Consider the following 144,179-nt stretch of genomic DNA (forward strand, 5'->3'; position numbering starts at 1 on the left):
AGGCACGTATTGTATTATTGCCATCGAGGATAAAAAGATGGGGTTTATATCATATTGCTTGAGTTTATCCCTCTACATCATATCATCTTGCCTAATGTGTTACTCTGTTCTTATGAACTTAATACTCTAGATGCATGCTGGATAGCGATCGATGTGTGGAGTAATAGTAGTAGATGCAGAATCGTTTCGGTCTACTTGTCGCGGACGTGATGCCTATATACATGATCATGCCTAGATATTCAACTATGTGCTTTTCTATCAATTGCTCGACAGTAATTTGTTCACCCACCGTAGATTATGCTATCTTAAGAGAAGCCACTAGTGAAACCTATGGCCCCCGGGTCTAGTTTCCATCATATAAGTTTCCGATCTATTTTATTTTGCAATCTTTAATTTCCAATCTATATCATAAAAATAAGAAAAATATTTATCTTATTATCTCTATCAGATCTCATTTTTGCAAGTGGCCGTGAAGGGATTGACAACTCCTTTATCGCGTTGGTTGCAAGATTCTTATTTGTTTGCGTAGGTATAAGGCGACTTGCGTGTAACCTCCTACTGGATTGATACCTTGGCTCTCAAAAACTGAGGAAAATACTTACGCTACTTTGCTGCATTATTCTTTCCTTTTTAAGGGAAAACCAACGCATGCTTAAGAGGTAGCAGGGCACAGGCGAGCACTAGAACGAGACGGGGCGGCGCGCTTGACATTATCGCGTCGAGGCTCGGGGGCGTCAAGATGTCGCGTGCATAGTCCTACAGCGAGTCGGCGATAGCGTTGCGGATGGTAGTGCACGGGAAACCTGGCCTCCTGTCGCCCCTGAGAATTTCTTAGCCCATCCTTTGGTAGACCTCTTTGATCACACGATGAAGAAACGGTTCCCAAGAGTCCACGCCGCGGCAATCACAGGCTCCATGGTCTGATATCACAATTGCAACAACATTAGAAGATCTGGAAACTACTATGTACTAGCAATAATTAGGCAGCACATGGATCCCCTGGCCATCAATTACATGTTTGTTCCCTTGACCAAACTGCATTTCGGCTCCAAAAGGCAAATAGCTAGGCGGGATCTCCGTAGCAACTGCACTTTCAGCGTAGCTAACAACTAGCTAGCACAGATCTACTCCCTCCGGTTCTTGTTAATCTGCATATAAGTTTTGTCTAAAGTTAAAGCATCTCTACTTTAATCAAATTTATAGAAAAAAATATCAGCATTCACAATGCCAAATTAATATTGTTAGATTGACAAATATTTCCTGCCACCAATGGTAGTTATCACCACTTACGTTTTATATGTTGTATGTAGTATCGGTCAAAACTGACAGTATATACGAGTAGTATGTACTACATAACAATGTTTAGATAGTATAATATTACCTTTTAGATAGTATGTACCATATTTTGAGCATACTTTTTTTACCGTACAAATATGTACGTATTTAACAAATATAACAAAAATTATGGGCATAATATGCAAAAAAAATATGTAACTTGCTTTCAATTATCTTAGATATAGTATATGAACATATTTATAATGATAAAATAGTGTGTATATATATATACCACTACATGATAGTATTTGAGATATGTGGGATAACTACCCTAGGTGGTAGGATATATATATACGTAAATTATATGGGGCACCTAGGTGCCTGGGAACCTCGATCGGGCCCATACAAAATAGCTTATTCTACACCCCAGTAACGGTACATACAAAATATAGTAACACATTATGTAAAATATAATATATTTTTTTGTAAAATGTAGTAAACTATAAACTTGGGTTGTAAAAAAATATTTTCTAAATTACTACATTTTATACATGATTTTACTAAATTTTGTATATAGCATTACTATGGGGTGTAGAATAAACATCACTACTTTGATTATAAAATAAACTATTCTAAGCTTGAGTGTAGAATAGCTTATTCTACACCCCATAGTAATGCTATATACAAAATCTAATAAAATGGTGTATTAAATATAGTAATCCGGAAAATATATTTTTTACTACCCAAGTTTGTAATTTAGTACATTTTTACAAAAATTACTATGTTTTGCATAATGTGTTACTATATTTTGTATGTACCGTTACTGGGGTGTAAAATAGTTTATTCTACACTCACGCTTAGTTTATATATCAAAAGTCTATTCATCATCCAGGGTGCAGAATAAGTTATTCTTCACCCAAGATAATCTTATCATTATTTCATAAATAAATTTAACTATCAAAATGATAATGCATATCACAAAAAATTATATCGTTGGATTCGTATTTGAACATAGTTTCAGATGATATTCTTTTTGCTATGTATAACTTATATTTTATTAGTTAAAATTATGGTCAAAATATGACCATAAATACAAAGAGGGCCAAAAATCAAGGACGGAGTTAGTATTTGAGTAGTAAAGGACGAAAAAAAACCAGGGCTGGCCCTGACTGTTGGGAAACGTAGCATGGAAAACAAAAAATTTCTATGCTCACGCAATGATCTATCCATGGAGATGTATAGCAACGAGGGGGAGAGTGTGTCTACGTACCCTCGTAGACCGTAAGCGGGAGTGTTTCACAACACGGTTGATGTAGTCGAACTTTCTTCGTGCTCCACCAATCGAGTACCGAACGTACGGCACCTCCGAGTTCTGCACACGTTCAGCTTGGTGACGTCCCTCGCCTTCTTGATCCAGCAAGGTTTCGAGGTAGTAGATGAGTTCCCTCAGCACGACGGCGTGGTGACGGTGATGGTGAAGTGACCCTCGCAGGGCTTCGCCTAAGCACTGCGAGAATATGATAGGAGGTGTAAAATGTGGAGGGGGACGCCGCACACAGCTAACAATTGATGTTGTGTGTTCTAGGCGCCCCCCTCCCCACATATATATAGGTGGGAGGGGAGGAGAGGTAGCCAGGGGGCGACCCAAGTAGGATCTGAATCCTACTTGGGGTTTCCCCAAGTGGCACCCCCCATTCCTTTTTTTCACCAGAGAAGAAAGGGAAGGGGGAAGAAGAGAAGGAAGGGGGAGCCGAACCCCCTCTTCTCCTTCTCCTATTCGGCCACCTGCCAAGGGGGCCCGCCACCCCATGTGGGCTGGTGTGCTCCCCTCTCATGGCCCATATGGCCCAATATTGCCCACGGGGGTTCCGGTAACCCCCTCCCCTCCGGTACTTCGATAAATACCGATACACTCCGGAACACTTCCGGTGTCCGAATACTATCATCCTATATATCAATCTTTACCTCTCGACCATTTTGAGACTCCTTGTCATGTCAGTGATCTCATCCGGGTCTCAAAACAACATTCGGTCACCAAATCACATAACTGATATAATACAATATCGTCATCAAACGTTAAGCGTGCGGACCCTACGGTTTCGAGAACTATGTAGACATGACCGAGACACCTCTCCAATCAATAACCAATAGCGGAACCTGGATGCTCATATTGGCTCCTACATATTCTACGAAGATCTTTATCGGTCGAACCATTATGACAACATACGTTATTCCCTTTGTCTGTTGGTATGTTACTTGCCCGAGATTCGATCATCGGTATCTTCATACCTAGTTCAATCTCGTTAGCGGCAGGTCTCTTTATTCGTTCCGTAATACATCATCTTGTAACTAACTCATTAGTAACTTCGCTTGCAAGGGTTCTTATGATGTGCATTACCGAGAGGGCCCAGAGAAACCTCTCTGATACACAGAGTGACAAATCCTAATCTTGAACTATGCCAACTCAACAAACACCTTCGGAGATACCTATAGAGCATCTTTATAATCACCTACTTACGTTGTGATGTTTAATAGCACACAAGGCATTCCTCTGGTATCCAGGGGTTGCATAATCTCATAGTCGAAGGAATATGTATTTGTCATGAAGAAAGAAATAGCAATAAAACTGAACGATCAATATGCTAAGCTAACGGACGGGTCTTGTCCATCACATCATTCTCCTAATGATGTGATCCCATTATCAAATGACAACTCATGTCCATGGTTAGGAAACCTTAACCATCTTTGATCAACGAGCTAGTCAAGTGGAGGCTCACTAGGGACACGGTGTTTGCTTATATATTCAATGTATTTAGGTTTCCGATCAATACAATTCTAGCATGAATAATAAACCTTTACCATGATTTAGGAAATATAATAATAACCATTTTATTATTGCCTCTAGGGCATATTTCCATCAGTCTCCCACTTTCACTAGGGTCAATAATCTAGTTCACATCGCCATGTGATTTAACACCCATAGTTCACATCGCCATGTGATTATTACCCAAGGAGTACTGAGGTGTGATCATGTTTTTCTTGTGAGAGAGGTTTAGTCAGCTGGTCTGCCAAATTCAGATCCGTATGTATTTTGCAAATTTCTATGTCTACAATGCTCTGCATGGAGCTACTCTACCTAATTGCTCCCACTTTCAATACGTATCCAGATTGAGACTCAGAGTCATCTGAATCGGTGTCAAAGCTTGCATCGACATAACCCTTTACGATGAACTCTTTATCACCTCCATAACCGAGAAATATCTCCTTAGTCCTCTTAGGTAACTCAGGATAATTTTGACCGCTGTCCAGTGACCTACTCCTGGATCACTATTGTACCTCCTTGCCAAACTCATGGCAAGGTACACAACATGTTTGGTATACACCATGGCATACTTTATAGAACCTATGGTTGAGGCATAGGGAATGACTTTCATTCTCTCTCTATCTTCTGTCGTGGTCGGGTTTTGAGTCTTACTCAACTTCACACCTTGTAATACAGGCAAGAACCCCTTCTTGGACTGAACCATTTTGAACTTCTTCAAATCTTATCAAGGTATGTGTTTTGTGAAAGTTCTATTAAGCGTCTTGATCTATCCCTATAGATCTTGATGCTCAATTTGCAAGTAGCTTCATCGAGGTCTTTCATTCAAAAATACTACCACTCATATATATCGTCTAGCCCAAAAAAATACATCGTCTACCACAAGAAGTCACTAAGGCCAGAGCTTCTTGGTCATTGATGACAGGGGTCGATTGTTTGGCGTTGGCCAACATGATCCATGTGTCTCGTTCGGAGGAGGAGTCTGAATGGGTCATCCATAGCGAAGTCGGAGTCTCTTGGTCGGAGAGAGGTGATGATGATGACAATTTAGGCAACCTCTAAGGTGTCCTCTCCTAGGCAGTGTGTGTGTTGGTCTTGTAGGTGCCAGGTCGTCCAAGGTGCCCTTCTTTGTGGGCTTTTTGTAACGGTTTTTGCTCGGTTTTTTACAAATTAACCAGGAAACTCTATGCTAGGAAATCGAGATTCACATGGGACGAGTTTCAAATGAAAATCATGAATCTTGTGGAAGCCCTGAATATAACAGCTCCTCTTCAAAGATTCTATGAAGCATCTATTTCTCTTTCTAATATCAATGCCAACTCCATTCAATTAGGTCATCCTTTTGTCCTTCCAACAAAAGGTATATCATGAACTTGCGGTTTTATAATTTATCTCAAGCTAAGCTAAGGGGCTACAAACACAATAATAAGCTTTCTCATGCTTGAAGGGTAAAAATTTACTTTTGTTCTTCACATGTCTACTGTACGTCAAACATTGCTTTCTCAAAGGAAAAAAGGAATACTGCCATCATCGATGTACAATGTCGGCTTCTACCCTGATCACAGCGGAGCAGTAATTATTAGCTTTGCCATATTCACAGATGGATGTGTTCGTTGTTTTCGTTGCATGCATATCGATCCTTTAATTTAAGAGGGATATTTGCATCATGTTCCGCTCTCGCAAACGAGAGAGAAAGAGAGAGACGAGCCACAACCACAGTGCATGCTCCCCTTCTACTTAAAACCCCCCCATGCATCTCATAGCAGGCACACAAACTCATTGGATCACTGTTGGTCTGTTTGGTTACCTGCACCTCTTTTAGGCACTATGCATTTGTGGCCCGACACAGCTAGGCTGAGTGAATATAGGTCAAAAACAATGTTTTGCACATAGTTTGGTTGCTTGCACCCCCTCCAGCCTGGTTGAGCAGCAATATAGGCACCAATGTTTGGTTGCCTGCATGTTCTACCCGGATGCAAAGTGTTCTTGTTTGGTTACATACAACACAAGTGTTCTTGTAACCAATTCTAGGAGTGGTGAGATTACCAACGAACACATAGACACGGTAGCATATATAATGGTCAGACAACATGAACCGTAACCATAGGATATAACAAGAATAAAAGCACTAACATGATGGTCTATCTTGAGCGTAGAACAAGTTTCAAGGTCACACGCGGAAGCAACCAACAATTTCCCTTCAAACCCGACCCGTTCCCTCTCAAAACCACGATTCTTCCTTGGAGATGTTCCTATTTCCGAGTAGTGTACATCACAACTTTTGTGAAAGCTTCTCAAATTTTTGCTGCACTCTCTAGGGATCATATATGATGACACCGTGCAAGGTTTCATGTTTTTCAGACTTTGTTTGAATTTACTAAAATTAAAAAACCAATGAGCTACATGTCCAGGGTCGAGTCTTGGCACCCTGATGTTTGGAATTCCTCTTCTTTTCTTCGAGAAGGCCTAAACATGGACTCATTAAAAAAAATTCAACCCATTTTTGCCAACCTTTTCATGCACTGGTATTTTAAATTTGAAATATATCTATTAAATGCCTAGAAATGCACTTAATGGCATAAATATAGAAAACTAACCCCAGAAAATACCAAATTTTGGCATGGAAAAATTGATGGTCTACGTTGAGTGCAGAAAAAATTTCAACGTCAAACACTGATGTAACGAATACTTCACCTTCAAACCTAACATGCTTCCTCTCGAAACCACGACTTCCGAGGAGATGTTCCGGTTTCCAAGCTAGTTCCCATTTTTACATGAAACATGTGATGGTTTATGTTAATTGTAGATTTTTTTGACTAATGATATTTATCAGTCTTTGTTTGTTTTTTAAACCTAAAATAGCAACAAGGTAGGTTCGTAATGGTTGGTTCGCCAAGGTTTAATAGGGTAAGTGCCAAGGTTTAAAAAAAAGAAAAGAAAGAAACTAAGAATTTTTTAAAATATATATAAAGAATAAAATAAATAAAATAAAATGTAAATAAAAGGGAAGAGAAAGCAAGGTCAGAACAAGCAAGCTACATGTACATCCTAAAATGATCAAGCCCATGCTCTATCACTAATGTTTTTGGACTTGTCAAACGACAATTACAGGTAAAAGTGTGGTTCGTACAACATGGCAAAATTTATAAAAGTTTCTTTCATATGTCATGAAATTTTCTTTTTAGAAAATTGTAGTAGTCAGATCACAATTTTATGAAAATGTGTTGTATACAACTTGGCAAGTTTTGGCCTGGCCCACTTATGGTTACTTACCCAACGGTTTCGGGAAGCTTCTAAAACCTTCACTCAACCATTTTTTTCTTTGTTTATTCTTCAGGTTTTGAATTTTTCTTTTAGTTTCTTTTTATTGTTTCTTTCATTTTTGATTATTTTACTTATTATATTTTGCGAACATATTTCAAATATGTCAACATTTTTAGAATTCATGAACATTTTCTACAAATCCATAACATTTTTTAAATCGTAAAAAGTTTCTGAATCTGCGATCATTTTTCCAAATTCAAGAACATTTTTTGAAACTCGTGATTTTTTTGTATAGGTGATATGTTAAAAAAAATAACGAACATTCTTTTGAATTGGTCACTTTTTTCTAAATAAGCGAATAGTTTTTAGCCGATATTGTTTTTCCAAATTTGGGAACAATTTTGAAACTCCTGAACATTTTTCACTTTTCGTGAACATTTAAAAAAAATCACGAACACTATTTGAATTCACCATTTTTTTAATTCTTGATTTTTGAAAAAAACAAATAAGGTTCAAACCATGAACATTTCTTGAGTGTGCAAAATTTCGTTCAAAATCACGAACATTTTTTTAATGCACGAACCTTTTATGATATGTTGAAATTTTTTCAAAATCGTAAACATTTGTTTTCTGAATTCATGATCATTTCATAATTTCTTTAATATTTTTTCAAAATTCGGAAATATTTAGGTATTTGGAATATTTTTGAAATCCTAAATGGAAAAAAAGTAGTGGCATCTGACCCGCAAGGTGGTTATACAGATTAAATGCATACGCCGAAAAAGTAAAAAATACAGTTCCAGGGTTCGAACCCCAGTCGCTTCGCTAGGAGATGCTGCTAGCCATCCAATAAGCGCTTGGGAGGGCTTGTAGTAGCAGATCAATGAAACATGAAATAACATTGAGTCAAGCTTTACGTATAAATATTTTGAAAAAAGTTAACCATGCATTTGAAAAAATATTAAATGCGTAAAGAGAAACTTTTTCTCATGTATACACAAAATTTACACAGAAGAAATACAAATGTGTACGCAAAAGTTGATCATGTGTTTAAAAAATGTTAATCTAGTATTTGAAAAATATTGATGAAACAATAAAAAAAGTTAAATCGGTACAAAACATGTTAATCATGTATTCAAAAAAGTTAATATTTTATTTTAAAAATGTCAATCAAGCATTTAAAAGTGTTAAATGTGTATAGATGTTGAACCTGTATTAAAATAATATTAATCTTGTTTCATAAAAATGTTAATCAAGCATTTGGAAAATGTAAAATGTGTACAGAAAAAATGTTGACAACGTACAATTTTTTTAGTCTTGTATTAGAAAATGTGAAATCACGCATTTGAAAATGTTACAGGTGTACAAAAAAGGTTGACATGTATTACAAAATGTTATTCTTGTATTTGAAAAATGTAAAATGTTTAGAAAATGTTGTCATGTATAGCAGAAATGTTAATGTTGTACTTAAAACATGTTAAATCGTGCTTTTGGAAATGTTAAATGTGTATACAAAAAATGTTGACCATGTATTAAAAAATGCTAATATTTTATTTTGAAAGTGTTGAACACGCATTTAAAATTTCCTACTGTGTATAGAAAAATGTTGGCCATGTATTAAAAAAATGATCAAGCATTTGAAAATTATAAATGTGTATGAAAAAAATGTTAACCATGTATTCCAAAATGTTAATCTTGAATTCAAAAAATGTTAAACGTGTATTACACAAATGTATTAGTTATATACCAAAAATGTACAATGCGTATGGAAAAATGTAGACATAAATTTTCAAAAAATATGTTATTCATGTATTTAAAAAATGTTTGACAGGTATAGAAAGACTGTTTCAAATGCATACGAAAAATGTTGATTGTGTACTGAAAAAAATTAACATGTGTTGAAGAAAAAACGAAAACAATGAAATTAAAAAAAAGGAGAAACCAAACGAAAAAGAAAGACAAGCACAAAGAAAAAAACCAATGCAAAAGAATGTAAACTGTAGAAATCAAGAAAAAACCAAGAAAGCCTATGAAAGACAAGAAATAACCAAAGAAAACAAAGATAAAGAAAGGAAAAAACCGAGAAGGAAACAAATTAGAGCAAAGAGATCACAGAATAAAATAAAGAAAAAACAGTGAAAATGAAAAAACAAAACAAAATAGAACAGTGGAAAACCCAATCATTGCTCTATACATGATGGGGCGGGCCCACTTGTAAGATGATGAGCTTATTCTCTAGCCTAGATCTAGCTTAAAGTGACATATAGCTCTCACTTCTTTCATCGCCCAGGTCGCCAAGGAGAGTCCCCTATATGCCGCTCGTTTGTGTCAAAAGAAGCTTCGCTGAAGCCCGGGTGGTTGGGCTGGCCTACTATGCCCCCAATCGTTCTTTTTTATTTCAAAGGATAGAACCCGCACTGTAGCATCCGGTTCACTGTAACCGCTCGTACTTATTTCAAAAATACGGATATATATGACCAAAATTTTGAAAATACATAATAACCATTCTGTAAATGTATGTTGAAGAATTTGTGCAATATATGCCAAAAAAATATAATTCATAAGGGATTTGTAGTATTTTGTTCGAAAACTATTAATATATGATGGAATTTTTTGTAATATCATGAACATTTTCTTAATATTCAATGAACATTTGTGTTATACACATTGAACAATTTGTACATACTCAAATTTTGTATAATAGAAAAAAAGATAAAAATTAAACTTTGGAAAAAATAAAAAGAAAAAATAAATATAAATATAAGTAGAAAACAGAAAAGAAAAAAGAAAAATAAGAAAAAGAAGCAGGAAAAAGAAAGAAACAACCAGACCGTGGGCGGGCCCAAATAAGGCTTTGTGGGTGTGCGACTTTAGCAATGCCTGATCAATAGGCTGCCCGTGGGCAGCAAATAGGATTGACCATCGCCAAGGCATTTCCTATATGGTTCCCGTGGCAATGTTATAGTGGGGACCTCCTATTTCGCACAATGCGCGCTGGCAAAGGGGCCAACACGCGGGAGCTACTATACGGCGCTTTATCCGCCGTCCCACGACATGCAGCGCAACGAAAATGTATATATAGCAAAAAAAACTACCTAAAATTTTGCTCCACGAGGAATTGATCTCGCCCATCATAGCTACAGTGTAGGTCGCCTAACCACTAGAGCAACTAGGCACTTGTGAATAATTCCAGCTCGAACTGTTTAAAATTAACTGTAGCCGCGCTATTTATTGCTCATAGATTTTGGAAAACACGATTTTTTCAAAACAAAATGTGCACAAAATTTGAAAGTTAACAGATGTCAAAAGAAAATCACGAAATAATAAAGTTCATGTAAGAAAAAGAGTCCACGACTTTTAAAAAAAGGTTCATCGATTTTAAAAAAAGTTCATCAATTTTAAAAAATAGTTCATCGAAATTGAAAAAAAATCATCAATATTGAAAAATACGCTCATCAACTTGAAGAAAATTTCATGTATTGGAAAACAATTCGTCAAACCAGGAAGAACAAAAAAGAAAAAGAAAAAACAAAAAACAAAAAACAAAAACAAAAAAAAGATAAAGGGAGAATAATAAAAAAGAAAAAGGATGTAACGTACTAGATCCCACCAACCACCGCTCTCAGCGCTGGTTTAGGATTTAGGCGCTCGAAGGGTGGCGTCACTAGGCTAGCCCCGCCGCCGGCCAGCCCCCCCAATAGGAGCCAGGCCGCGGCGGCCGCCCCGTCGCCGGCGAGGCCTGCGCCGGCCCGCCCCGGTGCCAGACCCCTCTGAAAGGATCGATATGGTTGACTAGAGAGGGGGGGGGGTGAATAGGCAACTAACAATTTTTAGCTTTTCTTTAACAATTTAAACTATGCAACAAATTAGGTTGTCTAGATATGCAACTAGGTGAACAACCTATATGATGCACTAACAACAAGCACACGAGCAAGCAATGAATATAACACAAATAAGCTTGCACAAGTAAAGGCACGAGATAACCAAAAGTGGAGCCGGTGGAGACGAGGATGTGTTACCGAAGTTCCTTCCTTTTGAGGGGAAGTACGTCTCCGTTGGAGCGGTGTGGAGGCACAATGCTCCCCAAGAAGCCACTAGGGCCACCGTATTCTCCTCACGCCCTCACACAATGCGAGATGCCGTGATTCCACTATTGGTGCCCTTGGAGGCGGCGACCGAACCTTTACAAACAAGGTTGGGGCAATCTCCACAACTTAATTGGAGGCTCCCAACGACACCCACGAAGCTTCACCACAATGGACTATGGCTCCGCGGTGACCTCAACCGTCTAGGGTGCTCAAACACCCAAGAGTAACAAGATCCGCTAGGGATTAGTGGGGGGAATCAAATTTCTCTTGGTGGAAGTGTAGATCTGGGCCTTCTCAACCAATCCCGAGCAAATCAACAAGTTTGATTGGCTAGGGAGAGAGATCGGGCGAAAATGGAGCTTGGAGCAACAATGGAGCTTTTGGGGGGAAGAGGTGGGTCAACTTTGGAGAAGAAGACCCCCTTTTATAGGGGGGGAAACAAACCAACCGTTACCCCCCAACAGCCCCGCAGAGGGCGATCCTACCGTAGGTGAGAGCGGTACTACCGCTGCTACCAGCGGTACTACCGCTTCCACTCACGGTACTGCCACGCAGGGACCCCAAGCGGTACTGCCGCGGAGTAGGGCGGTAGTACCGCTCATAAGCGGCACTACCGCACTACTGCCGCAGACTAGTGCCGCACAATCCGACACGAGAAGTGGCCTCCTCGAGTCGACGCGGTAGGAGCCTGATACCGCAGCGGTACTACGGCTGAGGGTCCACAGGCGGTACTACCAAACCAGAGCGGTACTACCGCTGGGTACCGCGGTACTACCGCTGGGACCACAAGATGCACAAAATGAAGGGAAGAAACTCTCCATCGAAGCGGAAGGGCAAAGGAGGTGTGACAAAGATGCGTACGTGTTGATTCCACCCAAGCTATGCCACAGCGGACCCCCTCTTGATAGTACGGTGACTCCTACAAACCTAGATCACCAAAATAGGAACAAAAGAGCTACACCGTCTTGAATAACACTCCGAGGGGAAATAAATCGTCCCGTGCCAAAGGGTAAACCTAAACCTCTGAAATACTCAAAGCACACGATTAGTCCACAAGCATGTTGTCATCAATCACCAAAACTACATCTAGAGAGATATGACTTAACAATCTCCCCCTTTTTGGTGGATTGATGACAACCAGGGATTTGCATAAGGAAATGATATGAAAGTAAAGAAACTCGGAACTACAAAATATAGACGGGCTCCCCCTGAATGTGTGCGCCTAGTAAGTAGAGAGATTGGAATGCAAGACACACACATTAGGATCAACACTCCCCCTATATTTTATAGTCCAACAGCCTAAGTAAAGGAGATATATGAGAGCAAATAAATAAGTGCATGATAAACAAGCAATTCATAAGGTACCAATAAGCTAGATAGACATAAAGATAAAAGATAAGGTGGCATATGTCTGGAACTTAGGTCTCACAGGTACAAAACCAAACAAAGGCAAGCGACGAGAAAGACACAAACGATGAGAAAGACACAACGACAACGACACACGAAACCAAATCCCTAACCTCTCTCTCCCCCTTTGGCATCGAGACACCAAAAGGGGCAGAGAGCACTGCTACGGTTCCAGATGATAGCATAACAAGGAGATCTCGCACCACATCCCGGCGGGATCATCCGTGTGACCATCATCAGTCTGAAACTGCCCGGTGTCTGAATCAGTCCAAGGGTAGTGCTCCTGAATCCACTCCCCCTCCTCTGTGATCTGGCCCTCAGAACCGCTGGCAACGGTCGCACCCAACTGATGCATAAGCTCCTTGTGGCGCCCCCTGGCCTGCTTCTCAGCCACATGAGTCATATACTGACCATGAGACTCCATGCAGAAGAGCCTCTTCATCTTATGCTTGAGCTTTTTTGCCCAAGAGGGCTCCGCTCCAGAAGGCTCATGGGTCACATCCTCATCCTCAGCCTCCCCCCCGCCCTCGGTCTCCATGTCAGCAGCAGGAGATGGGACCCCAGATTTAGGAGCGGGGGTGCCCCAAGAGTCCTTCTTCCTCAGACGCTTGATCTCGTGAGAGACCAAGTCTCCAGTCTCCAGCATAACCTTGGGATAGGTATGTGCCCAGGCCTTGTCAATAAGCAACATGATGAACGGACCATAGATCGGGCACTTGCGCTCAGAAACAGTAGTCAGAAGTTCAGACCACATAACATGAGAGATATCTAGGGACTCGCCAGTGTTTGCTTCCTTCTCATGCTGACAGAAGAGAAGCATGTCCACGAGATAGGAGTATACCATATCCAGATTCCCGATGAGAGGGAAGAGAGTCTCTCGGAAGACACGATGAAGGATGTCAAGAAAGGTAGACAGCTCATAGGTTTCCTTCTTTGTCACAGGATGAATCTTCACAGAACAGTAGGGCCAGAGAGCTTGCTTGTGAGTGGAGGAGGGATTGCGGTGAGGGCAATCCCAGCGCATCCTTTTTGGCTTGCCATGTGCAGGGGCAGCAGGCCACCTTTTTTTTTCTTCTTAATTCCATTTTTCCTTATTCGAGATTTAAAAAAAGTTCCAGATTTCCAACAATTGGTGAATTAATGTAAAAAAATATTTTTGACTTTGAAAAAAATTCCGCATATTAAAAAAGTGTTCGTCAATTCAAAAATAGTTTGTGAACTCAAAGAAAAAGTTCATGACTTTTTAATAAAATGTGCACCAATTTAGTAAATGTTCGTGAATTTTTAGAAAGTATTCAAATTCAAAAAATGTTCGTGTATTCAAAATTCAGAATCCTCGTGAATTAGAGAAAAAGTTCATTGACTGTTTTCGTGTATTCCAAAACGTTGTTGAATTCAAAAAATGTTAATCAAGCATTTGGAAAATGTAAAATGTGTACAGAAAAAATGTTGACAACGTACAATTTTTTTGTCTTGTATTAGAAAATGTGAAATCACACATTTGAAAATGTTACAGGTGTACAAAAACGGTTGACATGTATTAAAAAAATGTTATTCTTGTATTTGAAAAATGTTAAATGTTTAGAAAATGTTGCCATGTATAGCAGAAATGTTAATGTTGTACTTCCAAAATGTTAAATCGTGCTTTTGGAAATGTTAAATGCGTATACAAAAAATGTTGACCATGTATTAAAAAATGCTAATATTTTATTTTAAAAGTATTGAACAAGCATTTAAAATTTCCTACTGTGTATAGAAAAATGTTGGCCATGTATTAAAAAATGATCAAGCATTTGAAAATTATAAATGTGTATGAAAAAAATTTTGACCATGTATTCCAAAAATGTTAATCTTGAATTCAAAAAATGTTAAACGTGTATTACACAAATGTATTAGGTATATACCAGAAATGTACAATGCGTATGGAAAAATGTAGACATAAATTTTCAAAAAATATGTTATTCATGTATTTAAAAAATGTTTGACATGTATAGAAAAACTGTTTCAAATGCATACGAAAAATGTTGATTGTGTACTGAAAAAAATTAACATGTGTTGAAGAAAAAACGGAAACAATGAAATTAAAAAAAGGAGAAACCAAACGAAAAAGAAAGACAAGCACAAAGAAAAAAACCAATGCAAAAGAATGTAAACTGTAGAAATCGAGAAAAAACCAAGAAAGCCTATTAAAGACAAGAAATAACCAAAGAAAACAAAGATAAAGAAAGGAAAAAACCGGGAAGGAAACAAATTAGAGCAAAGAAATCACAAAATAAAATAAAGAAAAAACAGTGAAAACAGAAAAAGAAATGAACGAAAGCCGGTGAAAATGAAAAAACAAAACAAAATAGAACAGTGGAAAACCCAATCATTGCTCTATACATGATGGGGCGGGCCCACTTGTAGGATGATGAGCTTATTCTCTAGCCTAGATCTAGCTTAAAGTGACATATAGCTCTCGCTTCTTTCATCGCCCAGGTCGCCAAGGAGAGTACCCTATATGCCGCTCGTTTGTGTCAAAAGAAGCTTCGCTGAAGCCCGGGTGGTTGGGCTGGCCTACTATGCCCCCAATCGTTCTTTTTTATTTCAAAGGATAGAACCCGCACTGTAGCATCCGGTTCACTGTAAGCGCTCGTACTTATTTCAAAAATACGGATACATATGACCAATATTTTGAAAAATACATAATAACCATTTTGTAAATGTTTGTTGAAGAATTTGTGCAATATATGCAAAAAAATATAATTCGTAAGGGATTTGTAGTATTTTGTTCGAAAACTATTAATATATGATGGAATTTTTTGTAATATCATGAACATTTTCTTAATATTCAATGAACATTTGTGTTATACACATTGAACAATTTGTACATACTCAAATTTTGTATAATAGAAAAAAAAGATAAAAATTAAACTTTGTAAAAAAGAAAAATAAAAAATAAAAAATAAATATAAATATAAGTAGAAAACAGAAAAGAAAAAAGAAAATAAGAAAAAGAAGCAGGAAAAAGAAAGAAACAACCAGACCATGGGCGGGCCCAAATGAGGCTTTGTGGGTGTGCGACTTTAGCAATGCCTGATCAATAGGCTGCCCGCGGGCGGCAAATAGGATTGGCCATCGCCAAGGCATTTCCTATATGGTTCCCGTGGCAATGTTATAATCAGGACCTCCTATTTCGCACAATGCGCGCTGGCAAAGGGGCCAACACGCGGGAGCTACTATACGGCGCTTTATCCGCCGTCCCACGACATGCAGCGCAACGAAAATGCATATATAGCAAAAAAAACACTACCTAAAATTTTGCTCCACGAGGAATTGATCTCGCCCATCTTAGCTACAGTGTAGGTCGCCTAACCACTAGAGCAACTAGGCACTTGTGAATGATTCCAGCTCGAACTGTTTAAAATTAACTGTAGCCACGCTATTTATTGCTCATAGATTTTGGAAAACACGATTTTTTCAAAACAAAATGTGCACAAAATTTGAAAGTTAACAGATGTCAAAAGAAAATCACGAAATAATAAAGTTCATGTAAGAAAAAGAGTCCACGACTTTTTAAAAAAGGTTAATCGATTTTAAAAAAAGTTCATCAATTTTAAAAAATAGTTCATCGAAATTGAAAAAAAAATCATCAATATTGAAAAATACGCTCATCAACTTGAAGAAAATTTCATGTATTGGAAAACAATTCGTCAAACCAGGAAGAACAAAAAAGAAAAACAAAAAAGAAAAAAGAAAAAAGAAAAACGAAAAACAAAAAAAAAGATAAAGAGAGAATAATAAAAAGAAATAGGATGTAACGTACTAGATCCCACCAACCAGCGCTCTCAGTGCTGGTTTAGGATTTAGGCGCTCGAAGGGTGGCGTCACTAGGCTGGCCCAAGTAAACTTAGATCGATCAGATCACAGCGAACTCGAACGGATCGCCCGTTCCAGCTGGTTCACAACAATTCAAATTAATTAATAAAAACACCACAATAATTTCGAAAATAACTATACAATATTTAGAACCTAATGAACATTAACTTAAGCACATAACATTTTGAAAATAATGCAATTAATGCACTTTTTGCAAATAAAATAAATACCAATAAACTCCAAAACTTCAAATTATATTCAACATAAAATTTCCCACTCTTTTATATTTTGAGGAAGTCATCTTATCCCCTCTCATTTGTTTTTGTCGAGTGAAAAAAATATTATTTAAATATTTCAAAAACTCCAAAATGCAAAGAAATATGATATGCATTGAATGATTCTATTAACATCCAAATTTAATAAAAATTGGGATGTTACAAACCTACCCCCCTTAAGATGAATCTCGTCCTCGAGATTTGTGTTGGCCAGCAAAAAGGTGTGGATGGTCTTGTCTAAGATCTTCCTCTCGTTCCCAAGTGGCTTCCTCGTCAGTGTGGTGACTCCACTGAACCTTGCAGAACTTCATCATCTTGGTACGAGTGATTCTCTCTGCAGTCTCAAGAATCTTAACTGGCTTCTCCTCATAAGTCAGATCGCTCTCCAACTGAATTGCCTCCAGCGGCACTGTATCTCTCAAAGGGATCTCTGCCATCTCTGCATGACACTTCTTCAACTGGGAAACATGAAACACATCATGAACTCCTGACAAAGCCTCTGGTAATTCCAACTGGTATGCAACCTCTCCTCTGCATTCCAGAACTCTGTATGGCCCCACAAATCGTGGTGCTAACTTTCCCTTGACTCCAAATCTCTTAATACCTCGAAGTGAAGACACTCGAAGATATGCTCTATCTCCCACTTCATAGGTCACTTCCTTGCGTTTAGCATCAGCATAACTCTTCTGCCTTGACTGAGCTATCTTAAATCTGTCACGAATCAACTTGACCTTCTCCTCAGAATCCTTGATCAAATCAGGTCCAAACAATTTGCGATCTCCAACTCCATTCCACATCAAAGGTGTCCTGCATTTCCTGCCATACAATGCCTCGAAAGGGGCCATCTGCAAACTGGCTTGATAGCTGTTGTTGTACGAAAACTCTGCATAGGGTAAGTTATCATCCCAACTAGACCCATAGTCTAGCGCACAAGCTCTCAACATGTCCTCCAGAATCTTATTGACTCTCTCTGTCTGCCCATCAGTCTGCGGATGGAAGGCTGTACTGAACTCTAGCCTGGTACCCAAAGTTTCGTATAACTGTTTCCAAAACTTTGAGGTAAACTGTGTTCCTCTATCTGATACGATGCTCCTCAGAACTTCATGCAGACATACGATCCTGGTCATATATATCTTTGCCAGCTTAGCACTTGTATAGGTGGTCTTCACTGGAATGAAGTGAGCAACCCTGGTCAAACGATCAACTATCACCCAAATGGAATCATAACCTGAACGAGTCCTGGGTAACCCCGTGATAAAGTCCATACCAAGTTTATCCCATTTCCAATCAGGTATCGGCAACGGCTGAAGTAAACCTGCTGGTTTCTGATGCTCCGCCTTTACTCTCTGACATACATCAAATATTGCCACATACTCGGCAATTTCTCGCTTCATACCGGCCCACCAAAAACTTTCCTTCAAGTCCAAGTACATCTTGGTGTTGCCTGGGTGTATCGAGTATGGTGAGTCATGAGCCTCCTGAGGAATCAACTTCCTGATCTCTGGATCATTGGGTACACAAATCCGTTGTTCAAACCATATGGTTCCATGTTCATCCTCACGGAATCCTTCTGCTTTCCCTTTGCTCATCATCTCCTTTTTCTCAGCAATACCTTGGTCCAACTTCTGGGCATCTCTGATTCTTCCCAACAAGGTGGACTGCACCTCGAGTGCGGCAACATAACCTCTTGGAACTATTTCCAACTGAACGTCTCTAAGCTCATCACATAACTCCTGAGGTAAACCTCCTGCTGTAAGTGTATTAACATAACTCTTACGGCTCAAAGCATCCGCCACAACATTGACTTTTCCTGGATGATAATGCTAACTCATGTCATAATCCTTTATAAGTTCCAACCATCTCCTTTGCCTGAGATTCAACTCCTTCTGCGTGAAGATATACTTCAAACTCTTGTGATCCGTGTAAACATCACAACGATTCCCAATAACATAGTGTCTCCATGTCTTGAGTGCATGCACTACGGCTGCCAACTCCAAATCATGTGTGGCATAGTTCAACTCATGAGGTCGAAGCTGTCGTGAAGCATAAGCTACAACCTTTCCCTCTTGCATAAGAACACCTCCAAGTCCCTGACGTGAAGCATCACAATACACCTGAAAGTCCTTGTGTACATCAGGCAGGATTAGCACTGGGGCTGTAACCAAACGCTTCTTCAACTCTTGAAAGCTGGCTTCACACTCTTGAGTCCAAACGAACTTGGTGTCCTTCTTCAACAACGCTGTCATGGGCCTTGCAATCTTGGAGAAATTTTCAATAAATCTCCGATAATATCCTGCAAGTCCAAGGAAACTGCGAATCTCGCCAACTGTGGTGGGTGCATTCCATTCTGTGTCTGACTCTACCTTGGTAGGGTCCACTGCAATCCCTTCACTTGACACAACATGTCCAAGGAATCCGACTTCCTTGATCTAAAACTCACACTTGCTGAACATGGCATAAAGTTGATGTTCTCTGAGCTTCTCCAAAACCAAGTGCAGATGTTCAGCGTGTTCCCCCTCATTCTTGGAGAAAACCAATATGTCATCAATGAATACCACAACGAACTTATCCAAGAACTCCATGAACACCTTGTTCATCATGCTCATAAAATAGGCAGGGGCATTAGTCAAACCAAAAGACATGACTGTATACTCATAAAGCCCATACATTGTGGTAAAAGCTGTCTTGGGTATATCCTTCTCACGGATCTTCAATTGGTGATAACCCGATCGAAGATCGATCTTGGAGAAAACACTAGCTCCATCTAGCTGGTCAAACAAGTCATCGATCATCGGCAGGGGATACTTGTTCTTAATGGTCACCTCGTTCAAAGAGCGGTAATCCACACACATCCTCAAGGTTCCATCCTTCTTCTCCACTAAGAGTACAGGGGCTCCCCAAGGTGATGAACTCGGGCGAATTTACCCTTTCTCTAGCAACTCCTTAATCTGTTTCTTGACTTCCTCCAAATCATTAGCGGGCATCCGATACGACCTCTTGGAGATAGGTCCTGTACCCACTACTAGGAAAAGGGCTATAGATGGAATGGTCACTAATGGCGCACCAGACATGTGGTGCGCCACTACTATATAGCAGTGGCGCACCATGGGTTGGTGCGCCATTAGTGTGAAAGACACTAATGACGCACCAGACACACGGTGCGCCATTAGTAACAATTTTTTTTATTTTTCCAAACATACTAATGGCTCACCAGGGCACAGTGCGCCATTACTAGATCTAACTAGTAATGGCGCACCAGCCTCATAGTGCGCCACTACTGTATTTTTTTATTTTTTATTTTTTTGCAAAACTACTAATGGCGCGCCATTAGTGTATATTTCATGGACACTTGATCTCGATCCCCCTCCATCTCGATCGCTATCCCACCTCGCCAGATCCGGTCCCCCTCGCCGCCGAGCACCCCCCGCACCCTCTACCCCGCTCCATCGGCCGCCGCAGCCGACCCCCCGCACCCTCCCCCGCTCCACCGCCGCCGAGCACCCCCCGCACCCTCTACCCCGCTCCACCGGCCGCCGCCGCTGACCCCCCGCACCCTCCCCCGCTCCACCGGCCGCCGCCGCCGCCCCCGCGCCCCCGCGCCCCCACCACTGCAGCTCCCCCGCGCCGCCGCCCCCGCGCCGACCCGCGAAGCACGTGGCCGCCGGCCTCCCCACGACCAACCGAGGTGCCCAGGAGGACCGCCGTCGTCTTCCTCTTCGACTACGAGGACCCGGACGAGCTCGGACGCCCTCGAGCCATCCCTTCGCCGCCGCCGCCGCCGCGGACCCCGACCCCGACCCTTCCGGCGACCGGCCGCGCCCGCCCAGGTACCTCTCATCCTTCCTCCTTCCTCCCTCCCGAGGTTAAGTCAGTTTCCCCTCTCTACAACTTTGTCTGCCTCCAGAAAATTGAACACCGAACACAAAATTCAGTGATAGTTTCAGAACATCCGGAGTCACAAATCATAAAATAGACTTTGTTGGAATTCGTTGATTGCATGAGAACTGAATTTATGTTAATTAGTCAGAAGTCATAGCATTATGCAAAGAAACTTTGCCGAAATTGGAGCAGCTCTCTTATGAAGTTCTGATGAAGAGCAGCCCTCTCCTCCTTCCTCCTTCCTCCTTCTTGTCCAGCGCCCGCCGCCCCGACAGCATCTCCAGCAGCACCACCCCGCAGTTGTACATTTTTTGCGGTATTCAGGCATTTTAGAGTTAGTTTTATTCATGAGGCAGTACTTTATTTTAATATTTGAAAGGGCCTCTGACAAGACATGTATTGTCAAGCACATCGATGAACTAATCTTTTTATTTATTATAATCTTACAACCAAACATAAGCAGGACAGTGTTGGGTTCAATTTTCACTGGTATTTATTTTGGGGCATCAATGCATTTTAGAGATAGTCTTGATGGATGCAGTGCTTCAATTTAATAATAAGTAAGGAACTCATAGTAGTACATGCATTGTCAAGCACATTGAAGGAACAATCTTTTTTGTGCAGTACAATATCCCAACTAAACACAAGCAGGACAGTGCTGTGGGAATACCAGTTCCATTGAGGATTTCTGACATCAGATTAGTTTAGCAGCCTCATTTTGATACCATTACTTTTCTTGGGGGGCAAATCTCCAGTGTGCTTTTTATTTTCCAAAGGAAAAGAAAATGTGGTGTATAACAAATGTATTATTTGGTGGAAATTGAGATATCATATTAATCATTGACAAATTGGCTTTGAACAAATAATCTTAAATCCATGCATACCTACACAATTCATCTATTTGCTCAAATTTCTCCAAATTTGAATTTTATTGTGTGTTTATGATTTGGAAATATTCTAATTCAAGTTTTGTTGCGTATAACAAAACACAGTCACCTCCAAAGAAAAGCATCAAGGACGGTATCTACAAAAGGATTATCTGTAACGAGGTCGATAAGCTGGTAACTAAGTTCTGTTCTGTAAAATCTCTCGACTTTTTTTTAGCGTTATAAGGGTCCATAAGCAGTGTTGTCATCAGGTCCAGACATAAGCTCCTGTAGTAAGTAGCTTTTGGTTTTGTCTTTGTAAGATAACTGGTTCTTGTAGTTTGCTGTTGGTTTCTCTTAATGGAAATCGGAGGGGTAAACCCTTCCTTGATAAAAATTAAAGTGTTTGGTTTGTCGATTGCAGAACTAAACTTCTCTTTGAGAATGTGTACTCTGTGCTCTTGACATTTGCGCTTAAAGTTCTGAGAAAATCCACATGGTCTTTCATTTCTGTTGCATTGTTTTATCTATATGGTCTTTCATTCCAGAGTTACACTTATATCATATTAATCATTGACAAATCCACATGCTTAATCAATCGAGTAGTAAGTTGTTTAGGCTTGGCCATTTCCACTCATTGTAGATAGATAGAGCTACACTTTTGTTACATTGCGTTATCTTTCTGTAGAGTAGTAATGCTCCACTTCCATTGGTACTACTTGTGATGCTGACAGCAAGTCTGTAATACTGAAATTTTGTCAACTTGTGATGCTGCTGCTGTACCCCGAGAGGCCCTTGAGTTTGCTGGAATGTCGATTAACTTACGTTCCGGCAAATTCGGGTACTCCATATGTCCTATTTTCAGCAAAGGTCATGCTGAAATTTTCCATGAATTTTAGCATGACTTTGCTAAAAATAGGACATATGGGGTACTTGTGACTAATGCATGGGCCGGGGTCTTAGTACTTAATTAAGTAGGAACCACTCATCCTAACCATTTGCTCTCAAAATTACCACTTCACTTCTTACTACTGAAAATCTTAGACCATCTCCATTCACCAATTGCTCAAACAAGTTCGAAGGGCGTGTTTTCACTACACTGTGGATTATCTTATTGGACCCAACAGAGATGATGTAGTTTTGAATTATGAACATAGGAAATGTCGTCATCGGACGACGAAAGTCTCCCGGGGGAGTGCGACTGGTGCCACGACGGTCGAGGTCTGTGCGACAGGCCTCACCTGGACGATGATCGGCGCTTCAGCATTAAGCTCGAGGAGACCTTCGAAGTTGAAACGGTACGCAACGACGACAAGTGTTTTTTTCATAATTAAGCATGACTTCAACTATTTCAACGTGTAATTTCATCTTTTACAATTCGAGTATAGTTTATCCCATGCCATGCAAGACGCTATGTCTTGGAGAGGATGGATTTTGAAGATCATGAAAATTTTGAAACGAAGAAAATTCACCTAAGGACACATCATGATGTGGATTTTGAAGTAAATCTGTATAATGCTGAGAGCGTAACCCATTTTGGTTGCAAAAATTGGGAAGCATTTTGCAAGATGTATGGTTTTGATGAGGGTATGCTTGTCACCATGGATCTTGGTGATCCTGACATCGACCAAGACAATATGGACATTTGGGTCCTTGTTGATACGCCTCCAGTTCTACCGCTATGTGAGTTTCTCAAACATAGTTAATTATTAACTAATTTATATTGTTTATTTCAAAATAGTTGACAACTTATTTCCATTGACAGCTTATTTTGATTGTTCAAAAAATGTGCGGAACATGGTAGACAAAACCCACTACACCGATGGCTCCGAGTTAACTTATCACGAGAAAAATCATCTGGTCGGATTTTGTACTGATCTTGAGAATTACAATATCTACAATCAAACTCCTCAACATTATGGTCAATACATGCCACTAGTGCACGTGTTGAACTACGGTAACTACCATGGAGATACCCTGGTAAGATTTTTTACTATTATGACATCCGTGCATCTTTTGCATACTTCTAAAACTAGTACATCATTGCTAACTATGAAGTTATTACTATGTTTTTCAACAGAGAATCCCTGAGGATTGTGTGCCTCATTTGATGTATCAGAATGACAACCTTCGTGTTTTCAAGTTATATCCAGGTCATCCTACGAATCTCAACTGTCCATACCGGATTTCTAGAAGAAGTGGAGACATGCTAATCAGAGAATGGAAAAAATGTATGGACAGTCGTAAGGAGGTTCTTGGAAGCAAAAGGAAGCGCCGCGCAAGAATTGGAGACAGGATGATCTCCATTCTCCATAATGGAGAGTCAGGGTCTATATTGTTTTATGCTATTTTACCTTAAATAGGGTATTTAGGTCCTGCCTAATACTGATGATCATGTGCTAAGAACAATTAAGTAGGGTTGGTTCGATGACTATCAGGATTATGATTGTATGACTTGTTATTAATAACGAGTAGAAGTTGTATGATGATGATTAGTAGGACTTGTTAGGATTAGTATTACTTTCGACAAACTCGCTACTCGCGGTCTCGAGACTTGTAATGTTCTATCTTTGTTCGGTCTTTTGAATTCGGAGACTAATATGATGAATTGTATTCGGAGACTAATCTTCTATTGTATTCGATGAATCTGCTGTTGCTGTGTGGTGCTGTTTATATTCTGTCTAATAATATATTTTGTAATCTGTGCAAATATCAGAAAAGAAAAAAAAATCCTTAATATACATACTAATGGCGCATCACCCCAACGTGCGCCATTAGTATGCCAAAGGATACTAATGGCGCATCACCCCGCAGTCCGCCATTAGTATGGCAAAGCACATGGGTAAATATGCCCCCCTGGGAGGCATACTAATGGCGCACCGTGGCCTATACTAATGGCGCACTGCCTGGTGCGCCATTAGTATACTAGATACTAATGGCACACCAGTGGTGCGCCATTAGTAAAAAATACTAGTGGCGTGGTACTAGTGGCGCACCAGTAGTGCGCCATTAGTAGGCAAAACTGGTGCGCCACTAGTAGGCCTTTTCCTAGTAGTGACCTGGCAGCAACTCAATCAAAAACTCAATCTCCCTATCTGGCGGCATACCCGGTAACTCCTCCGGAAATACATCGGGATAATCCTTCACCACTGGTACTTCTTCCTGGACAACTCCTGTAAGGGAGTTCACCTGAGTCCTCTTAGGCTTAAGCCTAGATACATACTTGATCCTCTTCTTCTCTAGGGTGGTGAGAAAAATCGATCAACTAGCACAATCAATGTTTCCCTCATACTTGGACATCCAATCCATCCCTAGGATTACATCCAACCCTTGTGACTCTAGTATGATCATATTCGTGGGAAAAACATGTCCCCCTGTGTTCAAAGGCAACCGGAAACATCCCTGACTAGCCATAGACTCGGCTCCTGGGGAACTCACTAGAATGGGTGACTTAAGAGCTATGGTAGGCAACTTATGTTTATCCACAAATCCCCTTGATATGAATGAATGCGATGCACCAGTGTCAAAAAGAATGAGTGCTAGAAATGAATTAACCAAGAACTTACCAATCACTGCGTCAGGCTGCTCATAGACCTCTTCCACATTGACATGATTCACATGCCCCTTAGTGAAAGGATTAGGCTTCTTGCCTCCAGAATTCCCATTTCCATTATGTGCCTCAGGACACTCGTTGGAGTAGTGATCTGTCTTCTTGCACTTGAAGCAGGTGATGTGACTCAGATCTTTCTTCATTGGTGTAGAAGAGTTGACATGCTGCTGATTGCCATTCCCTCCATTGCCATTGACATTTCCATTGCAATGCTTGTGACCATGGTGGTTGTGTCCATTTCCTCCATGCTGAATGTGGTCTCCATGGTTATGATGATTCCCTCCAAACTTGCTAGTGCCTGATCCAGAACTTCCTGAGTACGGGCTATAGCGGGGTTTCTGTTGAACTCCAGAGTTATACTTCCCGTAACCGTACTTCCTCTTACGATTCTCCATCTGCTGGTGCTTGCCTTCGAGAATGGTAGCCTTATCAACCAGCTCCTGATAGTTTGCAAAGGTCGCCACAGTCAACTGAACTCCCAACTCATTGTTCAGTCTCTCCAGAAACTTCTCCTGCTTGGCTGCATCAGTGGCCACGTCCTCTCGGGCATAACGGGCCAACTTACTGAACTCATCAACATACTGAGATACCGTGCATCCTCCCTGGCGCAAGCTGCGGAACTCCTTCTTCTTTAGACTCATGGCTCCAGCTAAGACATGAGCAGTGCGGAACGCCTGCTGGAACTGAGTCCAAGTCACACTCTCTAAGGGGTATGTGGTGGTGTAGTTCTCCCACCAAGCAGCTGCCAGTCCATCCAGTTGGTGGGCGGCAAACTTCACCTTCTCAGCATCATTGCATCCTGTCATGGCCAGCTCCCTTCCTATCTTGCGAAGCCAGTCATCTGCAACGATCGGCTCCATGCTGCTGGAGAACACGGGTGGGTTCAGCCTCAGAAAACGGGTAAGACTGTCAACTGGGGGCGGCGGCGGTGGGTTGTTGTTGTTGTTGTAAATGAGCATCTGCATAAGAGCATTCTGTTGCTGGATCAATTGCGTGAGCTCCGGCGGAAAGTTGAATCCGGGGTCACGTCTTGGAGGCATCTGATGGGTTTAGAGTGGATGAGAAGTTAGAATAGAATAAGGCCTAGTGAGTAAAATCACACTACCCATATGCACATGATAGCAATAAAACTTCAAATCACTCCAATTCAATTCCAGTCAAAGAGGTTCACAAGAACAATCAAACCTAAGGTAAGCCATGTCACAATATTTTACAAGGTCTCACAAATGAATAAAACTAATCGGATAACGAAATCGAATTCCTAAACTCTCATGGTGGTATAAAATCTAACTCTCATCGGATGAGGACTAGTCAACCATGTTGACATCGGGGGTCCTTGCATCACTTTCCGTGTCGTCATCTCCAAGCTCATCATCCTGGTCCTTGTCCTGGCTGACGTAATCTCCATAAGAGTGATCCTCCTGGATGTTTTCTCCCTCATCCAGCTTCTCCTCGGCCTCCTCAAGCTCAAGCTTCAGGTCGTCGAACTTCTCCTGCAGTGCGTCCAGCTCTCCCTCATGCTCGATGCGAGCGTCCTGGAGTTCCTCCTCGAGCTCGGCCTTGCGGGTCATGAGGTTCTTGATGACGATCATGTTGTCAGACAACTCCAGCTCCATCATACGAATGTGATCCTCCATGTCCTGGATATGGGATGCTATCGTCTCGTCCTCAGGGGTACGCACCACATCTCCATTTGCGTCGCGGCGTCCGTACATCATGAAGGAGGTCTTCTTGAGGTCCTCGTCATACTCCTCCCGAATGCGTTCGAGAGCAATGTGAGTAGTGATGCCCCTGCCCAAGCCCCATGTTGCAATATCCAGATGGAACTCAATGGGCTTGGTGCGGTTTCCGAGGATGCGTCCGGGGATATGGGCATCGATCCTCCAACATGTCTCCTCGGACAGGGTGGCTTTGAAGGTTCCAGTGAATGTGGGAAGCCCGATCTTCAGGTGCTTCACGATCTAACAAGTAATGTATTACCATTTAAGATAAACAAAAGCATCACATAACTTTGCACTTCAATTGCACTGCAATGAATAATTATATATAATAGTGCAACTTTCACATATATTTTATAGTATTTATGTGTATCCATTTACACTCAGCCAACATCCCAAAAATATCCACAACAATAAAAATAGTAAAATCAACTAATAAAAAAAGGAAAATCAAAAGAAAAACGCATAGAAACAGAAAACAGAATACATAAAGGGAGAGAAAGAAAGGCTGAGGAGTCAGATGGGCTAGATAGAGGCAGCCCATGAACGAATTGCAAGGGTCCATAAAAAAAATTCAGCCCAAAACATGACAAACCACACAACAGAAAAAAAGAGAGCATGAATCTTACGACAATGAACGGTCAGAAAATCGACTGACCCAAATTCAATTTTCAGGCGACTTAAATCTATATCTGTACCTACTAATAAAGGGGTAAACATTTATTACCTTCGTAATTGCGTCCGTTATTGGTCCGTCGTCGTCCGGTGTCTATGTTTCGTACGTAGTCGTCCGATTTCCTATCTGGTGTCCGACTTTGGACATCACATGGGCCAGGATTTAAATTTCTATTATGGGCCGCTAAAAATAGCTTGATGTGCTAAAATTTTGGACTCCTTTTGAAATTAATAGCCCCACCCTGCTCTTTTAGATAAAATCCTAGCAACTTATATATGTTCCCGAATTGCAAGAATCAAACAAGCCAAGGCCAGAAAGCGAGACCTACCGTATATATCAATCACCAACAAAGAAAAACATCTCTGAGGAAGGCTCACAGAACAGATCCATATAAGACCGATCAAAGAGGAGAAAGGCACATGAAATTAAGTGGGAGGAGAGACGGAGCCGATCTGAGCCAATTTGAAGGAAATAGAGATGGCAACCTGCAACCTACTAGAAAGTGGTTCCAACTAGGAGGAGAGACAGAGTGGTCGTCGGCCATTGGTGTTGGAGCTGGTGCGGCGGTGGACTCGAGCGGGAGGAGAGACAGAGTGGTCGTCGGCCATTGGTGCTGGAGCTGGTGCGGCGGTGGACTCGAGCGGGAGGAGAGACAGAGCCGATCTAAAGAAGCGGAAAAAGGGTACGAGGGTGGCCGTCAGTTGCTGGAGCGACAACGACCTCGAGCGGGCCGGGCCAGCTCCACTACAGAAGAGCCGACCATGGCCGGGTGGAGGGGGGTACCTTCCCTATGGCGCACAGGTGTGTAACCCGCGCCATGGCCGATAGAGGGGGGATCCGGCGACATGCAGGGGTGGGGAGTGCGCGAGACGCGCGGAGGGAAGGATCTCGACGCTGGTCGAGCTGGGGGCGGGATCCCGGAGAAACTGAGGAGATAAAGCTGCAACAATGCAATCCATATTAATTAATCTGCTGATGTGGCATGCTTTTTCACTAGCCATCAATGGACTGATCTACAATGTTGTAACATTTCTATGCTTCCTAAATTTTATCCTGGAAAAATGTGACACTAGCTACACATGCACCGTCATTAATTAACTCACTCATGCTTATTTGAAACTATGTTTAGGGATACCACATCACAATAATACTATTTAAATAAAAGAATATAGTGAACAAAAATAACCTTCTTTATTAACCTAGCTTACTTTCTTAAACAAAGATAATTACAGAAGTTGTTATATCCTACCACGATGATTTGAAGACATTAATAATTTTATGTACGATAGCATTAACTTTACTTAGTGATAATCATCTAAAAGGAGCTAGACAGAATACTTCAAATTTTGAGTCCATAGATTATGTATGTGAGTTCTTTATGACTAATAGATTATCAATAATGTTGAGTTGATGGATTATACACACTCTCACCCTTCCACCATTTCTAGCCTCTCTAGTACCATGCAATTTTCGCCGGTACCATACACGCACCATACACCTTCCTCAAAACAGCAATCATACCTACCTATTATTGCATTTCCATAGCCATTCCGAGATATATTGCCACGCAACTTTCCACCGTTCCGTTTATTATGACACGCTTCTGAAGGAAATATGCCCTAGAGGCAATAATAAAGTTGTTATTTATATTTCCTTATATCATGATTAATGTTTATTATTCATGCTAAAATTGTATTAACTGGCAACTTAGAACATGTGTGAATACATAGACAAACAGAGTGTCCCTAGTATGCCTCTACTTGACTAGCTCGTTAATCAAAGTGAAGGAAATATACCCTAGAGGCAATAATAAAGTTATTATTTATTTCCTTATATCATGATAAATGTTTATTATTCATGCTAGAATTGTATTAACCGGAAACTTAGTACTTGTAGCGACCCGACCCGGTAAGAGTCGAAGTCTCTGTGCTTACCGTGCTAGTCCTTGGATCGACTTGCTAGCACACACAGTACTCGATGAGATAACAGAAATAACACACATCTCTTTATTACATCGATAGTCCAGGAGCAATACATTTATTACAAAATAGGGCATAGAGCCAATAAACAAATATTGCGGAAGCAAAGTAGTAAATGAGTCCAACTCCACGAGCAAGGTTGAGTGTAGAACATCGACCTATCGCACCTTAATCCTCGACGGATATATCTGCAACATGATAAGTTGCAGCCATATTGGTCAGTACATGGAATGTACTGGCAAGTCACATCATAAGTGTAATGAACCTACTTGTACATGCAATTTGGCTGGTAGAAAGCTCTAAGTCTAGTTTTTGCATAAAGCTAGTTTTTCCCTATTAGAAAAGATGTTATTCTACTACTACACATTTGCATAGGATGAGTTGGCAAACCCAACTCCATCCATTCCCAAGTTTCGTTTAAAACCCAACTGTTTAATTAAAGGTGAGGAGATCTCCCGGCATTTCCACTACTAGATGCTCAACTTGTCCGTAACCGGGAACACGGCTAATCGATTAGGTTGACACTCTGCAGAGGTTGCGCACTTTTCCCCACAAGACTCGATCACCTCCATGATCGGAAGATCGAGACATAGTCTTTCGAAAATGTTCCCCCTTAACCCACGGATAGGCCGGTACACCTACATCATTCTACATCTGCTAGCCCATCCCGGAAGGGGCCACACTAACTACTCAACTAAGCCAGAGCCCATATTGGCTTGTGGCTGCACACGTAAGCATCTAGACATGAGAATACGATTGATCTCTTTAAGCCTGAGCGGACGGTCCACTAGTGGTGCACCACCATGGATTACCCATGCGTGCCCCACTGTGCTTCGCCACCATTCCAACAAGTTTCCGCCCAGGTAGTTCATTAATTATCTTAGGTCCTATTTACAACATTGTCACTCATACTTTACAATGATCACTCCCCAATCCATGTCTACTTAGCGAAGCAACATAATGTAAAATGATGGCGACAATGTTATAAGGTTCAGACCTACCTCAATGAACTACTGGGTGAAAAGCATAGTCATACGACATCAATTCCTACCATGCAGTCCTACCGCAAAGAACTAAGTGCATAATAAAAACATAGGTAATGAAACATGATCAAGATGCAACTTGCCTTGGTACTGCTGGTTGAATTCTAAAGACTGATAATATTCTACTTCGCACTCCGGGCAATCTATCGCAAAGAAGATAAACAAACATAAGCAAACATTTCAGAGAACCAAGAAGAACATGCAAAGCAAAAAGTCTCGGAAAAACCAAATAAACAAACAACACACTTAACTAGCACAAAAAAAATTCTAAGTGCAAAACCACATGGGCCTATGGTTCAAGAAGTGATGTGAACTATAGTGCATACTATGCATACTAGTAAAAATATTAATGGAGAGATTCTAGTGTGTGAAACTTATTGTGACAAAGGTCCAGGTGATAGGGTTTGGCTACGGTGACAAAGTGCAAGAAGAATCAACTTAATCGGAGCTTCGGTTTGGGAAATATGGTTATTTGAACTTCGAATTCGAATCTGAATAAATTCAAATTTGAATCGGACAAAAGTGTACAGAAAGGATACCCCTGGATAGATCTAAACATGACGAAGAATTTGCCGCTGGTTTCATCGAGTTTGGATCTACGGTTAAAAAGTTGTGGCTACTCGAAGTTCAGGGACTAATCAGCTAATTACAGGGACTAAACAGAGAAGAAAACTATCGCAAGCAAGTCCCTGGCAACGTGGCGGCTCCTGGCTGACCGAGCAGCGTCTGCTGTGGAGGCTATACGGCGAACGGCCGCTAAATAAGAAAAAAAACAACGGCGGCGGCTAACTAAAGAAAAACCGACGCTCAATTTAAATAAAACCACACACTCTAAGGGAACCGCGTACCTCTTCGCAAAAAAAAACGAACCTAATCTAATCTGGACCATCGATGATCGATCTAACGGGCGGGAGTGGGGCGGCGGCTTACAGCGGCTGGCGACGTCGGCGACGAGCAGAGGACGGCGGCGCGGCGTCGGGCGGTGGTGGGGCAGCAGCTACGGCGGTCCTCGGTGTCGGGGAGGAAGACGGGGAGGTGCGGCGCGGCTTGGGCGTCCGGATGGTGGCGTCAGGGCTCCTCAGGGGCGTCGGGGATCGGCGAGGCGAAGGCGGCGGCACTCCGTGGGCTCCGGCGAGGTCGGGCGTCGTCGGGGCGTCGTCTCCAGCGGGACCTAGGCTCGGGGTCGCACGATTGACGAAGGAACAAGGGCTCGGGGTGGTTTACTGGCAGCAGAATGCTCCGGGAGGTCCGTTTGGCCGGCGAGATCCAAGCGGCGACTGCGGGCGGTAGGAGCGGCGTGGGAAGAAGTGGGACGGCGAGGATGGAAGAGGGGGTTCGGGGGCATTTATAGGCGCGGTCAGGAGGCGCGGCTGCCGTGGAAAAGCATTATCCGAGCGCGTGGCGGCCGGCGGTTGCGGGCGGCGAGGCGCGGATGTTTATCCCGCGGGCTGCGGGACGTTGGGGACGAGCTGATGAGCGGGGCCCGTCTGGCAGTGGCAGCGGCGGTAACGAGCGAGAGGGAGCGCGGGCGGTCGACCGGGCGGAAGGCGTCGGGCGCTGGGGTGCTGGGGCGGTGGCCTTGGGCCAAATGGCCAGCTGGGCCGGTTGGGGCGCTCCTGGGCCGAACCCAGTTTCGGGCCAGGATGCGGTGAGTGCGTGCGTGCGTTTTTTTTAACCGAAGACTAAAGTGGCCCTAAACAATTCAAATGAATTAATAAAAACACCACAATAATTTCTAAAATAACTATACAATATTTAGAACCTAATGAACATTAACTTAAGCACAGAACATTTTGAAAATATTTTCCTAATGCAATTGATGCACTTTTTGCAAATAAAATAAATACCAATAAACTCCAAAACTTCAAATAATATTCAACATAAAATTTCCCACTCTTTTATATTTTGAGGAAGTCATCTTATCCCCTCTCATTTGTTTTTCTCGAGTGGAAAAATATTATTTAAATATTTCAAAAACTCCAAAATGCAAAGAAATATGATATGCATTGAATGATTCTATTAACATCCAAATTTAATAAAAATTGGGATGTTACAGTACATGTGTGCCCATTGTCTTGTTTTGGCTTGGAAGTCTCCTCAAAATAAGGCAAGTGAGTCAACGATCTCTGTAAGAGGAATTGGAAGATGGGGGGTTCCATGCCGCACTGAGATGAAAGGCTGTCTTGGACGTGCGGCCCCTTATCCCTATCCCTTTGTTGATGAATCCCATGCAACGCGCCCTTGCTTGGATGAGAAAATGTCATAAGGGCGACTCGTTTCACTTGATTCGTTTCGTCACACCCGCACTATTCCTAAATTTCTTTTCTGTTTCTATTTTGAAAAAAAGGTCGAACTCATTTCGTATAGAAAGAAAGATGTGTCGGGTTACATGTGTGAATACATAGACAAACAGAGTGTCCCTAGTATGCCTCTACTAGAACTAGCTCGTTAATCAAAGTTGGTTAAGTTTCCTAACCATAGAAATGTGTTGTCATTTGATGAACGGGATCACATCATTAGAGAATGATGTGATGGACAAGACCCATCCGTTAGCTTAGCACTATGATCATTTAGTTTATTGTTATTGCTTTCTTCATGACTTATACATGTTCCTATGACTATGTGATTATGCAACTCCCGAATACCGGAGGAACACTTTGTGTGCTATCAAAAGTCACAACGCAACTGGGTGATTATAAAGATGCTCTATAGGTGTCTCCGATGGTGTTTGTTGAGTTGGCATAGATCGAGATTAGGATTTGTCACTCCGATTGTCGGAGAGGTATCTTTGGGCCCTCTCCGTAATGCACATCACTATAACCCTTTCAAGCAATGTGACTAATGAGTTAGTTGCGGGATGATGCATTACGGAACGAGTAAAGAGACTTGCCGGTAACGAGATTGAACTAGGTATGATGATACCGACGGTCGAATCTCGGGCAAGTAACATACCGATGACAAAGGGAACAATGTATGTTGTTATGCGGTTTGACCGATAAAGATCTTCGTAGAATATGTAGGAGCCAATATGAGCATCCAGGTTCCGCTATTGGTTATTGACCGGAGATGTGTCTCGATCATGTCTACATAGTTCTCGAACCCGTAGGGTCCGCATGCTTAATGTTCGATGACGATTTGTATTATGATTTATGTGATTTGATGACCGAAGTTTGTTCGGAGTCCCGGATGAGATCACGGACATGACGAGGAGTCTCGAAATGTTTGAAACGTAAAGATCGATATATTGGAAGGCTATATTCAGACATCGGAAAGGTTCTGAGTGGTTCGGGTATTTTTCGGAGTACCAGAGAGTTACGGGAATTCGCCGGGGGAAGTATTGGGCCTTTATGGGCCTTAGTGGAATGGAGAGAAGGGCCACAAGGGGAGGACGCCCCCCCATGGCCTGGTCCGAATTGGACTAGGGAGGGGGCGGCGCCCCCCTCTTTCCTTATCCCTCTCCTACTCCTTCCCTCTCTCCCCTCTTGGAAAAGAATCCTAGTTGGACTCCCCCTATAGGCGCACCCCTCCTAGGCCGGCCTCCTCTTCCTCCCTCCTTTATATACGTGGCCAGGGGGCACCCCAATAGCACAACAGACAATCTCTTAGTCGTGTGCAGTGCCCCCCTCCACAGTTACATACCTCGGTCATATCGTCATAGTGCTTAGGCGAAGCCCTGCGTCGGTAACTTCATCATCACCATCACCACGCCGTCGTGCTGACGGAACTCTCCCTCGGCCTCAACTAGATCAAGAGTTCGAGGTACGTCACCGAGCTGAACGTGTGCTGAACGCGGAGGTGCCGTACGTTCGCTGCTTGGATCGGTTGGATCGCGAAGACGTTCGACTACATCAACCGCGTTACTAAACGCTTCTGCTTTCAGTCTACGAGGGTACGTGGACACACTCTCCCCGCTCGTTGGTATGCTTCTCCTAGATAGATCTTGCATGATTGTAGGAATTTTTTTGAAATACTACGTTCCCCAACAGTGGCATCCGAGCCAGGTCTATGCGTAGATGTTATATGCACGAGTAGATCACAAAGAGTTGTGGGCGATAATAGTCATACTGCTTACCAGCATGTCATATTTTGATTCGGCGGTATTGTTGGATGAAGCGGCCCAGGCCGACATTACATGACCGCGTTCATGAGACTGGTTCTACCGCCGTGCTTCGCACACATGTGGCTAGTGGGTGTCTGTTTCTCCAACTTTAGTTGAATCGAGTGTGACTACGCTCGGTCCTTGTTGAAGGTTAAAACAACACACTTGATGAAAAATCGTTGTGGTTTTGATGCGTAGGTAAGAACGGTTCTTGCTAAGCTCGTAGCAGCCACGTAAAACTTGCAACAACAAAGTAGAGGACGTCTAACTTGTTTTTGCAGGGCTTGTTGTGATGTGATATGGTCAAGACGTGATGAGATATAAATTGTTGTATGAGATGATCATGTTTTGTTAAAGTTATTGGCAACTAGCAGGAGCCTTATGGTTGTCTATTTATTGCATAAGATGCAAGCGCCATATAATTGCTTTACTTTATCGCTATGCGATAGCAATAGTTGCAAAAGCAATAGTTGGTGAGACGACCATGTGACGACACGTTGATAAAGATCAAGATGATGGAGATCATGGTGTCATGCCGGTGACGATGGAGATCATGACGGTACTTTGGAGATGGAGATCAAAGGCACAAGATGATGATGGCCATATCATGTCACATATTTTGATTGCATATGATGTCTATCTTTTATGCATCTTATTTTGCTTAGTACGACGGTAGCATTATGAGATGTTCCCTTATTAAAATTTCAAGGTATAAGTGTTCTCCCTGAGTATGCACCGTTGCGGCAGTTCTTCGTGCTGAGACACCACGTGATGATCGGGTGTGATAAGCTCTATGTTCACATACAACAGGTGCAAGCCAGTTTTCCACATGCAGAATACTTGGGTTAAACTTGACGAGCCTAGCATATGCAGATATGGCCTCGGAACACTGAGACCGAAAGGTCGAACGCGAATCATATAGTAGATATGATCAACAAAGTGATGTTCACCATTGAAAGCTACTCCATCTCACGTGATGATCAGACATGGTTTAGTTGATATGGATCACGTGATCACTTAGATGATTAGAGGGATGTCTATCTAAGTGGGAGTTTTTAAGTAATATGATGAATTGAACTTTAATTTATCATGAACTTAGTCCTGATAGTATTTGCAGAACTATGTTGTAGATCAATAGCTCACGATGTAGCTCCCCGTTTATTTTTGATATGTTCCTAGATAAAAACTATGTTGAAAGATAATTGTAGCAAATGATGCAGAGTCCGTGATCTGAGGATTATCCTCATTGCTGCACAGAAGATTTATGTCCTTGATGCACCGCTAGGTGACGGACCTATTGCATGAGCAAATGCAGACGATATGAACATTTGGCAAGCTCGGTATGATAACTACTTGATAGTTTAGCGCACCATGCTTTACGGCTTAGAACCGGGACATCAAAACGTTTTGAACGCCACGGAGCATATAAGATGTTCCAAGAGCTGAAATTGGTATTTCAGACTCATGCCCGAGTCGAGAGGTATGAGACCTCTGAGAAGTACTTTGCCTACTAGATGGAGGAGGATAGCTCAACCAGTGAGCATGTGCTCAGATTGTCTGAGTACTACAATCGCTTGAATCAAGTGGGAGTTAATCTTCCAGATAAAATAGTGATTGACAGAGTTCTCTAGCCACTATCACCAAGTTACTAGAACCTCGTGATGAACTATAATATGCAAGGGATGACGAAAATGATTACCCGAGCACTTCGCAATGCTAAAATCGGCGAAGGCAGAAATCAAGAAAAGCATCAAGTGTTGATGGTTGACAATACCACTAGTTTCAAGTAAAAGGGCAAGGGAAAGAAAGGGAACTTCAAGAAGAATGGCAAGCAAGTTTCCACTCCCATGAAGAAGCCAAAAGCTAGACCCAAGCCTGAAACTGAGTGCTTCTACTTCAAAGGAAATGATCACTGGAAGCGGAACTGCCCCAAGTATTTGGCGGATAAGAAGGATGGCAAAGTGAAGAAAAGTATATATGATATAGATGTTATTGATGTGTACTTAAGTAGTGTTCATAGTAGCCCTGGGTATTTGATACTAATTCAGTTGCTATGATTAGTAACTCGAAATAGGAGTTACAAAATGAACAAAGACTAGTTGAGGGCAAGGTGAAGATGTCTGTTGAAAGTGATTCCAAGGTTGATAAGATCACCATCGCACACTCCCTTTACCTTCGGGATTAGTATTGAACCTAAAACAAATGTTATTTGGTGTTTGCGTTGAGCATAATATGATTGGATCATGTTTATTGCAATACGGTTATTCACTTAGTCAAAGAATAATTGCTATTCTGTTTATATGAATAAAACCTTCTGTGGTCATACACCCAAGGTGAATGGTTTATTGAATCTTGATCGTGGTGATACACATATTCATAATATTGATGCCAAAAGATGCAAAGTTGATAATCATAGCGCAACATATTTGTGGCACTGCCGTTTAGGTCATATTGGTGTAAAGCGCATGAAGAAACTTCATGCTGGTGGGCTTTTGGAATCACTTGATTATGAATCACTTGATGCTTGCGAACCATGCCTCATGGGCAAGATGACTAAGACTCCGTTCTCCAGAACAATGGAGTGAGCCACTGACTTATTGGAAATAATACATATAGATGTATGCGGTCCGATGAGTGTTGAGGATCGCGGCGGGTATCGTTATTTTCTGACCTACACAGATGATTTGAGCAGATATGGGTATATCTACTTAATGAAACACAAGTCTGAAAAATTTGAAAAGTTCAAAGAATTTCAAAGTGAAGTTGAGAATCATCGTAACAAGAAAATAAAGTTTCTACGATCTGATCGCGGAGGCGAATATTTGAGTTACGAGTTTGGCCTTCATTTGAAACAATGTTGAATAGTTTCGCAACTCACGCCACTTGGAACACCATAGCGTAATGGTGTGTCTGAACGTCGTAATCGTACCTTATTAGATATGGTGCGATCTATGATGTCTCTTACCAATTTACCACCATCGTTTTGGGGTTATGCATTAGAGACAGCTGCATTCACGTTAAATAGGGCACCGTCTAAAAATCCCTTGAGACGACACCGTATGAACTGTGGTTTAGCAAGAAACCTAAGCTGTTGTTTCTTAAAGTTTGAGGTTGCGATGCTTATGTGAAAAAGCTTCAACCTGATAAGCTCGAACCCAAATCGGGGAAGTGTGTCTTCATAGGATACCCAAAAGAAACTATTGGGTGCACCTTCTATCACAGATCCGAAGGCAAGATCTTTGTTGCTAAGAATGGATCCTTTCTAGAGAAGGAGTTTCTCTGGAAAGAAGTGAGTGGGAGGAATGTAGAACTTGATGAGGTAATTGTACCTTCTCCCGAATTGGAAAGTAGTTCATCACAAAAAGCAGTTCCAGTGATTCCTACACCAATTAGTGAGGAAGCTAATGATGATAACCATGAAACTTCAGATCAAGTTACTACTGAACCTCGTAGGTCAACCAGAGTACGGTCCGCACCAGAGTGGTACGGTAATCCTGTTTTGCAAGTCATGTTACTAGATCATGACGAACCTACGAACTATGAGGAAGCGATGATGAGCCCAGATTCCGCAAAATGGCTTGAGGCCATGAAATCTGAGATGGGATTCATGTATGAAGAACAAAGTGTGGACTTTGGTTGAATTGCGCGATGATCGGCAAGCCATTGAGAATAAATGAATCTTCAAGAGGAAGATGGACGCTGATAGTAGTGTTACTATCTACAAAGCTCGAATTGGCGAAAAACAGTTTTCGACAAGTTCAAAGTGTTGATTACGATGAGATTTTCTCACTCGTAGCGATGCTTAACTCTGTCCGAATCATGTTAGAAATTACCACATTTTGTGAAATCTGGCAAATGGATGTCAAAACTACATTCCTTATTGCAAAAATCTACGAGTCATCAAAAACCAAGCATTACGCGCATGCTCCTAGGGGGATAGATTGGTAGGAAAAGACCATCGCTCGTCCCCGACCGCCACTCATAAGGATGACAATCAAGGAACACCTCATGTTTCAAATTTGTCACACAACGTTTAACATACGTGCATACTATGGTACTTGCAAACTTCAGCACAAGTATTTCTCAAATTCATAATTACTCAACTCGCACAACTCTAATATTACCTTCTACATATCTCAAAACAATCATCAAGTATCAAACTTCTCATAGTATTCAATGCACTCTATATGAAAGTTTTTATTATACCCATCTTGAATGCCTATCATATTAGGACTAGTTTCATAACCAAATAAAATTACCATGCTGTTTAGGACTCTCAAAATAATATAAGTGAAGCATGAGAGTTCATCTATTTCTACAAAATAAAACCACCGTCGTGCTCTAAAAGGATATCAGTGAAGCACTAGAGAAAATGACAAACTACTCCGAAAGATATAAGTGAAGATCAATGAGTAGTCGAATAATTATGCAACTATGTGAAGACTCTCTAACATTTATGAATTTCATATCTTGGTAAATTATTCAAACAGCAAGCAAAACAAAATAAAGCAAAATGACGCTCCAAGCAAAACACATATCATGTGGTGAATAAAAATATAGCTCCAAGTAAAGTTACCGATGAACGAAGACGAAAGAGGGGATGCCATCCGGGGCATCCCCAAGCTTAGGCTCTTGGTTGTCCTTGAATATTACCTTGGGGTGCCTTGGGCATCCCCAAGCTTAGGCTCTTGCCACTCCTTATTCCATAGTCCATCGAATCTTTACCCAACACTTGAAAACTACACAACACAAAACTCAATAGAAAACTCGTCAGCTCCGTTAGTATAAGAAAATAAAACCACCACTTAAGTACTGTTGTGAACTCATTCTAAATTCATATTGGTGTATTATCTACTGTATTCCAACTTCTCTATGGTTCATACCCTCCGATACTACTCATATATTCGTCAAAATAAGCAAACAACACATAGAAAACAGAATCTGTCAAAAACAGAACAGTCTGTAGTAATCTGTATCAAACGTATATTTCTGGAACTCCAAAAATTCTGAAATAAATTGGTGGACCCGAGGAATTTGTCTAATAATCATCTGCAAAAATAATCAACCTAAAATCATTCTCCAGTAAAAAAAGGCAGCTAATCTCGTGAGCGCTAAAGTTTCTGTTTTTTACAGCAAGATCACAAAGACTTCACCCAAGTCTTCCCAACGGTTCTAGTTGGCACAAACACTGATTAAAACATAAAACCACATCTAAACAGAGGCTAGATGAATTATTTATTACTAAACAGGAACAAAAATAAAATTGGGTTGCCTCCCAACAAGCGCTAACGTTTAACGCCCCTAGCTAGGCATGATGATTTCAATGATGCTCACATGAAAGATAAGAATTGAAACATAAAGAGAGCATCATGAAGAATTTGACTAGCATATTTAAGTCTAACCCACTTCCCATGCATAGGGATTTTGCGAGCAAACAACTTATGGGAACAATAATCAACTAGCATAGGAAGGCAAAACAAGCATAACCTCAAGATTTTCAACACAGAGAGGAAACTTGATATTATTGCAATTCCTACAAGCATATGTTCCTCCCTCATAATAACTTTCAGTAGCATCATGAATGAATTCAACAATATAACCATCACATAAAGCATTATTTTTATGATCTACAAGCATAGAAAATTTACTACTCTCCACATAAGAAAAATTCTTCTCATTCGGAATAGTGGGAGTATCATAAGAAACTTGAATACTATAAATTGTTTCCATATTAAATGAGTAATGTTCAGAAAAAGGGTAATCATAATCATGACAAGTTTTATAAATATAATCATCACTAATTTTTATAGCATAAGTGTCATCACAATAATCATCATAAGTAGCAACTTTGTTCTCATCATAATCAATTGAAACCTCTTCCAAGATTGTGGAAGCATTACTAAATAAAGTCCTGACCTCTCCAAATCCACTTTCATAATTATCACAATAAGATTCAACATCCTCCAAAATAGTGGCATCATTACTTCCTAAAGTTGACACTCTTCCAAACCCACTTTCATCAATATAATCATCATAAGTAGGAGGCATGCTATCATCATAACAAATTTGCATATCAAAACTTGGGAGGCTAAAAATATCATATTCATTAGACATAGACTCCCCAAGCTTGGGACAAACATTAATTGCAGCAAATAAATTCTCAAACATGTCAGTCTCATCAAACATAGCATCCCCAAGCTTGGGCCTTTTCATATCATAAACGTAATCACTCTCATCATTAATAGTATGGATAGCACCAATAGTATAGCAATTATCATCATCACAATGAGTAATAGGAGCAACATCATTTGGGAGGGATACCTTTTCACCTTTGCTTCTCCGTCTTCTCTTTTTCTTCTTCACATTATGTGTGGGTTTAATCCTCTTTTTGGAGCTCCTTATTAATGAGATTGGTTGAATAGAAGGCTCCTCCTCGTTACCTGATTCATCATAAGAAATAATAGGAAGATATTGGGAAGTCTCTTCCCTTTCATTAGTATTCTCTTCATCTTCTATTTGTTTTCTTGTCTTTATGTAATTGGCAATATAAGGATTTTCAATGCAATTCACCGCACAATACATAAAAATTTCTTCTAGATCAAAATCAAGAAATCTATCAAGATTAAATCTTGGAATACCCTCAGTTATACGTTTCATTTCTGCATACCCCAAAAGAAGACTAAGCTCTTTATGATGCTCAAGGTTAATCAAGTTATAACAATTTTTGGACACGATTTGATCATGAAACAAATAGCACTGGAGCTTTAAATGACCATGTTCATTGCAAAGTTCACAAGGATGGCGATAAATATTGAATCTTTCAGCACAACCATCTAGCCTTTCTTGCAACCATTTAGTTTCTAAATACTTATGCCTCTTGCAATCTATCTTCCCTATTTGGTGTGTACTCGCAAAGTCTATGCACTCCACAAAAATTGACTTGCTTATAAGAGACATTTTCATCATGACTAGTGCAATCATCATTAGTACTATGGATATTCAAAGAGTTCATACTAACAACATTGCAGTCATGCTCATCATTCAAATATTTAGTGCCAAACATTCTAATGCATTCTTCTTCTAACATTTTGGCACAATTATCGGAATCCTTATTTTCATGAAAGATATTAAAAAGATGAAGCATATGAGGTACCCTCAATTCCATTTTTTTTGTAGTTTTCTTTTATAAACTAAACTAGTGATAAAACAAGAAACTAAAAGATTCGATTGCAAGATCTAAAGATATACCTTCAAGCACTCACCTCCCCGGCAACGGCGCCAGAAACTTCTTGATGTCCACTACGCAATCTTCTTCTTGTAGACGTTGTTGGGCCTCCAAGTGCAGAGGTTTGTAGGACAGTAGCAAATTTCCCTCAAGTGGATGACCTAAGGTTTATAATTCGGTGGGAGGCGTAGGATGAAGATGGTCTCTCTCAAACAACCCTGCAACCAAATAATAAAGAGTCTCTTGTGTCCCCAAAACACCCAATACAATGGTAAATTGTATAGGTGCACTAGTTCGGCGAAGAGATGGTGATACAAGTGCATTATGGATGGTAGATATAGGTTTTTGTAATCTGAAAATATAAAAACAGCAAGGTAGCAAGTGGTAGAAGTGAGCGTAAATAGTATTGCAATGCTAGGAAACAAGGCCCACGGTTCATACTTTCACTAGTGCAAGTTCTCTCAACAATAATAACATAATTGGATCATATAACTATCCCTCAACATGCAACAAAGAGTCACTCCAAAGTCAGTAATAGCGGAGAACAAACAAAGAGATTATTGTAGGGTACGAAACCACCTCAAAGTTATCCTTTCTGATCAATCTATTCAAGAGTCCGTAGTAAAATAACATGAAGCTATTCTTTCCATTCGATCTATCCTAGAGTTCGTACTAGAATAACACCTTAAGACACAAATCAACCAAAACCCTAATGTCACCTAGATACTCCAATGTCACCTCAAGTATCCATGGGTATGATTATACGATATGCATCACACAATATCAGATTCATCTATTCAAACCAACACAAAGTACTTCAAAGAGTGCCCCAAAGTTTCTACCGGAGAATCAAGACGAAAACGTGTGCCAACCCCTATGCATAGATTCCCAAGGCCACAGAACCCGCAAGTTGATCACCAAAACATACATCAAGTGGATCAATAGAATACCCCATTGTCACCACGGGTATCCCACGCAAGACATACATCAAGTGTTCTCAAATCCTTAAAGACTCAACCCGATAAGATAACTTCAAAGGGAAAACTCAATCCATCACAAGAGAGTAGCGGGGGAGAAACATCATAAGATCAACTATAATAGCAAAGCTCGCGATACATCAAGATCGTGCCAAATCAAGAACACGAGAGAGAGAGAGAGAGATCAAACACATAGCTACTGGTACATACCCTCAGCCCCGAGGGTGAACTACTCCCTCCTCGTCATGGAGAGCGCTGGGATGATGAATATGGCCACCGGTGAGTGATCCCCCCTCCGGCAGGGTGCCGGAACAGGGTCCCGATTGGTTTTTGGTGGCTACAGAGGCTTGCGGCAGTGCAACTCCCAATCTAGGTTATGTTCTGGAAGTTTGGGTATATATAAGAGGTTTTGGCGTCGGGAACAAGTCAGGGGGGGTCTCTGAGGTGGCCACGATGTAGGCGGGCGCGCCCAGGGGGTAGGGCGCGCCCCCACCCTCGCGGGTCCCTCCGGACTCTTCTGGCCCATCTCCGATACTCCATGGGCTTCTTCTCGTCCAAAAATAATCTCCGTCAAATTTCAGGTCAATTGGACTCCGTTTTGTTTTCCTTTTCTGCGATACTCAAAAACAAGGAAAAAAAAGAAACTGGCACTGGGCTCTAGGTTAATAGGTTAGTCCCAAAAATCATATAAAATAGCATATAAAACATCCTAGATGGATAATATAATAGCATGGAACAATAAAAAATTATAGATACGTTGGAGACGTATCAGCAAAGAAGGAGGCGGAGTGTCGCCACGCGCTGGAGAAGGAGGCGGAGTGCCCTGATCACTCGCCGGAGGAGGAGGCGGAGTGCCCTGACTCGCCGGAGGAGGAGGAGGAGGCGGAGGCGTCCAGTTCGGATGGTTGATGAGCTCCTTCCGCCATAGGCATGGAGTCTTTGGAGCAGAACCTAGTCGAGTCTCCCCTTCACCGGTAGGGTGGTCAAGCTCGAGATCCTCAAATCCCTCTGTTATTTCGTCCACCGTCACCTTACCATATCCTTCTGGAATTGGACGGCAGTGAAAAGTTGCGCCGGGTTCAGGAGGTCGAATAGAGCTGACAGACGCCTTGACTTTGAAGTTCTGCCATTGCGTCATAAGGTGGCAATGTTGAGACTCCGTGATAGCATCCACGGGGTAGCTAGCAGGAGCCATGAAGACAGGCTCCAGCTGAAGCAGCTCGGTGGAAGCCACGCTGCTTCTCCGCTGAGATGGCGGGGTAGCTTCGGCAGGTCGCTTGCTGTGAACTGCTTCTCGTTCCTCTAGCGTTTGTACCCTTGCGTGCAGCTTCTGCAGTTGGGTATGCTCCACTTTCCTCCTCCTCTCCTGGCATTTGTAACCGCCTGCGTCCGGAAACCCAGCCTTCCACGAAACGGAGCCTGGCGTACCTCGTGTCCGTCCAGGGTGCTCAGGATTCCTGAGGGCCATTGTGAGCTCGTCGTTCTCTCTGTCTGGAACGAACGTCCCTTCCTGCGCTGCGGCGATATAGTCCTGAAGCTTCGTGACGGGTATTCGTAGTTGCTCGTTTGTCGAAACGCACTTCCCTGTTATAGGGTCCAAGGTTCCTCCAACCGCGAAGAACCAAGTCCTTGAACGGTCTGGCCAGTTCAATGTCTCTGGTTCGACCCCTTTATCAAGCAGGTCATTCTCAGCCTGGGCCCACAACGACCGGGCTTTGAGGTAGCCACCTGACCCCGTGCGATGGTGATGCTCCTTCTTCGCAGAATTTATCTTCAGCAGGCCACAAATGCGTCCCAGTGATCTCTGATCTTCTCATACCGGCCGGTGAATTCTGGTGTCTTTTCTTTGTCGACAATCTTTGTTTTCAGCTCATTCTTCCACCTCCTGAATAGATCTGCCATCTTCTTAAGAGCATGAGACTTGATCAATGGCTCTTTAACTGGCTTCTCCGGATCCTCCTCTGGCGGTAGGGTGAAATTTGCCTTCAGCGCGGCCCAAAGATCATGTTTCTGCCTATCGTTGACATAAGACACCTAAGGGTCTTCGTTCTTAGGCTTATACCATTGGTGGATGCTGATCGGGATCATGTCCCTAACAAGAACCCTGCACTGAGCAGAAAATGCTTCCTTCGTCCGGATGGGTTCAATCGGTTGGCCATCGCGCGTGATTGCTATGATCGTGAACCTTTCATCCGAGCGCACCTTTTTCTTCGGGCCTCGTCTCTTTACCGAAGTTGTGATCGATCCGGAGGGCTAGAAAAAAGAAGAAAGACGAGAGTTAATATGTGTAAATACCAAAACAATGAATGCATCAATTAGCTAGTCCGCACAGGCTTAATTAATATATATACCTGGCCGGACTCTGTTCGGTCACCGGAGCCGTCATCACGCTCTCCTTCTTGCACCGGCATTCGGTCACCGGAGCCATCATAATCATGTCCTTCCTCCTCCATTGTTCGATAACCGTAGCCTGCTTCACCCTCTCCTTCCAGACCATCGGTTTCGTTGATATACGACATGACATCACCTCCGACTGCGATTATGTCCCCCAACACCTGTTCTACTTCCTCATCTCGGCCGTGCTCCATAGTTTCGGCAAATATTACAACATGGCAATTATTATACAAACATGACAGATGGATATAATAGTGGCAAACGTAGACCTAGCTAACTAATCACAACAAGGAATCATATTAGTGTCCTTGACGCTTCTCTAGGGTTTGGGGTGGCCTCGGCAACGCTTCAAGGGTTCGGGGTGGCCTCGACGACAACACTCTTTTAAATTGGTAAATTTGGGTGGCCTCGGCAGCGCTTCTAGGGTTTGGATCAATGATGTCTACTACACAACCTTCTTCTTGTAGACGTTGTTGGGCCTCCAAGTGCAGAGGTTTGTAGGACAGTAGCAAATTTCCCTCAAGTGGATGACCTAAGGTTTATCAATCCGTGGGAGGCGTAGGATGAAGATGGTCTCTCTCAAGCAACCCTGCAACCAAATAACAAAGAGTCTCTTGTGTCCCCAACACACCCAATACAATGGTAAATTGTATAGGTGCACTAGTTCGGCAAAGAGATCATGATACAAGTGCAATATGGATGATAGATATGAGTATTTGTAATCTGAAAATATAAAAACAGCAAGGTAACTAATGATAAAAGTGAGCGTACACGGTAGTTCAATGCTAGGAAACAAGGCCTAGGGTTCATACTTTCACTAGTGCAAGTTCTCTCAACAATAATAACATAATTGGATCATATAACTATCCCTCAATATGCAACAAAGAGTCACTCCAAAGTCACTAATAGCGGAGAACAAATGAAGAGATTATGGTAGGGTACGAAACCACCTCAAAGTTATTATTTCTGATCGAACTATTCAAGAGTCCATAGTAAAATAACACGAAGCTATTCTTTCCGTTCGATCTGTCATAGAGTTCATACTAGAATAACACCTTAAGGCACAAATCAACCAAAACCCTAATGTCACCTAGATACTCCAATGCCACCTCAAGTATCCGTGGGTATGAGTATAAGATATGCATCACACAATCTCAGATTCATCTATTCAATCCACACAAAGAACTTCAAAGAGTGCCCCAAAGTTTCTACGGGAGATTCAAGACGAAAACGTGTGCCAACCCCTATGCATAAGTTCACGGAACTCACAAGTTGATCACCAAAACATACATCAAGTGGATCACGTGATATCCCATTGTCACCACAGATAAGCACATGCAAGACATACATCAAGTGTTCTCAAATCCTTAAAGACTCAATCCGATAAGATAACTTCAAAGGGAAAACTCAATCCATAACAAGAGACTAGAGGGGGAGAAACATCATAAGATCCAACTAATAGCAAAGCTAGCGGTACATCAAGATCGTGCCAAATCAAGAACACGAGAGAGAGAGAGATCAAACACCTAGCTACTTGTACATACCCTCAGACTCGAGGGTGAACTACTCCCTCCTCGTCATGGAGGGCACCGGGATGATGAAGATGGCCACGGGTGAAGGATTTCCCCCATCGGCAGGGTGCCGGAACGGGTCTAGATTGGTTTTCGGTGGCTACAGAGGCTTGCGGCGGCGGAACTCTCGATCTATTCTGCTACCCGATGTTTTTAGGGTATATGGATATATATAGGCGAAAGAAGTCGGTCACGGGAGCCACGAGGGGCCCACGAGGGTGGGGGTGTGCCTAGGGGGGTAGGGCGCGCTTCCCTGCCTCGTGGCTTCCTCGAAGCTTCCCTGACGTCTACTCCAAGTCTCCTGGATTGCTTCTGTTCCAAAAAAACTCTCCCGAAGGTTTCATTCCGTTTGGACTCCGTTTGATATTCCTTTTCTTCGAAACACTGAAATAGGCAAGAAAACAGCAATTTGGGCTGGGCCTCTGGTTAATAGGTTAGTCCCAAAAATAATATAAAAGTGCATAATAAAGCCCATTAAACATCCAAAACATATAATATAATAGCATGAATACTTCATAAATTATAGATACGTTGGAGACGTATCAATCAACTTGTGCACATTGCCAGACCCTCGACCCTCGACCGCTCGGCGATCCACGACCCTCTACGTACCCTATTTCCCGACCCTCAACCCCGTCATGTCACATTTGTCTAGTGTCAAAGGATTCAACAAAACCATGTCTTCATCATTTAGGCGAAAGTAACAGGCGCATGATGGTACGAAGTTATGCAAAGTTGTTTTGGAACGGAGTCCCAGATAGGAACATTCGCTTTTTCGTACAAAGTTCAGCAAGAGCCTTCCGAATATCGTTATTTGGAAGGCCTTTGCTGAAATTCGTACAAAAAGGCGAATTATCCTATCCGGGACGCCATTCCAGAATAACTTTGCACAACTTCATACCATCATGCCCCAGTTACTTCCGGCTAATGATGAAGCCATGGATTTCTTCAATACTTGGACACTAGCTAGGCAACCTCTCGACCCCTCGGCGATCCTCGACCCTCGACCGCTCGGACGATCCACGATCGTCTACCCTATTTCCCGACCCTCGAACCCCTCATGTCACGTTTGTCTAGTGTCAAAGGATTCAACAAAACAATGTCTTCATCATTAGGCGAAAGTAACAGGCGCATGATGGTACGAAGTTCTGCAAAGTTGCTCTGGAACGGAGTCCCAGATAGGAACATTCGCTTTTTCGTACAAAGTTCAGCAAGAGCCTTCCGAATATCGCTATTTGGAAGGCCTTTGCTGAAATTCATACAAAAGGGTGAATTATCCTATCCGGGACTACATTCCAGAACAACTTTGCACGACTTTGTACCATCATGCCCCGGTTACTTCCGGCTAATGATGAAGCCATGTATTTCTTCAATACTTTGACACTAGGCAACCTCTCGACCCCTCGGCGATCCTCGACCCTCGAACCCTCGGCGACCCTCGACCCCTCGGCGTTCCTCGACCCTTGTCGGTGTCAAAACCGGCGGATCTCGGGTAGGGGGTCCCGAACTGTGCGTCAAGGAACGATGGTAACAGGAGACGGGGGGTTACAAGATTTGATCTACCACGAGATCGTAATAGCTAAACCCTAGAAGCCTTGCCTGTATGACTATGGTAATGTGTATATGTCTATCCGGACTACGCTCTCCGGTTTATATAGACACCGGAGAGATCTAGGGTTACATGGAGTCGGTTACATAAGAGGGAATCTTCATAATTGGTCGCTTAGCTTGCCTTGCGCCAAGGAGAGTCCAATCTGGACACGGGTATAGTCTTCGGCCTTCATATCTTCACAGCCCATCAGTCCGGACCAATGAATAACAGGCCGGACGCCCGAGGACCCCTTAGTCTAGGACTCCCTTAGTAGCCCCTGAACCTGGCTTCAATGACGAGGAGTCCAGCGCGCAGATTGTCTTCGGCATTGCAAGGCGGGTTCCCCTTTTTCCGAACTCCAAGATAGTCTTCGGATGCGATGATTGTATCCGGACTTGTAACGCATACCACACACAACCGCAGAGAGAATATAATATTTGCACAAATCTAATCTGTCGACAGCTTTTTTATAACACGACATCACGTCTGTCCGGTCATAATTTCGAACCGTTTTTCATCTGCCATCCCATGTTTCGAGACGTGGTCGTAATTGGCACGTCCTGTCGAAGCAGAGATCGTGTTCCCTTATTGTGGGATTCTCATCAATGCGGGCATGGGTAACCCAACCGGGCCGTTTATACAGCCCTTGGGAATAGGTGAATCTTAAGGCGAGTGAGGAGGCGCTTAATATTTGTTGTCTTTATAAGGGGATAAGCATTCCCTCTTCCTCTTCTCACGCTCTCTCTCTGTCTCCGCCTTTCCAATCTTGAGCTCCAGCGCCCAAGTTCTCATCTCCTTTCCACTCAAGCAACCATGTCCAGATCCAGTGGTCAGGGCAAGTGGATGGTCTCCTCCGTTAAGGAGGAGGACATTACTGAGCTTCGGGCAGCCAGATATTTGGCGAAGGAGATCTCCCACCGTCTGCCGGCCGAGGGACAAGTCGTCCCCACGCCGAAGCCCACCGAGAGGGTAGTATTCATCCCCCATTTCTTCCGCAGGCTAGGGTTTCCACTCCACCCTTTCGTCCGTGGGCTGATGTATTATTACGGGATGGATTTCCATGATCTGTCCCCGAATTCCTTCCTCAACATCTCAGTGTTTATCATCGTCTGTGAGGCCTTCCTCCGCATCCAACCCCACTTCGGGCTGTGGCTCAAAGTCTTCAACGTGAAGCCGAAGGTGGTGGATGGCAGCACGCGGAGTGCGGGGGAGCCATGGTGAGCAAGCTATCCAACGTCTCCTGGCCCAAAGGCACTTTTGTGGAGACAGTAAAGGAGTGGCAGAAGCAGTGGTTCTACATCACAGAACCTCGCGGCACCACCTGGTCCGCAGCTGCCGAATTCCGCTCCGGCGCTCCCATGCGACTCACCTCCTGGGTCGAGAAGAGTCCGGACTGGTGTTCACCTTATGAGTTGATAGCGCTGCAGACGCGTGTTCAGAGCATGCTGACCAAGAATGTCAAGCTTGTTGACGTAATCCACGTGATGCTGGTTCACCGGAATCTTCCATGCCAGCGCCGAAGCTGCCCTCTATGGGAGTTCAATTCGAAGAAGCACCAGACCTTGGTAAGGCTCTTCGAGACTACTCACGAAGGCGCCTGGAAGTTGCTTTTTAAGGGCAAAGAGAAGCCACCGGCCATGGATTCAGACCGTGGTCACGATTGTAAACACCCCGCCAGCGAGGTATGCTATTTTTGATGTACCCCCAACTTAACTATTTCGAGGATGACGTGTGAGGTTTTATTATTGCTTTTTTCAGGACTGGATGGAGAGGGCGAAGCAGATCCAGTGTTCAACTCCGCTTCCTGAAGAACCAGTCATCCCGCGTCTAGCGAAGATGCTGGTGCCGGCGCCGTATAAGGCGCCGGAGAAGAAGGCCAAGAAGAAGGCCAAGGGGGCCAAGAGTGGCCCCCGTCGCAAGGGCACTTCGGACGTGACGTCCGAAGACCACGAAGCCCATTCCTCTGTCCCCGAGGACAATGACGAGGAAGAGGAGGAGGAGGAAAACAACCCTCCCCCCGAGGAGAAGAAGAAAAAGAGGGCGGCTTCAGCGCATCTGGAGGTGGAAACGCCCAAGAAGGGGAAGGGCACCCCAGCGGTCAACACCTCACGGGACGTTGACAACAGTCCGGAACGACGCCCCCGCGCAAAGCCCCAGGCCGCATCGTAAGTGACATGGCTCGCTCGTGCGCACATCCGGCCCTTTCTCTTTATTATCTTGACATGGTTAACTGCACTATCGCAGTCCGGCCTGCGACCTTATCCAGCGATCCTCATCTGGAGGTTCGTTGGCTCCGTCGGAGATGGCGAGCATGTCGCCACCGCCGGCTTATTCCCCCGGGGCCAGGGACGACACCGAAGTGTTGTCCCGGAGGACTGCTCCGAACCGGGGAGGAGCCCAGGATGCTGTCCGGGAGGCGCCACAAGGCAAGACCTCCACCACCGGACACGCAGGAGAGCCGATCCCCATGGAGATTGGCAAAGAGGGCCGCATCCAGTTCGGACCTCAGCCGAATACGATTCCGGAGACCCAGATGGCTCCGGAGTCGGGCGAGCAGCCCCCTTTGAAGGAGGGGGGCGCCGCTTCCACCGGTGACCCCTGTCCATCCAGGGACACCGGATAACCTGATGGAGGCGCTGCGAGGCGCCTCCGTTATGGACGAGCATCGTGTCCTTATGGGTGCGGTGATCGAGAAGGTTCAGTCTGCCAAGAGTGGACTGAACGAAGCCTGCAGCAACCTGTTAATAGGTTTCGAAGTAAGTGACATAGAAAGAGAAAAACCCCATGTTGTCAGTAGCCCCTGAGACACTGTCCGGTGTTCGGCAAAAAGAACCGAACAGAGGATCAATCTTCTATTGTAGGAGACTAATGTAATATGTATGCATAAGAAGGCGTCGTTGTTGGCCGCAACCTCGCATGCTGCCGAAGTCTTTGAATTGGGGCAGAGGCTGCAGCGGACCGAGAACGAGCTCGGCGAGGTTAAGGTTCGGCTCCAGGAGAAGCAAGGTGAGTATCGACTTGCTGTGTGTTCGAAAAGCGTAGGCGTTGTCTATTGATTTTAGTGCCGTAATATGTGTAGGAGCCGCGACCGAGGTCGAGGCCCTGAGTAAGGCCCTGGGCGAGGCCGAGGAGAAGGCTGTCCAGCAGCAAGCCGCCCGTAGGAAGCTCAAGGCCCGGGTCAAAGAAATCCAGCAGGAGCTTCAGGATGCGGTGAAAAAATGTGAGACCTTGGAGCATGATGCATCGGCTCAAGGGGCCAAACTCACCAAGGCTCGACAAAGTGCGGAGACCGCACAGAATGAGGCCCAGGCGGCCCTCCAGGAGATCCAGGAGGCCAAGAAGATCATGGCGGGTAAGGCTTTTAAGATGCAAAGCAAGTATGCGGCGAAGCAGTACCTTTTACTAACCTGGGTTCGGAGTTCCCCAGGGGCTTTTGCGGATTTACCATGCAGTGTATCGGACGCCGTGGAGTTCTATCGAGCCGAAGGAGGGGGTTCGACGAAAAAGCTATTCTGGTCGCAATATGCGGCGCCAGAACCTCCCGTGTCCTTCACCGATCAGCTGAAACAGCTGGTGGAGCTGCATAGGGTGGCCGAGCTAGCCATGAAGGATTTGATAATCTGGCTGTGGCCAGCCGAAGCTATGCCTGGCAGCTACTTCGGACTCGTGAGGTGGATGGTGAACGCCTGTCCTCGGCTGGACGTCGTCAAGCGCTCTGCCTGTATTGAAGGTGCCCGCATGGCCTTCGCCCGTTGCAAGATGTGGTCTAAGCTTGGGGGAGTTGATACGTCCATTTTGCATCATGCTTTTATATTGATATTTATTGCATTATGGGCTGTTATTACACATTATGTCACAATACTTATGCCTATTCTCTCTTATTTTACAAGGTTTACATGAAGAGGGAGAATGCCGGCAGCTGGAATTGTGGGCTAGAAAAGGAGCAAATATTAGAGACCTATTCTGCACAACTCCAAAAGTCCTGAAACTCCACGAAAGTCATTTTTGGAAATAATAAAAAATATTGGGCGGAAGAAATACCAGAGGGGGCCCACACCCTAGCCATGAGGGTGGGGGGCGCGCCCTACCCCCCTGGGCGCGACCCCTCCCTCGTGGGCCCCCTGTTGGCCCTCTGGTGCCCATCTTCTGCTATATGAAGTCTTTCATCCGAAGAAAAACCATAAGCAAGCTTTCGGGACAAGACTCCGCCGCCACGAGGCGGAACCTTGGCGGAACCAATCTAGGGCTCCGACAGAGCTGTTCAACCGGGGACACTTCCCTCCGGGAGGGGGAAATCATCGCCATCGTCATCACCAACGCTCCTCTCATCGGGAGAGGCCAGTCTCCATCCACATCTTCACCAGCACCATCTCCTCTCAAACCCTAGTTCATCTCTTGTATCCAATTCTAGTCTCATAGCTTGGGATTGGTACCTGTAGGTTGCTAGTAGTGTTGATTACTCCTTGTAGTTGATGCTAGTTGGTTTATTTGGTTGAAGATCATATGTTCAGATCCTATATGCATATTAATACTCCTCTGATTATGAACATGAATATGCTTTGTGAGTAGTTACGTTTGTTCCTGAGGACATGGGAGAAGTCTTGCTATTAATAGTCATGTGAATTTGGTATTCGTTCGATATTTTGATGAGATGTATGTGGTCTTTCCTCTAGTGGTGTTATCTGAACGTCGACTACATGACACTTCAACATTATTTGGGCCTAGAGGAAGGCATTGGGAAGTAATAAGTAGATGATGGGTTTCTAGAGTGACAGAAGCTTAAACCCTAGTTTATGCGTTGCTTTGTAAGGGGCTGATTTGGATCCATATGTTTCATGCTATGGTTAGGTTTACCTTAATACTTCTTTTGTAGTTGCGGATGCTTGCAATAGGGGTTAATCATAAGTGGGATGCTTGTCCAAGTAAGGACAGCACCGAAGCACCGGTCCACCCACATATCAAATTATCAAAGTACCGAACGTGAATCATATGAACGTGATGAAAACTAGCTTGACGATAATTCCCATGTGTCCTCGGGAGCGCTTTTCTCTATATAAGAGTTTGTCCAGGCTTGTCCTTTGCTACAAAAAGGATTGGGCCACCTTGCTGCACTTTATTTACTTTTGTTACTTGTTGCTCGTTACAAATTACCCTATCACAAAACTATCTGTTACCTATAATTTCAGTGCTTGCAGAGAATACCTTGCTGAAAACCGCTTATCATTTCCTCCTGCTCCTCGTTGGGTTCGACACTCTTACTTATCGAAAGGACTACGATAGATCCCCTATACTTGTGGGTCATCAAGAATCTTTTCTGGCGCCATTGCCGGGGAGTGAAGCGCCTTTGGTAGGTGGAATTTGGTAAGGAAAAATTTATATAGTGTGCTGAAAGTATCTTCACCCCGATCGGTAGAGCAAGGAGTTGCTCCTCAACCTACTGAACCTACTGAAAATGAAAATGTCTACTTTGAGATTCCTTCGGGTATGATAGAAAAACTGCTAGCTAATCCTTTTGCAGGAGACGGAACAATGCATCCTGATGAGCACCTAATATATGTGGATGAAGTTTGTGGATTATTTAAGCTTGCAGGTGTGCCTGATGATGTTATTAAAAAGAAGGTCTTCCCTTTATCTTTGAAGGGAGATTCATTGACATGGTATAGGCTATGTGATGACATGGGATCATGGAACTACAAATGATTGAAATTGGAATTTCATCAGAAGTTTTATCCTATGCATCTTGTTCATCGTGATCGCAATTATATTTATAATTTTTGGCCTCGCGAAGGAGAAAGCATCGCTCAAGCTTGGGGGAGGCTTAAATCAATGTTATATTCATGCCCCAATCATGAGCTCCCAAGAGAAATAATTATTAAAAACTTTTATGCTCGGCTTTCTGATAACAATCGCACCATGCTCGATACTTCTTGTGCTGGCTCTTTTATGATGAAGACTATTGAATTCAAATGGGATTTATTGGAAAGAATTAAACGCAATTCTGAAGATTGAGACCTCGACGAAGGTAAGGAGTCATGTATGACACCTAAGTTTGATTGTGTTAAATCTTTTATGGATACCGATGTTTTTCGTAAATTTAGCACTAAATATGGACTTGACTCTGAGATAGTAGCTTCTTTCTGTGAATCTTTTGCTACTCATGTTGATCTCCCTAAGGAGAAGTGGTTTAAATATCATCCTCCCATAGAAGTAAAAGTAGCTGCACCTATTAAAGTTGAAGAAAAGACAATCACTTATACTGATCCTTTTGTTCCTACTGCTTACGTTGAGAAACCACCTTTTCCTGTTAGGATAAAAGATCATCCTAAAGCTTCAACTGTGGTTCGTAAAAGAAATATTAGAACCTATACACGTCCTGAGCAAGTTAAAGTTGAACCTAATATTGCTATATTTAAAGATCTCTTGGCTGATAATATTGATGGGCATGTTATTTATTTCTGTGATGAAACTGCTAAAATTGCTAAACCGTGTGCTAAAGATAAACATAGACCTGTGGTAGGCATGCCTGTTATTTCTGTTAAAATAGGAGATCATTGTTATCATGGCTTGTGTGATATGGGTGCTAGTGCTAGTGCTATACCTCATGACTTATACAAAGAAATTATGCATGATATTGCACCTGCTGAGATAGAAGATATTGATGTCACAATTAAACTTGCTAATAGAGATACTATATCACCAATTGGAATTGTTAGAGATGTTGAAGTCTTGTGTGGGAAAACTAAGTATCCTGCTGATTTTCTTGTTCTTGGTTCCCCACAAGATAGGTTTTGCCCCATTATATTTGGTAGACCCTTCTTAAACACTGTTAATGCTAAGATAGACTGCAAAAAGGATGTTGTTACTATTGGTTTGGGTGATATGTCTCATGAGTTTAATTTCTCTAAATTTCGTAGACAACATCGTGAAGAGGAATTGCCTAGTAAAGATGAAATTATTGGTCTTGCTTCTATTGCCGTACCTCCTAGTGATCCTTTAGAACAATATTTCCTAGACCATGAAAATGATATGTTTGTGAATGAAAGAAGGGAAATAGATGAAGTATTCTTTAAACAGGAACCCATCCTGAAACACAATTTGCCTGTTGAAATCCTAGGGGATCCTCCTCCACCCAGGGGTGATCCCGTGTTTGAGCTTAAACCATTGCCTGATACTCTTAAATATGCTTATCTCGATGAAAATAAGATATATCCTGTTATTATTAGTGCTAACCTTTCAGAGCATGAAGAAGAGAGATTATTAAAAACTCTGAAGAAGCACCGAGCTGCTATTGGATATACTCTTGATGATCTTAAGGGCATTAGTCCCACTCTATGTCAACACAAAATAAATTTGGAGAAAGATGCCAAACCATTTCGTGATCACCAACGACGGCTGAATCCTAAGATGAAAGAAGTGGTAAGAAAGGAAATACTAAAGCTCCTTGAGGCAGGTATAATTTACCCCGTTGCTGATAGTCAGTGGGTAAGTCCTGTCCATTGTGTCCCTAAGAAGGGAGGTATTACTGTCGTTCCTAATGATAAAGATGAATTGATTCCGCAAAGAATTATTACAGGTTATAGGATGGTAATTGATTTCCGCAAATTAAATAAAGCTACTAAAAAGGATCATTACCCCTTACCTTTTATTGATCAAATGCTAGAAAGATTATTCAAACGTACACATTTTTGCTTTCTAGATGGTTATTCTGGTTTCTCGCAAATACCTGTGTCAGCCGATGATCAATCAAAGACCACTTTTACTTGCCCTTTCGGTACTTTTCCTTATAGACGTATGCCTTTTGCTACCTTTCAAAGATGCATGATGGCTATATTCTCTGACTTTTGTGAAAAGATTTGTGAGGTTTTCATGGACGATTTCTCCGTCTATGGATCCTCTTTTGATGATTGCTTAAGCAACCTTGATCGAGTTTTGCAGAGATGTGAAGAAACTAACCTTGTCTTGAATTGGGAGAAGTGCCACTTTATGGTTAATGAAGGTATTGTCTTGGGGCATAAAGTTTCTGAAAGAGGTATTGAAGTTGATAAAGCCAAGGTTGATGCTATTGAGAAGATGCCATGTCCCAAGGACATCAAAGGTATAAGAAGTTTCCTAGGTCATGCCAGTTTTTATAGGAGGTTCATTAAGGACTTCTCAAAAATTTCTCGGCCTCTCACTAATTTATTACAAAAAGATGTACCCTTTGTCTTTGATGATGATTGTGTAGAAGCATTTGAAATACTTAAGAAAGCATTGATCACTGCACCTATCGTTCAGCCACCTGATTGGAATTTACCTTTTGAAATTATGTGTGATGCTAGTGATTATGCTGTAGGTGCTGTTCTAGGGCAAAGAGCTGATAAGAAATTAAATGTTATTCAATATGCTAGTAAGACTCTAGACAATGCCCAGATAAATTATGCTACTACTGAAAAAGAATTCTTAGCAGTTGTATTTACCTGTGATAAGTTCAGACCTTATATTGTTGATTCTAAAGTAACTATTCACACGGATCATGCTGCTATTAAATACCTTATGGAAAAGAAAGATGCTAAACCTAGACTTATTAGATGGGTTCTCTTGCAACAAGAATTTGATTTACATATTATTGATAGAAAGGGAGCTGAGAACCCCGTTGCAGACAACTTGTCTAGGTTAGAAAATGTTCTTGATGACCCACTACCTATTGATGATAGCTTTCCTGATGAACAATTAAATGTCATAAATGCTTCTCGTACTGCTCCATGGTATGCTGATTATGCTAATTACATTGCTGCTAAATTTATACCACCTAATTTCACATACCAGCAAAAGAAAAAGTTTTTCTCTGATTGAAGACATTACTTCTGGGATGACCCACATCTCTATAAAGAAGGAGTAGATGGTGTTATTAGACGTTGTGTACCTGAGCATGAACAGGAACAGATCCTACGCAAGTGTCATTCTGAAGCTTACAGAGGACACCACGCTGGAGATAGAACCGCACATAAGGTATTGCAATCCCGTTTTTATTGGCCTACTCTCTTCAAGGATGCCCGTAAGTTTGTCTTGTCTTGTGATGAATGTCAAAGAATAGGTAATATTAGTAGACGTCAAGAAATGCCTATGAATTATTCACTTGTTATTGAACCATTCGATGTTTGGGGCTTTGATTATATGGGACCGTTTCCTGCCTCTAATGGATACACACATATTCCAGTTGCTATTGATTACGTTACTAAGTGGGTAGAAGCTATTCCAACTAGTAGTGCTGATCATAACACCTCTATTAATATGCTTAAAGAAGTGATTTTTCCAAGGTTTGGAGTCCCTAGATATTTAATGACTGATGGTGGTTCACATTTTATTCATGGTGCTTTCCGTAAAATGCTTGCTAAGTATGAGGTTAATCGTAGAATTGCATCCCCTTATCACCCACAGTCTAGTGGTCAAGTAGAATTGAGTAATAGAGAACTCAAATTAATTTTGCAAAAGACTGTTAATAGATCTAGAAAGAATTGGTCCAAGAAACTTGATGATGCATTATGGGACTATAGAACTGCATATAAAAATCCTATGGGTATGTCTCCGTATAAAATGGTTTATGGAAAATCATGTCACTTACCTCTCGAGCTAGAACATAAGGCTTATTGGGCTATTAAGGAGCTCAATTATGATTTCAAACTTGCTGGTGAGAAGAGGTTATTTGACATTGGCTCACTTGATGAATGGAGAACCCAAGCCTATGAGAATGCCAAGTTGTTTAAAGAAAAAGTTAAAAGATGGCATGACAAAAGAATACAAAAGCGTGAGTTTAATGTAGGAGATTATGTATTACTATACAACTCTCGTTTGAGATTTTTTGTAGGAAAACTTCTCTCTAGATGGGAAGGTCCATACGTTATCGAGGAGGTCTATCGTTCCGGTGCCAGAAAAATCAACAACTTCTAAGGCACAAATCCGAAGGTGGTAAACGGCCAAAGAATCAAACATTATATCTCAGGTAATCCTATAAATGTTGAAACCAATGTTATTGAAACCGTAACCCCGGAGGAATACATAAGGGACACTTTCCAGAATGTTTCAGACTCCGAAAAGGAATAGGTATGTGGTACGGTAAGTAAACCGACTCCAAAACAGTTCTAAAGGCAATTTTTCTCCGTTTGGGAATATTTAGAAAAATAGAAAAATAAGAAGCAGTCCGGGAAGGACACGAGGGCTCCACGAGGGTGGAGGGCGCGCCCTACCCCCCTGGGCGCGCCCCCTGCCTCGTGGGCACCTCGTGTGCTCTCCGGACTCCGTTTTCTTACACGATACGTATTTTGGTCGGTAAAAATTCATCATATAATCTCCCGAAGGTTTTGACTCCTCTATCACGCAAATATCCTCTATTTTCTGTTTCGAGCTGTTTCTGTAGCAGGTTTGGAGCAAGATGTCATCTCAGGATTCCGACGGAGAGAGCTATGTCTCACACTTCGTTGTTGACCCAAAGACCTATGGGGATCTATCTCCTTGTGGTCGAACTACGGATGAGGAGGAGGATGCTCATTTGATGAGGATCAATGATTCAAGTTCGGAGGAGGAGGATATCCCTCTACCTCAACCTGGGGATATGCACGTGAAGTTCAAGAAATCTAGTCTTCCCAAGAGGGCTAAACTATCTAACAACCGATCTATTCCTTCTCGTTTTCGACAGAAGAGCAAGGGAGATTTATGTGACAGGATCTTGAAGCTGGAATCGGAGGTCGATGATTTAAAGGAGGAAATTGCTCTCCTCAATTACAATATAAAGAAGCTGAAAGAACAATTTACATCATCAACAACTCCGTCATCATCACCTCCGAAGAAGGAGACATAATCACATGGGTATGGGCACTCCCCTTGGCAACTGCCAAGCTTGGGGGAGGTGCCCCGGTATCGTATCATCATCACATCTCTATCTTTACCGTTTTTCTTAGTTCGATCCTATTAGTAGTATCTTGATCTAGTAGAATAAATTTTATGGCATGATCTAGTTTTGAGTTTTGCTTTATGATCCCTCTATGTAATCGAGTCCGTGAGCTATATAATAAAGATTAGTGTTGAGTCAAGGGCTTGATTATTTTGCCATGATCTTGAGTGAATAAAAGAAAAGAGAAAAGAATAAAAAGAAACAAAGAGATCATATTGATCTTATGGAGAGTAATGACTTCACATGGAAAGAGTATGATGATTAAATTTTTTTGGGAGTTGACAAACATAGCTTTGGTCATCGTTGCAATTAATAGGAAGTAATATAGAAAGAGAGGTTTCACATATAAATATACTATCTTGGACATCTTTTATGATTGGGAGCACTCATTAAAATATGACATGCTAAAGAGTTGATGTTGGACAAGGAAGACAACGTAATGGGTTATGTTTTCTTATATCTGAGTTAAAGTATATTGTCATGGATCATCCAACATGTTGAGCTTGTATTTCCCCCTCTTGCTAGCCAAATTCTTTGCACCAAGTAGAGATACTACTTGTGCCTCCAAATACACTTAAACCAATTTTGCCATGAGAGTCCACCATATCTACCAATGGATTGAGTAAGATCCTTCAAGTAAGTTGTCATCGGTGCAAGCAATAAAAATTGCTCTCTAAATATGTATGATTGATTGGTGTGGAGGAAATAAGCTTTATACGATCTTGTGATGTGGAAGAAATAAAAGCGACGGACTGCATAATGAAGGTTCATATCACAAGTGGCAATATAAAGTGACGTTCTTTCGCATTGAGATTTTGTGCATCCAACCATAAAAGTGCATGGTAACCTCTGCTTCCCTCTACGAAGGGCCTATCTTTTATTATTATCTTCTACGTTATGCAAGAGTCGTGGTGATCTTCACCTTTTCTTTTTACGTTTTATCCTTTGGCAAGCACAGTGTGTTGGAAAGATCCTGATAGATATATCTAATTGGATGTGAGTTAGCATGAGCTATTATCGTTGACATTACCCTTGAGGTAAAAGGTTGGGAGGCGAATCTATAAGCCCCTATCTTTCTCCGTGTCCGATTAAAACTCTGTAACCATGAGTATTGCGTGAGTGTTAGCAATTATGAAAGACTAAATGATAGTTGAGTATGTGGACTTGCTGAAAAGCTCTGACATAGACTCTTTCTGATGTTATGATAAATGGCAATTGCTTCAATGACTGAGATTATAGTTTGTTAGTTCTCAATAAAGTTTCTGATTCATACTTTGCATTGTGAATAGATTATTACTTGAGCATAAGAAATCATATGACAATATCCATATATGTTGCTGTTATAAGATTAATCATGATGCCCTCATGTCCGTATTTTATTTTATCGACACCTCTACCTCTAAACATGTGGACATATTTATCGTTATCGGCTTCCGCTTGAGGACAAGCGAGGTCTAAGCTTGGGGGAGTTGATACGTCCATTTTGCATCATGCTTTTATATTGATATTTATTGCATTATGGGCTGTTATTACACATTATGTCACAATACTTATGCCTATTCTCTCTTATTTTACAAGGTTTACATGAAGAGGGAGAATGCCGGTAGCTGGAATTCTGGGTTGGAAAAGGAGCAAATATTAGAGACCTATTCTGCACAACTCCAAAAGTCCTGAAACTCCACGAAAGTCCTGCCCCCTGCCTCGTGGGCCCCCTGTTGGCCCTCCGGTGCCCATCTTCTGCTATATGAAGTGTTTCGTCCGAAGAAAAATCATAAGCAAGCTTTCGAGACGAGACTCCGCCGCCACGAGGCGGAACCTTGGCGGAACCAATCTAGGGCTCCGGCAGAGCTGTTCTACCGGGCACACTTCCCTCCGGGAGGGGCAAATCATCGCCGTCGTCATCACCAATGCTCCTCTCATCGGGAGAGGGCAATCTCCATCAACATCTTCACCAGCACCATCTCCTCTCAAACCCTAGTTCATCTCTTGTATCCAATTCTAGTCTCATAGCCTGGGATTGGTACCTGTAGGTTGCTAGTAGTGTTGATTACTCCTTGTAGTTGATGCTAGTTGGTTTATTTGGTGGAAGATCATATGTTCAGATCCTATATGCATATTAATACTCCTTTGATTATGAACATGAATATGCTTTGTGAGTAGTTACGTTTGTTCCTGAGGACATGGGAGAAGTCTTGCTATTAGTAGTCATGTGAATTTGGTATTCGTTCGATATTTTGATGAGATGTATGTTGTCTTTCCTCTAGTGGTGTTATGTGAACGTCGACTACATGACACTTCACCATTATTTGGGCCTAGAGGAAGGCATTGGGAAGCAATAAGTAGATGATGGGTTGCTAGAGTGACTGAAGCTTAAACCCTAGTTTATGCGTTTCTTCGTATGGGGCTGATTTGGATCCATATGTTTCATGCTATGGTTAGGTTTACCTTAATACTTCTTTTGTAGTTGCGGATGCTTGCAATAGGGGTTAATCATAAGTGGGATGCTTGTCCAAGTAAGGACAGCACCCAAGCACCGGTCCACTCACATATCAAATTATCAAAGTACCGAACGCGAATCATATGACCGTGATGAAAACTAGCTTGACAATAATTCCCATGTGTCCTCGGGAGCGCTTTTCTCTATATAAGAGTTTGTCCAGCCTTGTCCTTTGCTACAAAAAGGATTGGGACACCTTGCTGCACTTTATTTACTTTTGTTACTTGTTGCTCGTTACAAATTACCCTATCACAAAACTATCTGTTACCTATAATTTCAGTGCTTGCAGAGAATACCTTGCTGAAAACCGCTTATCATTTCCTTCTGCTCCTCGTTGGGTTCGACACTCTTACTTATCGAAAGGACTACGATAGATCCCCTATACTTGTGGGTCATCAGGTGCTCATCCGGTCAAGGCCAGGGCACAATCGCAGTAGTTCTCCCTTTACTACCCTAGCCGATGTAGCGGAACGTAGGGTAGCAAGCACAGGAGCCGGGCAACCCAACTATTGACCAAAGAAATGATTCGGAGCCGATGCATATAATGCTAAATTCGGGGTGCCGTACTTATCTGTAAGAAGTGTTCGGGCTATGCTGCCGTATTGTGGGGCGACAAGTAGCCCCTGACGAATATGAAACGTACAAAAGACTACCGACGCAGCTGATAAGCAGATCAAAATAAAATGAAGTAAGAAGCGAAAACCATAGAAACTGGGCCACAAACCATTTTTATTATAACTGGATGGATACGTCAAGGCGTATCTTGTACAGATGGTGCGATAAGTATCCGGGCTATTTAACATGCCGGAATCAATAGGGCGCAGTGTGCGGTCCTGAGAAATAAGTATGAATACCATCAAGAAGAACGTATAGAGGTTACCCTACACACCTGTGCTGCTTGCCTCCGTTGTATGCCAATCCTTCGAAAGGACTTGTGATCAAGCCCGCGGAAAAAGGAACCTGAAACAAGAAGAAAAAGTGAAAGTATGAGTGTCCTAGATCGGTCTGGCCGAACTGTAGGTCCCGGATTAGCTTGTGCCTCCGTCGATGTCCATGGAATTTTGAGTGCGTAATTGTGTACGCGTGGTACGAGTGCCACTACCTCATCGGGACTGGGATGGAGGCTGAGTTGCTAATCGAGCTCTTGACGAGCCGCGCCTTCCTATTGCAATGTAGTCCGGAACCTCTTAATGACGTCCGAGGGCTCGACAGCCGTACTATGGTGCTGCTTGAGAAGGCCGCTCTGTACTTCTGCTGCTAGGGCGGCGGTGTGCTCCTCTGTTCGGAGGGAGCGCTCCGTATTGCCATTGACTGTTATGACGCCGCGTGGACCGGGCATCTTAAGCTTGAGATAAGCATAGTGTGGCACTGCGTTGAATCTAGCAAATGCGGTTTGTCTGAGCAGTGCGTGACAGCCACTGCAGAAGGGGACGATATCGAAGATTAACTCTTCGCTTCGGAAGTTCTCCGGAGAACCGAAAACCACCTCGCGTGATTGAGTCCGTACAGCGGGCCTCTACGCCTGGTATGACTCCTTTTAAAGGTAGTCTTTGTTGGTTTGATTCATGAGGGGTTAATGCCCATCTTCCGCACTGTGTCCTGATAAAGCAGGTTGAGGCTGCTGCCACCGTCCATCAGGACGCGTGTTAGGTGAAACCTGTCAATAATTGGGTCGAGGACTAGTGCGGCTGAACCGCCATGGCGGATACTAGTTGGGTGATCTCGACGATCGAAGGTGATCGGGAATGATGACCACGGATTGAATTTGGGGGCGACTGGCTCTACCGCGTAGACGTCCCTAAGTGCTCGCTTGCGCTCCTTTTTGGGGATGTGTGTAGCGTATATCATGTTCACCGTTTTGACTTGAGGGGGAAATTTCTTCTGTCCCCTAGTGTTTGGCTGCCGGGGCTCTTTGTCCTCGTCCTCACTTTGTGATCCCTTTTCTTTGTTTTCAGCGTTTAACTTGCCGGCCTGTTTGAAAACCCAACGGTCTTGGTTGGTGTGATTGGCTTGTTTGTCTGGGGTGCCATGTATCTGGCACGGACGGTCGAGTATGCGGTCTAGGCTGGAAGGTCCTTCATTGTTTGTTTTGTAGGGCTTCTTCCGTTGGCCGAACTTGGAGCCACTGAATCCGGCGTTAACTGTGGTGTCATCGGTGTTGTCGCCATTGCTTCGGCGTTTGTGTCTATTGCGCCGGAGCTTGCTGGTGCTATTCTTGGCCTCGGAGGGGCCTGCCTCGCTGGCTGTGTTCTTGCTACGAGCCAGCCAGTTGTCCTCACCCGCGCAAAAGCGGGTCATGAGTCCCGTAAGGGCTGCGTAGACTTCGGCTTTTCTTGGACGAGGTGGCGTGCTAGCCATTCGTCACGGATGCTGTGTTTGAAGGCTGCTAGGGCCTCAGCATCCGGACAGTCAACGATCTGGTTCTTTTTGGTTAGGAACCTAGTCCAGAATTTTCTGGCTGATTCTCCAGGTTGTTGAACTATGTGGCTTAAGTCGTCGGCGTCTGGTGGCCGGACATAGGTTCCTTGGAAGTTATCCAGGAAGGTTTCTTCCAAGTCCTCCCAGCTGCCGATAGAATTTTCAGGCAGGTTGTTAAGCCAGTGTCGAGCTGGCCCTTTGAGCTTTAGTGGGAGGTATTTAATGGCGTGAAGGTCATATCCTCTAGCCATATGGATGTGGAGAATGAAATCCTCGATCCATACTGCAGGATCGGTTGTGCCGTCGTATTATTCGATATTTACAGGCTTGAACCCCTCGGGGAATTCATGATCCAGTACCTCATCTGTGAAGCAGAGAGGGTGTGCGGCGCCTCTATATCGGGCCGCATCGCGGCGTAGCTCTGATGGAGTCCGTCTGCGGCATTCGGACCGGGCGTGCTTATGTTTGTCACGTCCGAATAGGTAGCCGTCGTCGTGCCTCGAGGCGCGTCCTCGTGATCCGTAGATCGATCTTGTATGTCCTGCTCTACTGTCCAGGGTCTGCCGGAGGTCGTACATGTGACCCCGAACTCTTCCGTCTCTATTTTTATGGGGCGGTGGGGCAGGCTGCGGTTCGGCCTGAGTTGCCGCTTTATCCCGACCGCGGGGTGGCCGGTCGGCCGCCCTGTCTCGACCATGTGGTGGTCGCTCTGCATTACGCGAGGGAGATATGTGCTCTGGTGCCTCCACATCGAATTGAGGCAGCAGTCTGCGTTTCGGGTAGCTCTTGGCTGGGTGCTTGAGGCCGTATTCTTCGGCTGTCAGGACATCGGTCCATCTGTCGACGAGCAAATCTTGTTCAGCTTGAAGCTGCTGATGTTTCTTTTTCAGGCTCCTTGCAGTGGCTATGAGCTGAAGCTTAAAGCGCTCCTGCTCCAGAGGATCCTCAGGCATGATGAAATCTTCGTTGCCGAGGCTTGTCTCCTCCTTGGAGGGTGGACGGTAGCTATCGTCCTCCGAGTCATGTTCTATGGTCTGTTCATCAGGGTTATCTTGCCCGTTGTCATGTTCCTCCTGTTCGGTTGCAGCTCCGACAGGGTCTTCATTGTTTTTGGCGTCGCCCGGAGTACTATTTTCTCCGGTGCCAGTGTCGCCATCCTTTGAGCGACGGGGCTTAGAACGGCGTTTGTGCCGTCGGCGCTTGGACTGCGTCTCAAAGGGTTTATTCGTATCTGGCTCTTCTTTGTCATCGCCAGATCCTTTAGGTGTATCAACCATGTACACGTCGTACGAAGGGGTGGCCGTCCAACGTCCAGTGAATGGTGGGTCTTGGCCTTGCTCCTTGTCGGCATCGTCGTCCATACCGTCGATGTCTTCGGAGCCGTAGTCAAGCACGTCGGTTAAGTCATCGACAGTGGCTATGAAGTGGGTGGCGGGTGGGAAGCAAAGTTCCTCGTCATCCGCCTCTAGCTCGAACCGAACATAGTTCGGCTGTGAGTCTTCCTCCAAGGACATGTTCTTTAAAGAGTTTAGCACGTCACCAAAAGGTGAGTGCTGGAAGATGTCTGTGGCGCTGAATTCGAAAATCGATAACCGATCCAGCTCGGTGTCCGCAGGCGTATCTGGTCCGGAACTTATAGCCGGAGACGAGTCCGGAGTTCCATTGACGCAATCATTGCAGGATGTCGAGTCCGTGTGTGGCTCCAACGCCGCGGATTTTGTGGCCTTGGAGGGCACGATATCCTTCGGTTCTAAGGCCGCTGCAGCGATAGGAACCATCTCCTGGATGTGATCCGATGACAGATCTAAGTCACGTTCATCGGGGCGAGGGGGAGCGATTGCCGCGGTCCCAAACCCGCTGAAGATCAAGTCTCCATGGGTATCCGCGATGTAATTCAAGCTTCCGAATCTGACCTGATGGCCAGGGGCATAGCTATCGACTTGCTCCAGATGGCCAAGGGAGTTGGCCCGTAGTACGAAGCCGCCGAACACAAAAATCTGTCCGGGGAGGAAGGTTTCTCCTTGGACAGCGTCCCTATCGAAGATTGAAGGAGCCATCGAACCTTTAGTCGACGGCACAGTGGAACTCTCAATGAAAGCACCAATGTCGGTGTCAAAACCGGCGGATCTCGGGTAGGGGGTCCCGAACTATGCGTCTAGGATCGATGGTAACAGGAGAAGGGGGACACGATGTTTACCCAGGTTCGGGCCCTCTCTATGGAGGTAATACCCTGCTTCCTGCTTGATTGATCTTGATGAATATGAGTGTTATAAGAGTTGATCTACCATGAGATCATAATAGCTAAACCCTAGAAGCCTAGCCTGTATAGCTATGGTAATGTGTATATGTCTATCCGGACTACGCTCTCCGGTTTATATAGACACCGGAGAGAACTACGGTTACATGGGGTCAGTTACATAAGAAGGAATCTTCATAATTGGTCTCCTAGCTTGCCTTCCATGCCAAGGAGTGTCCAATCCGGACACGGGTATAGTCTTCGGCCTTCATATCTTCACAGCCCATCAGTCCGGCCCAATGAATAACAGGTCGGACGCCCGAGGACCCCTTAGTCCAGGACTCCCTCAACCCTCGAACCCTAGGCCCCTCGACGACCCTTGAACCCTCGAACCCTTGGTGACCCTCGAACCTCTACCCTAATTCCCGACCCTCGCCCCTCGAACCCTCGGCGACACCCCCCCTCCTCATGTCGAAGTTATAGGGGAGGGGGTATATCGACCCCCCCCCCCCCCTCATGTAAGAAGAGGAAAAAAGATCGAAGAAGAAAAAAGAGGAGAAGAAGAAAGGAATAGGGGAGAAGATCAAAGAAAAAAAATAAGAAAAAAGGAAGGAGAAGAAAGGAATAGAGGAGAAGAAGAAAAAAATAGAATTCTCCTATTTTTTCTTCTTTTTTTTTCTCTTCTTTTTTTTCTCTCCTCTTCTTCCTCTCCTCTTCTTCTCCTTTCTTCTTCTCCTTCTTCCTCTTCTTATTTCCCTTTTTCCACTCCTTCTTTTTCTTCTTCTTCTTCCTTCTTCCTTCTTCCTCTTTTCTTCCTTTTCCTTATTTTAATTTTTCCTCTACACAAACCTAAAATGCACTAACCTAAAATTGATATCAACTAATTACAACCTAAATAAAAAATTAATACATATATGAAAAAACATCATAAGAAATAAAACGTCATATGCACAAAAAAACATCATATGAAAAAAACATCATATCAACATCATCACATATATGAAAAAAACATCAGAAGGCCGCCGGACCGTGGGGCGGCGCAGCGACGGTGTCGGGGCAGCGGTGGCGCGGGGCGGTGATGGCGTCGGGGCTGCGACGGCGTTGGGGCGACGCGGGGAGGCGCGGGGAGGAGACGGTGCGAGGTGGCGCGCGGCGACGGCGTTGGGGCGGTGTGGGGTGGTGACGGCGCGGGGCGCGGGCGGCCACGGGGCAGGGCGCGGCGACGGGGGCGGCGACGGCCTCGACGGGGCGAGCTCAGGCTGCCTGACGGCGGCGGCGGGGCGGGGCAACTGCAGAGATGAAAATGGAAAACGCTAAGTGTTTGCTTATATAGCAAAGCCATTGGTACCGGTTCATGGCACCAACCGGGACCAATGCACACCTTTAGTCCCGGTTGGTGGCATCAACCGGGACCAAAGGTCTCTTTTCAGCAGCCCAAAGGGCGGGAAGCAGAGGCCTTTGGTCCCGGGACCAAAGGCCTTGTGCTTCCCGCGCCATAAGTTTAGTCCCACCTCGCTAGCTGAGAGAGCTCGAGAGTGGTTTATAAGCGCTGCTGCACCCACCCTCTCGAGCTCCTCTCAATTGCAGGCATTCGGGCCTAACCTGTCACTGTGTGCCTGTGGGCCAACTGGGCCTGTTGCGGGCCTAAATCTTGGGCCATGATTGAGTTTCTAGTCGTATTCAGGCCGTGGTGGCCCAGTAGGTGGCACTTTTTTTGTTTTCTTTGTTGCTTTATTTATTTTATTTTGTTTCTACTTACAACAAAATACTTACTGTTGCTATTTTATTTTGTTCCTACTTATTTATTAAAGTTTATTTTGTTTCTACTTATTTATTTTATTTGGTATCTTGCTTTTATTGATTTCATGAAAATTCTTTTTTGCTTTTAATGTTTTGAACAGAAAATACTTTGAAAATTTTAGTTGCATAAATTTTATATAATTTTAGTTTCAATAATAGTAGAGGTTTATAAAAGCTTTTTAGTTGATTCCTTTAGTACCGGTTCTAAGGCTGTTACAAAGGCATTTCATTTAGTACCGGTTCTAAGGCTCCCCACGAGAACCTTTAATACCGGTTCGCGGCATGAACCGGTAATAGAGTTTTTTAATTGATTCTTTCTGCATCTGGTTTTTAGTCCCACCTAGCCAAGCGAGAGGCACTCGCAGCGGTTTATAAACCCTGAGTGCAGAGACGATATGAAGGAGAGGCGCAATGCTCACCTCCACGTTGCTTAGCTTCAGGCCTTGAGGAAGTGGTGTAGACTGCACGGAGCTATGAGGGTTTTGGACGAAAACTACACATAGCTCCGTGCAGTCTACACTATTTCCTCAAGGCCTGAAGCTAAGCAACGTGCAGGTGAGCATTGCGCCTCTCTTTTATTTTGAGCATTGCACCATCCAAAGCCACATCATCAATTTTCAACCCTTTCTGACTTCATTTGTTATTTTTCATGCATTTACTGATTTTTTTTAAGCTATAAGACCCTGAAATTCAAAAGCATTTCAAATGAACTCTGAAAAGGTTGAAAGTTGGCATGGTATCATCATTTCACCCACATAGCATGTGCTAAAAAGTTGAGAGGGTTACGGCAAAAACTGGATGCACTTCGTGTACAAAATGGACAATCTCTTTCGAAGTATCAGGGTTTCAGACAAAAACTCATCTGTTACAAAAGGCATTTTATTTCTTCACATGTAACTACAGTGATATTCTAGATCAAAGGCATCATCATAATAGTTGTGGAGAGAAAATCTTCACTTTTTCTTCGCTTGTGTCCTTTGCGTATTGCGCCGTAACCATGGATAATCTTCATCGTTTAACAGGGTGCTTGGGTCAGCCTTGACTTTGAAGGGAGGAATTTCATGAAACTTTTCATAATCTTCAGACATGTCTGTCTTGCCCTCCACTCCCACGATGTCTCTTTTTCCTGAAAGAACTATGTGGCGCTTTGGCTCATCATATAATGTATTCGCTTCCTTATCTTTTCTTTTTCTCAGTTTGGTAGACATATCCTTCACATAGAAAACCTGCGCCACATCATTGGCTAGGAAGAACGGTTCGTCAGTGTACCCAAGATTGTTCAGATCCACTGTTGTCATTCCGTACTGTGGGTCTACCTGTACCCCGCCTCCTGACAGATTGACCCATTTGCACTTAAACAAAGGGACCTTAAAATCATGTCCGTAGTCAAGTTCCCATATGTTCACTATGTAACCATAATATGTGACCTTTCCCCTCTTGATTGTTGCATCAAAGCGGACACCGCTGTTTTGGTTGGTGCTCTTTTGATCTTGGGCGATCGTGTAAAATGTATTCCCATTTATCTCGTATCCTTTGTAAGTCAATACAGTCGAAGATGGTCCCCTGGGCAACGAGTACAGGTCATCACAGACAGTGTTGTCACCTCTGAGACGTGTATCCAACCAACTGCTGAAAGTCCTGATGTGTTCACATGTAATCCAGTCGTCACACTGCTCCGGGTGTTTGGAGCGCAGACTATTCTTGTGTTCATTGACATACAAAGTCACCAAGGTAGAGTTCTGTAGAACTGTGTGGTGTGCTTGAGACCAAGAATGCCTGTACCTGCATATTATTGACTCCCCTCCAAGCATGCCTTTTCCAGTCAGTCTCCCCTCATACCGCGATTTAGGGAGACCTATCTTCTTAAGGCTAGGAATGAAGTCAACACAAAACCCAATGACATCCTCTGTTTGATGGCCCATGGAGATGCTTCCTTCTGGACTAGCGCGATTACGGACATATTTCTTTAGGACTCCCATGAACCTCTCAAAGGGAAACATATTGTGTAGAAATACGGGGCCCAGAATGACAATCTACTAGGACGTGCGTCATGATATTGAAGAAGGATGGTGGGAACACCAGCTCGAAACTGACAAGACATTGCGCCACATCACTCCTTAGCCTTGGTATGATTTCTGGATCGATCACCTTCTGAGAGATTGCATTGAGGAATGCACATAGCTTCACAATTGCTAATCCAACGTTTTCCGGTAGAAGCCCCCTCAATGCAACCGGAAGCAGTTGAGTCATAATCACGTGGCAGTCATGAGACTTTAGGTTCTGGAACTTTTTCTCTGGCATATTTATTATTCCCTTTTTATTCGACGAGAAGCCAGACGGGACCTTCATACTGAGCAGGCATTCAAAGGAGATTTCCTTCTCTTCTTTGGTAAGAGCGTAGCTGGGAGGACCTTCATACTGCTTTGGAGGCATGCCGTCTTTTTCGTGCAAACGTTGCAGGTCCTCCCGTGCCTCCGGTGTATCTTTTGTCGTCCCATACACGCCCAAGAAGCCTAGCAGGTTCATGCAAAGGTTCTTCGTCACGTGCATCACGTCGATTGAAGAGCGGACCTCTAGGTCTTTCCAGTAGGGTTGGTCCCAAAATATAGATTTCTTCTTCCACATGGGTGCGTGTCCCTTAGCGTCATTCAGAACAGATAGTCCGCCGGGACCCTTTTCAAAGATTACGTGTAAATCATTGACCATAGCAAGTACGTGATCACCGGTACGCATGGCGGGCTTCTTCCGGTGATATGCCTCGCCTTTGAAATGCTTGCCTTTCTTTCGATATTGATGGTTGGTCAGAAGAAATCGACGATGGCCCAAGTACACATTCTTCCTCCATTTGTCCAGGTATATACTTTCAGTGTTAGCTAAACAGTGCGTGCATGCGTGGTATCCCTTGTTTGTCTGTCCTAAAAGGTTACTGAGAGCGGGCCAATCGTTGATGGTTACAAACAGCAACGCGTGCAGGTCAAATTCCTCCTGTTTGTGCTCATCCCACACACGTACACCGTTTCCATTCCACGGCTGTAAAAGTTCTTCAACTAATGGCCTTAGGTACACATCAATGTCGTTGCCAGGTTGCTTAGGGCCTTGGATGAGAACTGGCATCATAATGAACTTCCGCTTCATGCACATCCAAGGCGGAAGGTTATACATACATAGAGTCACGAGCCAGGTGCTGTGATTTCTGCTCTGCTCCCCGAAAGGATTAATGCCATCCGCGCTTAAACCAAACCATACGTTCCTTGGGTCACCTGCAAACTCAGCCCAGTACTTTCTCTCAATTTTTCTCCACTGCGACCCGTCAGCAGGTGCTCTCAACTTCCCGTCTTTCTTACGGTCCTCTCTGTGCCATCGCATCAACTTGGCATGCTCTTCGTTTCTGAACAGACGTTTCAACTGTGGTATTATAGGAGCATACCACATCATCTTCGCAGGAACCCTCTTCCTGGGAGGCTCGCCGTCAACATCACCAGGGTCATCTCGTCTGATCTTATACCGCAATGCACCGCATACCGGGCATGCGTTCAAATTCTCGTACGCACCACGGTAGAGGATGCAGCCATTAGGGCATGCATGTATCTTCTGCACCTCCAATCCTTGAGGGCATACGACCTTCTTTGTTGCGTACGTACTGTCGGGCAATTCGTTATCGTTTGGAAGCTTCTTCTTCAATATTTTCAGTAGCTTCTCAAATCCTTTATCAGGCATAGCATTCTCTGCCTTCCACTGCAACAATTCCAGTACAGTACCGAGCTTTGTGTTGCCATCTTCGCAATTGGGGTACAACCCTTTTTGTGATCCTCTAACATGCGATCGAACTTCAGCTTCTCCTTTTGACTCTCGCACTGTGTCCTTGCATCAACAATGACCCGGCGGAAATCATCATCATCGGGCACATCGTCTGGTTCCTCTTGACTTCAGCAGCTTCCCCCGTTGCAGCATCACCGTATTCAGGGGGCACATAGTTGTCATCGTCCTCTTCTTCTTCGCTGTCTTCCATCATAACCCCTATTTCTCCGTGCTTCGTCCAAACATTATAGTGTGGCATGAAACCCTTACAAAGCAGGTGGGTGAGAAGGATTTTCCGGTCAGAGTAAGACTTCGTATTCCCACAATTAGGGCATGGAAAACACATAGAACCATTCTGCTTGCTTGCCTCAGCCACTTCAAGAAAATTATGCAGGCCCTTAATGTACTCGGAGGTGTGTCTGTCACCATACATCCATTGCTGGTTCATCTGCGTGCATTATATATAATTATGTGTGTCAAAAACCATTACAGATACATGGATAGATAAGTGACCAAATAGTTATAAAAGATAATATATACCACATCCAAATCATAGACAGGACGAGGGCCGACGGGGGCGGATACCAAAACCATCGCACTATATAATAACAAGCAATAATAAAAGTAAGAAAATTAGACAAGTATCTATCTAAAGTGCAGGCGTGCCCCTGCGCCCCCGCTCCCCCTTCCCCCAAGGCCGGCCCTGGGTGCAGGCGTGCAATTGCTGTATGAGTCGAGGTCCGAACTCTTGCGGTTGGTCACGACCAGCACCATGAGCGCTGCCGGACAGAGCCCTGCGGCTACGACCAGGCCACCAGTACCGTCGTGCGGCGTTTCCTGGGCGCCTGCACCATCGATGGCACAACCTACGCAGGAGACACATGCCGCGGCGAGTACTCAACATGTGGCACATAGCCACAGGCTCGTCTCCGGCGGAACACCCTGCTGTGGCTGCGGGCACTTTTGCCGATAAGGCTGCAACAGTTGGTACTACCTCCGAGGCTCACGCTCAGCTCGCGCTGATTAGTTTCCACAGCTCCTTCGATTCCATTCATCCAGAATGTGTATGTACGTAGAGCTGGTTGATTTCTCGACCGTGTATTTCTTGTTGCGTTGTTTTGAGGTTCGGCCAAAGAGATGAGAGATTGAGAATTAAAAAAAAACTCCGTTCTTAGACCAAACTTTGGGTAGATCAACTTTTAAATCTCAGCCGTTAATCTTTATGGTTAACATAAAATCAAGGATATAAAAAGAGAACCGTAAAGAGATGACGTATGGAGAACTATGAAAGCCTCCGTCTTTTAATATTATTAGGTAAAGACGTGCATGCCGATCATGTGCTTCGACAGATCTAAGCCAGCTATTTTGTAGGAATCTCATAGGTCTGATGCCTGCAACAACCACCAGCTCTTGACTGACTTATTAGAACAAAATCATTCCACGCCGGCGTCCATAGCAAATGTTCATACGAAATTTAAGTGGCAGAGCTAAGGTGACGGCTGTGTGGATGAGGGAGAAAAGAGAAGAGGAGGAGGTCTGGTCGGGCAAGGAGAGGAGGGAGGGGGATATACGAATTGGCATGGGCCGTTGCGGTCTGTGCTACATGGCGGGTGCATCCAAACGTTCCATATACGCCCCACATATGGACCGGTATGGATAGTGCCGGCTAGTCCATGCGTTTGGGCCGGATTTGTCAAGTCCGCTTGGGTTATAATTTTACGTCCGAAAAAGCGACCTTGCAGCCCACCCGTGTGTTTGCTGTGGATAGGGGGTCCGGTTATAGATGCTCTTAGCTATTACACACATAGCACGAGAACCTAATTAATTGTTGTGTATTCTCCCCATAAAGAAATATATGAGCGTTTTATATTTCTTTACAGAGGGAGTAGTTTTCACTTGTTGTGCTGCTTGCTACCAATGGTTCGTTGGGTCAGCTCCTGTAACACTTTGTAACCCCTTCTTTCTATCGCAATGAAAGCAGGCTAATACTGCCTTTCGTCTAAAAAAAACAACTCTAACATTTAACCCTGATGTAGCAAATGGATCAAGCCATTTGCACGTAACCGTAGTTAGGACTGACGACGTCCTTCCTGAAAACGCTTGGTAGTTTGCATTATACGTGGATGCCGATCATGTGCTTCAGTGGTCAAATTTTAAGTTGAAACGGATCCAAGCCAGCAATTTTGTAGGAACCTCAATAGAGCTGATGCCAGCAACAACCACCAGCTCTTGACTGACTTATTAGAAAAATTCATTCCACGCCGGCATCCAGAGCAAGTGTTCATACGGAATTTAAGTTTTTTCTTAGGAAACTCTTCAGCCGCGTCCTTGAGTCTCTTGCATTATTTTTTTGCGGGGATCTCTTGCAATATTTTTTTACGAGAAAATTTCTGAGGTATTCATCTTTAATTGTGACAGTACAACAAACATCAGAAATAATAAAAATTACATCTTGATCCGTAAACCATCTAGCGACGACTACTTGCATTCAAACAAGCCGAAGGCGCGCTACTGTTATCGCCCCTCTCTAGCCGGAGCCACGCAAAACTTGTTGTAGTAGACAGTCATAAAGTCGTAGTGCTAAGGCTCATAGGACTAGCGTATCAGAATAGCAACCGCCGCCCATGAAGAGTAGTGTAAGTTGGAAGGATCCAAGCTGAAAACACAAGAATGTAGACGAACGATGAGCAAATCCATCAAAGACAGTCCCGCTAGATACATACCTCCAGTCCTCCACACGACCACCGACGATACTAGACGCATCACTGGGGCATGGGCTAAGCGTGGAGAACCTTATTTCATCTTCAATGAGTCGTCGCCGTCTCGTCTTCCGAAGCAGGACACAAACCCTAACAAAACTCAAAGAAACATCTAAATACAAAGCCCTCCTACTAGCAATGGCCGGAATCCATCGTGCCCATGGCCCTAAGACTACCGGAGACGAGGCGGACTGACACCGGCGCCGACGGGTGGCAGGGGAACCCTAGGATTTTTTTAATTTCTTTTTTTTTTTGAAGAGGAGGCGGCTGCGTAAGGATACTTGCAATATTATTAGTTCATGGTTTAAATGGATCCTCCCAGCAAATCAAAAACTGAAACGGATCCCTATGAGACAATTGCTGGCTATTGACTGACTGTCAAATCTAGTAAAGAGCCACTACCTCTTGATCACAACAACGGGACGCTTGATTGTTGGCAATTCATTCTACGTCGGCGTCCAAACCAAGCGTTCATACGTGGTGCATACATACACGAGTATATATTTATCGATCAACGATTAATCCATGTGGCTGGACGGCTATTAATTAAGTCATTTGTCATATTTTAAATTTGTTAGAGGTCTTACCTGCTACTCCTAAAGTCTATATAAACGAAGCTCCGTCCTTTGGCACTTCCACACTTAAGTTGTAGAGCAACAAGTAGTGGCCGGAGGAATTGATCAAAGATCCATCTCTGATCTCCAGCTAATGGAAGGTATATCTGTTTTACAGTCCTTCATCCACTCCAAGCTTTACCTACGTTTCGCGTGCATGTTCTAGCTAAGAGGTCCACAACTTCGATCTTATATGACTTTGCTAGTTGCCGACGTTTTTTTACGTGTATGAATTGGTGTTGGTTGTATGCATCCTAACTATGTAAAGGCTGAGTGTGTACTCATTGTGTTATGTATCTTCTTGATGCTTCATATTGAACCAATAAAATCCATCATTTGTTTAAAAAAAGCCGAGAGATCCATGTGCTTTAATGTTGCATCACAACTGTGTGCAAATCATACCAAACCATAGGACATTTGTTCACTCTTTAGGGAATGCCTGATTTGCGGTGTTGATCAAATCGGATTCTAAAAAATGGAATTAGAATACATTTCAGATTCTTCTGTCTGGTACTCCCTCTTAATAAGTTAATATGAGGCCATAAATTATACCTGAAGGTCGTGCAAGTGCAACTATGGGAAGCATGCGAAAATCCAGAGCAACGACAGTGCAGGAGCTCGCTAACATCGGCAAGCCCGACGTGCCAGCACAGTACATGGTGCGCGGTCACCACGACAGCAGCTCGCCACGGCTGTTGCAGAACCAATCCCTGCCATTGACCTGCTGCCTTTTCAAGGAGGATGGTGCAGCCGCCGATGAGGCATCAAAGCTTCGGTCAGCGCTCGAGTCATGGGGCATCTTCCATGTAAGTAACAATTCTATCAGCAGCTCAGCACTCAGTATAGTACTTAACCATTTTGTAGCAAGATCAAGCATTCGTATTCAAGTTACTTCATGTGTACGTTCCTGCATGCAGCTCAGTAACCATGGTATAGAAGCCACCATGATGGACGGCATGATGTCCGCGTCGACGGAGTTTTTCTGGCGGCCACTCGAAGACAAGCAGAGGTACACCAACTTGATCGGCGGTGAGCAGTTCCAGTTTGAGGGGTACGGAAACGACCGGGTAAGGTCGCCAGACCAGATCCTGGATTGGTCTGACCGCCTCTACCTCAAAGTGGGGCCCGAGGATGAGCGGCACATCACCCTCTGGCCAACACATCCCCAAAACTTCAGGTCACTAATTGATCTGAGCGATCTCTTCCCAAATATCCAGGCTCAGGGTTTAAGGATCATTAGCTCACATTTTGTCGTGTTTGCAGGGATGTTCTGCATGTGTTCACAAAGAAATGTGGGAGAGTGAAGGATGACCTGCTCCAGGCAATGGCAAAGCTGCTGGATCTTGACAACGACGAGTACTTTGTGGACCAGCTTGGGGAGAAAGCTGAAACTAACGTGAGATGCAGCTACTACCCCCAGTGTCCAAGGCCAGAGCTTGTATGTGGTCTCAAGCCTCACTGCGATGGAACCGTTCTTACAATTCTCATGGTCGATGACAGCGTCGGTGGCCTTCAAGTTCTAAGAGATGGGGTGTGGTGGGATGTACCGATCGTACCTCGCACCCTGCTGGTCATTATAGGAGATCAGACTGAGGTGCACCTTTCCTAATTAAGTAACTTTGTTCTGTCAGGTTAGAACACTAGTTTTTCTTGTCGCAAAAAGAAGAAGTTAGTTTATGATGAAAAATACCTTCATAATATAACAAATTTATAGACTTTCCAAGCATATCCATTAAAACACAACAATCAAAGTTACACGCTGAGTAGTTGAAAGAAAAAATCATTTTGTTGAAAGTTTTGAAGGTTTCAGGCTGATCGAGTTAAATTGTTGTTGCATAGATAATGAGCAATGGGTTCTTCAAGAGCCCTATGCATAGGGTCGTGACAAATGCAAAGAAAGAGAAGCTATCAGTGGCGCTAGACTACTCTGTTGACTACGAGAGAGAAATCGAGCCATTGCCTCAGTTGATCAATGAGAAGAGACCAGCATTGTACATGAAAAGTTAAGGTCAAGGACTACATTTCCGGGCTCTATGTACATTTTTCTCAAGGGACAATGGTTATTGATACACTGCAGTTATAACTATGTGGTATCATTGGTGTCATGAAAAAATGTGATCAAATTATGGCCAATGTATGTATTGTGTATTTCAAAATGTCACGGGTATTAAGTACTCCCTTTGTTCGACAACACATGTCATTTCAAGTTTTTGCATGTTCTACATGCTACTAAGAAAATAAAGTTCTATATCACTATTGTGTTCTACACGTGATGATAATATTTCCACTTGAGAATTTCATAAACCTTTTTTGCATAGTACCAATGAACAATGCAAGTTCGAGGACTATTGCTGGGTTGTTTGAGCATGCTTCCCGAGGGACAATTGTCATCAAAAGATAAGATAACTGTTGGAAAATAATGGTAATAGTTTAAGATTTGACAAGAGGCATCATTGATAATAAGAATATGATGCAAAAACAATTCTAACTGTACGCACGACAGTCCTAACAAGGGAGTGCAAACCAACGCCGTAAGGTGATGAACACGCCTGCCTGCTGCCATTTGTCCCTCGCTCCCACCTGATGACTCCCAGTGGTAGAGATACCGACAAGCTTTTGAGCTAGTTGTGGTACCCATCTACGTCCGAGACTAGCTAGTGAGAGGTCTACTCCCTCCCTTCCTGTTTATAGGGCTTATTTAAAAAATTATTTCTCATTTTATAAGTCTCAATTTTATTGCTCTCATTCACATGTTCAGATTTCAAGGTGCATTAAACCATTGCACGCAAGGACTCAGAGAAAACACACCAATGCATGTAAAACTTTTTGGTCATTTATTTGTCACACATGCATGCATTGCATTAATACATTGGTAAACATTTTTTTTAAGAAAAACACGCCAATTAATTGAGTACTTGTGCAAACTACAAAAGTTATTATACCACCCTACATCTACCTTGGTTCATGAGATTTCTGAACTGAGCCCTATAATCAGGAAGGGAGGGAGTAGGACATTGGGTTAATTATGAAGTGTATCTCTTAATGCTCAAAAGCATGGGAAATCATTTGATTATTGATGGGCAATTACCAGTTCTATGTTTAGGTTGTGGTTCAAGGCTAGCCTTGGTATATTTTTGGACATGATTAAGCCCGAGCTAATATGTAAAATAGACTGCAAAGTCGTAAATAGACCAAAGGAATCCCGTCCGCTATTTCCTAATCATGAATAATTCAAAATTTTAAGTCAAGATCATTGGCGTTCCCCTAGAACCATTGAAACAAAGTGAAAGATAATATAGTAGAAGGACTCTAAAATAAAATGAAATGAAAAGTAAAAAAAATTGCACCCGAATTACACAAGAATTGCGCTTTGTTATAATGAATATTCAAGAATAAACATCTAATAGTGAATTTGGTTTTGTAAAAAACAAACTTTTCTAAAGAAAGAATATTCATTAGGTTTTTATGTAATTATCGCCCATATTCACTATTAGATGTTTATTCTTGTAATTATCTAATAGTGGCATTGGTATTGCTGTTAAAAATAGTCATATGATAATGTAATTATCGCCCTTATTGCATAGTATTTATGTGTTTACATTTACACTCACCCAACACTCCAAAAATTTCCACAAAAGAAAATAAAAACCAACTAACAAAAGAAAACAAAGACGGAAACACATAAAAACAGAAATGACATTATTAGAAACAAAGGAAGAGAGATGAGGGCTTGACCGCACAACTAATGGGCTTCGGCCCAGTTGAAAACCGACCTGATAAGGTCAGTCCAAAAAGCAAGCCCACGATAGTCCAGAAAAAACAGTAGCATGAATTTCAGAGCAAAAATGAATGGATAAGAAATCGACTCGCCCAAATTTACAATTCAAGCAACTTACAAGTAGCTAAAGTTATATTTATAACCATATATTGTAGATCACTCTTACAGGACTCAACCACTCTCACACCACATGTTCACATCTCTTACACGTACGTATATATACGTGATATATGTGGATATGGAAATATTAAAGGTTGCATTGCATGAGCTTATTGAATATATATGCCATGTGTTTTTCATTCCTTCTTTCTAATTATCTAGGTGGCAGCGTGCAGCAGCATCGTCTCCACAGTGAACCCCGGCCCAAATCCCATCATCACCCCCCAGTCTTCATCAGCGGCAGCTCCCTCTCCTTCAGGATCTTCTCTTTGGCGCCTGACCTCATCGAGCACAAAGATAACCGTGGCGCCAAGCATGTTACCATACTCTCTCACCACCGTTCTGCTCGCCGCCAGCTTCCCCGGGGCCAGCCGGAGCGCCCTGACGATGTGGTCGAGCATCGCACTGCTGCCGGGATGCACTGCCCAGAAGAGGTTGTTCCATTCGACTACGCCTCCGACGACGGCTAGGTGGTTGCCGAACGCATCCAGCAGGCACCGCTCAACGATGCCTGCCGCCAGTCTTGGCAGTCCGGTGGCGATGGTCCCGCCGATGCCACCGCTCCCGAGCTGCATGGTGAGCATGTGCTCGGTGTCCGGTATCACATACTGCGAGGCCGACACCATCTCGAACAGCGGGCGCTCGTGGACGTCAGGGTCGGCGCCCACGATGACGGCGCCGGCGCCGTCACCGAAGAGCCCCTGGGGAATGAGGGTGTCGAAGGAGTCCGCCTCGTCGAGCGCGCGGAAGGCAGTGACGGTGAGCTCGACGCAGGCCACGAGGACGCGCGCGCCGCGGTTGTTCTCGGCGAGGTCCTTGGCTAGGCGCAGGGCGGCGCATCCGGAAGCGCAGCCGTTGAGCTGGAGCACGGTGCGCAGGACATCATGACGGAGACCGAGGAGGGACACCAAGCGGACATCGGTGCCCGGGGCGTGCGACCCCGCGTTGGTGCTGACGACGAGATGGGTGATGTCGCCCGCCGGACGGCCCCACTCGGCGATGGCGCTCGCCGCAGCCGACGCGGCGAGCTCCGGGGCGGCGGTAGCCACGACGTCCAGCCGGGCGTCGAGGGACAAGTCCGGGTGCGTGGCGAGCAGTTCGTCGGTGTGGTGGAAGAAACGCCTGCCGATGCCTGTCATCCCGCATAGCTTGGCGAAGGTGGGCTTGAGGTCGGTGAGGCGGTCGCTGTTGGTGACGCGGAAGTAGTAGTCGGGGTAGTCGCCCTGGGGCACGCAGTGGGGCGGGTTTGCCGTGCCGATGGCCAGCACCGCCGCCGGCCCGTCCGCACGCTGCGCAACACGGATCTCACGGACGGTGGTGGCTGGGATGCTGCTGCTGCTTGCCATGGTGACTTTCCTGCATGCAATATTAAGTAGAGTCAGTTTCCTTGAAAAGCGATCGATCTTTAGGTTCCAAAACCCCCTTACCTTCTACTCCTATTCTACCTGATTGCTAGATAGCTGAACCCGAGAGTTGGATGAAGTGGGGACGATCGAGGGATAATAGTAGTATGTATTGAGCGAGCTACCTACCTTGTGAAGAACAAAGCAAACAAGGCGAGAGGCTGATCAAATGATTTATGTGCGTTGGGAGATGGGAGGAGGCGGCAAGTATTTAAGGACGTGCGGGAGCAGGGTTCCTGGTCCCTGCAAAAAAAGGGAGCAGGGCTCACGCGTGTAAATATCTCGTCTAGGCATATGATTGAAGCCTAGACGTGAGCCACATCAAGTACTCCCTTTCCTCCAAAATAGATGATGCTTTTTTTCGAGAGAAAAACAAATTCACCATGCATTCTTTTATGTCTACGAATTATATATGTTTACTAACCTTCAACAGTTGAATAACCCGCATCGGCTACCATATTTTACATACGTCAGATGGAGGTAGTGATTGTTTTTCACTCTGAAGCTTGAGAACTGTTACTCAAAGGGCATTAGAAATTCACTTGAGATCTGGTACTACTCAAAGAGCATTGAAAAGTCTGAAAGAGTATCGAGCGTTGTCCGCAGTATTGCAATGGGTAATTACTTCATCGAGGCGGGTCCTTGTAACTATTGCGTTGACTTGGTGTTCCTCTTGTGCTTCTTGTGTTTGGTGTATCTATTTGAGGCCCAGACAGCAAGTCGATGGTGTCAACAAAGTTCGGAAGAGAGGTGCCGGCAGTGTCAGTGTGTCACCAGCGACATCAGCACCCAGTCGTTCCAACTGGTGGTTGAACTATATGTGAAGATGGGCGGGACCCCGGGGCTAGTGAATCCACAAACATCTGGGCCCATAATTGAATCCCAAGGGAGAGTTACAAATGGCCTATCACTTCTCTAATTAAAGCTCCCCCACAAAAAGTCTCCGAGCTTATTGGGCCGACTAGTGCGTTGGAACAGCTAGTCCGTTCAGTTCTCATGTCGTTTGATGCTGAAGCAAATACTTAAGATCCCATTGTGTACTAGGAGGGTCGAGGATTTCTGGGCATGGAGTGAAGAATCTCGGGGCAACTTTACTGTGGGATCAGCATACCGCTTATTGGTCCGGACTCCGGAATAAGCAAAATAGAGAGAGCTGGCTAGAAGGCCGTGAGGGATCATCAAACCTCCAGGAAGAAAGTAAGGAGTAGAAGTCAATATGGAAAACTTCAGGTTTCGTCGAAGCTCATGGTATATATTTAGCGGTTGGCTAGGCACACCATCAGGAGAGGTTCTCCACCATCGTCACTTGGCAACTACCGGAGCCTGTAACTTGTGGGGCGTACATGATACATGGAGTATGAAAGCTATCCAAGATCAGTGTCCCGGAGTACATGATACATGGAGTATGAAGCTATCCTAGTTCAGTTGAGTATACACCGAGAGGAGAATGCAAATGACTGGATCTCCGCTATGCGGGGAGAAACCATCAGAAGATTTTTACCAAGTTTGTAGTGACCATGTGGGCGATCTGGGGTGCCCGTAGGAAACCAATACATTGAGGTGTTTTTGAAGACCCCACGTCCTATACACGACTTCATCACCTCGTACATCACGGAGCTACAAGTGATCACTCCAAACAGGGTGTCCCATGGGAGTGCAACTCCTCGTCCGACTAGCTAGCTGGCACCTCCTGAACATCCCGCAAAGCTGAACGTGGATGTAGCAATTGGCAGGAGGGGGCAGAAAGGAGCGGTCGATGCCATTTGCAGGAAGATTTATGGGAGCTTTGGCTTTTATTTTCACCAATATTGGTGACCTAACTACTTTAGAAGGCCTGGTTATCAGAGAGGGGGTAGCTCTAGCCAAGGATCTGAACCAGAACCGTATTCATGTTGCATCGGATTGTAAGGGGTGGTAGAAGAAGTTCACAACAGAAGTTGTGTTGCATATAGAGCAATCATCCAGGCGATCAAACTACACTTATCAACTTTTTTTTCATGTTCCTCGCAAAAAAAAACCCTTTTATTTCATGTAATATAGTTCACGAATTAAGGAGCTCAAAAAAATAATAATTAGCGAAGCATACTTTGACTTTGGGAGCTGGTCACCATGTTTAGTTAGGCCAGCCCGGTAGTATTCCTTTCGTCCCTGTAAATATTGTGATGGTTGAATAAACGCTTCGCGAGATTGCCTAAAAAAAGAAGCTAAACAAATCCTAAATCAGCTATTAGGCTCCCTATCCAGCCCTGATCGCGCATCAGCCGCACTATGCGCGGGTTGGTCTACTAGCCTTCTTACAAAGGACGGAAAGGAGGGCATTCATGCTAGTACTATAGTAGGAAGGTGGGACATGCAGGTTTGAGGTTTCTATTTTTTTTTCATATATATGCAGGTTTGAATAAATTCCCAACAAGTAACCGTTTCATGTGGAAACAAATAAAGGGTGCGGGCGACTTGCAAAATCTGACATTGGTGCGGCCGGGAGATACGTACTACATAATTATGCAAAACTGAATGTCCTTTCAATAGGCCACTATTCCTTGGGAGAACATGTTGTCCTTTAATGTTTGTGTAGGTCCAATAAATGGATGCATCAAGTCTTACGTGAAAAGGAAATTAATAAAGAATGACTTATGCTTACTAGTATAGGACAGGGATAGCTACCATAGCGTACATGCACATGCAGAAAGATCGTTGGTGCGCATTAACCTCTGGTTGGATGATTAGAGGCACAGTGGTATTCTCAGCCCACCAGGGTTCAAGTCTTGGTGCTCGCATTATTCTTAAATTTATTTCAGGATTTTCCGGCGATGCACTTTCAGTGGGAGGAGACGTTCTCGTCGATGACGAGACGCCTACGATGACTTCGTAAATCTCAAGATGATATGTCTCTCGAAGGTGCTCATAGGAATATGGTGTGCGTGTGCGTTCGTAGAGGTGAGTGTATGCGCGTATGTATGAGCGCTTGCATTGTATCGTGTTAAAGAAAAAGATCGTTGGTCCGTCGTCGCGAGTGATAGCTAGCATACTTCCAACGATTATTTGAATGCACATGGTGGACACAGCGAGCGAGAGGTGAGTCAGTTCTGCATGTGCACCATTCAACAAAGCCACCACGTACGTACGTGGTCACATGAGATACATGTGAGCTTGCATCTACAAAAAACAACAGGACCCATTGGGAATTGTCAAGGCTTCACAGAACCAGTGTTTGGTAGTACTAACAAATTAACATGGATCGTACCTGGTCACGAACGACGACAAAGACCGGTAGTGCTACGTGTGAGAACACTCCTGCACCCTCCCCTTGAATTCAACTTGTGAGCCCAGCAGAGGAGCCCACGCAAGGACAGACTTGTTTTAGGAAAGACTTGTTTTAAGTGCATAGGACAGGATAGCGACCGTAGTGTACGTGCGCATGCACATCGACGGAGGAACAAACAACGAAGCTGTGCCCTCCACCTACCACGATCAATCAATCCAGCGGCCCTTAATCGCGTACTGGAATCTCGTAGTATGAATTTATCGTTACGGACGGCAAGATTCAACAAACAATCCGTTGGTGTGTCGCCTCAAGATATCTATCGTCAATCCCACAGTGAGCTGCCTACGTACTTGCTCGGATGTGTATGTTTATACATATATGTGAGCCCACGGAGTGTGTACACAGCTAGTCAATGCTGGTCACGCGTTCACGCGTTAGACTCTGTCGGTCAAGTGCAGAGCGCCCAACCACGTGTGTCGCGCCGTTCCATAGCTAATCTCTCCTCAATGAATGAATATTAATCTTCTTTTTGCTGAGAGAATGAATATAAATAGGTGGGGCCTAGCGTGTCCTTTGGTATCTCTCACCCTATTTTTTGTTAAAAAGAAAAAACTAGATTTTGTACGCTTCTGTCCCAAATCGAGCACCTTAAGATATTCACTAGGTACTCCCTCTGTTTTTATTTACTTCGCATATTAGTTTTGGTCAAAGTCAAGTTTTACAAACTTTGGCAAAGTTTATAGACAAAAATATTAACATATATAATAACAAACCAATACCATTAGATTCGTTGTTGAATGTACTTTCACATCATATAGATTTGTTATGCTAAATATTTATATTCTTTTTTATAAATTTGGTCAAATTTTACAAAGTTTGACTTCAGTCAACTCTAATATGCGGAGTAAATAAAAACGGAGGAAGTACTACTCCATAAATAACTAGACTAATATTTGCTATTAGCTCCCGCGAGGTAAGATGATGTTAATTATTTTGTCACAGTGTACTGACAAATAATTATGATTTTTCACAAGGTAGTCAGTAGAAACGTGTACTAATTTTTATTTACGACAAGGTAATTGGCAGAAACCATATGCACAATAGACATAAAGCATCTATTTTGAAAGATAGGCTATTAATCTGTCAACAGTATTTTCTGTTTATCCATCTATACTTACATATTTACATAGTCAAATGTACCCTTAATACACCGACACCAGCTTCTTGAAATTTCTTCTACGTTCTTTAATAATATTTTTGAAAGCTCACTTTTTCGCTTGTTACATAAGAGGAAAGACTGAACCAAGTTTTGTGCAAAGAAACAACCTCGGTAATAGTATGCTTTCCAGACGTGTCGCTCGGACTATAAATTATTAGCTGGGTGATAATTTCAGCTCAATTTTAGCCGTGTGATGGAAAAACTGACCCAAGTTTTGTTTTCACCGAGCCGGATGATGACGATACCTTGCTTCATGTTCCTAATTGGGGCATCATTTCCAGAGTCAGGGCCAGCCTAAGGGAACAAATGTGTTTCGTTGCCGATGTGTGTAGCGAAGGCTAGGTGGATCCGTGAAAGGTGGGGTCGTGAAAAGGTGGTGGCCACTTTGTTGCGGTGGACGTGGAAAGCTGGGAGCTGTGTGACGGAAATGGCTCTATAAATTCCGCAGCCAACGACGCGGGATGCAGCGGCACAACTCAAAACAAGAGTTCCAAAGTAAAACATCTCAACTGCGCCATGCATGCAAACAAGACATCTCCAGCGAATGAGAAGGACGGACATGACATCTCCGTGGACATGTACCCCTTCATACGCAAGTACAAGGACGGCAGCATCGAGCGTTTCCTGCACAGCCCATTCGTGCTGGCGTCGCCGGATCAGGGCGGCAACCGCGGGGTGGCGACGAGGGACGTCGTCGTCGACAAGGCCACCGGCGTGTCTGTGCGCCTGTTCCTCCCGTCCCGTGCCGCCGAGACCGCAGGCAGGAATCGGCTTCCTCTCGTCCTCTACGTCCATGGCGGCTCGTTCTGCACGGAGAGCGCTTTCGGCCGGACGTACCACCGCTACGCGACCTCCCTCGCCGCCAGCGCCGGAGCCCTCGTCGTGTCAGTGGAGTACCGTCTAGTCCGGAGTTCCCCATACCCGCGGCCTACGACGACGCGTGGGCCGCGCTCCAGTGGGCGGCGTCCTCGTCCGACCCGTGGCTGGCCAGCTACGCCGACCCTGCGCGCACGTTCCTGGCGGGCGACAGCGCCGGCGGCAACATCGTTTACCACACGGCAGTCCGCGCCAGCCACGAAGTCAATGACGACATGATGGACATTGCGGGGCTGATCATGGTGCACCCTTACTTCTGGGGAGCCAAGCGGCTGCCCTCGGAGCTCGCGTGGACGGACGACTGCGAGGGCGCCAGTGCCACGGCGGTGTTCCCGCCGTACGGGGTGGACCGGCTGTGGCCGTTCGTCACGGCCGGCCAGGCCGGCAACAATGACCCCCGGATCGACCCTCCGGCGTCGGAGGTCTCGCTGGCTTGCAGCCGCGTGCTCATCGCCGTGGCCGGGAAGGACACTCTGCGGGACCGCGGCCTTGACCTGGCGGCCCGCATGCGCGATCACGATGCGCCGTGGCCTTGGATGACGCCGGGGCGCCGCGAGGTGACGGTGGTGGAGTCGGAGGGCGAGGACCACGGCTTCCACCTCTACAGTCCGCTGAGGGCCACCAGCAAGAGGCTCATGGGAAGCATCGTGGAGTTCATAAACCAGCAGCCCAACTCGTCGCCTGCTAATCCTATGGTGTTCGGCGTGCCCACGACGCCGTTCAAGGACGTCTTCGGGTATGGCATGGCCATGAAGTCCTGGAGCAAACGGTCCAGTATGGCTACTTCCTTTAAAATTGGAAGGGTTGGGCCATCCAACAAAATCTCGGTTCGACTGCCGATGCCTACTGGTAACGCTCATCACAAACATCCATTATCTGCTGCGGTTCCGTGGGGTTGTGTGATCAACAAGTTTTTCTAGATGAGGCCGGCATGATCAACATCCGTTATCTGCTGCTGTATGGCATGGCCAAGAAGTCCTGGAGCACACCCTGTATGCCCTTCTCCTACGTATACTACACTAAATAAAACACAAAGAGTCTGCCACGTAGTATTAATTACTCTATGAGTCATATGAGTCCTTCATGCCAAGAGCTGGATTATTAGCTAAGAGGGTCCTAGTGGTCCCATCCATTGGGATTTGTCGGAGATCTAATTCACAAATATATGCCAATTACCGGCCAGGGAATTATATGTACTTGTCTGCTTTATCTTATTATTCAATATCTGCTAAATATATATTGTATGTCTTCCTTTAAAAATGTAGTACAATATTGTATACCTTATCATGTCGAACTCTTATTTTGTATTGAATGTTATTTTACATGCAATATTGGATTCTCAACGTGTTGCATGCTCACGGTGCATATTATGTCCTTTTTTCTTGCACTAGCAAGAGTGCCCGTGTGTTGCAACGGATTAACAACAAAAGAATCATAAAATTTATAGCCCCACAATTAAAAAATCGAATTCAGTGAAATCGCACCGACCTGCCATAAATTTTACAGATTAATAATAAAAATAACTCATTTAAGAAAGCAAAGAACAATAGAGATGCAATTTGTGACCCCAATGGAAAAGAAATTGATTGGCGAACGAAATAGATCAGGGATTTTTATTGATGTATGATGTCAATCCTCTAAGGCTACTCATAGGGGGGAGTATCATACACTAGTGCCATCACAGTAGCTACATGTCAATCGCCTGACTTTCGAATTTGGTGGCAGTCAATTTTCGGTTGAACAGAGAAACAACCGGAGTGGGAGGAATAACTTGTCGGAGGGGAGGAAGAACCTCGCTGGGCAGGCTACCCCACCATCTATCTTAGGGTGGGGGTGGCGGAGGAAGCACGACGGTTGTGTGTGTGTGTGTGGGGGGGGGGGCAGCGGGCGGCGGTGAAGGTTTGCCGGAGAAAAAACCGGCAAGGCCGGGCCTAGAGAGATGGCTGGGGCGGCGGCAGCACGGCGGTGGGTGGAGTTTCTGGGGAGGCCGGGGCGGTGGTGGCCGACGGTTCGGCCGGTGGTCTATGGGGCGGTTGGAAGAAGATTCATCAGGAGGTTGGAGATACCTGGCCGCCGTTAGTCAGATGTCGAGGGTGGAGAGCAGTGGACTGACCCAAATTAGGAATTCAGTCGACTCGCACCCAGCCAGTGCCCTCATAGAGTAGTATTATAGATGATCTTATTTATTGCCATGCATAACACAAAGTAGAATATCATTTAACATGACACGGTATCTATCTATGTTACTCTAACCCTCTCTCTCTTCTTTAATTCTCAGCCACAGCAACGTGTTTGCTATTCCGAGTGCATGATACCGGCTAAGATACTACCACTATGGCCATCCTAAGACTAGCCACAATGGAAAGTAACATACACTAGTAACATACACATATCCCTAGACTATTTACTACCTTCATAGTGGGTAGTAAAATAAGTGTGGTAACATGCAGAGCTTCATTTATTATGTTATAGACTCATATTGCATTGGGACATGTGATGTTACAGTAACTAGCTAAGTTACTACTACTACCTCTCTCCTCATTAATTCATTACCACATAAGCAAATTTGCTAAGTTGGACTCAATGTTACTCCTGAAGTTACTCCCACTGTGGCTAGTCTAAGGGCGCTCCCAATATATTCATAATACCATTTTAATTTGTGGTCTCAAGGGCATGTTCCTCTTTTAGTTATGCATGAACTCATTAATGAACGTGTATTTCCTTTACTACTCCCTCCTTTCCGGTTTATAGGGCTTATCTCAAAATTTTAGTTTTTCCATTTTATAAGGCTCAATTTGGTTGTTTCTCATCACATTTTAGATTCTAAGGTGCATTAAATCATTGCATGCAAGTATTAAGAGAAAATTGATCAATGCATGTAATTTATGCATGCATGCATTGCAATTAATGCATTGATAAACATACTTTTTTGAGGAAAACAAGAGCATTAATTGGGTGCTTTTGCAAACTACAAAAAGTATTCCACCACTCACCATCTACCTTGGTTGGTGAGATTTTTGAATTGAGCCTTATAAACCGGAAAGGAGGGAGTATGTGCATATCCAGTATCCTGTTTAATTAGCCCACCTAGGTTAATTGTAGCATCACATTTGAAATGGCATCATGATGCATTTGCATTGTGCCCCTCTCCCATTTAACTAGCTAGCGCCATCGATTTGATCGGTTCTCTCTTCTCCGATCGGCTCATATGCAGCCACCGGCCATCGCTTCCCTTGTCATTTGCATTTGCTTTGATCGTGCATGCAGGCATACTCAGGCTCTCCCTTTTTGTATGATTGTTTGCGTTTTCTTTGATCGTTCACACCCCGACTCTCCTTTTTTCTATGGTATACTTAAGACATGTGTCTCTTTGATTGATCGTGCATGCATGCGTGCTTTGCTACTGCTGTCTTCCCAGCCCTCGTCTAGAAATTCATTCAAGTGCCACGTCAGAGCATGTTACGTAGACGTATATTAACTGGTCTGGATGGATGTGAGGGACCAATGAGGTACTTCCTCTGTAAACTAATATAAGAGCATTTAGATTATTAAAATAGGGATCTAAACACTTTTATATTAGTTTACGGAGGGAGTACTATTTAATACCTAAAGCGATCGATGCAAAAAACCCAGGTAGATTAGGTTGGACCAAGAATAGTTTGGTCTGAATTAGTTGATTAGCGCTATGCCTATTTCAGGCCCTTGACTTATTACAAAACAACATACCAAATATGGCAATGAAGGTAGCGACGAACGAAGAAATGACAGACCGACAAAGACGGATAAAATTAAAGGAGTAAGAAATGATTCTTTACTTTATTATTATATAGTATAGCAAAAGAGCCCGTGCGTTACAACGGGAGAAAAAAATAAGACACGCTATTAACCCAATAATGACATTCAAGACCCCAATAGGTCCACTCCCTTTATTTTATAAGGGCATCACACTTATATTGCCGCTTGTCCTCCTTCACACGCTCACCGGTGGTGGCCTTAGACCACACACGACCATAAAACGTTTGAATGTGGTCAATCTTAAGGCGCATCTCCTCTCTCTCTCTCTCTCTCTCTCTCTCTCTCTCTCTCTCTCTATCTATCTATACCTACCAATAAAGGGAGGAGTGCTTCTGCCTGTCCGCCGTGTAATTTTACAGAAACCCCTTGCATTTTCTATGAACTAACCCGCACAGTACACATTTGAGTCACATGCGAACCGTTGTTGCATTTTTTTAGAAAACCACCTAACGGTTCAGGTAATTAACCCGCGGTCCATATTTAAGTCAAACGAATCTCTTTTTTTTGCGTTGTAATAGAAAATCTCCAGATTTTCCGATTAATCAACTACAGTCCATCGAAAACAAATGCTTTTTTATTATCCATATCTTGTAAACTGTAAATCCAATTTTAATATGCTATATATGAAATTTGATTAGAAAAATATGTAGAATCTGAATATAATTTTATTTTACCTGTTAAATATTATTAATGTATTATTTAGGGTGCAAATTTTAATCTATAGCGCAAGGTTCGTTTTTCTTTCATATATCGGCGGCGATCCCAATTGCAAATGAACACCAACTAAAACCAGATTGAAACGAAAAAAATAGTGATAACCACGCATGCACACCTCTAAAAAATCTCTCAAGGGATAGTTTTCTAATGAGAGAGAGAGAGAGAGAGAGAGAGAGAGAGAGAACAAAGCAAGTGAGAGGAAGAGGGGAAGGGGAGCCATTAATGGAGATGGTGGAAGGGCAAAGGAGAGAGAGTGAGGAGGGGGAGAAGGAAGAGAGAATCAAGTGTGAGAGGAAAGCAAGCTATGGGATGGGAACGGGGAGGGAGAGGGGGGATGTGGCTATTTGGCTGGTGCGCTTTTAAGACAGCGTGGGGCACGTGGCCTGAACTACTGCTAAGCCCGTTACTTGTAGCGTGGGGCTATGAGGCTGCATTGTTGCTAAGTGAGGCCCATCAACTGGCCCCATGTATGAATAGTAGCAGCACAAGGTACAAGGACCGCATTACTGCTATCAAGCTAGTTGTAGCGCAGGCTTTATATCCCATGCTTCTACTATGGTCTGCCCCGAGGGTACCGTGGGGACCGCTTAGTAGTAGCGTGGGGTAGTGCTACCTCTTGAGTTTGCGTTGGTTTTTCCCTTAAAGAGGAAAGGGTGATGCAGCAAAGTAGAGTAAGTATTTCCCTCAGCTTTTGAGAACCAAGGTATCAATCCAGTATGAGACAACACGCAAGCCACCGAACACTTGCACAAACAAACACCAACTTGCACCCAACGGGATAAAGGGGTTGTCAATCCCATCACGGTTATTTGCAACGTGAGATCGGATAGAGATGGATAAACAATAAACTAATGTTTTTGGTATTTTTGGTTTATGGAACGGAAAGTAAAAGATTGCAAAGAAAGTAAATAGGAAACTGAAATTGTAGATCGCAAACTTATATGATGGAAAATAGACCCGGAGGCCATAGGTTTAACTTGAGGCTTCTCTCAAGATAGGAATTATTATGGTGGGTGAACAAATTACTGCCGATCAATTGATAGAAAAGCGCAAATTTATGATGATATCTAAGGCAATGATCATGAATATAGGCATCATGTCCGTGTCAAGTAGACCGAAACGATTCTGCATCTACTGCTATTACTCCACACATCGACCGCTATCCAGCATGCATCTAGAGTATTAAGTTAATAAAGAACGGAGTAACGCCTTAAGCAAGATGACATGATGTAGAGGAATTAAGTCAAGCATTATGATAAAACCCCATCTTTTTATCCTCGATGGCAACAATACAATAAGTGTCGTTTCCCCTTCTGTCACTAGGATCGAGCACCGCAAGATGCACCGCAAGATTGCAAGAAAAACCAATCTAGTTGGCCGAACCAAATCGATAGTTCAAAGAGACTTGCAAAGATATCAAATCATGCATATAAGAATGCAGTAGTGTTATTTTGGATATTTTGAATTCCTTTCTTTTTTTGGATAAGGTCTAAACATAGACTCAAGAATACAAATAGGACTTTTCAACCCAATTTTAACAATTTTTTCATGCACTTGCAGTTCATTTTTTATTATATTAACTAAATGCCTAGAATAAGCACTTTATGCATATAAAATAAAATAGGGAGGGTCAAAAGAAAATGAAAAAATGTAGAAAAGACCAAAATGTAAAAGGAGAAAAATAAATAATGTACAAAAGAAAAGAAGCAAGAGAAAGACGAAGAAAAAAGGTAAATAAGTGTTTGTCGAGTGTAAAAGAAAAGATATCAAAGAATTTTTTATCAATGCAAAAAAAGTTATTCGGCAAGAGTTGTGTGCCGAGTGCCCGACTCTATGCTTTCAGCAAACCGGTCGGTACTAGGCAATGTCGCGGATTCAGGTAGCGATACTTGTGTGTCTGACACTGTCTGACTGTAAAAGATGAGGAGAGATATGCTTGTGCCATCTCATCTTCGCTTGTACTTCTTCCTCGGATGAAATCAAGTACTATGGTAATTTTGAATTCCAGTGAAATTCAGCTACTAGCTAGGCTTCTATTCCAGAGGAAACATGTCAATTCACAGCAGCAGCGTCCCCAAATTTAACAACAGGTATATTTCGTAATCCACACAATACAGATATCACATACTCACTCTTACACAACTATAATATTGATCATATAATATTGATCGCTCTTACGCAACTTTTTTTTAAAACTCACTCTTGAAACACACATGTTCACATCGCTTAAGTGACAGATGGAAATATCAAAGTGACATATGGATATGGGAATATCAAAGAGACAAATGGATATGGAAATATCAAAGGTTGCATTGCATGCACTTACTGAACATATACTCCCTCCGTTCCAAAATATAAGTGTTTTAAGAGATTCCAATAAGGGACTACATACGGAGCAAAATGAGTGAATCTACATTCTAAAATATGTCTATATACATCCGTATGGTCATGATATATCTCTCTATTTTGTTTTGTTGTCTACATTTATCTAAGTTATAATCTTTGGTATATGTTTGAATTGTTGATTCAACTTTACCTTTACTAACAGTGAGAGTCTCTTAGTGAAATCTCTAGAAAGACTTATATTTAGGAACGGAGGGAGTATATACTAGTAGTCTAGTACTACTCTGTATGTGCCATGCATTTTTCGTTCTTTTCTTGGGGTTACCTTAGGTGGCAGCCTGCAGCAGCATCGTCTCGACAGTGAACCCTGGTCCGAATCCAATCATCACCCCCCACTCTTCATTAAGGCCAGCTCCAGCTCCAGCTCCTTCAGGGTCTATTCTTCGGCGCCTGACCTGATCGAGCACGAAGATCACCGTGGCGCCCAACATGTTCCCGTACTCTCTCACCACAGTTCTGCTCAGCGCCAGCTTCTCCGGGGCCAGCCGGAGTGCCTTGCCGATGCGCTCCAGCATCCCGCCGCTGCCCGGGTGCACCGCCCAGAAGAGATCATTCCAGTCGACGACACCTCAGACGATGGCGGTAAGCTGGTCGCCCAACGCATCCAGCAAGCAACGCTCGATGATGCCCGCCGCCAGCCTTGGCAGTCCGTTGGAAACGTTCCAGTCGATGCCGCCACTCCCGAGCTGCGTCTTGGGCACGTGCTCGCTGCCGGTATCACGGCCTGCGAGGCCGCCACCTCCATCTCTCTGTTTTGTTTAGTAACCTTCCAAAGTTGAATGACCCGCATCGGCTACCATATTTTACATACCTCAGATGGAGGTGGTGATTGTTTTTCACTCTGGAGCTTGAGAACTGGTACTCCAAGGGCATTAGAAATTCACGTCCTATGATGTTATTGGCCCCACTTGAGATCTGGTACTCAAAGAACTGGTACTACTCAAAGAGCATTGAAAAGTCTCAAAGTGTATTGAGCGTTGTCCGCAGTATTGCAATGGGTAATTACTTCATCGAGGTGGGTCCTTGTAACTATTGCGTTGACTTTGTGTTCCTCTTGGGCTTCTTGTGTTTGGTAATCTACTGGAGGCCCTGACAGCAAGCCGATGTTGTCACCAAAGTTCGGAAGAGAGGTGCCGGCAGTGTCACCAGCGATAGCAGCACCCGGTCGTTGCGACTGGTGGTTGAACTATACGTGAAGACGGGCAGGACCCCGGGGGCTGGTGAATCCACAAACATTTGGGCCCATAATTGGGTCCCAAGGGAGAGTTACAAATGGCCTATCACTTCTCTAATTAAAGCTCCCCCACAAACAGTCTCTGAGCTTATTGAGCCGACTAGTGCGTTGGAAGAGCTAGTCCATTTAGTTTTCACGTCATTTGATGCTGAAGCAATACTTAAGATCCCATTGTGTACTAGGAGGATCGAGGATTTCTGGGCATGGAGTGAAGAACCTCAAAGCAACTTTACTGTGGGATCAGCATACCGCATGTTGGTCCGGACTCCGGACTAAGCAAAACAGAGAGAGCTGGCTAGAAGCCCGCGAGGGATCATTAAACCTCCAGGAAGAAAGTAAGGAGTAGAAGTCATTATGGAAAACTTCATGTTTCGTCAAAGCTCATGGTATTTATTTAGCGGTTGGCTAGGCACCCAATCCCATCAGGAGAGGTTCTCCACCATCGTCACTTGGCCACTACCGAAGCCTGTAACTTGTGGGGCGTACATGATACATGGAGTACGAAAGCTATCCAAGATCAGTGTCGCGGAGTACATGGGCGTTATCTTCCGAAGCTATCCTAGTTCAGTTGAGTATACACCGGGAGGAGAACGCGAAGGACTGGATCTCCGCTATGCAGGGACAACAGTCATTGGAAGATTTTACCAAGTTTGTAGTGACCATGTGAACGATCTGGGGTGCCCGTAGGAAAGCAATACATTGAGGTATTTTTAAGACCCTGCATGCTATAGACGACTTCATCACCTCGTACATCACGGCGCTACAAGTGATCACTCCGAATAGAGTGTCCCATGGGAGTGCAATTCCTCATCCGACTGGCTAGCTGGCACCTCCTGAACATCATGCAAAGCTGAACGTGGATGTAGCAGTTGGCCGAGGGGGCAGAACGGAGCGGTCGATGCCATTTGCAGGGATCATGCAGGAAGATTTATGGGAGCTTCAGCTTTTATTTTCACCAATATTGGTGACCTAGGTACTTTATAAACCCTGCCTATCAAAGAGGGGCTAGCTCTAGCTGAGGATCTGAATCAGAACCGTATTCATGTTGCATCGCATTGTAAGGGGGTGGTAGAAGAAGTTCACAACAGAAGTGGTTCTGCATACAGAGCAATCATCCAGGAGATCAAACTACACTTATCAACTTTTATTTCATGTTACTCGCAAGAAAAAATTTGTTTTATTTCATGTAACATAGTTCATGAATTTAGGAGCTCAAATGTTGAGTCTCAAAATTTATCAAAGGATACTTTGACTTTGGGAGCTGGCCGCCAAGTTTGGTTAGGCCAGCCCGGTGGTATTCCTTTCGTCGCTGTAAATATTGTGGTGGATGAATAAAAGCTTCGCGAAATTGCCTCAGAAAAAGAAGCTAAATAATCTGAAATCAGCGCTTTATTTTAACTATTATTGCATGGATCACTACGCTCCCTATCCAGCCCTAGGATCATGCATCAGCCGCACTATGCGCGGGTTAGTCAACTTGCCTTTTTACAAAGGACGGAAAGGAGGGCATGCATGCTAGTACTCCCTCCATTCCTAAATATAAGTCTTTGTGAAGATTCTACTATGAACAACATACGGATGTATATAAATTCATTTTAGAGTGTAGATTCATTCATTTTGCTCCATTGTAGTCTATAATGAAATATCTAAAAAGACTTATATTTAGGAACGGAGGGAGTAGTACTATATTGCAGGTTTGAGGTTTCTAATTTTTTTTCCATATATATGCAGGTTTGAATAAATGCCCAACAAGTAACCGCTTCGTGTGAAAACTAATAAAAGGATGCGGGCGACTTGCAAAATCTGACATTGGTGCGTCCGGGAGATACGTACTACATAATTATGCAAAACTGAATGTCCTTTCAATATAATAGGCCACTATTTCTTGGGAGAACATGTTGTCCTTTAATGATTCTGCAGGTCCAGTAAATGGATGTACGTATCAAGTCTGACGTGAAAAAGAAATTAATAAAAAAAGACTTGTGCATACGTGTATAGAACAGGGATAGCTACCATAGCGTACGTGCACATGCAGGAAGATCGTTGGTCCGTCCTCGCGAGCAATAGCTATCGTACTTCCAACGATTATTTGAACGCACATGGTGGACGCAGCGAGCGAGAGGTGAGTCAATTCTGCATGTGCACCATCCAACAAAGCCACCACGTACGTACGTGGCCACATGAGATACATGTGAGCTTGCATCTACAAATGCCAACAGGACCCATTGGAATTGTCAAGGCTTCACAGAACCAGTGTTTGGTAGTACTAACAAATTAACACGGACGTACCTGGTCACGAACGATGACAAAGACCGGTGTGCAAAGGACCCACCCCGCGTGTGCTTGCACCCTCCCCTTTAATTCAACATGTGAGCCCAGCAGAGGGGAGCCACACAAGTAAAGAAAGACTTGTGCTATATGCATATGACAGGATAGCGACTGTAGTGCGCATGCAGAAGCTGTCCCCTCCACGTACCAGGATCAGTCAACCCAGCGGCCCTCGCCCAGTCAATCTGATGCATGTTTTTGGTCCCTACGTGTGGCAAGATTCAACAAACAATCCATGGTGGGTCATAGTAAAAATTGCGTTGACTTGGTGTTCCTCTTGGGCTTCTTGTGTTTGGTGTATCTATTGGAGGCCCTGAACAGCAAGTCGATGTTGTCACCAAAGTTCGGAAGAGAGGTGCCGGCAGTGTCACCAGCGACAGCAGCACCCAGTCGTTCCGACTGGTGGTTGAACTATACGGGAAGACGGGCGGGACCCCGGGGCTGATGAATCCACCAACATTTGGGCCCATAATTGGATCCCAAGGGAGAGTTACAAATGGCCTATCACTTCTCTAATTAGTGTTGACAGTGTACGACAGCTATCCAAGATCAATGTCGCGGAGTACATGGGCGTTATCTTCCAAAGCTATCCTAGTTCAGTTGAGTATACACCTGGAGGAGAATGCGAATGATTGGATCTCTGCTATGCGGAGAGCACTATCATCGGAAGATTTTACCAAGTTTGTAGTGACCATGTGGGCGATCTGGCGTGCCCGTAGGAAAGCAATACATTGAGGTATTTTCAAAGACCCCGCATGCTATAGACAACTTCATCACCTCGTACATCACGGAGCTACAAGTGATCACTCTGAACAGGGTGTCCCATGGGAGTGCAACTGCTCGTCCGACTGGCTGGTTGGCACCTCCTGAACATCACGCAAAGTTGAACGTGGATGTAGCAGTTGGCTGGAGGGGGCAGAAAGGGGCGGTCGATGCCATTTGCATTGTCTTTTTTACACAAGCCACAATAAACCTCATTTTTCACCGAAAACTTTGTGCACGCATATAGAATGTCTGGATATACACACGGGATTTTTGTTCGGAATTTTTTAACTTTTTAAAATGTGTATTTAAACAATGGGTGCATATGCACCTAGGAGCCTTTGCCAATTTCCGTGCATATAGAGCAATCATCCAGGAGATCAAAGTACACTTATCAACTTTTATTTGATGTAATATAATTCACGAATTTAGGAGCTCAAATGTTGAGTCTCACAATTTAGCGAAGCATACTTTGACTTTGGGAGCTGTCCGCCATGTTTGATTAGGCCAGCCCGGTGGTATTCCATTCATCCCCGTAAATATTGTGGTGGTTGAATAAAAGCTTCACGAGATTGCCTAAAAAAAACTAAATAAATCCTAAGTCAGCGCTTAATTTTAACTATTATTGCAAGGATCATTAGGCTTCCTATCCAGCCCTATGACCGCGCATTAGCCGCACTATGAGCGGGTTGGTCTACTTGCCTTTAACAAAGGACGGAAAGGAGGGCATGCATGCTAGTACTATAGTAGAAAGGTGGCATATGCAAGTTTGAGGTTTCTAATATTTTATATATAAGCAGGTTTGAATTAATGCCGAACAAGTAACGCTTCTTGTGGAAACAAATAAAGGGTGCGGACGACTTGCAAAATCTGACATTGGTGCATTCGGGAGATACTCCCTTCGTTTTTATTTACTTTGGATATTAGAAAAAGAAAATAATAACGAAAGACTTGTGTGTTCGTGTATAGGACAAGGATAGCTACCATAGCGTACGTGCACATGCATAAGGATCGTAGGTCCATCGTCGTGAGCGATAGCTATCGTACATCCAGGGATTATTTGAACGCACATGGTGGACGCAGCGAGCGAGAGGTGAGTCAATTCTGGTAGCAGTACGGATGACAGTGCACCACGCAACAAAACCACCACGTACGTACGTGGCCACAGGAGATACATGTGAGCTTGAATCTACAAATGTCAACAGGACCCATTGGATTTGTCAAGGCTTCACAGAACCGGTGTTTGGTAGTACTAACAAATTAACACGGACGTACCTGGTCACGAACGACGACAAAGACCAGCAGATGAAAGGGCATTGCAGATATTATCTGCATGGGGGTCATGCGTATGACGAAGTTTAGTATGGGGCTCGAGATTTAATTATCTCGTGTTTCATACACCCCGAGATGTTAATGTAGCAACTTGAATAATCATACTTGATGATAAAACGTTGGTAGCTGCGGTTTAAGTCAAAACCTTAGAAGCCACGTAAAATAAAATTTTGCATAAACCTATTAGAGGCGTCTAACTTGGTTTTGCAGGATGTGCATGTGATGTGGTATAGCAGTGCTCATACTAATTCGATTATGTATGAGATGACTATATGATGTAATTTGATTAACATGACCTGCGTGTCATGATTCGGCATGATGGCTGGAGCCATATGATTGCACTTTAATGACCTGCGTGTCAACCTTGTTGTAATGCATTATTTTGTTAGCTATAGAGATAGCAATATTATCTGGTGCATCAACAAGGTGGTGGCAATCTTCGCGAAGGTGAACACCGACGCGAATGCCGAAGACGAAGAAATGAAATACTTCTCCGTCAGAAAGGGCTATACCATATCATGCTATTATGAATTGCCTGAGATGTTTATCCCTTATGATGCACCCTTCTTGATTGCGCGGTAGTCGCTTTTATTAGGGTGATCTCTCACTTAAAATATCAAGTAGTTAGTGTTCTCCCAAGTGTAGCACCGTCACGGCACCTATCTTTTCGGGGTGCGCCATGGATGCATGGGTACGAACGACTAGAGAAGTGTGAGGCGGGTGAGGTCAGACCTCGCAGCAAGATCACTTGGTTGTCTTGACGTTCATGGCAGGATCGTCCTGAGCTCGGAACACATGCATCGAAAGATGAGCAAGAGTCACATAGAGATGTGATCGGCAAGTTGGCCTACCGATTAAAATTCCCGTTATGAGATGATGATTCTATGGCGATGAATTGAGGTCTGGATCTTGTATCACTCAAAATTAATTGTGAGAGATATTGATTTGAGTGGGAGCGCACTGTTGAATTAACATGTTTAATTCTCAGTGCAATTAATTATGAACACTGTCTAAGTGTTTCTTGCAAAATAGTTGTAGAATAATGGTTCGCGTTTCCACCTTCCCTATTAAAATTGAATAACTGTTAAATATCTGGTTAAAACTTTACGATTGGTAACGTAATATGAGGATTGTCCTCAAAAGTGCCGAGAAGGACTTTGTCCTATCGCATGCTTTCCGTATCCTCCCGCTAAAGCTATGGATCATGTGACTCTCGTCCTTTGATCCAAAAGCTATAATTCCGTTTCAGTCAAGTGCAATATGTTTGCTTCCATGAAACCCAAACTTCGAAAGTTGGGATAGTTATATGATATTCATGGAACTGAAAATTATTTTCAGATACAAACAAAGTAATGTTTGTTTGCAAGTATTAGTAAAAGTGTTTACTATGCATTTGACTGTTGGGAAAGGGATCCAGAAGAACGCCTGTCATATAATGAAAGGTGAATAAAACAACAACTTAAAGATAAAGGAAGTGTCCAAAGGGTGTTAGTATGACTTACACGCCTAGGAAGTCCGGGGCTAATGCCACTCTTAAGTTGGGTGCTTCTTCTGAGAGTAGGAGAAATACTAAAAGTTAAACTGCTAGAAGTATAAAGGCAAAAGGAAAGAAGACTGGAATATCTAGCTCATGTATGAATGTCATACAAGTTTTTGATGTATAGAAGGCTGGTCAAAGATATAGTTCTTGCGAATTATGGTTAAACATGTTAATCACTAATTCTTGGGTATTGTGAGTTCATCACAAAAATGCCCGCTCGATTGCAGTCTGTTGCAACTCGATGTAAGAACTACTATGGCATGAAAGACTAGCTAGAAATGAGGTTAAGGTATACACATGGAACATAGTAAATGTTACTATACCTTCCATCGGTGTATTGCCGTCTGTATTTATTTTCATAATTCATTTAGAGTTTTACAAACTCTATCCCATTGCATAAGGCATCTTGCAAGAAGGTTGTTCATAAGAGAACTTTTTATGTTCGATGTTATGAATAACACAAGGGCCATACTTTCATTATGAATGAGATGTATGTTATGAATATTGATAATAATACAATACCTCTGGGTTTACTTTTCATAATTCATTTTAGAGTTTCATACACTCTAGCCCATTGCACAATGTTTGTTGCAAAAGAGTTGTTCATAAAAACAACAATTGTTGTTAAGTATTATGAATAACATAAGGGCCATACTTCCATCATCGATGGGACGTATGTTATGAATATTGAGGGTAATATGATACATCCATAACACTGACGCTAAATGTCGCAAGACTAAAAGAATACCACACAAGTGTGGCACTACATTTGGTCACATTGGAGAAACCCGCATGGAAAATTCCATTATGATGGATTTTGAAGTCTTTTTGATTTTGAATCATCTGACACTTGCAACTTTCCTCCGAAAAGTGAAGTGACTAAAATACCGTTCACAGGCCATAAGGAACGAACAACAAACTTATTAGTGATCATACATTTGATGTGTGTAGTCCGATAAGTGTTGTTAGTGGTGGATTTATTTATCTTCAGAAATGACTCAAGTAGATATATGGATATTTACTTGATGAGACGTAAGTCTGGATCTTTTGAAATCATTCGAAAGGTTCTCAAAAATGAAGTAGAAGTTATTGTAACAAGAAAATTATGTTTCTGCAATTTGATTGCACAAAGGAATATTTGAGTTACATGTTTAGCGAATGTCTGATGAGTTGTGAAAGGGGTTTCATAACTTGCACCTCCCGGAACACCACTGCAAGTGGAAAGTCCGTGGAGATGTAATCAAACCATTTATGACATGGTAAGGTCAAAGATGACATAAATAAATTTGCCATTATCCCTTTTAAAGTGATGCTTTAGAGACTGCGGCTTTTACACTGAAAAGAGTTACATCGGGTCTGTTGAAATGAAGCCATGGTATGGTATGCCCAACCATGTTATATCTTTTCTTAACATTTGGAATATGGGGCTTGTGTAAAAGGTTACAAACCTATTCCAAATCAGACAAGTGCTACTTTGTAGGTTATACCAAAATGTTGGGTATTCCTCCCTCACTATACCGAGGCAAATAGTTTTGCCGCGAAACGGTGTGCTTTTAAAGAGAATGGTTCTTTCAAAAAGGTGAGTGGGAGAATAGTGCAACTCGACGAGATAAACAGTATCTAAGTCATCAGATCAAAGGAAAGAGACCTTGGAAGTAATTCCAGAGTTTCCTACTGCGACTGATACGGAAGTCTCTACAATAAAATGTATGAACTTCGGTCGAACTTGCAGCTGAACCACGTAGGCAAGGCTCGTGCAAACCTCTCAGGTGCGCAAACGAGATATTGTTGTTAGACAACATTATACCTACGATACACAAGGAAGCGTTGATGGGCCCTGACTCCGGAATTGGCTAAATGCCAATACAACCCAAGTTGGTTTCCATATAAGTGATTCAAGATTAAAACCTTGATACACCTTTCGGAAGACTTAGAGTCTAACGAATATTTATGGAACTTAAAACTAATATGGATAAAAATGTTTTATCCATAAAGCTCGACTTGTTGAAATAACAAGTTCAAGAGTTGACTACGATGAGGTTGTTTTCATCGTAGCGATGCTTAAAGTCGGTTCGGGTTGAACTAGCAATTAATACATATTTCAATCATGAGATATGAAACATGGATGATAAAAGGATTTCCATCTGATGGAAATGAAAGCTAGGACTTGTATATGATACAGTCCAAAGTAACTTGTCGATCCAGAGGATGCTAGTAGGTATGCAAACTTCAGAGTTCCAGCAATGGAGAGAAGAGAGCAAAATGGAGTTGGAATCTTCGTGTTTTGATGAAATGGTCAAAGGGGTTTTGACTTCATCAATGGGTAACGAAGATGCTTGTAATTCAAGAAAGTAAGTGGGAGCGTAATAATATTTCTAAAAACCTTATGTGCTTGGCACATTGGTAATTGGAAATAAATTTCTTGACACGAATTAGGACTTCATTTGAAAATAGTTTTTCAATGAAGTGCTTAGGCTAAATAGCCTCAATATTAGGCATGATGATCTATGGAGATAGATTTACCTAATGGGGCTAAGCAATGAATACATATTGACAAGATGCTAAAACCTTTTAGCATTTAAAACGCCAAGGAGTGATTCTTGCCAAAGTCACATGGAAGGAGTTTTTGCAAGACTCGGTGTCCCAAAACACTGATGAGTAAAATACATGATGCAGATTCCACACACTTTTGTGGTTGGATTAATCATGTATTCCATGGTATGTAGAACAACCAGATATGTCCGATACTCCCAAGGTGTTGCGAGTATGGATACTAAAGTGATCAAAGTACTGATCGTGGGACAACAGTGAAAGATGTCATTGAGTACTAGAGTAAGTACTGATGATATGTTTTCTTGCAAGCGGAGATCATGAAGAGTTCGTTGTAAAATGTTACATCGATAGTCTTCATCTTTTCACCGTGCGATTTTCGATTTAAGTTAAGGGTTTTGTGTAACACACAATGTGGTGGCACAGTTAGTTGGAACTTGTTCAAACTAGTTACTGTGGCGAATTCTATAACAAGGGCTAAGTATGTTGACGCTTTAGAAGCGACAAAGAAGATGTTGAATCATATAGTTCATTCATGAACTTAGTATAGTTCCAAGATGGCTTTTGACAATGGGACACTACTGCAGGTAGTTGCTCCATAACTCAGTCTGAGGAATCCAGGTTCGACCTGTGATTCACATACATACAAAGCCAAGTCCACACAAAATATGAATTTTTGTGAAAACGTGAAAACGCGAGGACATGCAAAGATACACACGGAACTGAAATCGTCAGATCCGTTGGACATCAGGCTATACCACAAGCGAAGCATATTTACACCGGTGTGCCACAGGTGTAAAGTGCATTAGCATTAACTAGATTATTGACTCTAGTGCAAGTGGGAGTCTGTAGGAGATATGCCCTAGAGGCAATAATAAATGATATTATTTATCTCCGAGTTCATAATTATGTTTATGTTCCATGCTATAACTGCTATGGTTCTCGAGTCTGCAATAACCACGAGGCTCGGAGGAAGACTCATATGCACGTGTGGAATAATAAACGGTAAAATGTATTCCTAGTCTGGCCTCTAAGACTAGCTCAAGTGTTGCATGATGGTTATGTTTTCCTGATCATGGGCATGTCTATGTCAGCAACCTTGAGGGCATAATGTTAAGAGAACATTTGTGTTGAATCGACCCGGCATGATGTTATGCTATGAGATTCATTCGTCACAAGTTTATTGGTACATAACACAGAGATGGTTAACGTTTGCATGATTCCTTAGACCATGAGAGTATCGAGTTTCTTCATGCTTGCTTCATGAACTTTGGGGTTTGTTAAACGTCATCCGTAATTGGGTGGCTATTACGGCGGCTTACGGGTTCATGGAAAAGTGTGTCAAGTAACTTGATAGCTCAAGATTGGGATTTGCTCCTCCGACGATGGAGAGATATCTCTGGGCCCTCTCGGTGTTACGGTATCCATCATCGTCTGGCCAGACACTTTGTGATTTGATCACGGGGATGCCGGAACACGATAACGAGAAAAGAGAACAATACCGGTAACGAGGTAACTAGCATAGTGGACAAGTTGTTGATCCACGGGAATGCCAACATGTCTCACCTCGGGTATTTGTAACATATCGCGAAGCAACAGGAATAGCACACGGCAACTGGAGGTTCACTCGAATATTTATTCGTGTGGGTATAGGGGTCAATATGGGTGTCCACGGCTCCGATGTTGATCATTGATCGGAAGGGGTTCCGGGTCATGTCTATACTTCACCGAACCTATAGGGTCACACACTTAAGGGTCATCTATCTGCTGAATACTAGACAGGGAGTCTGAGAGAAAATCACCGAAAAAGTTTCGGACACCGAAAAGTTTCGGACAGCGGAATCGTACCGCAGAGAAAGGTCATCGGATAAGTTTCGATGATACCGAAAAGTTGTTTCGGGATACACCATTAAGTCAAATTGGTTTCGGCACATGCCTGATAATTCTTGGAGGATGCCAGAATCATTCTGGAAGCTTTTTGGAATTTTCTGAGATAAAAACCGGAAATGTTCTGGAGCTGCCGGAGCCACTTCAGATGCGTTTCGCAGATGAAAATCACTAAAACCGGAATTGTTTCGGAACGCGTTGAAAATCATTTTAGTGGGTACTGGAAATGTTCTTAGCCCACATAAATATTTCCAGTTCGATCAGACGCTGAAAAATGTCGTCGTGAATAGTGAAAATCAGCTTTATGGTTACTTTATGGAAAGCCACCTTTTGGGGCTTTGCTCCAAAAGATCTTGGGGATGACATGGATGGATAGGAGCCATTTTTTGGGCCCCTCATGGGGGTGTGGCCGTCCACATGGGGTATCCCCCCTTGGGGACCCTCTTGTTCCTTGGTTTCACTCCTAGGTCCTTGTGGAAGGACTTCATTCAAGTGCATTTTGGGTTTTTTTGTGAAACTACCCTACCCCCTTGGGATTTCCTATAAATAGAGGTGGAGGGGCAGCCCTCCACACTCATCCCTTGCTCTCATACACATGCCATGCATTATCTGGCTTCTTCTCTCCCTCCCACGAAAAGAGTTTCGTAGAGCCGTAAGGCTGTCTGGGTTCCGGCAGGAACTAGTTCTAAACGGCGAAGCCCTGCCGGATAGATGACACCGTATGTGTGCAACTCTGTAGAGAGATCGTAGTTTCGGTCTTAGTTCCTGAGTGCCTCCCGAAGGGCTGTCCGTGTGACCGTCCGAGTTTCGAAGGTCCTCCCGAAGGGCTGTCCGAGTGACCGTTCGAGTTTCGAAGGTCCTCCCGAAGGGCTGTCCGCGACACCGTCCGGGGGGCTGTTCGACCGCCTCCTGGAGGGCTGTCTGAGGAGCAGATGAGGGTATACATCCTCGTGGTTGGGAGGTTGTAAATCCTAGCTGCGGGGATCTGCACCGCCGATCGTCATCGACTCTACTTCCCGCTGCGCTACGAGTCGGTAACGAAAAAGATCAAACCATGTATGCAGTCTCCATAGTGGTCCTGGGCTGGTGCGTAGGTCGGAAAATTTTTGTTTTCTGCTGCGTTACCCTACACACGGAGTCTCAACATTGCCACCTTATGGCGCAATGGCAGAACTTCAAAGTCAAGGCGTCTGTTGGCTCTGTTTTACCTCCTGAACCCAGTGCAACCTACCACTGCCGGCCGATTCCAGAAGGATATGCTAGGGTGATGGTGGATGAAATAACGGAGGGATTTGAGGACCTCCAGCTTGACCACCCTACAGGTGAAGGGGAGGCTCGGCTGGGTTTAGCTCTGAAGACTCCGTGCCTATGGCGGAAGGAGCTCATTAACCTTCCGAACTGGACGCCTCCGGCGAGTAAGGGCACTCCGCCGCCTCCTCCTCCGGCGAGTGATCAGGGCACTCAGCCTCCTTCTCTGGCGCGTAGCGGCACTCCGCCTCCACTTCCGCCTCCTCCTCCGGCGAGTGATCAGGGCACTCAGCCTCCTTCTCCGGTGTGTGGCGGCACACCGCCTCCTTCCCCGCCTGCGCCGGCGTGCCAGAGCAGCCAGCCTCCTCCTTCTCCGCCTCGTCAGCAAGGGCGGAAGAGACCCGCCGCCTCTCCGGCTGCTCCGGCGCATCGTAGTCCTTCTCCTCCGCCTCGTAAGCAAGGAAAGAAGACAGCCGCAGCCGCTCCGTCTGCTCTGCCGGCGTCTAGCAGTACAGCTGCCAGAGGCGGGAGGCAATACAGATTCGGTCCTTCTCTGAAGACTCCAGAGAAGTTACGATACGAGAGGACCGAGGAGGAAACCAGGAAGATCGTGCAAGCCGAAGTGACGAACTTCTTTGAAGGGGTGAAAGCAAAGAAACATCCACCTCCGGAGGAGAAGGTAGATCCGGTGAAAGCAAAGCGCACTCTGGCTGCCCTGACAAAACCACCAAAGTCTTCGCCGAGAGGCAACTATGAGCGCATTCTTGCAAAGACATATGCCGAAGCGGAGCGGTCGGGAAGTACTGTCAGTGATCAAAGGTTAAAAGAACGACGAGCTGGGAAAAAAATTGCCCAGCTCGGCTTACAAGCGAACCAATCGTGCCCCCCGCTCAAGGAGTCTAGCGACATCGTCGCTAATGATCCGAGGATGGTGCCCGGTTATAGCAATCTTGGAGATTACCTGCCCGACGATGTACATTATGAAATCATGGAGGTGGACGAACACAAATACCATTATGGGAACCCTCTCGTCAAAGATGAAAGATCTCTAACAACGATGATGCGAAGATTACATGATTGGTACATGAAAACCTGCAGAGAGTCTGATGGGATGAATACTTTGACGCTGAGAGTTAAACCGGAGCATGACCTCGTTGGAATTGAACTGCTGAATGTTCCATTTGAGGAGTTCTTCTAGTTTTTAATCAAAAGGCCCTCGATAAATCAACGATCACTTGCTACTGTCTGTAAGTAGTACTACTTTTGTCATTAAGTCTCTCTATATAGGTCAGCTCTTTCATTGCATGTATTTATAATTATCCTCACTATATTATGCAGATTGAAGATCGTCGAATTGAAGAAAAGACAAATCGGTGATATTGGGTTCATTAACACAAATCTCATAGATGCAACTGAGGTTAAATATCATGCCGAAAATACCGAGGCCAACTTGCTACGATCGTTGGTAATAAATGAAAACAAAGATATAATACTCTTTCCTTACAACTTCAAGTGAGTGTTACTGTCTTGTGCATATTCGGTTTCCCTTATTAGTCCAGGTTATGGTAATGTAATTAATGACTTATGCATGCATGCGCAGCTTCCACTACATTCTCCTAGAGATTAAGCTTCAGCAGGGAGTAGTAACCGTCTTAGACTCGAGACGAAAAGATCCCCAGGACTATGCGGACATGACTCAAATGCTCGAGAAGTAAGTTAAATCGATCATTATCCACCATATCAGCAACTTTGTTCATTTCCTGATATCAAGTAATTGTTTTCTTTGTCTGGCAGGGTTTGGAGAAAATTCACCACAAAAGCTCCGGGACTGCCGAAGAAGCTGCAATTTAGACACCCGAAAGTAAGTACTATAGTAGCATGTTCCAGACATCTCCTAGTGATTCAAGCGCTAGTTTCATCAATAGCATTTAGCATGCTTGCTTATCAGTTAGACTGACCTCTATTTCTTGTAAAGTGGTTGTGGCAGGAACAAGGGAATGATTTCTGTGGATACTACGTTTGCGAGTCTATCCGCCACACGACCTGTGAGCGGGGCTACTCTGACGAACAATATGAAGTGCGTAAGCAATAATATTCACAATTTTATTTTATTACCATCATTTGTGTCGAGTTTCATTTATTCATATATATATATATATATATATATATATATATATATATATATATATATATATATATATATATATATATATATATATATATATATATATGTATTGACCCCCTTCTTCAAATTAGATCTTTCAGATGCGGGATGAACTCCTAGCACCAGATCGTATGCGAGCAATTCAAGAGGAATCGGCGGCATTCTTCCTTGACCACGTGATCGCTGAAAATAGAGAATACTATGTGGACCCTGTGTTCTTACAATTTAATTAGGAGATTATATTGTAAGAGATAATTATTGTATATATGTAGCCGTAGTGTCAGATAGATATACGAGAACTTGTTGTTCGACCAATCTCTCAGAGAAGGAGAGGTGGTCGATATCACTTCTCTCTGTATGCATATGTTCATGACGATCTTCTGTTTCCTTCATTTGCTTACTAGCTAGCGTGTCTAGTCCTCTCCATACGTATATAGTACGTAGCGTCGACCAAGCACGGACATAAGAGAGGACACTTCTCTCTATTAATTAGCTAGCTAACACAATATATGAAACACCTAAATTAACCCCCCAAAACCCCCCAACCACCCCCCCTTTCAAAAAAAAAACAAAAACCGCAGCCCCTGAAATGCTGACGCGTGGATGCCTATTTGTCCCGGTTGGTGACACCAACCGGGACAAAAGGCCCTGCCTATTGGTCCCCGTTGGTGTCACCAACCGGGACCAAAGGCCCCCTTGCCTGGGCTGGTAGCAGCGGCCATGTGGAGGACCTTCTGTCCCGGTGCGTGTAAGAACCGGGACTAAAGGGTTAGGGCTTTAGTAACGACCCTTTATTCCCGGTTCAAAAACCGGGACAAAAGGCCCTTACCAACCGGGGTAAAAGCCCCTTTTTCTACTAGTGGAGGTGGACTCCCCCGGCAAGACACTTGCCGGGGCGGCCTCCGCGGCCCCGGCAAGAGCCTTGCCGGGGCAACTCACCCAACACCAACAGAGCGAGCCACCCATGAGCCCAGGAGTTCCAACACCGCCAACAACTACACTGGAACCAAGGCTCGGGAGGCGCCTCTGTGGTGGCATGCAGATCTTCGTCAAGATCATGACATTTGAGATCAAATGAGGATCAGGAGATGGCGACCCTCGGCGGGATCCTAGCCGAGGGAATCCACAAGACCCCCGGCAAGCGCCTTGCCGGGGACGACTGCAACGCCACGGCAAGACCCTTGCCGGGCCCCCAGAAAGCCCCGTGCCGAGGGCATCAGCAGGGCCACAACCAGGCCCGCGCCTGCCAAGACTCCACCGCCGTCCCCAAGCAGCTGCTAGCTCAACCAGCTGGGCAGGCACCTGCGTGGCGACGGGCGGCCTCTACACCAACCTTGCAAGCACCTGCTTGGTGGCATGCAGCTCTTCATGAAGACCCTACCACCGCGCCACCTGAGCAGCCTGCCTGCCTACGTGGCGTTACACGCATCGCTGGCCTGGGTGCATGTCGAAGCAAGGCGGAGCGGCGACGGACGGGACGGGCCTCGTTCCGGCCCCCGATAAAGCTAATGGACACCTAGGTAGCGCATTTAATGCATTTTGTCCCCTAATGCCGAGCGATAAGCTCGTGCACTATATGCCTTTCCACCTCATGTGTGCCACTGTGGCAGCCCCTTTCTCCATAAAAGGAGGCCCGAGGCGACCAGGAGAGGGATTCGGCTCTTTTGGACTAGGCAGCCTCCATAGCTAGTTCGAGAGCTCAAGAACACTCTCAAATACACACCAAAGCAGGACTAGGGTATTACGCATCCTCGCGGCCCGAACCCGGGTAAACGATCTTTGTGTTGACTTCTAAACCTGCTCTTCTCACAACCCCGCGCCCCGCCAACCGTAGTAGGGATTCATGTGATCCCATAGGTGTTGTTTCCACCGACAGCTTATAGGCGGGGCCACATTAGTGGCAGACATAGCCTAGGACTCACCACAATTTTTTTGTGAAAGTTTTAGTGGCGGGTAAAAAAAGCGCATGTCACTGCTAAATGCTCAGCAATGGCGGGCAGTAATTTTCACCCGCACTCCTAAGTTTAAAAAAATTATCTATGGAATAGAAACACGTTCGCCACTGCAATATTTCCCAAACTCACGCCCAATTTTTTTAAAAAAATATCAAAGTTATCAATGGCAGGCATAAATAGGCGTCCGCCACATATCTTGTAAATAAGGAAATTGCGTGAACAAATCATGTTTATTAATCCAGAATAGTCCAAGTGTGAGCATGGTGCTATCAATGGTTTATATTCAATATAGAAAAAGTTCAAAGGGAAATGCTGTAAAAAACTTGAGTTCTATGTGGAAGGCAACTGTCTCCGTTCGCTGGAGAGTGCATAGTTTGTACACGAAGTTCATCCGTTTTTCCCGTAATACTTTCAATTTTTTACCGTGCCCAATAGGGATCATATGATGAACCCATGCCAAGTTTCGAACATCTCATAGCTCATTTGTATGCTATTTTGAATCAAAGATCATTTTCCCCTTTTTATTGCCAGAAAATTAATTAATGCTTTAAAAATACTAAACCAACTCAAACGTGGCCAAATTTGAGCATGGTAGTTTTAATGGTTTGTATTAGAAATAGAAAATGTTTGAACAGGAAATGATGTTAAGAATTGAGTTCTATGTGGAAGTCCAAGGTTTCCATCTGAAACCATGATACTTCGCACACAATTAAAATAATTAAGTTTCTTAAGCAAGACAAAATTAGTGGCATTGGTATTACCCTTAAAGAAAAATAAAATAAAATGAAATGAAAAGTAAAAGAAAATAACAAAAAAATTGCACCCAAATTACACAAGAATTACGCTTTGTTATAATGAATATTCAAGAATAAACATATAATAGTGAATTAGGTTTTGCAAAAAACAAAGTTTTCTAAAGAAGGAATGAATTAGTGGCATTGGTACTTGATCCATGGTGTCTCTGCTGCTTCACATCAAAATAATGATGTTTTGTACGAAATAATGAATTACTGGCAATGAAATTACCTTTTAAGAGGAAAGAAAATAGTGACAACATTTACACAAAATTTATGCAGAAATTGCAATTTTTTATAATGTGGAAGAATAAGCATATAATTGGGGAATTTTATCATAAAGAAGTTTACTATGAAGGAATGAACTAGTGGCATTGGTATTACCATTCAGAAAATGAAAATAAAAAATAAAACAAAATCAAAATAATGAAGCTTTCCAAGGAAGAATCAATTCGTGGCATCAGCATTACTCTTAACAAGTAAGAAAAGCAAAAAGAATGATTTTCGTTGCACATGGTTTACCAAAAAATTTTATGCTTTTTTAATATGCTAGAATAAGCATATAATCGTGAAATTTATAAAAAAAATTGATTCGTAAGAAGGAATGAATTAATGGCATTGGTATTACCCTTAAAGAAGAAAAAAATAAGAACTTAAAAAAGTCAAAATAATTAAGTTTTCTAAGTAAGAATAAATTATTGGCATTGTTATTACCCTTTAAGAAGAAATCTACTAAAAACATTAAAACAAACTGCGCAAAAAATTGCACACAATATTTACCAAAAATGTGCTCTTTCAGAATACGCAGAATAAACATATACTAGTGAAAATTTTCAAAAAAATTCCTAAGAAAAAATGAATTAGTGGCATCGGCTTTACCCTTGAAGAATAAACGAAATAAAATAATAACTAAAAATTGAAATAAACAACAATGAATTTGTAACAATAATACTACCCTTTAAAGAAGAAAAATAAGGAAAAAAAAGATTAGAAAACTTACACACAACTTCGCTGTAATGTGGCACTTTTTGTAGTGTGCAAACAATAGTCATATAATAATGTAATTATCGCCCATATATCATAGTATTTATGTGTTTACATTTACACTCACCCAACACCCCAAGAATTTCTACAAAAGAAAAATAAAAACCGACTAACAAAAAAACAAAAAACAAAGACGGAAACACATAAAAACAGAAAAGACATTAGAAAATTAATGGGCTTTGGCCCAGTAGCAAATTGACCCCATAAAATATGGGATGATTCCAAAAAACAAGCCCACAACAGTCAAGAAAAAACCGTAGCACGAATTTCAGAGCAAAAATGAACGGACAAGAAATTGACTCACCCAAATTTAAAATTCAAGCAACTTACAAGTAGCTAAAGTTATATTCATAACCATATATTGTAGATCACTCTTATACAGGACTTAACCACTCTCACACCAACATGTTCACATCTCTTACACGTACTATATATACGTGATATGTGGATATGGAAATATGAAAGGTTGCATTGCATGCACTACAATAGGGAGTGCCTAGGACTCATCTAGATGCTACTCTATGTATTTTTTTCCCCTTGTTTTTCTTCAGGCCGGTTACCTAGGTGGCAGCTACTCTATGTATATTTTCCCCCTTGTTTTTCTTCAGGCCGGTTACCTAGGTGGCAGCGTGCAGCAGCATCGTCTCCACAGTGAACCCCGGTCCAAATCCCATCATCACCCCCCAGTCTTCATCAGCGGCAGCTCTCTCTCCTTCAGGATCTTCTCTTTGGCGCCTGACCTCATCGAGCACAAAGATAACCGTGGCGCCAAGCATGTTACCATACTCTCTCAACACGGTTCTGCTCGCATCCAGCTTCCCCGGGGCCAGATGGAGCGCCCCGACGATGTGGTCTAGCATCGCACTGCTGCCAGGATGCACTGCCCAGAAGAGGTTGTTCCATTCGACTACGCCTCCGACGACGGCTAGGTGGTTGCCGAACGCATCCAGCAGGCACCGCTCAACGATGCCCGCCGCCAGTCTTGGCAGTCCGGTGGCGATGGTCCCGCCGATGCCACCGCTCCCGAGCTGCATGGTGAGCATGTGCTCGGTGTCCGGTATCACATACTGCGAGGCAGACACCATCTCGAACAGCGGGCGCTCGTGGACGTCAGGGTCGGCGCCCACGATGACGGCGCCGGCGCCGTCACCGAAGAGCCCCTGGGGTATGAGGGTGTCGAAGGTGTCCGCCTCGTGGGGCGCGCGGAAGGCGGTGACGGTGAGCTCGACGCAGGCCACGAGGACGCGCGCGCCGCGGTTGTTCTCGGCGAGGACCTTGGCTAGGCGCAGGGCGGCACACCCGGAAGCGCAGCCGTTGAGCTGGAGCACGGTGCGCAGGACAGCATGGCGGAGGCCGAGGAGGGAGACCAAGCGGACATCGGTGCCCGGGGCGTGCGATCCCGCGTTGGTGCTGACGACGAGATGGGTGATGTCGCCCGCCGGACGGCCCCACTCAGTGATGGCGTTCGCCGCAGCCGACGCGGCGAGCTCCGGGGCGGCGGTAGCCACGACGTCCAGCCAGGCGTCGAGGGACAAGTCTGAGTGCGTAGCGAGCAGTTCGTCGGTGTGGTGGAAGAAACGCCTGCCGATGCCCGTCATCCCGCATAGCTTGGCGAAGGTGGGTTTGAGGTCGGTGAGGTAGTCGGGGTAGTCGTCCTGGGGCACGCAGTGGGGCGGGTTCGCTGTGCCGATGGCCAGCACCGCCGCCGGCCTGCCCGCACGCTGCGCAACACGGATCTCACGGACGGTGGTGGCTGGGATGCTGCTGCTGCTTGCCATGGTGACTTTCCTGCATGCAATATTAAGTAGAGTCAGTTTCCTTGAAAAGCGATCGATCTTTAGGTTCCAAAACCCCCTTAGGCCTTGTACAATGGAAGGTGCTTAGGGGAGGTGTTTAGAGAAATAAACCAGACTTTCTTTAAGCACCGGTGTTTATTTATACAGGATAGACGCTTAACTAAGCGTCTCTCCGGTAGAAATAGGCACCGGTGCTTTAAAAAATCTCGGTTTATTTTTCTAAGCACCCCTCTAAGCATCTCTCATTGTACAAGGTCTTACCTTCTACTCCTATTCTACCTGATTGCTAGATAGCTGAACACGAGAGTTGGATGAAGTGGGGACGATCGAGGGATAATAGTAGTATGTATTGAGCGAGCTACCTACCTTGTGAAGAACAAAGCAAACAAGGCGAGAGGCTGATCAAATGATTTATGTGCGTTGGGAGATGGGAGGAGGCGGCAAGTATTTAAGGACGTGCGGGAGCAGGGTTCCTGGTCCCTGCAAAAAACGGGAGCAGGGCTCACGCGTGTAAATATCTCGTCTAGGCATATGATTGAAGCCTAGTGCAAATAGTTTAACTATATGTGAAGACGGGCGGGACCCCGAGGCTGGTGAATCCACAAACATTTGGGCCCATAATTGAATCCCAAGGGAGAGTTACAAATGGCCTATCACTTCTCTAATTAAAGCTCCCCCACAAACAGTCTCCGAGCTTATTGGGCCGACCAGTGCGTTGGAACAGCTAGTCCGTTCAGTTCTCATGTCGTTTGATGCTGAAGCAATACTTAAGATCCCATTGTGTACTAGGAGGATCGAGGATTTCTGGGCATGAAGTGAAGAACCTCGAGGCAACTTTACTGTGGGATCAGCATACCGCATATTGGTCCGGACTCCGGACTAAGCAAAACAGAGAGAGCTGGCTAGAGGGCCGCGAGGGATCATCAAACCTCCGGGAAGAAAGTAAGGAGTAGAAGTCAATATGGAAAACTTCAGGTTTCGTCGAAGCTCATGGTATATATTTAGCGGTTGGCTAGGCACACCATCAGGAAAGGTTCTCCACCGTCGTCACTTGGAAACTACCGGAGCCTGTAACTTGTGGGACGTACATGATACATGGAGTACAAAAGCTATCCAAGATCAGTGTCGCGGAGTACATGTGCATTGTCTTCCCAAGCTATCCTAGTTCAGTTGAGTATATATATACACACCAGGAGGAGAATGCGAAGGACTGGATTTCCGCTATGCCGGGAGCGCTGTCATCGGAAGATTTGCTTAGTTCGGACCAACATGCGGGGAGCTCTATAACTTGTGGGGCGTACAAGATACATGGAGTATGAAAGCTATCCAAGATCAGTGTCCCAGAGTACATGGGTGTTGTCTTCCGAAGCTATCCTAGTTCAGTTGAGTATACACCGGGAGGAGAATGCGAAGGACTGGATCTCTGCTATGCGGGGAGAATAGCCATCGGAAGATTTTTACCAAGTTTGTAGTGACCATGTGGGCGATTTGGGGTGCACGTAGGAAAGCAATACATTGAGGTGTTTTTAAAGACCCCACATGCTATACACGACTTCATCACCTCGTACATCACAGAGCTACAAGTGATCACTCCAAACAGGGTGTCCCATGGGAGTGCACCTCCTCGTCCGACTGGCTGGCTGGCACCTCCTGAACATCCCGCAAAGCTGAACGTGGATGTAGCAGTTGGCAGGAGGGGGCAGAACGGAGCGGTCGATGCCATTTGCAGGAATCTTTATGGGAGCTTCGGCTTTTATTTTCACCAATATTGATGACCCTGCTACTTTAGAAGCCCTGGATATCAGAGAGGGGCTAGCTCTAGCCAAGGATCTGAACCAGAACTGTATTCATGTAGCATCAGATTGCAAGGGGTGGTAGAAGAAGTCCACAACGGAAGTGGTGTTGCATAAGGAGCAATCATCCAGGAGAGTTAACTATACTTATCTACTTTTATTTCATGTAATATAGTTCACGAATTTAGGAGCTCAAATGTCGAGTCTCGCGATTTAGTGAAACATACTTTGACATTTGGAGCAAGCCGCCATGTTTGGTTAGGCCAGCCCGGTGGTATTCCTTTCGTCCCTGTAAAGATTGTGGCGGTTGAATAAAGGTTTCCCGAGATTGCCTAAAAAAAGAAGCTACTCCCTCCATTTCAAAATATAGTGCGCCCGCGCTTCCTAAGGTCCAACTTTGACCAAAAGTTTAACCAATGAGACCGACTGCGGCGTGAGAAAAAAAATTATATAATTGAAAACTTCTTTTGAATACGAATTCACTGGTATATTTTTTGCTCCCGCCGCAGTCATCTCGTTGGTTAAATTTATGGTTAAAATTGTAGCACGAAAATAGAGGAAGCACTATATTTTGGAACGGATGGAGTACATACTTTTGCCAAACTGAATGTCCTTTCAATAGGCCACTATTCTCTGGAGAACATGTTGTCCTTTAATGATTGTGTAGGTCCAATAAAATTGTATGTATCAAGTCTATCGTGAAAAAGAAATTATAATAAAGAAAGATTTGGGCGTACTGTGCATAGGACAGGGATAGCTACCGTAGCGCACATGCACATGCAGAAAGATTGATGGTACGTCCAATGATTATTTGAACGCATAGGGTGGACGCAGCGAGCGAGTGGTGTTCTGGTAGCAGTACGAATGACAGTGCACCACGCAACAAAGCTAGGACGTACGTACGTGGCCACATGGCATACATGTGAACTTGCATCTACGAATGCCAACAGAACCCATTGGAATTGTCAAAGCTTCACAGAACCAGTGCTTGGTACAAACAAATTAACACGGACGTACCTGTGTTAGAAATAATACTTTAGGTTAACATTAAATTGGATCTGGATCTCTGGATTTGAACACCAATACATGTGCGTAAACGGGTGAACTTACAGGTGCTTGCCAAAGTCCCATGCTCTTGATGCAGCCCCTACTCGATGCAGCCCATGACAAAGTTGGCGAAGCTGAACAGCATCTGAGTGAATACCCCATGGCCGAAAGCGTGAATCATAGACAGCAATTGGTAGAAGACATCCAAAACGCCACCGTCACTAGAGATGGCCGGCATGGGCAGCGGCCGGTCGGTGTAGATGGCAGCAGGCAGCCGCCGGCACAGCCTTGGGGTGGCCGGGGATGCTGATGGCCTTCTAATCCCTTTGTGCTCCCTTATAGGATCGGCCTTTAGAAGTTTGTTGGGGTTATCTCATTTTCATGTACTCCCTCCGTTCCTAAATATAAGTCTTTGAAGAGATTCCACTATGGACCACATACGAAACAAAATGAGTGAATCTACACTTAAAATGCATCTATATACATCCGTATATAGTCCATGGTGGAATCAGTACAAAGACTTATATTTAGGAACGGAGGAAGTATGTGTTTGTCATTGCCCAAGGGGTACCACCTTTTCTTTTTATACTTGGTGCTAAGGGAAGAGGAACCAAACAAAAAATTGCCTTTTTGTGTGCCTTGAATCATAGCACAAAACCTGAAGAAGAGCTCCCCTTTTCTCTTGGTCCGTTATGATCTGAGATCAAATTCCAACAACCTGGTCACAAACCACGACAAAGACTGGCAGTGCTACGTGTGACAACACTCCTTCAAAGTCGCAGTCGCGCTGGACGTTGTGGGTCAGGTGCAAAGGACCCACCCACGTGTGCCTGCACCCTCCGAGAATCTCTGCCATCCCCTTGAATTCAACTTGTGAGACCATCAGAGGAGCCACGCAAGTACCCCGCTCTCACACTTGTGGGCTAAGAGTATCTACAGCCCGGTGCCCGGAACTCGCTTCATACATCCATGCAGGCCGCCCGGTCATTGACCGGTCATAATTTTTTGACTCATACGAGCCCCTCAAACGGGCATCAAACGGCCGGGCTGGCCGGCACCCCTCATATCTAGCTCAAATATGGGGCGGATATGTGGGCTTTCAGGCATTTCCGCCACGTAGGACTAACGATGGGGTCCCATGCGGACTCGTCCGGAAACTCGTCGCCGCGGTGTAAACAACGCGTGGCGCCGCTCTCGCTCGCCGCCCAAGGCCAAATCCGGCTATTTAAGTCGGTCGGCGTCCCCAACCCTAGCCCATCCACCTCCTCCCTCTTTGCGCCACCACCCGAGCCCGTCCGCCTCCTCACCCCTACTCTCCCACGCTCTACGTCATCGCCATGGTCCGGCGGCTGGTCACCACGTACGCTATGCTCACGCCGGAGTGCCAGAGGTAGATGTGGAGGAGATCCAGACAAGGCGCGCCGTCCGCATCGCTGTCGGGCTGCCTCCGGACTCGCCAGAGCCGGAGGAGGACGAGGAGCAGCAGCCGGACGGGGACGAGGGAGAGCCGCTGTCGGAGCCGATGGAGTTGGTGGATCTTGAGGAGGACGAGGCAGAGCTGCCGGAACAGGGGTTCAACATGGCGGAGGCGGAGTTCGCCGTCACCCAAGCCTCGAAGATGGCGGATCAGCAGACCATCTTGGAGGCCATCCAAGATGAGGCCTACGTGGAGGCCAACCGGCAGTTTCTCCGGCAGGAGCAGGCGGCGTCCGAAGCGCTCTTCGGCGAACTCGGCGCTAAGATAGAGGAGGAGGAGGCCGGAGTAGAGGCGCCGGAGCTCGGGAGCTGCCGCTGCCGCCCATGCTGCCGCACGGAGATTGTCGACATCTCCGACGAGGAGTAGCTAGTCTCTATGTAGTACGTAGGTTTTAACGTTTGCATGCTTTTGTACGGATTTAAGAATCTAGTATGAGACGTCCGGATGCAGTAGTGTTAATTTGAGAAGTGCCCGGTAGTTGCCCGCGGATGCGCCCGAGCCCGTCCGCGTGAGGAGTCATATTTTGTCATATGCGACTGTAAATGCTTTAAAAAATGAATGTACATATCTACTATTCCCTTAATTCATAATATAAGAGCATTAGCCTTTTTTGACACTACGCTAATGCAAAAACCGCTTTTATATTAGGAGACGGAGGGAGTTTTTAGGAAAGACTTGTTTTAAGTGCATAGGACAGGATAGCGACCGTAGTGTACGTGCGCATGCACATCGACGGAGGAACAAACAACGAAGCTGTGCCCTCCACCTACCACGATCAATCAATCGAGCGGCCCTTAATCGCGTACTGGAATCTCGTAGTATGAATTTATCGTTACGGACGGCAAGATTCAACAAACAATCCGTTGGTGTGTCGCCTCAAGATATCTATCGTCAATCCCACAGTGAGCTGCCTACGTACTTGCTCGGATGTGTATGTTTATACATATATGTGAGCCCACGGAGTGTGTACACAGCTAGTCAATGCTGGTCACGCGTTCACGCGTTAGACTCTGTCGGTCAAGTGCAGAGCGCCCAACCACGTGTGTCGCGCCGTTCCATAGCTAATCTCTCCTCAATGAATGAATATTAATCTTCTTTTTGCTGAGAGAATGAATATAAATAGGTGGGGCCTAGCGTGTCCTTTGGTATCTCTCACCCTATTTTTTGTTAAAAAGAAAAAACTAGATTTTGTACGCTTCTGTCCCAAATCGAGCACCTTAAGATATTCACTAGGTACTCCCTCTGTTTTTATTTACTTCGCATATTAGTTTTGGTCAAAGTCAAGTTTTACAAACTTTGGCAAAGTTTATAGACAAAAATATTAACATATATAATAACAAACCAATACCATTAGATTCGTTGTTGAATGTACTTTCACATCATATAGATTTGTTATGCTAAATATTTATATTCTTTTTTATAAATTTGGTCAAATTTTACAAAGTTTAACTTCAGTCAACTCTAATATGCGGAGTAAATAAAAACGGAGGAAGTACTACTCCATAAATAACTAGACTAATATTTGCTATTAGCTCCCGCGAGGTAAGATGTTGTTAATTATTTTGTCACAGTGTACTGACAAATAATTATGATTTTTCACAAGGTAGTCAGTAGAAACGTGTACTAATTTTTATTTACGACAAGGTAATTGGCAGAAACCATATGCACAATAGACATAAAGCATCTATTTTGAAAGATAGGCTATTAATCTGTCAACAGTATTTTCTGTTTATCCATCTATACTTACATATTTACATAGTCAAATGTACCCTTAATACACCGATACCAGCTTCTTGAAATTTCTTCCACGTTCTTTAATAATATTTTTGAAAGCTCACTTCTTCGCTTGTTACATAAGAGGAAAGACTGAACCAAGTTTTGTGCAAAGAAACAACCTCGGTAATAGTATGCTTTCCAGACGTGTCGCTCGGACTATAAATTATTAGCTGGGTGATAATTTCAGCTCAATTTTAGCCGTGTGATGGAAAAACTGACCCAAGTTTTGTTTTCACCGAGCCGGATGATGACGATACCTTGCTTCATGTTCCTAATTGGGGCATCATTTTCAGAGTCAGGGCCAGCCTAAGGGAACAAATATGTTTCGTTGCCGATGTGTGTAGCGAAGGCTAGGTGGATCCGTGAAAGGTGGGGTCGTGAAAAGGTGGTGGCCACTTTGTTGCGGTGGACGTGGAAAGCTGGGAGCTGTGTGACGGAAATGGCTCTATAAATTCCGCAGCCAACGACGCGGGATGCAGCGGCACAACTCAAAACAAGAGTTCCAAAGTAAAACATCTCAACTGCGCCATGCATGCAAACAAGACATCTCCAGCGAATGAGAAGGACGGACATGACATCTCCGTGGACATGTACCCCTTCATACGCAAGTACAAGGACGGCAGCATCGAGCGTTTCCTGCACAGCCCATTCGTGCTGGCGTTGCCGGATCAGGGCGGCAACCGCGGGGTGGCGACGAGGGACGTCGTCGTCGACAAGGCCACCGGCGTGTCTGTGCGCCTGTTCCTCCCGTCCCGTGCCGCCGAGACCGCAGGCAGGAATCGGCTTCCTCTCGTCCTCTACGTCCATGGCGGCTCGTTCTGCACGGAGAGCGCTTTCGGCCGGACGTACCACCCCTACGCGACCTCCCTCGCCGGCAGCGCCGGAGCCCTCGTCGTGTCAGTGGAGTACCGTCTAGCTCCGGAGTTCCCCATACCCGCGGCCTACGACGACGCGTGGGCCGCGCTCCAGTGGGCGGCGTCCTCGTCCGACCCGTGGCTGGCCAGCTACGCCGACCCTGCGCGCACGTTCCTGGCGGGCGACAGCGCCGGCGGCAACATCGTTTACCACACGGCAGTCCGCGCCAGCCACGAAGTCAATGACGACATGATGGACATTGCGGGGCTGATCATGGTGCACCCTTACTTCTGGGGAGCCAAGCGGCTGCCCTCGGAGCTCGCGTGGACGGACGACTGCGAGGGCGCCAGTGCCACGGCGGTGTTCCCGCCGTACGGGGTGGACCGGCTGTGGCCGTTCGTCACGGCCGGCCAGGCCGGCAACAATGACCCCCGGATCGACCCTCCGGCGTCGGAGGTCTCGCTGGCTTGCAGCCGCGTGCTCATCGCCGTGGCCGGGAAGGACACTCTGCGGGACCGCGGCCTTGACCTGGCGGCCCGCATGCGCGATCACGATGCGCCGTGGCCTTGGATGACGCCGGGGCGCCGCGAGGTGACGGTGGTGGAGTCGGAGGGCGAGGACCACGGCTTCCACCTCTACAGTCCGCTGAGGGCCACCAGCAAGAGGCTCATGGGAAGCATCGTGGAGTTCATAAACCAGCAGCCCAACTCGTCGCCTGCTAATCCTATGGTGTTCGGCGTGCCCACGACGCCGTTCAAGGACGTCTTCGGGTATGGCATGGCCATGAAGTCCTGGAGCAAACGGTCCAGTATGGCTACTTCCTTTAAAATTGGAAGGGTTGGGCCATCCAACAAAATCTCGGTTCGACTGCCGATGCCTACTGGTAACGCTCATCACAAACATCCATTATCTGCTGCGGTTCCGTGGGGTTGTGTGATCAACAAGTTTTTCTAGATGAGGCCGGCATGATCAACATCCGTTATCTGCTGCTGTATGGCATGGCCAAGAAGTCCTGGAGCACACCCTGTATGCCCTTCTCCTACGTATACTACACTAAATAAAACACAAAGAGTCTGCCACGTAGTATTAATTACTCTATGAGTCATGTGAGTCCTTCATGCCAAGAGCTGGATTATTAGCTAAGAGGGTCCTAGTGGTCCCATCCATTGGGATTTGTCGGAGATCTAATTCACAAATATATGCCAATTACCGGCCAGGGAATTATATGTACTTGTCTGCTTTATCTTATTATTCAATATCTGCTAAATATATATTGTATGTCTTCCTTTAAAAATGTAGTACAATATTGTATACCTTATCATGTCGAACTCTTATTTTGTATTGAATGTTATTTTACATGCAATATTGGATTCTCAACGTGTTGCATGCTCACGGTGCATATTATGTCCTTTTTTCTTGCACTAGCAAGAGTGCCCGTGTGTTGCAATGGATTAACAACAAAAGAATCATAAAATTTATAGCCCCACAATTAAAAAATCGAATTCAGTGAAATCGTACCGACCTGCCATAAATTTTACAGATTAATAATAAAAATAACTCATTTAAGAAAGCAAAGAACAATAGAGATGCAATTTGTGACCCCAATGGAAAAGAAATTGATTGGCGAACGAAATAGATCAGGGATTTTTATTGATGTATGATGTCAATCCTCTAAGGCTACTCATAAGGGGGAGTATCATACACTAGTGCCATCACAGTAGCTACATGTCAATCGCCTGACTTTCGAATTTGGTGGCAGTCAATTTTCGGTTGAACAGAGAAACAACCGGAGTGGGAGGAATAACTTGTCGGAGGGGAGGAAGAACCTCGCTGGGCAGGCTACCCCACCATCTATCTTAGGGTGGGGGTGGGGGAGGAAGCACGACGGTTGTGTGTGTGGGGGGGGGGGGGGGAGGGGCAGCGGGCGGCGGTGAAGGTTTGCCGGAGAAAAAACCGGCAAGGCCGGGCCTAGAGAGATGGCTGGGGCGGCTGCAGCACGGCGGTGGGTGGAGTTTCTGGGGAGGCCGGGGCGGTGGTGGCCGACGGTTCGGCCGGTGGTCTATGGGGCGGTTGGAAGAAGATTCATCAGGAGGTTGGAGATACCTGGCAGCCGTTAGTCAGATGTCGAGGGTGGAGAGCAGTCGACTGACCCAAATTAGGAATTCAGTCGACTCGCACCCAGCCAGTGCCCTCATAGAGTAGTATTATAGATGATCTTATTTATTGCCATGCATAACACAAAGTAGCAGCAACAGCAACGTGTTTGCTATTCCGAGTGCATGATACCGGCTAAGATACTACCACTATGGCCATCCTAAGACTAGCCACAATGGAAAGTAACATACACTAGTAACATACACATATCCCTAGACTATTTACTACCTTCATAGTGGGTAGTAAAATAAGTGTGGTAACATGCAGAGCTTCATTTATTATGTTATAGACTCATATTGCATTGGGACATGTGATGTTACAGTAACTAGCTAAGTTACTACTACTACCTCTCTCCTTATTAATTCATTACCACATAAGCAAATTTGCTAAGTTGGACTCAATGTTACTCCTGAAGTTACTCCCACTGTGGCTAGTCTAAGGGCGCTCCCAATATATTCATAATACCATTTTAATTTGTGGTCTCAAGGGCATGTTCCTCTTTTAGTTATGCATGAACTCATTAATGAACGTGTATTTCCTTTACTACTCCCTCCTTTCCGGTTTATAGGGCTTATCTCAAAATTTTAGTTTTTCCATTTTATAAGGCTCAATTTGGTTGTTTCTCATCACATTTTAGATTCTAAGGTGCATTAAATCATTGCATGCAAGTATTAAGAGAAAATTGATCAATGCATGTAATTTATGCATGCATGCATTGTAATTAATGCATTGATAAACATACTTTTTTGAGGAAAACAAGAGCATTAATTGGGTGCTTTTGCAAACTACAAAAAGTATTCCACCACTCACCATCTACCTTGGTTGGTGAGATTTTTGAATTGAGCCTTATAAACCGGAAAGGAGGGAGTATGTGCATATCCAGTATCCTGTTTAATTAGCCCACCTAGGTTAATTGTAGCATCACATTTGAAATGGCATCATGATGCATTTGCATTGTGCCCCTCTCCCATTTAACTAGCTAGCGCCATCGATTTGATCGGTTCTCTCTTCTCCGATCGGCTCATATGCAGCCACCGGCCATCGCTTCCCTTGTCATTTGCATTTGCTTTGATCGTGCATGCAGGCATACTCAGGCTCTCCCTTTTTGTATGATTGTTTGCGTTTTCTTTGATCGTTCACACCCCGACTCTCCTTTTTTCTATGGTATACTTAAGACATGTGTCTCTTTGATTGATCGTGCATGCATGCGTGCTTTGCTACTGCTGTCTTCCCAGCCCTCGTCTAGAAATTCATTCAAGTGCCACGTCAGAGCATGTTACGTAGACGTATATTAACTGGTCTGGATGGATGTGAGGGACCAATGAGGTACTTCCTCTGTAAACTAATATAAGAGCATTTAGATTACTAAAATAGGGATCTAAACACTTTTATATTAGTTTACGGAGGGAGTACTATTTAATACCTAAAGCGATCGATGCAAAAAACCCAGGTAGATTAGGTTGGACCAAGAATAGTTTGGTCTGAATTAGTTGATTAGCGCTATGCCTATATCAGGCCCATGACTTATTACAAAACAACATACCAAATATGGCAATGAAGGTAGCGACGAACGAAGAAATGACAGACCGACAAAGACGGATAAAATTAAAGGAGTAAGAAATGATTCTTTACTTTATTATTATATAGTATAGCAAAAGAGTCCGTGCGTTACAACGGGAGAAAAAATAAGACACGCTATTAACCCAATAATGACATTCAAGACCCCAATAGGTCCACTCCCTTTATTTTATAAGGGCATCACACTTATATTGCCGCTTGTCCTCCTTCACACGCTCACCGGTGGTGGCCTTAGACCACACACGACCATAAAATGTTTGAATATGGTCAATCTTAAGGCGCATCTCCTCTCTCTCTCTCTCTCTCTCTCTCTCTCTCTCTCTATCTATCTATCTATCTATACCTACCAATAAAGGGAGGAGTGCTTCTGCCTGTCCGCCGTGTAATTTTACAGAAACCCCTTGCATTTTCTATGAACTAACCCGCACAGTACACATTTGAGTCACATGCGAACCGTTGTTGCATTTTTTTAGAAAACCACCTAACGGTTCAGGTAATTAACCCACGGTCCATATTTAAGTCAAACGAATCTCTTTTTTTGCGTTTTAATAGAAAATCTCCAGATTTTCTGATTAATCAACTACAGTCCATCGAAAACAAATGCTTTTTTATTATCCATGTCTTGTAAACTGTAAATCCAATTTTAATATGCTATATATGAAATTTGATTAGAAAAATATGTAGAATCTGAATATAATTTTATTTTACCTGTTAAATATTATTAATGTATTATTTAGGGTGCAAATTTTAATCTATAGCCCAAGGTTCGTTTTTCTTTCATATATCGGCGGCGATCCCAATTGCAAATGAACACCAACTAAAACCAGATTGAAACGAAAAAAATAGTGATAACCACACATGCACACCTCTAAAAAATCTCTCAAGGGATAGTTTTCTAATCCGAGAGAGAGAGAGAGAGAGAGAGAGAGAGAGAGAGAGAACAAAGCAAGTGAGAGGAAGAGGGGAAGGGGAGCCATTAATGGAGATGGTGGAAGGGCAAAGGAGAGAGAGTGAGGAGGGGGAGAAGGAAGAGAGAATCAAGTGTGAGAGGAAAGCAAGCTATGGGATGGGAACGGGGAGGGAGAGGGGGCATGTGGCTATTTGGCTGGTGCGCTTTTAAGACAGCGTGGGGCACGCGGCCTGCACTACTGCTAAGCCCGTTACTTGTAGCGTGGGGCTATGAGGCTGCATTGTTGCTAAGTGAGGCCCATCAACTGGCCCCATGTATGAATAGTAGCAGCACAAGGTATAAGGACCGCATTACTGCTATCAAGCTAGTTGTAGCGCAGGCTTTATATCCCATGCTTCTACTATGGTCTGCCCCGAGGGTACCGTGGGGACCGCTTAGTAGTAGCGCGGGCTAGTGCTACCTCTTGAGTTTGCGTTGGTTTTTCCCTTAAAGAGAAAAGGGTGATGCAGCAAAGTAGAGTAAGTATTTCTCTCAGCTTTTGAGAACCAAGGTATCAATCCAGTATGAGACAACACGCAAGCCACCGAATACTTGCACAAACAAACACCAACTTGCACCCAACGGGATAAAGGGGTTGTCAATCCCTTCACGGTTATTTGCAACGTGAGATCGGATAGAGATGGATAAACAATAAAGTAATGTTTTTGGTATTTTTGGTTTATGGAACGGAAAGTAAAAGATTGCAAAGAAAGTAAATAGGAAACTGAAATTGTAGATCGCAAACTTATATGATGGAAAATAGACCCGGGGGCCGTAGGTTTAACTTGAGGCTTCTCTCAAGATATAAATTATTATGGTGGGTGAACAAATTACTGCCGATCAATTGATAGAAAAGCGCAAAGTTATGATGATATCTAAGGCAATGATCATGAATATAAGCATCATGTCCGTGTCAAGTAGACCGAAACGATTCTGCATCTACTGCTATTACTCCACACATCGACCGCTATCCAGCATGCATCTAGAGTATTAAGTTAATAAAGAACAGAGTAACGCCTTAAGCAAGATGACATGATGTAGAGGAATTAAGTCAAGCATTATGATAAAACCCCATCTTTTTATCCTCGATGGCAACAATACAATAAGTGTCGTTTCCCCTTCTGTCACTAGGATCGAGCACCGCAAGATGCACCGCAAGATTGCAAGAAAAACCAATCTAGTTGGCCGAACCAAATCGATAGTTCAAAGAGACTTGCAAAGATATCAAATCATGCATATAAGAATGCAGTAGTGTTATTTTGGATATTTTGAATTCCTTTCTTTTTTTGAATAAGGTCTAAACATAGACTCAAGAATACAAATAGGACTTTTGAACCCAATTTTAACAATTTTTTCATGCACTTGCAGTTCATTTTTTATCATATTAACTAAATGCCTAGAATAAGCACTTTATGCATATAAAATAAAATAGGGAGGGTCAAAAGAAAATGAAAAAAATGTAGAAAAGACCAAAATGTAAAAGGAGAAAAATAAATAATGTACAAAAGAAAAGAAGCAAGAGAAAGACGAAGAAAAAAGGTAAATAAGTGTTTGTCGAGTGTAAAAGAAAAGATACGCATGGCACTCTTTTTTTTCCAGGGGATACTCATGGCACTCAACAAAGAATTTTTTATCAATGCAAAAAAAGTTATTCGGCAAGAGTTGTGTGCCGAGTGCCCGACTCTATGCTTTCAGCAAACCGGTCGGTACTAGGCAATGTCGCGGATTCAGGTAGCGATACTTGTGTGTCTGACACTGTCTGACTGTAAAAGATGAGGAGAGATATGCTTGTGCCATCTCATCTTCGCTTGTACTTCTTCCTCGGATGAAATCAAGTACTATGGTAATTTTGAATTCCAGTGAAATTCAGCTACTAGCTAGGCTTCTATTCCAGAGGAAACATGTCAATTCACAGCAGCAGCGTCCCCAAATTTAACAACAGGTATATTTCGTAATCCACACAATACAGATATCACATACTCACTCTTACACAACTATAATATTGATCATATAATATTGATCGCTCTTACGCAACTTTTTTTTAAAACTCACTCTTGCAACACACATGTTCACATCGCTTAAGTGACAGATGGAAATATCAAAGTGACATATGGATATGGGAATATCAAAGAGACAAATGGATATGGAAATATCAAAGGTTGCATTGCATGCACTTACTGAACATATACTCCCTCCGTTCCAAAATATAAGTGTTTTAAGAGATTCCAATAAGGGACTACATACGGAGCAAAATGAGTGAATCTACATTCTAAAATATGTCTATATACATCCGTATATAGTCTCTTAGTGAAATCTCCAGAAAGACTTATATTTAGGAACGGTGGGAGTATATACTAGTAGTCTAGTACTACTCTGTATGTGCCATGCATTTTTCGTTCTTTTCTTGGGGTTACCTTAGGTGGCAGCCTGCAGCAGCATCGTCTCGACAATGAACCCTGGTCCGAATCCAATCATCACCCCCCACTCTTCATTAAGGCCAGCTCCAGCTCCAGCTCCTTCAGGGTCTATTCTTCGGCGCCTGACCTGATTGAGCACGAAGATCACCGTGGCGCCCAACATGTTCCCGTACTCTCTCACCACAGTTCTGCTCAGCGCCAGCTTCTCCGGGGCCAGCCGGAGTGCCCTGCCGATGCGCTCCAGCATCCCGCCGCTGCCCGGGTGCACCGCCCAGAAGAGATCATTCCAGTCGACGACACCTCAGACGATGGCTGTAAGCTAGTCGCCCAACGCATCCAGCAAGCAACGCTCGATGATGCCCGCCGCCAGCCTTGGCAGTCCGTTGGAAACGTTCCAGTCGATGCCGCCACTCCCGAGCTGCGTCTTGGGCACGTGCTCGCTGCCGGTATCACGGCCTGCGAGGCCGCCACCTCCATCTCTCTGTTTTGTTTAGTAACCTTCCAAAGTTGAATGACCCGCATCGGCTACCATATTTTACATACCTCAGATGGAGGTGGTGATTGTTTTTCACTCTGGAGCTTGAGAACTGGTACTCCAAGGGCATTAGAAATTCACGTCCTATGATGTTATTGGCCCCACTTGAGATCTGGTACTCAAAGAACTGGTACTACTCAAAGAGCATTGAAAAATCTCAAAGTGTATTGAGCGTTGTCCGCAGTATTGCAATGGGTAATTACTTCATCGAGGTGGGTCCTTGTAACTATTGCGTTGACTTTGTGTTCCTCTTGGGCTTCTTGTGTTTGGTAATCTACTGGAGGCCCTGACAGCAAGCCGATGTTGTCACCAAAGTTCGGAAGAGAGGTGCCGGCAGTGTCACCAGCGATAGCAGCACCCGGTCGTTGCGACTGGTGGTTGAACTATACGTGAAGACGGGCAGGACCCCGGGGGCTGGTGAATCCACAAACATTTGGGCCCATAATTGGGTCCCAAGGGAGAGTTACAAATGGCCTATCACTTCTCTAATTAAAGCTCCCCCACAAACAGTCTCTGAGCTTATTGAGCCGACTAGTGCGTTGGAAGAGCTAGTCCATTTAGTTTTCACGTCATTTGATGCTGAAGCAATACTTAAGATCCCATTGTGTACTAGGAGGATCGAGGATTTCTGGGCATGGAGTGAAGAACCTCAAAGCAACTTTACTGTGGGATCAGCATACCGCATGTTGGTCCGGACTCCGGACTAAGCAAAACAGAGAGGGCTGGCTAGAAGCCCGCGAGGGATCATTAAACCTCCAGGAAGAAAGTAAGGAGTAGAAGTCATTATGGAAAACTTCATGTTTCGTCAAAGCTCATGGTATTTATTTAGCGGTTGGCTAGGCACCCAATCCCATCAGGAGAGGTTCTCCACCATCGTCACTTGGCCACTACCGAAGCCTGTAACTTGTGGGGCGTACATGATACATGGAGTACGAAAGCTATCCAAGATCAGTGTCGCGGAGTACATGGGCGTTATCTTCCGAAGCTATCCTAGTTCAGTTGAGTATACACCGGGAGGAGAACGCGAAGGACTGGATCTCCGCTATGCAGGGACAACAGTCATTGGAAGATTTTACCAAGTTTGTAGTGACCATGTGAACGATCTGGGGTGCCCGTAGGAAAGCAATACATTGAGGTATTTTTAAGACCCTGCATGCTATAGACGACTTCATCACCTCGTACATCACGGCGCTACAAGTGATCACTCCGAATAGAGTGTCCCATGGGAGTGCAATTCCTCATCCGACTGGCTAGCTGGCACCTCCTGAACATCATGCAAAGCTGAACGTGGATGTAGCAGTTGGCCGAGGGGGCAGAACGGAGCGGTCGATGCCATTTGCAGGGATCATGCAGGAAGATTTATGGGAGCTTCAGCTTTTATTTTCACCAATATTGGTGACCTAGGTACTTTATAAACCCTGCCTATCAAAGAGGGGCTAGCTCTAGCTGAGGATCTGAATCAGAACCGTATTCATGTTGCATCGCATTGTAAGGGGGTGGTAGAAGAAGTTCACAACAGAAGTGGTTCTGCATACAGAGCAATCATCCAGGAGATCAAACTACACTTATCAACTTTTATTTCATGTTACTCGCAAGAAAAAATTTGTTTTATTTCATGTAACATAGTTCATGAATTTAGGAGCTCAAATGTTGAGTCTCAAAATTTATCAAAGGATACTTTGACTTTGGGAGCTGGCCGCCAAGTTTGGTTAGGCCAGCCCGGTGGTATTCCTTTCGTCGCTGTAAATATTGTGGTGGTTGAATAAAAGCTTCGCGAAATTGCCTCAGAAAAAGAAGCTAAATAATCTGAAATCAGCGCTTTATTTTAACTATTATTGCATGGATCACTACGCTCCCTATCCAGCCCTAGGATCATGCATCAGCCGCACTATGCGCGGGTTAGTCAACTTGCCTTTTTACAAAGGACGGAAAGGAGGGCATGCATGCTAGTACTCCCTCCATTCCTAAATATAAGTCTTTGTGAAGATTCTACTATGAACAACATACGGATGTATATAAATTCATTTTAGAGTGTAGATTCATTCATTTTGCTCCATTGTAGTCTATAATGGAATATCTAAAAAGACTTATATTTAGGAACGGAGGGAGTAGTACTATATTGCAGGTTTGAGGTTTCTAATTTTTTTTCCATATATATGCAGGTTTGAATAAATGCCCAACAAGTAACCGCTTCGTGTGAAAACTAATAAAAGGATGCGGGCGACTTGCAAAATCTGACATTGGTGCGTCCGGGAGATACGTACTACATAATTATGCAAAACTGAATGTCCTTTCAATATAATAGGCCACTATTTCTTGGGAGAACATGTTGTCCTTTAATGATTCTGCAGGTCCAGTAAATGGATGTACGTATCAAGTCTGACGTGAAAAAGAAATTAATAAAAAAAGACTTGTGCATACGTGTATAGAACAGGGATAGCTACCATAGCGTACGTGCACATGCAGGAAGATCGTTGGTCCGTCCTCGCGAGCAATAGCTATCGTACTTCCAACGATTATTTGAACGCACATGGTGGACGCAGCGAGCGAGAGGTGAGTCAATTCTGCATGTGCACCATCCAACAAAGCCACCACGTACGTACGTGGCCACATGAGATACATGTGAGCTTGCATCTACAAATGCCAACAGGACCCATTGGAATTGTCAAGGCTTCACAGAACCAGTGTTTGGTAGTACTAACAAATTAACACGGACGTACCTGGTCACGAACGATGACAAAGACCGGTGTGCAAAGGACCCACCCCGCGTGTGCTTGCACCCTCCCCTTTAATTCAACATGTGAGCCCAGCAGAGGGGAGCCACACAAGTAAAGAAAGACTTGTGCTATATGCATATGACAGGATAGCGACTGTAGTGCGCATGCAGAAGCTGTCCCCTCCACGTACCAGGATCAGTCAACCCAGCGGCCCTCGCCCAGTCAATCTGATGCATGTTTTTGGTCCCTACGTGTGGCAAGATTCAACAAACAATCCATGGTGGGTCATAGTAAAAATTGCGTTGACTTGGTGTTCCTCTTGGGCTTCTTGTGTTTGGTGTATCTATTGGAGGCCCTGAACAGCAAGTCGATGTTGTCACCAAAGTTCGGAAGAGAGGTGCCGGCAGTGTCACCAGCGACAGCAGCACCCAGTCGTTCCGACTGGTGGTTGAACTATACGGGAAGACGGGCGGGACCCCGGGGCTGATGAATCCACCAACATTTGGGCCCATAATTGGATCCCAAGGGAGAGTTACAAATGGCCTATCACTTCTCTAATTAGTGTTGACAGTGTACGACAGCTATCCAAGATCAATGTCGCGGAGTACATGGGCGTTATCTTCCAAAGCTATCCTAGTTCAGTTGAGTATACACCTGGAGGAGAATGCGAATGATTGGATCTCTGCTATGCGGAGAGCACTATCATCGGAAGATTTTACCAAGTTTGTAGTGACCATGTGGGCGATCTGGCGTGCCCGTAGGAAAGCAATACATTGAGGTATTTTCAAAGACCCCGCATGCTATAGACAACTTCATCACCTCGTACATCACGGAGCTACAAGTGATCACTCTGAACAGGGTGTCCCATGGGAGTGCAACTGCTCGTCCGACTGGCTGGTTGGCACCTCCTGAACATCACGCAAAGTTGAACGTGGATGTAGCAGTTGGCTGGAGGGGGCAGAAAGGGGCGGTCGATGCCATTTGCATTGTCTTTTTTACACAAGCCACAATAAACCTCATTTTTCACCGAAAACTTTGTGCACGCATATAGAATGTCTGGATATACACACGGGATTTTTGTTCGGAATTTTTTAACTTTTTAAAATGTGTATTTAAACAATGGGTGCATATGCACCTAGGAGCCTTTGCCAATTTCCGTGCATATAGAGCAATCATCCAGGAGATCAAAGTACACTTATCAACTTTTATTTGATGTAATATAATTCACGAATTTAGGAGCTCAAATGTTGAGTCTCACAATTTAGCGAAGCATACTTTGACTTTGGGAGCTGTCCGCCATGTTTGATTAGGCCAGCCCGGTGGTATTCCATTCATCCCCGTAAATATTGTGGTGGTTGAATAAAAGCTTCACGAGATTGCCTAAAAAAAACTAAATAAATCCTAAGTCAGCGCTTAATTTTAACTATTATTGCAAGGATCATTAGGCTTCCTATCCAGCCCTATGACCGCGCATTAGCCGCACTATGAGCGGGTTGGTCTACTTGCCTTTAACAAAGGACGGAAAGGAGGGCATGCATGCTAGTACTATAGTAGAAAGGTGGCATATGCAAGTTTGAGGTTTCTAATATTTTATATATAAGCAGGTTTGAATTAATGCCGAACAAGTAACGCTTCTTGTGGAAACAAATAAAGGGTGCGGACGACTTGCAAAATCTGACATTGGTGCATTCGGGAGATACTCCCTTCGTTTTTATTTACTTTGGATATTAGAAAAAGAAAATAATAACGAAAGACTTGTGTGTTCGTGTATAGGACAAGGATAGCTACCATAGCGTACGTGCACATGCATAAGGATCGTAGGTCCATCGTCGTGAGCGATAGCTATCGTACATCCAGGGATTATTTGAACGCACATGGTGGACGCAGCGAGCGAGAGGTGAGTCAATTCTGGTAGCAGTACGGATGACAGTGCACCACGCAACAAAACCACCACGTACGTACGTGGCCACAGGAGATACATGTGAGCTTGAATCTACAAATGTCAACAGGACCCATTGGATTTGTCAAGGCTTCACAGAACCGGTGTTTGGTAGTACTAACAAATTAACACGGACGTACCTGGTCACGAACGACGACAAAGACCAGCAGATGAAAGGGCATTGCAGATATTATCTGCATGGGGGTCATGCGTATGACGAAGTTTAGTATGGGGCTCGAGATTTAATTATCTCGTGTTTCATACACCCCGAGATGTTAATGTAGCAACTTGAATAATCATACTTGATGATAAAACGTTGGTAGCTGCGGTTTAAGTCAAAACCTTAGAAGCCACGTAAAATAAAATTTTGCATAAACCTATTAGAGGCGTCTAACTTGGTTTTGCAGGATGTGCATGTGATGTGGTATAGCAGTGCTCATACTAATTCGATTATGTATGAGATGACTATATGATGTAATTTGATTAACATGACCTGCGTGTCATGATTCGGCATGATGGCTGGAGCCATATGATTGCACTTTAATGACCTGCGTGTCAACCTTGTTGTAATGCATTATTTTGTTAGCTATAGAGATAGCAATATTATCTGGTGCATCAACAAGGTGGTGGCAATCTTCGCGAAGGTGAACACCGACGCGAATGCCGAAGACGAAGAAATGAAATACTTCTCCGTCAGAAAGGGCTATACCATATCATGCTATTATGAATTGCCTGAGATGTTTATCCCTTATGATGCACCCTTCTTGATTGCGCGGTAGTCGCTTTTATTAGGGTGATCTCTCACTTAAAATATCAAGTAGTTAGTGTTCTCCCAAGTGTAGCACCGTCACGGCACCTATCTTTTCGGGGTGCGCCATGGATGCATGGGTACGAACGACTAGAGAAGTGTGAGGCGGGTGAGGTCAGACCTCGCAGCAAGATCACTTGGTTGTCTTGACGTTCATGGCAGGATCGTCCTGAGCTCGGAACACATGCATCGAAAGATGAGCAAGAGTCACATAGAGATGTGATCGGCAAGTTGGCCTACCGATTAAAATTCCCGTTATGAGATGATGATTCTATGGCGATGAATTGAGGTCTGGATCTTGTATCACTCAAAATTAATTGTGAGAGATATTGATTTGAGTGGGAGCGCACTGTTGAATTAACATGTTTAATTCTCAGTGCAATTAATTATGAACACTGTCTAAGTGTTTCTTGCAAAATAGTTGTAGAATAATGGTTCGCGTTTCCACCTTCCCTATTAAAATTGAATAACTGTTAAATATCTGGTTAAAACTTTACGATTGGTAACGTAATATGAGGATTGTCCTCAAAAGTGCCGAGAAGGACTTTGTCCTATCGCATGCTTTCCGTATCCTCCCGCTAAAGCTATGGATCATGTGACTCTCGTCCTTTGATCCAAAAGCTATAATTCCGTTTCAGTCAAGTGCAATATGTTTGCTTCCATGAAACCCAAACTTCGAAAGTTGGGATAGTTATATGATATTCATGAAACTGAAAATTATTTTCAGATACAAACAAAGTAATGTTTGTTTGCAAGTATTAGTAAAAGTGTTTACTATGCATTTGACTGTTGGGAAAGGGATCCAGAAGAACGCCTGTCATATAATGAAAGGTGAATAAAACAACAACTTAAAGATAAAGGAAGTGTCCAAAGGGTGTTAGTATGACTTACACGCCTAGGAAGTCCGGGGCTAATGCCACTCTTAAGTTGGGTGCTTCTTCTGAGAGTAGGAGAAATACTAAAAGTTAAACTGCTAGAAGTATAAAGGCAAAAGGAAAGAAGACTGGAATATCTAGCTCATGTATGAATGTCATACAAGTTTTTGATGTATAGAAGGCTGGTCAAAGATATAGTTCTTGCGAATTATGGTTAAACATGTTAATCACTAATTCTTGGGTATTGTGAGTTCATCACAAAAATGCCCGCTCGATTGCAGTCTGTTGCAACTCGATGTAAGAACTACTATGGCATGAAAGACTAGCTAGAAATGAGGTTAAGGTATACACATGGAACATAGTAAATGTTACTATACCTTCCATCGGTGTATTGCCGTCTGTATTTATTTTCATAATTCATTTAGAGTTTTACAAACTCTATCCCATTGCATAAGGCATCTTGCAAGAAGGTTGTTCATAAGAGAACTTTTTATGTTCGATGTTATGAATAACACAAGGGCCATACTTTCATTATGAATGAGATGTATGTTATGAATATTGATAATAATACAATACCTCTGGGTTTACTTTTCATAATTCATTTTAGAGTTTCATACACTCTAGCCCATTGCACAATGTTTGTTGCAAAAGAGTTGTTCATAAAAACAACAATTGTTGTTAAGTATTATGAATAACATAAGGGCCATACTTCCATCATCGATGGGACGTATGTTATGAATATTGAGGGTAATATGATACATCCATAACACTGACGCTAAATGTCGCAAGACTAAAAGAATACCACACAAGTGTGGCACTACATTTGGTCACATTGGAGAAACCCGCATGGAAAATTCCATTATGATGGATTTTGAAGTCTTTTTGATTTTGAATCATCTGACACTTGCAACTTTCCTCCGAAAAGTGAAGTGACTAAAATACCGTTCACAGGCCATAAGGAACGAACAACAAACTTATTAGTGATCATATATTTGATGTGTGTAGTCCGATAAGTGTTGTTAGTGGTGGATTTATTTATCTTCAGAAATGACTCAAGTAGATATATGGATATTTACTTGATGAGACGTAAGTCTGGATCTTTTGAAATCATTCGAAAGGTTCTCAAAAATGAAGTAGAAGTTATTGTAACAAGAAAATTATGTTTCTGCAATTTGATTGCACAAAGGAATATTTGAGTTACATGTTTAGCGAATGTCTGATGAGTTGTGAAAGGGGTTTCATAACTTGCACCTCCCGGAACACCACTGCAAGTGGAAAGTCCGTGGAGATGTAATCAAACCATTTATGACATGGTAAGGTCAAAGATGACATAAATAAATTTGCCATTATCCCTTTTAAAGTGATGCTTTAGAGACTGCGGCTTTTACACTGAAAAGAGTTACATCGGGTCTGTTGAAATGAAGCCATGGTATGGTATGCCCAACCATGTTATATCTTTTCTTAACATTTGGAATATGGGGCTTGTGTAAAAGGTTACAAACCTATTCCAAATCAGACAAGTGCTACTTTGTAGGTTATACCAAAATGTTGGGTATTCCTCCCTCACTATACCGAGGCAAATAGTTTTGCCGCGAAACGGTGTGCTTTTAAAGAGAATGGTTCTTTCAAAAAGGTGAGTGGGAGAATAGTGCAACTCGACGAGATAAACAGTATCTAAGTCATCAGATCAAAGGAAAGAGACCTTGGAAGTAATTCCAGAGTTTCCTACTGCGACTGATACGGAAGTCTCTACAATAAAATGTATGAACTTCGGTCGAACTTGCAGCTGAACCACGTAGGCAAGGCTCGTGCAAACCTCTCAGGTGCGCAAACGAGATATTGTTGTTAGACAACATTATACCTACGATACACAAGGAAGCGTTGATGGGCCCTGACTCCGGAATTGGCTAAATGCCAATACAACCCAAGTTGGTTTCCATATAAGTGATTCAAGATTAAAACCTTGATACACCTTTCGGAAGACTTAGAGTCTAACGAATATTTATGGAACTTAAAACTGATATGGATAAAAATGTTTTATCCATAAAGCTCGACTTGTTGAAATAACAAGTTCAAGAGTTGACTACGATGAGGTTGTTTTCATCGTAGCGATGCTTAAAGTCGGTTCGGATTGAACTAGCAATTAATACATATTTCAATCATGAGATATGAAACATGGATGATAAAAGGATTTCCATCTGATGGAAATGAAAGCTAGGACTTGTATATGATACAGTCCAAAGTAACTTGTCGATCCAGAGGATGCTAGTAGGTATGCAAACTTCAGAGTTCCAGCAATGGAGAGAAGAGAGCAAAATGGAGTTGGAATCTTCGTGTTTTGATGAAATGGTCAAAGGGGTTTTGACTTCATCAATGGGTAACGAAGATGCTTGTAATTCAAGAAAGTAAGTGGGAGCGTAATAATATTTCTAAAAACCTTATGTGCTTGGCACATTGGTAATTGGAAATAAATTTCTTGACACGAATTAGGACTTCATTTGAAAATAGTTTTTCAATGAAGTGCTTAGGCTAAATAGCCTCAATATTAGGCATGATGATCTATGGAGATAGATTTACCTAATGGGGCTAAGCAATGAATACATATTGACAAGATGCTAAAACCTTTTAGCATTTAAAACGCCAAGGAGTGATTCTTGCCAAAGTCACATGGAAGGAGTTTTTGCAAGACTCGGTGTCCCAAAACACTGATGAGTAAAATACATGATGCAGATTCCACACACTTTTGTGGTTGGATTAATCATGTATTCCATGGTATGTAGAACAACCAGATATGTCCGATACTCCCAAGGTGTTGCGAGTATGGATACTAAAGTGATCAAAGTACTGATCGTGGGACAACAGTGAAAGATGTCATTGAGTACTAGAGTAAGTACTGATGATATGTTTTCTTGCAAGCGGAGATCATGAAGAGTTCGTTGTAAAATGTTACATCGATAGTCTTCATCTTTTCACCGTGCGATTTTCGATTTAAGTTAAGGGTTTTGTGTAACACACAATGTGGTGGCACAGTTAGTTGGAACTTGTTCAAACTAGTTACTGTGGCGAATTCTATAACAAGGGCTAAGTATGTTGACGCTTTAGAAGCGACAAAGAAGATGTTGAATCATATAGTTCATTCATGAACTTAGTATAGTTCCAAGATGGCTTTTGACAATGGGACACTACTGCAGGTAGTTGCTCCATAACTCAGTCTGAGGAATCCAGGTTCGACCTGTGATTCACATACATACAAAGCCAAGTCCACACAAAATATGAATTTTTGTGAAAACGTGAAAACGCGAGGACATGCAAAGATACACATGGAACTGAAATCGTCAGATCCGTTGGACATCAGGCTATACCACAAGCGAAGCATATTTACACCGGTGTGCCACAGGTGTAAAGTGCATTAGCATTAACTAGATTATTGACTCTAGTGCAAGTGGGAGTCTGTAGGAGATATGCCCTAGAGGCAATAATAAATGATATTATTTATCTCCGAGTTCATAATTATGTTTATGTTCCATGCTATAACTGCTATGGTTCTCGAGTCTGCAATAACCACGAGGCTCGGAGGAAGACTCATATGCACGTGTGGAATAATAAACGGTAAAATGTATTCCTAGTCTGGCCTCTAAGACTAGCTCAAGTGTTGCATGATGGTTATGTTTTCCTGATCATGGGCATGTCTATGTCAGCAACCTTGAGGGCATAATGTTAAGAGAACATTTGTGTTGAATCGACCCGGCATGATGTTATGCTATGAGATTCATTCGTCACAAGTTTATTGGTACATAACACAGAGATGGTTAACGTTTGCATGATTCCTTAGACCATGAGAGTATCGAGTTTCTTCATGCTTGCTTCATGAACTTTGGGGTTTGTTAAACGTCATCCGTAATTGGGTGGCTATTACGGCGGCTTACGGGTTCATGGAAAAGTGTGTCAAGTAACTTGATAGCTCAAGATTGGGATTTGCTCCTCCGACGATGGAGAGATATCTCTGGGCCCTCTCGGTGTTACGGTATCCATCATCGTCTGGCCAGACACTTTGTGATTTGATCACGGGGATGCCGGAACACGATAACGAGAAAAGAGAACAATACCGGTAACGAGGTAACTAGCATAGTGGACAAGTTGTTGATCCACGGGAATGCCAACATGTCTCACCTCGGGTATTTGTAACATATCGCGAAGCAACAGGAATAGCACACGGCAACTGGAGGTTCACTCGAATATTTATTCGTGTGGGTATAGGGGTCAATATGGGTGTCCACGGCTCCGATGTTGATCATTGATCGGAAGGGGTTCCGGGTCATGTCTATACTTCACCGAACCTATAGGGTCACACACTTAAGGGTCATCTATCTGCTGAATACTAGACAGGGAGTCTGAGAGAAAATCACCGAAAAAGTTTCGGACACCGAAAAGTTTCGGACAGCGGAATCGTACCGCAGAGAAAGGTCATCGGATAAGTTTCGATGATACCGAAAAGTTGTTTCGGGATACACCATTAAGTCAAATTGGTTTCGGCACATGCCTGATAATTCTTGGAGGATGCCAGAATCATTCTGGAAGCTTTTTGGAATTTTCTGAGATAAAAACCGGAAATGTTCTGGAGCTGCCGGAGCCACTTCAGATGCGTTTCGCAGATGAAAATCACTAAAACCGGAATTGTTTCGGAACGCGTTGAAAATCATTTTAGTGGGTACTGGAAATGTTCTTAGCCCACATAAATATTTCCAGTTCGATCAGACGCTGAAAAATGTCGTCGTGAATAGTGAAAATCAGCTTTATGGTTACTTTATGGAAAGCCACCTTTTGGGGCTTTGCTCCAAAAGATCTTGGGGATGACATGGATGGATAGGAGCCATTTTTTGGGCCCCTCATGGGGGTGTGGCCGTCCACATGGGGTATCCCCCCTTGGGGACCCTCTTGTTCCTTGGTTTCACTCCTAGGTCCTTGTGGAAGGACTTCATTCAAGTGCATTTTGGGTTTTTTTGTGAAACTACCCTACCCCCTTGGGATTTCCTATAAATAGAGGTGGAGGGGCAGCCCTCCACACTCATCCCTTGCTCTCATACACATGCCATGCATTATCTGGCTTCTTCTCTCCCTCCCACGAAAAGAGTTTCGTAGAGCCGTAAGGCTGTCTGGGTTCCGGCAGGAACTAGTTCTAAACGGCGAAGCCCTGCCGGATAGATGACACCGTATGTGTGCAACTCTGTAGAGAGATCGTAGTTTCGGTCTTAGTTCCTGAGTGCCTCCCGAAGGGCTGTCCGTGTGACCGTCCGAGTTTCGAAGGTCCTCCCGAAGGGCTGTCCGAGTGACCGTTCGAGTTTCGAAGGTCCTCCCGAAGGGCTGTCCGCGACACCGTCCGGGGGGCTGTTCGACCGCCTCCTGGAGGGCTGTCTGAGGAGCAGATGAGGGTATACATCCTCGTGGTTGGGAGGTTGTAAATCCTAGCTGCGGGGATCTGCACCGCCGATCGTCATCGACTCTACTTCCCGCTGCGCTACGAGTCGGTAACGAAAAAGATCAAACCATGTATGCAGTCTCCATAGTGGTCCTGGGCTGGTGCGTAGGTCGGAAAATTTTTGTTTTCTGCTGCGTTACCCTACACACGGAGTCTCAACATTGCCACCTTATGGCGCAATGGCAGAACTTCAAAGTCAAGGCGGCTGTTGGCTGTGTTTTACCTCCTGAACCCGGCGCAACCTACCACTGCCGGCCGATTCCAGAAGGATATGCTAGGGTGATGGTGGATGAAATAACGGAGGGATTTGAGGACCTCCAGCTTGACCACCCTACAGGTGAAGGGGAGGCTCGGCTGGGTTTAGCTCTGAAGACTCCGTGCCTATGGCGGAAGGAGCTCATTAACCTTCCGAACTGGACGCCTCCGGCGAGTAAGGGCACTCCGCCGCCTCCTCCTCCGGCGAGTGATCAGGTCACTCAGCCTCCTTCTCTGGCGCGTAGCGGCACTCCGCCTCCACTTCCGCCTCCTCCTCCGGCGAGTGATCAGGGCACTCAGCCTCCTTCTCCGGTGCGTGGCGGCACACCGCCTCCTTCCCCGCCTGCGCCGGCGTGCCAGAGCAGCCAGCCTCCTCCTTCTCCGCCTCCACACAAAAAGTCTCTGAGCTTATTGAGCCGACTAGTGCGTTGCAAGAGCTTTAGTTCAATTTTTATGCCCTTTGATGCTGAAGCACTACTTAAGATCCCATTGTGTACCAGGAGGATCGAGGATTTCTGGGCATGCAGTGAAGAACCTTGAGGCAACTTTATTGTGGGATCAACATACCACATGTTGGTCCGGACTAAGCAAAACAAAGAGAGCTGTCTAGAAGGCCACGAGGGATCGTCAAACCTCCAGGAAGAAAGTAAGGGGTAGAAGTCAATCTGGAAAACTTCAGGTTTCGTCGAAGCACAGGATATTTATTTCACGGTTGGCTAGGCACTCAATCGCATCAGGAGAGGTTCTCCATCGTCGTCACATTGCCACGACCGGAGCTTGTAAGTTGAGCAGCGTATATGATACATGGAATACAAAAGCTATCCTAGATCAGTGTCACGGAGTACATGTGCGTTGTCTTCCGAAGCAGTCCTAGACCCGTTCAGTGTACACCAAGAGGAGAATGCGAAGGGCTAGATCTTCGCTGTGCAGGGAGCCCTGTCATTGGAAGATTTTACCATCTTAGTAGTGACCATGTGGGCGAACTGGGGTGCCTGTAGGAAAGCAATACATTCATGTACTTTCAAGACCCCACATGCTATACATGACTTCCATCTCCTCGTACATAACAAAGCTACAAGTGCTCACTCACAACAGGGTGTCCCATGGGAGTGCAACTCCTCGTCCGACTGGATGTCTGGCACCTCCTGAACATCATGCAAAGCTGAACGTGGGTGCAGCAGTTGCCGGAGGGGTCGAACGGAGCGGTCGATGCCATTTGCAAGGATCATGCAGGAAGATTTATGGGAGCTTTGGCTTTTATTTTCATCAATATTGATGACCCAACTACTTTAGAAGCCCTGGCTATCAGAGAGGGGCTAGCTCTAGCCGACGATCTGAACCAAAACTGTATTCATGTGGCATCAGATTGCAAGGGGAGGTAGAAGAAGTTCACAACAGAAGTGGTGTTGCATAAGGAGTGTTGGGGAACGTAGTAATTTCAAAAAAAATCCTACGCACACGCAAGATCATGGTGATGCATAGCAACGAGAGGGGAGAGTGTTGTCCACGTACCCTCGTAGACCGAAAGCGGAAGCGTTATGACAATGCGGTTGATGTAGTCGTACATCTTCACGATCCGACCAATCCTAGTACCGAACGTACGGCACCTCCGAGTTCAGCACACGTTCAGCTCGATGACGTCCCACGAACTCCGATCCAGCAGAGCTTTGCGGGAGAGTTCCGTCAGCACGACGACGTGATGACGGTGATGATGTTGCTACCGACGCAGGGCTTCGCCTAAGCACTGCTACGATATGACCGAGGTGGATTATGGTGGAGGGGGGCACCGCACACGGCTAAAAGATCAACTGATCAACTTGTGTGTCTATGGGGTGCCCCCGTCCCCCGTATATAAAGGAGTGGAGGAGGGGGGGCTCGATGGCGAGAAAGAAGGGGGACTAGGAGAGAAGGAAGGGGGAGAGAGGGAGGAAGGAAATGGGCGGCGCCGCCCGCCTCCTAGTCCAATTCGAACCAGAGGGGGAGGGGGCGCGCGGCCTGCCTGGCCTCCTCTCTCTCTCTCTCTCTCCACATATGCCCAATAAGGCCCATACACTTACCGGGGGGGGGGGGGGGTTCCGGTAACCTCTCGGTACTCCGGTAAAATCCCGATTTCACACGGAACTATTCCGATGTCCAAATATAGGCTTCCAATATATCGATCTTTATGTCTCAGCCATTTCGAGACTCCTCGTCATGTCCGTGATCATATCCGGGACTCCGAACTACCTTCGGTGCATCAAAACACATAAACTCATAATACCGATCGTCACCGAACGTTAAACGTGCGGACCCTACGGGTTCAAGAACTATGTAGACATGACCGAGACACGTCTCCGGTCAATAACCAATAGCGGAACCTAGATGCTCATATTGGCTCCTACATATTCTACGAAGATTTTTGTCGGTCAAACCGCATAACAACATACGTTGTTCCCTTTGTCATCGATATGTTACTTGCCCGAGATTCGATCGTCAGTATCTCAATATCTAGTTCAATCTCGTTACCGGCAAGTCTCTTTACCCGTTATGTAATACATCATCCCGCAACTAACTCATTAGTTGCATTGCTTGCAAGGCTTATAGTGATGTGCATTACCGAGAGGGCCCAGAGATACCTCTCCGACAATCGGAGTGACAAATCCTAATCTTGATCTATGCCAACTCAACAAGTACCATCGGAGACACCTGTAGAGCACCTTTATAATCACCCAGTTACTTGTGACGTTTGGTAGCACACAAAGTGTTCCTCCGGTATTCGGGAGTTGCATAATCTCATAATCATAGGAACATGTATAAGGCATGAAGAAAGCAATAAGAATATACTAAACGATCGAATGCTAAGCTAACGGAATGGGTCAAGTCAATCACATCATTCTCTAATGATGTGATCCCGTTAATCAAATGACAACTTATGTCTATGGCTAGGAAACTTAACCATCTTTGATTCAACGAGCTAGTCAAGTAGAGGCATACTAGTGACACTCTGTTTGTCTATGTATTCACACATGTACTAAGTTTCCGGTTAATACAATTCTAGCATGAATAATAAACATTTATCATGATATAAGGAAATATAAATAACAACTTTATTACTGCCTCCAGGGCATATTTCCTTCAGTCTCCCACTTGCAATAGAGTCAATAATCTAGATTAGACAGTAATGATTCTAACACCCATGGAGTCTTGGTGCTGATCATGTTTTGCTCGTGAGAGAGGCTTAGTCAACGGGTCTGCAACATTCAGATCCGTATGTATCTGGCAAATCTCTATGTCTCCCTCCTTGACTTGGTCGCGGATGAAATTGAAGCGTCTCTTGATGTGCTTGGTTCTCTTGTGAAATCTGGATTCCTTTGCCATGGCAATTGCACCAGTATTGTCACAAAAGTTTTTCATTGGACCTGATGCACTAGGTATGACACCTAGATCGGATATGAACTCCTTCATCCAGACTCCTTCATTTGCTGCTTCCGAAGCAGCTATGTACTCCACTTCACAAGTAGATCCCGCCACGACGCTTTGCTTAGAACTGCACCAACTGACAGCTCCACCGTTCAATATAAATATGTATCCGGTTTGTGACTTAGAGTCATCCGGATCAGTGTCAAAGCTTGCAT

General features: G+C 44.1%; 3 protein-coding genes and 2 pseudogenes across 3 annotated transcripts; 3 read left to right on the plus strand and 2 right to left on the minus strand.

Moving 5' to 3' along the window:
- Positions 1-31,650: 31,650 nt before the first annotated feature.
- LOC109746239 (jasmonate-induced oxygenase 4-like) lies at positions 31,651-77,748 on the plus strand (annotated as a pseudogene).
- A 1,809-nt stretch (positions 77,749-79,557) lies between these two features.
- LOC109746238 (bisdemethoxycurcumin synthase-like) lies at positions 79,558-81,203 on the minus strand. Its single transcript, XM_073505028.1, has 2 exons — positions 81,135-81,203; positions 79,558-80,958 (listed from the first exon to the last, which is right to left on the minus strand). Exon 2 carries the CDS (start codon positions 80,946-80,948, stop codon positions 79,761-79,763), a length of 1,188 nt encoding a protein of 395 aa, XP_073361129.1. The 5' UTR covers positions 80,949-80,958; positions 81,135-81,203; the 3' UTR covers positions 79,558-79,760.
- Positions 81,204-86,005: 4,802 nt separating this feature from the next.
- Positions 86,006-87,562, plus strand: LOC109765128 (probable carboxylesterase 5; annotated as a pseudogene).
- Positions 87,563-110,388: 22,826 nt separating this feature from the next.
- LOC109765137 (bisdemethoxycurcumin synthase-like) lies at positions 110,389-114,349 on the minus strand. The gene is made up of 2 exons (XM_073505184.1): positions 114,281-114,349; positions 110,389-113,906 (listed from the first exon to the last, which is right to left on the minus strand). Exon 2 carries the CDS (start codon positions 113,894-113,896, stop codon positions 112,736-112,738), a length of 1,161 nt encoding a protein of 386 aa, XP_073361285.1. The 5' UTR covers positions 113,897-113,906; positions 114,281-114,349; the 3' UTR covers positions 110,389-112,735.
- Positions 114,350-120,535: 6,186 nt separating this feature from the next.
- On the plus strand, positions 120,536-122,093 carry LOC109746237 (probable carboxylesterase 5). Its single transcript, XM_040398043.3, has one exon. It carries the CDS (start codon positions 120,536-120,538, stop codon positions 121,814-121,816), a length of 1,281 nt encoding a protein of 426 aa, XP_040253977.2. The 3' UTR covers positions 121,817-122,093.
- The last annotated feature ends 22,086 nt before the right edge of the window (positions 122,094-144,179 follow it).

Source organism: Aegilops tauschii, chromosome 7 (genome assembly GCF_002575655.3).
Source record: "Aegilops tauschii subsp. strangulata cultivar AL8/78 chromosome 7, Aet v6.0, whole genome shotgun sequence".
Taxonomy (NCBI): Eukaryota; Viridiplantae; Streptophyta; class Magnoliopsida; order Poales; family Poaceae; genus Aegilops; species Aegilops tauschii.

What these genes read in the sequence shown, in the direction of transcription:
- LOC109746238 (XM_073505028.1), bottom strand. Translation starts at nt 80,948, where the DNA reads ATGGCAAGCAGCAGCAGCATCCCAGCCACCACCGTCCGTGAGATCCGT.
- LOC109765137 (XM_073505184.1), bottom strand. Translation starts at nt 113,896, where the DNA reads ATGGCAAGCAGCAGCAGCATCCCAGCCACCACCGTCCGTGAGATCCGT.
- LOC109746237 (XM_040398043.3), top strand. Translation starts at nt 120,536, where the DNA reads ATGCATGCAAACAAGACATCTCCAGCGAATGAGAAGGACGGACATGAC.